The following is a 112151-nucleotide window of genomic DNA, read 5'->3' as shown; positions in this document are numbered from 1 at the left end:
TTAAAATATAAAACCCGAAAACGAAAAGTGTAACGTACTGATGATTATGATTGCTATTGGTTTCCACTGTAGCGGGGTGATGACATGTCATCATACCAAAAAGGACTAATATACCTATATTTTATATTCTTGGTTTAATACTAGCGTTGCTTAGGGCAGGCACAAAAAGCTTATTAGGCACAAAACACTTTTTTTTCTGCTACAGGTGGTAACTGTCCTAGGCAATATTCCCCTCTCTGCTTTTCGTCCCGCAGCATTCTAATATTCTTTTCGTCGCCTCGACAGCCTTGAAGTTAACTTCCTCTGTGCTACCCTTAAAGAGATTCTGGAAGTCCAATATTTCCCTCATGTATACCCTTACATTCTAACACTATGTGCCGCATAGTTTCTGTTTCTTTTCCGCAGACCACGCGTATCCCATCATTTTGTGAATACTTCACCACAAAGCTCTTAGTTCGCAAGCAACCTGCTCTAGCCTCAAAAAGCAAAGCACTGCCCTAGGAATTATCGTAGAAATTTTCCTTTCTGATGTTCAATTTCTCAGCCCTGTACATCTCTAACGACGTTTTAGCTTCCATTTTTTCTTTCCATTTATTCGTTTCAATCTGCCTTGCCTCTTTTTTGGTTACCTTGGCTGTTTTGGATTCTCCACTGTTCTTTCCGTACTTCATCGTTAGCCAGCTAGTCTTCCTTAAACACTGCGTGTCCACGCTTTTCAAGTATATGTACCTAAAAACCTTAGCTGACCACCATTGTTGATTCACGGCTCTCCACCTCATCTGAAAACTTATTTTACTCTGTGCTTCTCGAACTTCAAACGACGCCCAGCCCATATCTCCCTGTACTGCTTCGTTAGATGTTTTTCCATGCGCGCCTAAGGCCAAACGGCCTACCGTTCCCTGGTTCACTTCAAGGCCTGATAGAACGTCTGATTTTAAGCAGAGTACAGCATTCTCAAATGTGAGACCCGGAACCATTATTCCTTTCCGCATTACTCTCAGTACTTCATATTTGTTACGCCCCCACAGAGCTGTATGCTTCATTATAGCTGCGTTTCGCTTTCCCTTACCCTTAAGTTGTTCCTCGTGAGTTCTTAAGTAGTTATCCCCTTTGCTTATCCCCACTCGCAAGCAGTTATAGTCCTTCACTCTGGGTAATTCGCCTTGTTGGATAGACACTAGATAGGTAGATAGCGTCATCGAAAACCATTATTACCGATTTTCCTGCGCTAAAATTTAACCCGAGGTCGGTGGCTTCCTGGCCGCTAATATTTATTAGCCGTTGCATATCGGTCTGGTCCGTTGCATATCGGTCCGTTGCATATCAAACAATGTCGTATGCGTGTAACATTCCCGGAATACGCTGTTGTACCACTTCGCCTGGCAGCATGTGGGTTAGGCTGAATTCTGCTTGACTTTCTTCGAGTTTCTTTTCTAACCCTGCCATGTAAAGCATAAACAGTATTGGACTCAAAGGGCATCCCTGTTTCAGTCCCCGAAGGGTATTGACCTGCTGGGCGCATTTCTGTACTTGCCATGTAAGGTGCACTCTGTTGTCTTTATAGCTTGCTATAAGGAACTGCATTAACTCGTAATCTCTTACTCCTTAGTACTCTTTAGTACTAAAGGTTGCTTCCCCGCAAGAAGATCCTGTGTGCAGGGGTGCACCCTTTACAGGCCGCTTGTTTCGTTGTACTGGCGTCACTTTCGTGACGGATATGATGTCAGCGAAATCTTCGTGCATCCGAGATTAAAACACTTTCGTGTTAATAAACTAGACCAAGTATTCTCTCTCCAGCTCTCGAAGTGGCTTGAACTACGCATATGCAATCAACGGCCCGTCGGCGCGCTCTTTCTTCCTTTTGTTTTTATTTTTCTTTTGAACTTGCCGTTGCACTCGCCGCGCAGGTGTTACAGGAACGCGAGGGCCATGGAGGAAGAAAAAGTTAGGAGGCGGCATGACGTCACGCAGCTAGCCTTCGCAAGCCCAGCTCCGTTGAAGCCGCTCCCTCCGCCGTTTCTCTTTCTCAAGCCGCCGAAGTCGGCCCAGCACGTGACCTCCATGGTCGGGTGGGCCGGCGGCGGCGGCGGTCTCCGACTCCGGCGCATCTCTCGTGTTTGGTTGGCGATACCTTTTCCCCGTCCTTCCTGCATTTGTTTGCTCGGTGATCTAATGCCCGCCAGCGGGCAGGAGTGCCGCGTATGTGCTAAAGACAAAAGCCGTGGGAAAAAACCAACATATACCAGGTTTCGCGACTACGGGCAGCAGAGTAGTTTGGAGCAGACGAAATTGAAGAGCTCGCGGCGGCAGCGCGGTGGGGTCACGTGGTGCAGTGACGCCTGGGCCGACTTAGATTTTACTTTTTATGCACGTTTCTCCGGTGGCGCCGTCTCCTAACTTTTTCTTCCTCCATGGCAAGGGCTAATCGAGGCGGGAACCAATGGTCGCGAAGTTCGTTTATTCTAGGAGAGAGTTTCTAATGTGCCGTTCATTTGCAAGTGAGAAAGCCAAAAGTTAGTTCTTATGTGACCAAGTGCACGAGACTTTTTGGTCTGCGTAGCTCCGGTTATGGGACCCATAAATTTATTAGTGCCAGCAACTTGTGGCGCGCAGCTATAAATTGCCACTGATAGCATAGTAAAAATTAGCTAGCTTCCCTTATGCTCATCAAATACTTTTCAACCAATAGCTAAATCTCCAAGGAACTGGCCCAGAATGAAAAAAAAGCTTCACGTCACAATGCTAACTTGCATGGCATGCTTGTTTGCCATCTTGCGCAGTCGGACATTGCACGCTGGACATTGGACATCCCAATAGCTTTTTGTAGACATACACCACAATATTTAGCTCAGATCTCTAGCACGCCTCGATCCATTTTTCGTGGGGGGGGGGGGGGGGGGGGGGGGGGGGGGTTTGCTTGTTTTCGTCAGCGGGTAAACCTTTCAGTTTCTAGATTAATTGTCGCTTGACAAACGTACAGTTCAGCTGTACAGGACAGCCCAAATTACCCGATACGGAGTGCTGCAACAATAAATGAGTGTCCTGAAACAATCTTGATTTAGAAACCATTGAATCCTACGTAGCCGTGAAATTTTACTCAATGCTAACAATTTATGGCCCATTTTCAGTAAGAATGACACATCCGGCAGCTGCGCTCTGGTTTTATTTTCAGTTTTTGCATATGGGAGAAGAGCTAGGCGGAATATTTTTTTTTTTTTTTTTGCTATGCAAGGAAAGGACCCCTCTAAAAGTTTTAAACTGTGCTAGACGAAAACAGGTGTTTTTAACAGCTAAAAATTTATGGCAACACGGTTGCTCGAAAACAGACCACCAAATGCGAACTAAGCACGAACTTCGACCGTAAACAGGGGAGATGTTTTTTAACAAATAACTTTTTTCGTTGTTGTTGTTTGCAGAAGCTCATTTATTGTTGCAACGCTTTGCAAATCGCAGGACTCTGCACTTCACACAGAATTCCTGTAGGCGAGGTTTTTTGGGTGGGTTGGTCTTCGTGGAGAAAACAAGCGCAGGAGGGACCAGTCAAGACACCATTCTGGAATAAAGAAATGCTTTCCCCTTTTGCTTGGTGTGCCCTCGTTCCTTCTGCACTTATCTCCGCGAATGGTTTTTGCAATAAGAAAAAAAAAAAGCAGTGCCGAAACCCGGGATCGAACCAGGGACCTTTAGATCTTCAGTCTAACGCTCTCCCAACTGAGCTATTTCGGCAGGTGCTACTGCACGGTTTATCGAATCACGCAGTTCGCAAGCTTTACATTTCCACTATTTATGGTTTTGCTGAATTTTCTTCTGTTCGGGCAATGGTGTCCTCTAAACTTTGTCTCACTTTGTGCTTTGCCACCACAAGAAGAAATTGGCGGTGTAAGCTGGTCGCATCAAACAATCTCACGAGAAGGTAGGCCAGTTAGATCATCGAGCGAACATCGTTATTCTTTTAAGCGCCCCAACGGCAATTGGCTTCATGCGAAAGGTATGAATTTTTAACAGAAATATAGTCGTATAACCATAATAGTCGGCATAAATAAGTGCCTTGAATACTTCCGAGCCACTGTTGCAATCCAGCCGAATCCAACTCAATCCAAAATAGCTTCAATTTGCTCAAGTTGGAAGTGTTGTGTTTCTTTCCTGTGCTGAAGCGAAATAGTAGCGCTTACAATTACTGCATGCCAGCGTACTGTTCAGCGTTCGGGTGCAACAGCTCCGGCGGCCGCGACAATGTTATATTTCACCACTTCCCGCGGCAGAAAAGGCTGGCAGCTCAATGGACCGCCGCCGTGAGACGAAAACATTTCCGACCCTCGAAATCAGCCGTGCTTTGCTCTAACCATTTCCGAGATAGCGACTACTATCAGAACATATCCGTAATGCGTAGACTGGGGCTGTCTATCAAATTCGTGCGGCTGAAGCCCGGCGCAGTCCCTTCCATCTTCGCCCACAACAGAAAGCGTTCACCGTCGCCAGCCGAAAAACAGAAAAGTGAGGTAAGTGCTTTGCGACGCCGCCAACAGATGGCGCGCGAAATTGGCGCCCCACAATGGGATTTCTGTATTTCCCACCGACCTCTATTGTCATTCGATGCGTTGTTGCTGTTGCTGAGCGAATACAGTTTTAGCAGTCCGTCTGTTCCGTCGTGTACGTAGTTACCGTGATTACGGGGACCCGACTGCGCATGCGCGCGCGTAAGGGCGAGGAGGCGCACCTCACCGTGGCGAATGCACGGGCATGGCGAGGGCCGTCCCGCGGAACTAATCCCCCTGCCGCGACGAATGCACAAGTGCCCAGATGAGTCCCGGCCAACACAGTAACTACATACACGAAGGAACATACGGACTGCTAAAACTCTCTAATGACTCTGTTGCAAGGATGAGTAATGGGGAAGTGTTTTGTGCCGTTTTGCAACAGTGGGTACAAGTTGTGCCACCAGAAGTACTCGCTTTTCACTTCACCGCCCGACGAAACGAGGCTCGAAGAATGGAGGCGAGCCTTACCACATGCAGACCACGTGCTTCAACGTACAGATTGTGTGTGTGTGAAAGGCACTTTCTGCCGTACTGCATTTTAAAGACGTGGTCTGCGGAAATAGACGGCCATGTCCTTATGTCCGGCAAAAAAAGAACCGGACTCGCGAAGGACACTGTGCCTTCGATCTTTGGGGGCCACTGACCGACCCACTCTTTGCATAAGGTCAAAAGACAACGCGATCAGGTGAGGTGGCGGGATTCCTGCCTAGCCTCGTCGGGTAGCTCTTCAAATCTGTGAACTTACTTATTACATCCTTGTGTTCACTTTCGCACTTTTTCTTGGTGAGGACTGCTCACAACCAGTTATTGCGTTTAACGAAGCAATGCAAGCGATGTTGCTCTTTTCAACGTCTGCTTCAGTGCATTGTATGCTTAAAGCAAGCTGGGATCATTGACAGCGTGGTTTGTGACAGAACTTCTACCCACTGAACCAAGCGGAAGGACCCTAGGATCAGTTGTGGTCAGGGCATGTCGGGAAAAGATTTGAGTACTCTATAGACACCATGAGTTAAAGGTTGAGCCATCGGTCACCCCACACCTTCACAAATTCGTTCACAATTGCCTTTATGACAAATCTTATGCCTTTATGGCCGTGGTCTTCTCACGGAAGCTGTAATCATCATTGGCCAATCCTCCACAGTGGGCATGTTGCAATTGTGGGTGGCTGTCGTCACTGGCCAATCCACCTGACTGGGTGTGTTGTTAGGCCTAACTTTAGGTTAGCTTAACGTTTAGTCGGACAACATGCCAAACAACTGAAAACTCTTGCTTCAAGCCGCGGGTACCGGTTTTTTAGACGTTAAACCTACCGTAAACTGCCGATCAAGCGCCCCGCAGCATTTTCCAAGAATTTCGCATTTCTGTACATACACGACTGACTCGGCAAGCGCCCCTTCCCACTTTCAACCAATCCAAAACCGTTTTTTTTTTTCCTGGCTTTTGGATGCCATAGTGTTGAAAGCCAATGTGAATGTCAGAATGTATGTTTTGCGCATTGACTAGATGAAGTGTCGTAAATAAACATCTTCAGTAATGCAGGCTACAGTGCTTTTGTCACGGCCGCCGTCATTTTTTGACGCCATCTTCAATTTGGGGCCCAATCCTAATAACGGCCCCCTCCCTATCTCTAGGCCAACTATCTACAAGTTTTGGGGGGCGCTTGCTCGGTATTTTACGGTAATTCTCTTACACTGTGGTCTCGTGCACTGTGGTTTTGTACACCATGCCTCTCTACAATAGGAATCACAAACGTCCTTTTTTTTTTTTTTTTTTTTTTTTCAGATCCTTACAGAATTGCTGGGTTATGAAGTGACAGCGAAAGCACCCAAGTCAACCCCAAAGACCAAATCCGATGTGCCCGCCGGTACCAGCCTCCTCAAGCACCCAAGCATGGCGTCGGTACCTCCCGGTACCAGCCTTCTTCGAAGTTCATACGAACGCAAGGCTTCGCTCCCTGTCGCGTGCACCGACAGCCCCATTCCGTCAACACCTGCAGTTGGTTGCCCTGGAAACATCGCCGACCTAGCACAAAGAGCACCTGCAGTTGGTTGCCATGGCAACATCACTGACCCGTCACAAAGAGACAAAGTGCCTGAAACTGAGAACGCGTGTCCCGTTTCTGCGAGCAAGTTTGTGCAAGTGCTGGTGCGAATACGTACGCGCCGTGTGGGGCTACAGGCCAATGTTAGAAGAAAGAAGAAGTCACACTCAACGCAAACATAGGGCCGTTTCTGTTTGCACAGCCACAATCAAAAGTTTACGGACCAGGAAAATGTCAATTTTAGGCCATTTCCAGGGGTGAGACAGCTGCGCATATTGCACAGTTTTGATACAAATTTGTTTTCCTGCGCCAGACTGCTCCCAAAGCTTGAAATTTGTGAAAATTGCACCAAACTGCTCCGAAACAGTCTGAGAGCGAAGGATTTTAGTGCTCCTGTCGCACTCGCACCGTAAATGGTGCGAGTAGCCTGAGTGGCACTCGCGAGTGGTGAGCAGGGCTCACTGCGCGTGGGGCTCGCTCTAACTCGCGCTCACACTCACCAGTCCAAAACGATGGCGAGTCTCACTCACCACTCACTAATGAGTTTTGAGTGGGGGTGTGTGTGAGTGCACTCATGAGTGAGCCTGTCGACCTATGGTTAAAAATAGTAGGAAGGCAGCTTTCTTCTATTTCTAGACTACAGCATTCAATTAGTTCACTTGATGTGAAACACTGTGCCAATTTCATGCCCTGAAGCTGAAAGGGATGCTAATACCTAAGATCAAGGTAGTCTGTATGGCTACCGTATTTTCCGGTATATAAGTCGCACTTTTGTATAAGTCGCACCCGCCTCAAAACGGCAGTTTTTCTGAAGAAAAAAAAAACGCATATAAGTCGCACCGATGTTTAAGTGTGTACAAAACGCACTTGTTAATCAGGTAAACCTGTAGAGGATCAGTTCGTTAGAAAGTTCAGCGGAAGTACATGGTTGCCGCAGCCGCCGCCTCTGAACGCATCCCCCGGTAAGGAGTGCTAGACGTGTGCATATACCGTCGAAAGGATAGGCAGAACAAACTTCTCAAAAATGTTTATTGATACACACAGATTTAATGTACTTACAGACAGCGTTTAGGCAAAACCATCGAAGCCTTCTTCCTCCGACTTGCTAACAGATAATTCCTTCCTTTAGACTGTAAAACTGTGTCTCTTAACGTGCGCTGACATCACGCAGAGCACAGGCACCTTTTCGATGGCGGACCACGTGCAGCCGCCTTGTACCGAATTAATTCCATCCATAAGTCGCACTGGTATATAAGACGCACCAACGAAAGTTTCAGAAAAAAACTGCGACTTATACACCGGAAAATACGGTAATTCACCTTGTTCAGCTTAGAGGTATGCTATGTTCCATTGGACAGGTGTTTGTTTACTAATAAGTTAAGCGCACAAAGCTAGTATTGTGTTGTTCGAAGGTGTTCTGCAGACCGATCTGTCCTGGTATCTACATCAAATTCCCTGGTGACTATAAATGGTCGTGTTTGTTCCTGCCACATGTGTGTGGCTTGTAGGAGTCTGTCCCAAACGACGCGGGTTCGATTCCCGGCCGCAGTGGCCACTTCTCTAATTGAGGCGAAAAGCGAAAACGCCCGCGTGAACGAGATTTTGTGCCTGTTAAAGATCCCCAGGTGGTCAAAATTAATCTGGAACCCTACACTACAGCGCGCCTCATCACCTGTGCAGCGTTGAAGTGTTAAAACCTCACTATCAATGCAAGATTCTGTCAGTTTCATTTTGCACACTTTTATGTGAAAGTCACCTAACATGTATTTTGAATTTGTGGTGTTTTTATTCTTTCATTCCTGTTTTCAAGTACACAGTGTCATTTCAGTCTGTTACTACAGGTGGCAGCCATGTACTGTATCAGCAAAACATGAAAAACGAGTGTGAAAAGATAATGCGAATCGTGAAAAAATTAAGATTTTTAGTGTTTTTGTGTGTAATAATGCCAAATGGGCTATACAGTCGGACACGGATATATCGAACACGGATATATCAAATTATTGTCTATATTGAACTGTCTGAACATCCCCTTGGAAATCCTTTGCAAATGTATAGCGCTGTTGTACGCGTATATTGAACTGTCGATCACGGGCACATTCGATATATCGAACGCTGCGCCCCAATTGCCCCTGCAAGTGCGCTTCTCCTGATGCGGTGGATGTGATGATGACGGCGACTTCTCCGGCCGCATTCGGTTCCTGGCATGTTTTCTGCATGCTCGAGCGGTTTTCAGTGGTTGATCGCGCAGGGGGACCCATGTGGCATGTTACGTGTTTTTTGTCCACGGCCCACGTTTCGGAGCCATGGTCACGGAAAAGTGGAAGACTGGATTTGTGAACTTATGACGCAGAAAAAGAATCAAGCGAAGCTTACAGATTTTGTTTTTTGTGTTAAATTGTCGTTATCGTAGCGGTGTGGCTTTGAATTTACCGGGCTGTGAGGAACAAATCCGTAAGGTACCGCTTGAGGGGACTTTGAAAAGCTCCGAGTGATGTGCGAAGTTTTCAGATACGCTTCAGATAGTCATATTTCGAATTATCGATATATCGAACTATTTTATGATCCCCTTGGAGTTCGATATATCCGTGTTCGACTGTATACGCTTATCTAGTGTAATAACCATCTGTTCGAACTTGTAAGTGGGTCACGAAATAATTTCGTCTTCAACAAACAGTAATGCCGGATTTTGTTCTACGGCTTCACATTAATTGTGTTTCGCATTGTGTTCCACATTAATTGAGTTTCAACTTTCCTTTGCAGCAAATAAGTGTAAGTTTTATGCGTTGCATTCGGAAGTGTTGAAGCATCACCAATGACATAAAATTCTGTTGTTGCTGTCGTTTCTAAATTGTTGTGTATTTGAGTAATTTTGAAAACATGCTCGGCTCGTAGTTTTGGCTGAATAGAAAGTCTTTACTACTACTACTGTTTGGAAACTTTAGAAAACTCCAAATGTTTAACCAATGGTCAGTGCTCTGTGAGCTCTGAGCCGTTAACCACAGTTTGAGAGACCACAAGCACTTCTTTTCGTTGCCTTTCAACACCACCATACATCTGCATCATTTAATGGGATGTTGTAGAGAGCTACAAACCTTGTCTGCTTACTTTGTCAAGTTGAAGTCAAGAATGTGTAGTTTCTGTCGAGACTTATTTCAGCCACTTCAAACCCATGCTTTTTGTGCAGAAAGTGCTTTCCAAAGCACCATCTCTCCTATGCCAACTTTGTCATCCACTTGGCAACATCAGCTGTGATGACGCACCCACAATAATAGATCGCAAGCATTACCTTGACTGTGCCTCAACAGTGTTCATTTGAATAGTAAGATTACTTCAGATGAAAATTTTGGACGCTTTGAGAGCAGGGAACTCTCAGAGACTAGCTTGACTGACGTTACTGGAGTATTTTGTGACATAGCCATAAAGGGCGTCTCATGTTTTTTCCATCTTTGGAGCTTCGCAAATAGATTACCGATTTAGACTTCCACTAGGTGGAGTTGCACTACACAAAGCGGTCAGAAATAGAGTCTGAATTGCGACAAATTTTCCTCAATGCCCCTTCAAATTACAAACCAAGATACAAGACAGGCTGCTAGGCAAAAAGCGAAAACACCCGTGTAGATATTTTGGCGCACGTTCAAGATCCCCAGGAGGTCGGGATTATTCCGGAGGAGTCCTCCACTATGGCACACCTCATAGCCCAAGTGTAGCTTCGGAGCATTAAAGGAGCCTTGAAGACAAAACACAAGTTGGGTTTATTAGAAAGACTGCTTAGTCCCGATAACAATGATACCATTGTCATCGCAATCTTCGAACAAATAACGGAGAGATTAAAGAAAACGTGTGAAGCAGTCGCGACCCCCTAGCCAATTTCCCGCAACTTTTCTATGACGTCACGGAAACTTGTTTGTGCGATTGCCGGCCGCCTAACTGACCAGTCGCGAAGACACATGACTGGACCACTGTAATGGGGCATCTAGTTCCATTTCACCGCATCACTTGACTGCTAACGTGCTGTTAACGCACTGAAAATTATGTTTTTAGTGCTGACCCATACGACGTCACTCTTCTCCATAAGACGTCACTGTGGCGCGAAATTTGAAAGTTTTTAAATACTTCTTGCGTTTTTTTTTTTTTTTTCGTTAAAAAAACATCTTTTGTAGCTGTAATGGAGCTGAGTGAGATACTGAATCCTAGTTCTTGCAAATCACACGAAGTTGTATTTTCTCTTCATGGCTCCTTTAAACCAAAATGAATAAAAAAGGTTCCTCTCTACTACGTCTCAGGAGTGCACATCTAGGGGGGGGAGGGAGCAACAAAGGGTTGCTGTTGATAAGTTGCCTTCCCGTAGACGTTCGGCTGCAAGCTCGCGCCACAATAACTGCAGTGGGTTATGCTTCAAGCCCCCACAAGCATTTCATTATATAGGCCCACTGTCTAGCGGACGATTCAGTGCCAGATTCCGTCATGGGGAGAGCAAATGACACTTGAGGTCACGACAATGCCTGCACCCCCTGTGGGTTGGGAAAATATGCCCGCGTGGCATTCTTCCTTATCCGTGTTTAGACCACTGCATCAGGGAGAGGAAATAAACTTATTGCGAGGGTTGGGACAGTGTTTTACCCCGCCATTGGTTTATCCCAATCAGCGGTATTAGGCTGCAGTTATTCCAACCAATCAGCGAGCCTCTGTGCAATGCAGGTGCAACATTGTAATCTAGAGCACAACTGTGTAGAGGTTGATCACTAGACAGCAATGTTCTGTCGCCGACTTTGTTAATAACCCTTTGTACATCATTGCAAGTACAGTTTTTGCCATCTTATCCCGCCACCATTGCCTACTGGTCTCCTGCTCCATCGCCATCACTTCAGAGTACAAAAAACATAAGGTTCCTTCACCAAGAAACAAACCTCAAACCATCAACTAGGTGTTGCTCCTTTTCTGGAGATAAATCAATGAAGTTTTTGCTTTTCCGAGACTCCGTGTCATTCCTGGAAAGAAGAATGGCCCATCACTAGGATCTCACAACTGCAAGGTAAATGCACGACAAACTCGAGTCACCTCCCAATTTATCCAGTCTTTTCTGCCCGCACTGTAAACTTTGCTTTCTTTATAGTGTGTGCTGGAACATGCTGGAAGGCTGCCATCAAAACATGCAGTTTCAGCAATACTTCAGTCAGAGGTTTCATGGCAAAATATGTGATAGAATAACACTGGGCTGTCTTGGTATCAACTCACGTGCGTTTCTACACACCTCCAAGACCTAAACCTGTGAGCCGCCAAAACTTTAAAACTGGCAACTACAACTCAACAGGTGCTTCATTCGAAGTAGCAAGTCTGCTTTGCACATAGCCTTTCATGACACCACTTTGAATAGACACAAGGCACCTCTTGTATATGCATATGTGCTCAATGACTGCGTGCAAGTGTGTCACAGTTAAACCACAAGGTTCTACTAAAAGTAACCGTAGTCGGCACTGCGCTATACATTTTGTCCTGAAGTCTTGTTTTAAGTCACGCCCCAGTGAACTGTGAACTTCAGCCAAACTACACCTTAGTATGAATTTGTATTTTGATAGCTCTGCCTTTTGCTGCCAACACTGAGTGCCTAACTATAGGCTGCACGTACTCTACAGAAGGTGAATTGTGATAATTTTATTTGCGGGGCAGTGCGATATTTAAAATATTACCAGCGCTGCATCAACTCCCACACATAGGACACATACCGTATTTGCACGATTCTAGCGCGCCCTCAATTGTAACCCGCGGGTGGGTTAACGTAGGAAAATTTGAAAAAAATTACTTCACGCTGATTCTACCGCACACATTTCCAATTGGATTTTGGGAGGAGTTCGTGTTCATGTCAATGCTGCTGGCCTCTTTGAATCCGATTTTGTCTTCGAGCCAGATTCTAACGCGCGCACAAATATGACGGCTCATTTTGGCAAAAAAGGGTGTGTGTTATAATCGTGCAATTACGGTAGTGGGCAATAAATTCCAACCAACAACACTTTTGTATAAAAAAATTTATTTGGGATGCAAAAAAAAGGGAAGGCCTTGCATCCCTTCTGGAAATGCCTCCAAAAAAAAATAAAGAAGGGCCGAGTCTCATGCTCGCAGTGCAAACTAAGTGCTCACAAGTACAAAGGGCAAAAAAAAAAGAAGTAAGAAACGGGACTCGTAAAACAGACTCTCTACTACGGTGAGGGTGCCAGAGGCTCCGCACGATAGATGAACATCGACGGTGGAAAAAATGAACAACATTGGGGGGAAAGAAATAAATTAATGTACAACAATGTTCCGCGAATGCGGCAGAGTCTTGCTTTCCCTCCGCAGAGGAGGTACTTAGGAACACCACACATCGAACGCCGACTTTGGTACAAGGTAGAACGGCATGAATGGGGCTGTGACTTCTTCGGCACGGGAATATATAAAATTGGAGGAGAAAAGCGCGTTGGTACCTCGACGGCCTTCCGGCCAACAACATGTGACACTCGCCATTGTGGCTCACAACACGACGAGAAAAGAGAGAGAGCGAAAACGAGGCTCTCCGGAACAACCTGAAAACGACAACGAACAAAGAAGTTTCTGGCCGACGCCAACGCACCCTGGTGGCAAAGTCCGCTTGCCAAAACGTCGACGTCGACCCAACAATGTTTTTGAGTAATTAACACCACTGGCAACGCTCGACCAGCTTTAACAGTCATCGAAAAAAAAAAGTCTGCTAGAAAGACGTGCTCGCTTGAGCAAGGTGACCGCCGGCCGCGCGGTCAGAGTCCTCCGGGTCTTCCGCGCGGCGCCGCCGCGCCGACTCGCGTCGTCAGATGCGCGGCTGGTATGTCAGGGTCACGTGGAACGTGCGGACGTCCAGTTCGGTGCAGTCCTGCTCCGAGACGACTGCCGCGGGGTGGTGGTGTGGCGGCGGACCGTTCTCCTTGTCGCCAAGGAACCACTCCGAGCGCGTCCGCAGCCTCTGCGCTTGCTGGCGCTCTAGCGGGCAGGCCGCCGCGGAGCTGTCGCCGTCGTCGTCGGCGCGAAGCTCCGCCAGCGCCGGCGCTGACTGGTGGAGTCCCCAGCGCTGGGCTTCAGCTTGGAGCCACGAGCGCTCCGCCTCGAGCGACGTCTTTCGCGGGACGAGCGAGTCCGGTGGATAGCGAAAGGCGAAGATCCAGTCCTCCTCAACCCGGAGCACGCGCCCCGTGAGGCGCGCGTAGTACTCGTAGTTGTGCCTTCCGAACAGGTTGCTCACGCCGAAGTTGTCGATGAGGAAGCGGGTGGCGCGGCTGGCGGCGCGGAAGCGCGCCACGTCCTCCATGCGCGCGACCTTGCCCGTGCACGAGCGGAAGAAGGACGGCGCCACACTGACGCCGAGCGCCTCGGCCGTCATGCCCGTGCGGCCAAGGTCCGAAGCGACGAGGCGGAACGTGCCAAAGAGCAGTACAAGCAGCCGCTGCGCGGCCAGCGGAAGCCGCTCCAGGAGCTGCTGGACCCGCTCGCGCCGCTCTTCCAGGCCACCCGGCTGGTCCAGGACTGTGAGGAGCTCGCCTTCCAGCTCCGGGCCAAACACTCCGCCTGCGCGCAACCACCAAATCCACGGTTTTTTTTTTGCTCTGAGAGCATGTGTAGTGTAGTGAACTGGAGCCCGTTGGGGTGTACCGTATTTGCACGATTCTAACGTGCACCTTATTTTGCTAAATGTGGGTCTAAAATTTGTGTGCGCGTTACAATTGGACTCAAAAGCAAAGTCGGCCTCACAGTGAAATCCAACTCAATCCAATCCAGAACAATCCGCCAACATCAGATGAGTAAATCTTGGTGTAACTAAAATGTCTTCGAAAATAAGAAGTCATCTACGAGGTACAGGGGCCGTCAAAAGTAACTGGAACACGTTCTCGTAAATTTACAGGAATTTCTTCTACCAGAAACTGCCTGGCTGCGTTGGTGGGCATTTAAAGAAGCCCTCCCTAATAGAAAAAGGTTCCTGTAAACCAGCAATGGCTGTCATAAATCTAGTAAGACAAATATTCGGTGATACTATTCAGAAAACCTTGTTCCATTTACTTTAGACGGCACCTGTAAGTGGCTTAACGTAGTGTCATGTTTTTACGCATCTTCCGGGTAAAATCGGGGGCAAATTATATTTTTGATTTAACCTGCGCTACAATGGTGGGCGTGTTAGAATCGTGCAAATACGGTATTTGCCAATGACGTGCCAGGTGACTGGGCTTAACACGCGCAGTTTTTCGTCCATCACTTTATACACATTCAACCTCGGCATGTCATCGGAAAATTCACACATAGTTTGGAAACATCCATATATTATGGTGACGTTAAACCTTAAAGGGGAACGAAGGACTCGCACGCCAGAGAAGACAGAGGTAGAGGTGAACATTTTCTCGAAAGTATTCACTTTTTTTGTGAATCCAATCCAGAACAATCCGCCAACATCAGATGAGTAAATTTTGGTGTAACTAAAATGTCTTCGAAAATAAGATGTCATCTACCAGGTAAAGGGCCGTCAAAAGTAACTGGAACACGTTCTCGTAAATTTACAGGAATTTCTTCTACCAGAAACTGCCTGGCTGCATTGGTGAGCATTTAAAGAAGCCCTCCCTAATAGAAAAAGGTTACTGTAAACCAGCAATGGCTGTCATAAATCTAGTAAGACAAATATTCGGTGATACTATTCAGAAAACCTTGTTCCATTTACTTTAGACGGCACCTGTAAGTGGCTTAACGTAGTGTCATGTTTTTACGCATCTTCCGGGTAAAATCGGGGGCAAATTATATTTTTGAATTTCTGCAACTAAATTAACCTGCGCTACAATGGTGGGCGTGTTAGAATCGTGCAAATACGGTATTTGCCAATGACGTGCCAAGTGACTGGGCTTAACACGCGCAGTTTTTCGTCCATCACTTTATACACATTCAACCTCGGCATGTCATCGGCAAATTCACACATAGTTTGGAAACATCCATATATTATGGTGACGTTAAACCTTAAAGGGGAACGAAGGACTCGCACGCCAGAGAAGACGTAGAGGTGAACATTTTCTCGAAAATATTCACTTTTTTGTTTTCAGTTGAACTATTCTTTGGACATCCAGTTTTTCAGTCAAAAAACTCGAGTGAAAATTGTAACCAGATGCCACCTAAAAATGCATCGAACTTACTCGCGGCAACGTAAGAAAATCACAAAAATCCGCAGAAGGCAGTGTCATTTTAATTTGTGTATTCCAAGCCAGCAGCACTGTCCGTCGTCTGCAGTAACTCCTCAAATGGGTAGGTTTGGCCATGCCCTCTTACATGCACACTACAACAGGCTTGCTCGCCAAAGAAAAATACACAAAAGCATGCTTATGGGCCCCTACATACTGTCTGAATCGTGTGCCATCACAGAATGCTGTAATGTGTGCACCATTGCCTAATGCAGAGCCTGTTTGTTGCTTTTGTGTCGTGCTGCATTGCAAACCGAATTTCTCCATTGTTTCTTGGATTACCTGCACAATGAATCCTGCTGGAGAGCACGTCGACAAGATGTGAAAGTACCCAACCATATGCGAGTTTAATCGAAAGGAACGTAAAGTGTGTCAAAAGACGGCAGCAATGAAAAGCAACCAGACGGCCACTACGCCTAACCACATCACTAATGCGGTTACAACCATGACGTTGGTAGTGAGATCATTGATTATGAGGTTTAATGCGCTGATGCGACACTGGCGATGAGGCGCACCGTAGTGGAGGGCTCCGGATTAATTCTGACCACCTGGGGATCTTTAACGTGCGCCGAAATCGCAAACACATGGGCATTTTCGCTTTTCCCCTCCATCAGAAAAGTGGCCGCAGTGGCCAGGAATCAAACCCCCGTCCTTGGGTTCAGCAGCATAACGCCTTAGCCACTGAGCCACCGCAGTGGGTTAATGGGTTCGTGTTGAGATCAACTCTGCTGCAAATTTTATCAGCACTTCTCAGATAAAGGATAACGTTGCCCAAAAACAACAAAGCGCAGGTCAAGGGTTGTTATTCTTGTATAGCGCTGGGCAACACTGACCCGTTCATAGTACTTCTCGACGATGCAAGCAGCAAACAAATTATCAGTGTTCAGGAGCTAGCTGAAAGCCGCAAGGGAATGTCATAGACCTCTGTCCAGCCTGAAGGGGTTGGAAAGCAATAAAGAGCTGCTTGGACATATATCGGTTCTGATTCTTGCTATACTAAAAACCACCACATTTTGCGCCACAGTGACGTGTTATGAGCAAGGATGACGTCATACGGGCCAACAATAAAACATAATTTTCAGTGCATTAACTGCACGTTAGCATTCAAGTGATGCGGTCAAATGGAACTAGAGGCCCCATTACAGACGTCCAGTCATGTGTCGTCGCGACAGGTCAGTTAGGCGGTCGCCAATCGCACAAACAATGTTCCGTGACATCATAAAAAAGTTGCTGGAATTTGGCTAGGGAGTCGCGACAGTCGCTTCACACGTTTTCTTCAATATCTCCGTTATTGTTTCGAAGATTGCGATGATATTGGTATCACTGTTATCAGGACTAAGCAGTCTTTCTAATAAACCCAACTTGTATTTTGTCTTCATGGCTCCTTTAAAGAGCATTCCAAAAATACTGTATAGAAGCCTTCGCATTTTGAATACTTATCGAAAAGCTCTGAGCACTGAATCTCGCAAATAAGCTAGAAAGGATGAGTTACACGCAATTATCTGACCGATGCCCTGAGGGAAGTTGGTCTCTCTCTCCTCGTGTGTTGCAAACTTGTGGGGGATACAGCTTGAAATTATTCAGAGTGTCAGAGGCAGGCAAAATACCTGAATTACTGCAAATACTGAATTACTGAATTACCGCTGCTGCACTGCAGCAGCGAATTCTAGCACAGGCACTGCTGCCCCTCACAGTCGGACGACAGCGGCGCGAGTGCAGCAGACGTCAACGGCTCGAGTCCCTAAGCTGATGTCAGAGCCAGGGGGCGCCACTCAAACATCTCACCGCCAATAGCTTTACAACGGTAGCAAGCACATCCACGTAACCGGCAGCATTAACGCAGAGCCCGGCGAAAAAGTGTGCCAGCATGCCGTCACCCTCATTGCGGACAACGGATAACACCACCGCCGGAGAAATTAACTCTTTCGGGACCGCCGGAAAAAGTGATGAAAAAGGGAGGTCTCGGTACAAATTTTTTATTACATAAAGCAAAGGCACCATCCTGCCTCTGCATATACCAAAATGCAGCTAATTATATGTTCTTTCACATACAATACCAAGTTTTACTTCAACACTGACGATAGAACCATGAAAAAATCTTAAAGTAAGAACTTCGTAAAAAAACTACAGAAAAAGATAGAAAAAAGCGTAAATATAAAAATATTAAAAAAGAATAAAATTATTTCAGGATATACAAAATCTAACACAATGCTTTGTTTCTTCATCGCGAAAGTTTGATGCGGCTAGCTGTAACTGGTTTTTTGATTTGTGTGTTATCTCTTTGGCACTAGGGCCATGGCTACGTCGTTGCCCAGGTACACGCCGGGCTCTCGTCTCGGCGAAAACTTGATCCGTTTCTGCGCTGGTGGCAGGAGATCACCACCATAGGTAGTTAACACCCTAGCGAACAAATATAAACCAGCCAGAACATATTTCGAGTGCACATACCTACTCCAGAGCCAATTGAAACTGAAACCAACACCCACCTTTGAGCGCGATTTGATGTTCCAGGCTGATCGACACCCGAATCCTCACTCGAGCTGAAATCCGATCTCTAAAGCCGCATTCCGACTCTTCACTGCCACTCTCATCGTTAAAATCCACAGTAGAAGGCGAAGATATGCCAGACGAGACGAGGCGGATTTCTTATCGCGCTCGCGCGAGTATGACGCCATGTTTGTTTACATTCGAAACCACTGCCCGTCAGAATAAAATATCTGATGCGTTGCCGCCTGGTGATAAAAAAAGAAACTTCACAAAAGAGAAAACTCCAGTTTTCAAACTATCTTTTAGATGTCGCTAGGTGTTCCATCGAGCGAAAATTTGTATTCTGCAGGCTCGCGAAACCATCGATCATATGTGATCGATGGCCTATGGAGCGGTCCCGAAAGAGTTAAGGGGATTCTGATGATGTCAGACCGCTGACTGTGCTTTTCCCATTTCGCTACAGATGCCACGTCACCGCCACAACACACCACCTCCGTCCGCACTTTGTAAACGAAACACTTCACTCCTTTCAGAAAGGTAGCAATTTCCAAGTCGCTGTGGTGCGCGGCGAGGGCGACGAGGTCTGCATGGCGTTCCACTTCCTGCTTCACCTTGTACACTTACATCTCTGAACAAACTGCACAGTATGAAGCGTAAAAGGTCGACGAATAAGAAGCTGTACGCCCAAATATATATGATGAGTGTGCTGGTGTCTAAAATACCTCGCGCACCCAGTACATATCTACCCTGCGGCGGTAGTCGATGTCCGTCCGTCTATGCATCGCGTTGACATGAAAAAATTTTCATCTCCATCTTCTCTGTAGCTCACAATCTAATGCAGATATAAAAATCGCACGGAAATTGGCCGCTAAGACGACTCTAACAGTATGGCGAGTTTAATGTACATGTAGTTCACAACAAAATTATTATTGTGGAATTCCTGTCTGCTGTCAATACATAAGAGCGAATCCAACAGCCCCACATTTGTTTCCCAGAGTAAAACCTCCCAAGTTTTATACTGCTACTGAAGTAGGACGTATGCTCAACCGCAAATACCAAACGTTGTGTTTCGTGCATAGATGCGTCAACTGAAGTAAAACACACCACAGCTTCACTGCTCATTCTTCTTCACAGAGTGGAAGCGCTGATAAATTTGTTTTTCCTCCTTTGGTTTCGTTTACATGGTGCGTTCCCAGAGAAAATAAAATCAGTTACAGGTCAACACTTTGTTCGCCCTTTTATCTCTCGCCCCTGTCTTGATTGCTTGCGCTGTGCCTGACGACACCCAGACGCCAGGTAAGTTAAACTAACCCATCGCGGCGGCTCAGTGGCTAAGGTGTTGTGCTGCTGAGGTGTTGATCCCAAGGACGTGGGTTCAATCCCGGCTGTGGTAGCCACTTGTCAGATGAAGACGGAAAGTGGACACACCCATGTATTGAGATTTCGGGTCCCAGGTGGTTGAATTTAATCCAAAGTAGCCTCCACTATGGCACGCCCCATATCACAGGTGTAGCTGAACCTATTTAACTCTTTCCTTACGGTGCCATAGGGCATCGGACACAGAAATCCGATGATGGCAAACATCCTGCGAAAGCTAAAAACGGCACCTTGCGGACAAACTAACACCGTCTGGCGTATTTATTGCCAACTCTTTTTCCGATTTTATTATGTTTTGTTGACATTTCATCTGCAGAGAAAGCGCCGAGAATGAAATTTGAACCTGCAAGCAGCGAGTTCTGTGAAAATGGCGTCCGCTTCATGGCGCGCTTTGCAAAGGCGGACGGCTGTGGCAGGGAGGACTTCGGCAGCTGCTGCTGCTGATTTTTGTTACCCCAGCAGCAGTGATGACTCCACCAACAATGTGGATTCATTAGATTTTAGTTCTGATGAAGACACTCCCATTCAATGGCCTCAGATTTCAACATGTGCTGCCGGGTAGGCTTGCTTTTGACTTCGTGCTGTATTTATAAACAAAACCTGCCGCCTGTCTGACGACTGCGGTTTTACTTTGATGTGCATGGTCAGGACAGCATACGGCGGGGATATTTTGCCAAGTGCACCAGGCCATATCACGTTATCATCTTCAAAATAGCCTGGCGCTCGTGCCAGATTAGCGCTTTGGAGCGATGCACGATGCTTTTCAAGAGCGCTGTTTTTTTTTTCTTGTTTTGTACCACTGAACTGATAAGGATTTTGTGTGAGAACACAGAAAAGCATGCTTGGAGGCATATTTTAGAGAGACGAACTTAGCCTCAAGAGGCTTTGCAGAGTGGAACAGCCATCAATTCCACGAGGTTGACGGGCTCACAAAGATCCGAAATTTGGTCCACAGCATTGATTTACATATTGAATCATAGCCAAGGAACGTAGGAAAAATTTGTATATCTTAGTATTCCTGAAATAATTTTTAGGGTCCATACACACCTATATACGTTGTGTGTATACTTTATTTGTGCATTTTTTTTTTTCTGATTTTCTGGCCAATAAACTGCAAATAATTGTACATTTCACAAAACTGCTGTAATGTGTTTGGAAGAGCAATCTATAGAGAGAGAGAAGAGACTTTATTTACAGATCCTGCGTGGGGTTGCCAACCGGCCGCGCAGGGCTCGGGGCTTCCCTTCTAATGCCCTAGTCTATTAAAAGTCCTAGGGCACTGGGCCTAGATCTCGGGGTGTGCTCCTGGCAGGGCGTCCGGTACTGGGGTCCCACAGCACCCGGTAACCGGGTCCTTGGTCCCCTTTCTCTTCTGCCTAGCCAGGGCCTCCTCGAGCCGCTGGATCGCCCATCTCTGTGATGATGAGTCTATGGAGCGCAACCAGCGTTCCACTTGCTCGGGGTACGTGGCATCCAGGGACTGCCCGTCCCCATCGCGCACTTCACCGCCGCACTTCATGATGTGGCCGAGTGTCGCTAGTTCCCTTTCACAGACGCTACACACTGGGTCTGCGAACACCTCGGGGCAGATGTGGCGCGCCAACGCCGGGGTTAGCACGCATTCCACTTGCATCTGACGAAGCATCACCGACTCCGCACGGGATAGTTCGTGGTGCGGGGCCGGGTATTCCCTCCTCTCGCCCCTGAATCGCTTCAGGATCTCTCCGTAGTCCGTCAGGGGCTCGAGGTCTTCCTCGGCGTTGGTTTCGCCTGCATCCGCGGAGAGGCTGGTGCTGGCGTCCCGGCATCTGACGAGTTCACGGGCCGCCGCGTCCGCCTCCTCGTTGTGGTTGTCGACGCTCGGCAGCTCCCCCATGTGTGCGGGGAACCACTTGATAACGGTAGTCGGGCTAGCGGGGGTGCTCCCTGCAGCCCGCGAGGCCCTGGAGAGCCCCACAAGCCGCTCGGCATCCCGCCAGACCGTGCTCCTGGCGAAATTCTTTACCGCCGTCTGTGAGTCACTTAGCACCGTGCGGGTGCCCGGTACCCCCATCGCCAGGCCTATCGCCGCCTCCTCTGTTTGGCCGGGCGTACTGGCCCGCACGGTGCCTGCGTTGAGTAGATCCCCCGTAGATGCATGCCTGGACGACTGCGACCGCGTAGGCGTCTCTCCTTCCAGGGTACTTGGCTACGTCCACGTACGCAGCGCCCCCGTCGTGTTGGTATTGCCTGGCCAGAGCTGCCGCCCTCGCCCTGCGTCGGTCCAGGTCCCTCTCCGGGTCCATGTTCTTGGGCAGCGGGAACACAATGATGCCCCTCGCCGCCTCGTCGCTCAGGGGGACTTGCTCTTCTAGCACCCCGTCGCTGCTTGCTCGATCTCCCGGTGGCTTGAGCCCCGCGCGGTCGAGGACTCTCCTGCCCGTTGTCGTGCCGTTCAGCCGGGTCAGCTGCGATATTCGTTGGGCCTCGCTGATCTCCGAGAGCGTGTTATGTACTCCCAGAGACAGCAAGGCCGACGTTCTCGTACTGGGTAGTAGGCCCAGGGCACTCTTGTAGGCCTTTCTGATGGCGGCGTCGATCTTGCCTTCTTCCGCCTTGGTCCAGCGGTGGAAGGCTCCCGCGTATGTTGCTTGGCTAACGACGAAGGCCTGCAGCAAACGCAGGAGCCCCCTCTCGTTCATGCCTCGGTGTCTTGTCGACACCCGCTTCACGAGGCGGGTGGCGATCCCGATCTTTGTCACGATGTTCTTCAGAGCCGTGGTGTTCGTCTGGACCCCGTCCACGAACATCCCCAGGATCCTCAGCCCGGGCACGTGCGGGATCGGTGCACCGTCGCTCGTCCGCACCACGATGCTCCTTGCGGCCTCCTGGCTTGCCGCCTTCCGGTGCCTCCCCGGGGGCGGCAGGATGAGAAGCTGCGATTTTTGCGGCGAGCACCGCAGGCCCGTGCTCGAGAGCGCGGACTCCACGGCGTCCACCGCGGCTTGGAGATTCGACTCGATCTCCCCGTTGCTGCCGCCCGTGACCCAGATGGTGACGTCGTCGGCGTATAGGCAGTGTCGGACCCCCGGGTTCAGCGTCTCCAGGCGCCTCGCCACCTCGATCATGACGATGTTGAAGAGAAGTGGCGAGATGACCGAACCCTGCGGGGTCCCGACACTGCCCAGCTTCCGCTCCTCCAGCTTCTTGCCTCCCACTTCCAGCCGGGCCGTGCGGTCCGACAGGAAGGCTCGAACGTAGTTGTAGGACCTCGCCCCCAGGCCCAGGCGGGAGACCTGCTCCAGGATCGCCGAGTGCCTCACGTTGTCGAAGGCGCCCTGCAGGTCCAAGCCCAGGATTGCCCGGTTGTCCTTCCCGGGCAGCCCGCCCGGAGGGTCGAGGATCTCCCTCTGGATCAGCAACATGGCGTCCTGGGTCGCCAGGCGTGCCCGGAACCCGAGCATGGAGTCCGGGTAGATGCCGTGTCGCTCCAGGTAGTCGTTCCACCGGGTGTTGAGTACGTGCTCCAGCACCTTGCCCACACAGGACGTGAGCGAGATGGGGCGCAGGCCCTCTATTCCCGGTGGCTTGTTAGGTTTGGGTAGCAGGATCGTCTTCGACGTTCTCCACGCTTTCGGTAGAGTGCCGCTCCTCCAGCACTCGTTGTAGTACTTTGTTAGCGCCGCAATCGCCGAGTCGTTCAGGTTGCGGAGCGTCTTGTTGGAGATCTTGTCCGGCCCTGCGGCCGAACGGCAGTTGAGGTTCTGCGTTGCGAGCCTCACCTCCCACTCTTCGATATCTCTGTCCAAGTGGGAGTTGGGCCGCCCCTCGTAGTCTCGGTGGTCTTCCCTGCTGGTCTCTGGTAGGTAACGGTCGTTGAGACGTTTGTGCATCTCTTCTTCCCCCATCTGGCGCGCCGTGGTGTGGAGGATTTGCGCCATTCGGGTGTGTTGGAACTCGTGGCTCTTGGTTTCGTCCATCAGTTGTCTGAGGATCTTCCAGGGGCCGCTGCGGTGTAGTTGTCCGTCGACCTGGTTACATAGGGCGAACCACTGTTGGGCGCAGAGTTGCTTGCTGTACCGCTCGATCTCGCGGCCCAGCTCGGCTATCTTCTTACGAAGCTTTCTGTTGTGTCGTTGTCTTCGCCATCGCCGCTGAAGCGATCGTCTGGCGTCGAGGAGGTGTGCGAGCCTCGAGTCCATCGTTGCGATGTCTCCGGTAGCTTCCACCTCTTTCGTGGCTTTGTTCGTGGCTTCTTTTAACCTCGCGGACCATTCGTCTATGTCGGCTATTTCGCCCAGCTCGGACTTTCTGAACTCATCCCAGTTTACGAGTCTGTGCCTCTTTAAATTGTCCCTGCTCTGGTCCCCGTTCGTGTGGGCCAGCGGGATCTCTATTTCGATTATAAAGTGATCGCTGCCCAGGTTGATCCCGGTGTTTCTCCACCTCGCGGTACCACCGCTGGGTAGCAACGCGAAGGCAAGATCCGGGTTCGTATCCCGGGCAGTGGACGTCCCTATTCTTGATGGCTGTGCTGGGTTCGTTAGTAGCGTGAAACCCGCTTCGGCGGCGTCTTCTAACAGGTCTTTCCCTTTTGCTGTGGTTACCGTGTATAGGCGACAATTTCGTGCATAGCAAGGCTAAATGTGTCCACTAGCTCAAGAGAGAAAAACGTGGTCCTCCGTAGAAGCGCGCCTCAGAAGAGGATTCAAGAGTAACAGATTTCGCTTTTGTGCAAGGACACAGAAGGTTGGCTAACACAAGTTTAGCAATTTTTTTATATGAAAAAAACTATAATGGCAAACTGTTCGCATGGCGACGCAGTGAAACATCCCCCTCGCGAGGGGCACGATCAAATGCAGAGCATTTCTGGGGGCGCACGACGTTAAGTAGTTTGCGTTACGTTAATGTTGTTGCACTTGTGGCAACTGCTGACGAGAGAGCGCTCGTCAGCAGTAATTTGAATGAGTCAAGGATATAAGGCGCGTTCGTAGCCTCCCATTCTGTGTCGGCTTTGTGGCGCAGTGGGTAGAGCACCATGTACATTGCGTTCCGCCCGCAGGGTCAAGGGATCGAAACCAGGCGCCGGATAGCATTTTTTTTATATAGTGTAGGGGGAGGGGTGCGGACTATGACTACGGACGTCAACGCGGGTGACATCGTGAGTTACTGAAATGCTCTGCATTTAAAAAATAGTTTTGTGGAAGCACTCAAAATCGGCCGTTTTCTGCAGCACCCCTAAAATTCGAGAATTTGAAAAACTGAACTCTTCAGCACAGATGCGAGACAGTGGACTGAGGGAAACCACAACGCACCGGGCAGCTTCCGGAGGAAGCGCTTGAGGACGGAGGCCATGGTGTGCACGGAGAAGTTGTCCAGGTTCACCAGCCTGCCCTGGTGCAGGAAGTGCGCCAGCTTGCGCGCATTCCCCTGGTGGCCCGGCGCCCGGAAAACGTCCTTCTTGCGGGGCGCCTCCTGAGCGGGGGCGACACCGGGGTAGGGCAAGGGCGACACCGGGGGAGAGTCAGTGTCGGCGTACGTATGATCCACGTTTCAAACGAGCAATACAGGGGTGCTTTCATGCGAAGGAAGCGTGCGTGCTGGCAAGACCAGAGCAGTGGTACCTTGTTGAGGCGCAGCATGAGCACGAGCAGGGGTGCGGGTAGGTCGCCACTGTCTTTGCAGAGCTGCTCCAGGGGCACCCCAAACTTGACCCGCTCCAGCCGGGAGGAGGGCCCCGCCTGGCCGCCCCCGCACGAGGACACCGCCTGACCAAGGCTTGTGGCCCCCCGGTGCACCCGGCGCGCCCACGTCGACATCCTGGTGGCTACCTAGCCTGCGCTCGTGGTCGGACACATTCTTTGTGGCATTTCAACAAGAAACCACTCCATGCGAGCAGAAACATTGCGTTTCATACTGATGTGTACCATGGGGAAATCTGACGCTAGTGCGTAAGCGAGCCGCGCCTCAGCGAGAATGCCATTAGTACTGTTCCACTTTCGTTGCAATGGATCTTAAAGGCCAACTGCACTCAAAATTTCGACCTCACAAAAACCCTATTATCGTACAGTCTGCGTAAAAAGAAAGCAACATGCAAAATACCACAGCTGAAATACGCACGTGGACGCGGCAAGCGGCCAGCAAAAGTCGGTGATTTTGAAACCGAAAGCGAGGAGAGCGCGGCCATTGTAGTGACGTTGCAGCCGTCCAGTGAGCGGCCGGACAATCACCAGCTCGGGAGAAAAGCCTGCACGCAAGCTCTACGCGCGCACGGGGCAGCAAACGCGTGAAGCGTGCGCGCAGAGCTCGACCGGTTCTCCAGCTGCATGGCTGGCGAGAGGAAGAAGCCCCCGTCAGCTGGAACATCACAGGTGCGTCATGGATGTTTGCGTAATCCGCCGGCAGGTGCAGTGTGGTCTGCGGTGGAGCTTTTTTAAACGCTTCTGACTGATTAACGAGGCGTTTCACGGGGCTACCACTTGTGTCCCAGCTGATTTGGGGGTAAAGTTACTTCGCATTAAAAATAAATTTGGTCGAGCTGAAATTTGAGTGCAGTTGGCCTTTAAAGCAGGCTGAAAAGTTGTCTGCGGCAGTAAAAAAGCACAATATTGTTGCAAAAGATTATTTAAAGCTGTTTTATCAATCAAAAGGTGAGCTCCTGAAGATTTACTTCTCGTGGATTTTTTTATAAATGCCACGCAAGACTAACAAGAAAGAAAGGTTACCCAGTTTTGCTGGTTTTTGGCTTCATGAGTGAGAAGAAGCCGTGTGACTAGCCAAGCCAAGTAAGAAAGGAATGTTGCAAGCTGCTATGACGGCACCCAGGACAGCACGCATTTGCAACGATACAGATTCCCCTCCATACTCGGGGACAACTCAACAATGATAACAGAAGGTGCCCCTTGGCTTCATCACTGTAGCAGGTTTGGTGTTCCTCCGAGCATCGTAAAGATAGCACTACTGTGGGTCTTTTGGACATGACACAAGTCGTTTCCATGATTTCTCACACATTATCTGCATGTAAACTACTCCAGCGACAACAAAAAACTAGGTGTGAAAATAAGACGATATCCTTCATTAGGCGCAATCTCATTTTAAAAGGGGCCACACAGACAAAACAAAAGTCTGGTTTATTCGAAAGATTGCCTCGTTAGAACCATACTGTCACCACTTTTTAACGCACACTTCGCTCAAATAAGCTATATAAGGCGGAAAACAGGGAATGGCCATGCGACCCACTAGCCCATTTCCCACAACAGAACCTATGATGCCATATGTGCCCTGCTGTGCGATTGGCTGAAGCCGGCAAAACCAAATGCAAAGTAGGCAGGGCTTATAAGCTTGCCGGAGGAGCTATTTGCGCTTAAATGTAATGCATATTCATTTTACAGCAGTAAGAATGGTGCGGTAAACAATGAAAGTTACGAAAATACACGTAAACATAGAAGTACCTATGCGCACTGCTGTTGGACTGGGCGCACTATGCTTGTTTTAGCTGCACAGCAGTCCACCGCTTTGGAGTTGTCTTACACGACACTGGCCGATTGGCGTAAGCGACGCTGTCTTACGTGACCCTGTTTGTCGAGGATACCCCATGTTTCACGACACGGTTACTTTCTACGGTAATAAAAACAAGCCAGATGCAAATATGGTCAAAAACAAAGCAACAGCAGAAAACAGTCCATGGATACGTATGGTAACGCTATCTGGGAGGTCTGATGGCAAGCAAGGTTGCAGAGCCGAATGACACACTGGAATTTTGTTTGAAAACTCGCACTTATGACTTCATTGCTGACGTCCCGAAAACACACGATTTGGCGGGAGAACCAGAATTCTAACCTAAATTGATTAATTTCTCTGTGAATACGGCATCATTTGCGGCCAGACAAACACTGGGGCAACTAAAAACACGAAATCTTGTGTAAACAAACTTGTATTTTGTCTGCATGGCCCCTTTAAAGTGCACGCGCATTGACATCCGGGTCTGTCACTTCGGTGGAGTGATACACTACATGAGCTATTGCCGTTGTTAACTTGTACCTAAGTATAGTATATATTAGTATGAACTGCATGAGCAGGAAGGAGTCATCAGCTATACTTCGATCACGCACATCATCATCAGCAGTGGACATTACAAAGCGTCAACTGGAAGAATGGGAATGACGCCTCATTAGAGCGAGAAAAGGTGACAACAAACAAAACTCTTGGGGCTAGAATGCCCAGGTGATTATATACACTCAGGAGTGTCCCCCTGTTACAAAGCAGCAGCAACCAGACCATCATCATCACCATCCTCATAAAGAGACGATGTGCCCAGTGACGAGCACTATCATCATTATGACACAGCACACTCATTATGTAGGCACGCACCACCACCACAGAAATCGTCGTGCAAACAGCGTCTCATTGCCTAATGCCCAACCTTCGCGTTAAAATGAAAACTTGCCCTCGCTGCCCTTCAGTACAAATGCCCTTTTTTGCCATTCTTATTCATAATCATCATCATCACCAGCCTGTCTACACCCACTGCAGGGCACAGGCCTCTCCCATAGATCGCCATTTACCGCAGTCCTGTGCTAACTGCGACCAATTTATCAACGCAAACTTCTTGACCTCATCTGCCCATTTAATCTTCTGCCACACCCTGCCACACTAGCCTTCTTGAGGGATCCACTCTGTTGCCCTTCATGGCCGACGGTTATCTTGCCTTCCACACCTATTTCTTCCTCTTAATTTTTACTAATACGTCCTCAACAAATGTTTGTTCCCTGACCCACTCCGCTCTCTTCTTGTCCCTTAATGTTACACCTATCATCTTCCGTTCCATTGCTCGCTGAGTCGTTCTCAATTAAAGTTGAACCTTCTAGTGAGCCTCCAAGGTTCTGCCCCGTAGGTTGCAGCTGTCATACACTTTCTTCTTCAGGGACAATTCTTATTATAATGCATTATCAAGTGTCCCGCATATGTTTGCACGAAGCTGAAAAATCAAGCAATGATTTGATTACCCTTGCACACTATTTAGATGTTATGCTGCCTCATTTGCACTGAAGCTTTTCTGGCTGCTTTTGTAGGAAGTCAAGAAGTGGGCAGCATTGTGTGTTTGCTCAACGAAAATTTAACTGCTATTCAATTCTCGCTCACGTGTGGAGACGTAGCCCCGTTGCAGGACTTGCATGTATTGTCAAAGCAAAACCAAAAAAAGCATGCTTTTCCCGAGACACACTTTGCACACATTCACATTGTTGACTTTCGGGCAAAGTAAACACAACAGGTAGTTTTGCTTATGTTAAGTACAGACTGCACCCATTGAATAAACTATTTTTTTTCCAGCCTAGTCAGTACCTTAAGTGGCAGGGTTATGTTTTCGAGTACTCTAAGTGACTTAACATAAGCCATTACCTCATCTCCGGTAAGTTCCGGGAATTCAAGACTGGCCAACATTATCGGTTCAACAGCAAACATTCTGGAGCACTCTTTTATGCCAATATCAATGCAAATTAGTGCAAGCAACCTTCCACAGCTCTGCAAGTTAGGCATTTGTCTAACCACACTGTTGAAGGACTACACGTAAGAATGAACACCTGCTGAAAAATGTTGATTCTAAACAAGCAAGATGTTTTCAAAAGAGTAGCAGCTTTGCATACCACGTTCTGAAAGTTCTATATATGGTTTGCTTCGAACTTCACAGTTTCAAGCATTAATGCTAGATACCATCTTTTTATTTCAATTGTCTGTAGTTTTCCCATCCACATCGAAAGGTTACTCGGTGTTTAATTTTTAAATAAGACCAGAAAAATCTTCATCAACAAAAAAAGAGGGCGACATGATGAGTGCTCTTTCTCTTAATCACTGTTTTTTCTTTTTCCACCCTTAATTTTTTTAAATGCAATGTTCCAACTTGCCAAACAATGTGTTTTACTGAAGTTCTTCATATTATACTTCAAGAATTCAGTAATAAAAAGAAATAAACTGCAGGCAAAAATATTTGGCAAAACAAAAACGTTTTGGCTCCCACACAGAACGTCTCCAATGCCAGAGCTTAGCCCTTTGCGACACGCATTAGGATATGCAGCCATAAGAAAAAGCTGTAACTGTCTGTGTATGCTTTTGATAACCAAAATTTCACTCAAAAACCATGAACAACTCGATCTCATAAGCAGTCAATAAATTATGTCGTGTCCTAATCGTAAACACGCTATCGTAAACGTGACCACCGTTTCTTAACCAGTGATACAATAGAAAACATACACACATTATTGTGATCTGTAGCACTTTCAGTCTTGCTTTAAGAAACGTTTTAACTAGACAAAAAAAAGGTAACACCAAGAGCACCTACTCGACGCACCGAGAATTCAGCGTGTCAAGTAGGTCTTCTTGAACCCCACTCGAACCGCTCGGCCAGCATTTGTATTTCCCACCTTAAAGCGGGAAATGCGAATGCTGTCCGAGTGGTTCAAGTGGGGACGACGACAATTGTAACTCACAAAAATGCTCTCAAAAGTCACATGCACAATGGTACACACCATGTCGCAAAGGGTTAAACGTCTTCATTTCAGTAAAACATTTTAGTTAGTGCCTTTATTCCCTTCTTTTATGCTTCTAGTATGAGCCATCCTGACGAGACAGGCTTCCTTAAAACCACTGATTTCATTCAACAATTTAACAAAGTGCACAAAACAATATGGAACATGCAGACGTAAAAATAGGTCAACAGAGACAAGCGTTTCCAGGCTTTGTTCCCTAAACAAAAAATTCCGCGCACAAAAAATATTTCTGAACTTCAGCACTAGCTTAATACAGGAAATGCCAAGCTCACGAACAAAAAGGCTCGTTACAATTAATCAAAAGGTGCGTTTGAGTGGCAGCTTTTTACAATACAGTCGTTTTTTACTCATTTCTTCCCACACCTGCCTTTTTTTTCAAGGATGTGCCAATCTTTTGCAGCTGCAATGCGTACAACTAACATTCTTTGTTCCGCAAACAAATGATTGAGTGTTTGATCGGTTTAGATTGGGTTTGCGTCGCATACATTGTCTACCGCAGTACCAATTCAAACGCTTTGTCGCAAGGCGGCCTTCGGTAGCTAGCGCAACGCGCTACACAAAGCAATTGTCGGACCGAAATGGGTCAACGCAGTCAGAAGTGACACAAGGGGCGTTGGATCGCTTACACTGCTGTTAACTATTAGCTCCAGCCACCCCACAGTTCAAACCGATCGCTATGCTGGCGTGAGCTGCATTTCTGTACATCAGACAACCTCCGTAGTTGACACTTACTGGACCGTGACGAACGGCTGTCACGAACACCTAGCGTTGACAAGGGCTCCTTTAAAACGCCACACCGCCAGCCTCAACCACTATACAGATTAACAAATACCCCAGACAGGCAGAAACACAAATTAAATTCCAATTAAATCACTAAACGCGAACCGCACATACGTGAGGGCTCATCCCAAGCAGGTCAACACATCGGCGGAAGCATCCGCACATGGCTTGTGTTGTTCCCCCAACTTCAGCGCAGTCCGACCGATAGCGGTGCTCGCTGAAGTCGCCTTTGATATCGCATTTCAAAGCTATCTAACCCGGAAACGTACAGATACGAGGTGACTCTAAAACGCACCAAGCTTGCCAAACTGGAGTGACGGAAATAGGCCGACGCAGCTGTATCCGTACGCAAAAGACAGTGCGTCGAGTGTTTGTGGAACAATACGGGAGCCAGTGAAGTTGTTCCGTTCGTCTAATCATGAGCACCCCGAAGCAATGTTTATAAATTCAGCAGCGATTGTTGTGGGAGCACAAAGCTTGCATGCGTGGTTTTTTTAACGGCGAACTCACCTGCCTTCCTCAACCGGGTTGACAGTCCCTGTGCATTTTGGCTAATGCGCGCATCGGCGAATACAGTTTTGCGCTCATGCAGTCGTCGCGTGCTACAGCAGCCGTCCGGCCACCGCGCCGGACGTGAGAATTTCACAATGCGAAAACCGTTATCGCGACTTTGACGCTGACAACGATATGAAGCGAGCAAAGCGAGCAGCCATTGGCGTGTCACGTGACACTTTGTGTTGCCAGTTGATCCGCCCAGCGTGGAAGATGAGCAGAAGACGGGGGCGGGATTTTGCGGAACACTGCGGTTGAAAATTGATTGTACAGAAGGTAGTGAGTTTTGTTCTGGATCCATTCACTACGCTTGGGAAAAAAAATATCCAAAAGGAACTGTTTTCTGGCAGGCGTTGCCGAACTTGAGCCCACCCAAGGAAGCTTTTACCATCCTTCATGTTCCACCGGCTTTGCTCCCAATTTAATTAGGAGAAAGAGTTGCGTAACTGTGTGCATTTTTAAAGCTGTACCGGCAACAAAGATAGTACGTAAATTTGTGTATGCGTGTGTGCACAAACAAAATTTTATGGTTACTGGTTCTAGGGTTAGCGACTGGAGCGCCACATTATCGCCTGGCGGTTGCCGCGGTGTGCAAAGAAAACCCGCGTCGGGAAACCCGAGTTCGAGCCGTGACCGGCGCGTTTCCGCTGGAAATAGAACACCGTGCTAGCACCCGTCGTGCTGTGCTCCGATCGCCCTGATCAAGCACGTGATTTGCCCGACGCCGCTGCTCCACAAATGCCGTGAGAGGTGTTGACCGGATCTATAACCGCCATGGAAGCAGTTCCCGAAAGCGTGAGCCCCGAGCAACGAATGGTGTGCGCCGTCATCCCACCGCTCGACGGCAAGCACCACAAGGGTCAGTCCGGCCGCATCGGAATCCTGGGCGGTTCAGCCGACTTCACCGGTGCGCCCTTCTTCGCCGGCATGGCCGCTCTCCGCACGGGCGCCGACCTCGCCTACGTCCTGTGCCCGGCTTGCGCCGCACCCGCCATCAAGTCGTACAGCCCCGAGCTCATGGTGATGCCGTTCCCCGACACCGGTGGACCCGACGCCGCCGTGAAGCGCGTCTGCGAGCTGTTACCGCGACTACACGCGCTCGTCGTCGGTCCAGGACTGGGCCGCGCTGACAGCGCTCGCGCAGTCCTGGAGCCCGTGGTAGCTAAAGCACGGATGCTCTCGCTACCGCTAGTCTTCGACGCAGACGCTCTTTACTTCGTCGCTCAAAACCCGGAGTTGGTCCGGGGCTACACTAGGGCTCTTCTTACACCGAACGCTGCCGAGTTGCAGAGGCTGAGCGTCGCCGTGCTGGGCTCCAAGTGGACGTCGACGGACCGGGCTGATACGGTGGGTCAGCTGGCCCGCGCCCTCGGCAACGTCACTGTTCTGGCCAAGGGACCTGAAGACGTTATTTCTGACGGTAGCACGGTCCAGCTGTGTCGCGAGCAGGGTAGCCCGAGGAGATGCGGCGGACAGGGGGATGTACTGAGTGGCGCGGCGGCCACCTTGCTGCATTGGAGTTGCTCTGCCGACAGGCCTTCTGGAGACGTCGCCTCTCAGATCCCGCCGGTTCCCCTGGCCGCTCTGGGGGCCGCCATGTTGACGCGCCGTTGCAGCCGGCTGGCATTCCGGAAGATGGCCCGTGGCACGCTCACGACAGACTTGCTGGCGGAGGTGCGCACGGCATTCTCGTCGTTGTTCCCTGTCGACTGAGAGACTTGAGAAGTGGTCGTCTGGGGTTGTTGCTGGTGGGTGGGTCTTAAGGAAATTTTAAGGTCGTTTCAGAGTACAGTTTATTTCCAAATAAATATATATGTGCGACGAAACTGTCGGTTTGGTGGATGGTCTTGATTGTTCACGAGTACTATTGGGGGAATTGTATAAAACTTAGGTGCCAGTACTTCAGCACAACTTAAAGATCTCCACAAGGTATAATTCAAAGCCCTTAGCTAAATTCCAGGTGTATCTTCAGCACATAAAACCACCAAAATGATTGCACAACTCGTCCAAGTTGTTTATTTCTCATTGGCACTTTGGTTCCATGACACACAAGTGCTATTAAATCAAGGTGCAGGTGGTTTCTGGGTGGTTGTGTGTGAGGTAAGGGTAAGCCCGCCAATGCGGGAAATGTACTGGCATAGGCTCAAATGTTGATACGGATATAGGCACAGCTATTTTGCTCTTTTCGTTTACTCCTATTCATGCATTAGTGCAGCTGTTGTCTTGGTTTTCCCTACCTCAGCAATTGGAATGCGCTTTAATCCCATGAAGCACAAACACTATGAAATATTTTCTGACATATTGTTAAGTTTTGTTTTCTGGACGCAGGTCTTATAGGTGGTTGAAAGCCTCTAGTAGGCAAGACAGAGAAGGTTTCATGAATACTGAGCAGGTTATGTAGATACGTAGGCACCCGTTGCTCTTCTGCATGTGTAAGCAGGTTTATTTTGGTGTTCGGTCAACTACACTTAAAAGGTATAGGTGGTATACATTGAAAAGTTCAGCTGTCAATTTCTTTGCTTGGCAACATTGGAAACGGCCACGGACATGGCACTGCTAGGGCCACTGTGCCCGCACGCCGAAGCAAAAAAAAAAAAAAGTGCATCGTCTGCTCCGTTTCAACCCGATTCTCAATGGTGGTGTCAACAGAGATGTTATTAATCGCACTCGCATTGGACTCGAGGCATTACTTGCGTTCATTGGAGGAGAGTTTGGGACGCCCAACACAAATCGTGCTAAGCACGGACAAGTGCCGCCATCCCACAGAGCCTGACATAACCAGTGGTGGCGAACTCACATGGTTGCTTGCATGTGTGCCTCACCAGTGAATACAAGCTACAGAGGTACAGTGAGGGCACAGTACAATTCAGGTAGCGAAAAAGAAGATGCAAAATGCTCAAAAGTACAACACAAGCGCAATTCCTGCATTTGAATTGCCATGGTGTTCTGTGTGTCTTCTTTCAGATGCTGTATTTCATAACTTTAAAGCGCAGTTAGAGCAACATGCAATGCTCCCTTCTCTATCCTCACTTTCCTGATGTTCTGGGTGATCATGTCACGACACAACATACTAAGTGAGCAAGTGGCACTGAACGCTAAGTTCAGAGGAAGATTCAATAAAATCTTCGCTGTTAGAAAATAGAAGTGGGGAGGGCAGGGTAAAGAGGATTTAGGTTGTTTACACCAATTTGTTGCTACCAGATTTGCACCACTTGCTTGCTGGAATGGTCACCTATCAATTTTTCATAAAAGTTTCTTTGGGGCAAGTTTGTATTTTATTGTGGATATGTAAAGTGCAAAGTCAACTTTAGACGAAGGACCGCGACAGGGACAAGCACTTGTCCCAGTCGTCCTCCTTCGTTCTTGGTCTAATTTTTAGGGCTTTACACATGTAAGATGAATTTAAACACTTAAAAATTCATTTTTGCACTGTTTTTCTTGAACTAAGGTGCCCAATTCTTTGGTACTGCATATTTTAGTGCTTCCATTATTTTTTTATCTTGTTAATCTTGGGTGCTCCATTACGTGCAGTTTAATGCAACTATAGTAACCCAGGAGAGTTGGCATTACTAAATCTTTCCCAGAGTACATACGGTGACATTTGTGAAATTTATCTCGTTTTATGCTAACATTTGGTACTGTCCAGAATTAATCCGTTATTGCAATTTTTCATCCCCGACGAAGGATTAGATAACGTATCAACCCTCACTCTACGGATACTCGCACTCTTCACCTCACTGAGTTTCGTTTGACAAGCAGCCTAGCACAAGCAGTTTAGAGCGATAGGCTTGGTCCCGTCATCCCAATGCAATCCCCGTGTCATAATAATACTTTTATTCGTACTCCGGGCGGGTACAGCCAGGCATACATGGCCACGAAAGGCAGAGCTGCCCACGTCAAAGAGGCTTGTGTATCCAACCAGGGACCCATGCAATTACAACACAAGAGGAAGGAGAGTGGGGAGGGGGAAAGCGAGAGAAAAAAAAAGAATGGTGGTGGGAGTAGGAGGTGGAGAAGGACATGGCGGTGAACACGACAGAATGAAGGTCCGAGTAGGGGGTGTGACGGGGCGGGCCGAGTGACGGTGAAGTGGCTACCGCAGGCGCTGAGCACGGCCTTTGAGATTTCCCGATGACGTGATTTTCGGGGGAAGGGGGGGAATGTTCTGGTGAGGCCTGCTGGGTGGTCCGGCCACCAGATACTACTAGGTGCACCACACCTCAACCACCGTACCAAGCGCCTGCAGCCCTTTCTGACCCTAACGGAGAAACATATGGTTCCTGATGGCTTCCCCACGCTGTTGTGCTGTGGCGACGGCTTCTAGTAGACGTCACCAGGACATTCCCCCCAAAAAATCACGACATTGGGGAGGCTGGAAGGCTGCTCAGCGTCTGCGGTAGTCGCCTAGCCCTTACTTGCCCTCCCCCCCCATCTTCGTTCTGTCTTGTCCAGCACTATGTCGTTCTCCACCTCCTACTCCCTCCATTCCCCCTTTTTTCCCCAGCTTTCTCCCTGGGAGTGGGCATAAGTTGCAGCCTGATTACATGATATTAGGGGCGCTGCCAAGATGCAAATTGCGGCACAGTAGCTATCTTTGTATGTGTATATGAGACGAACCCTCTTTACTTCCCCTTACTCCATATCTTATCCTCAGTAAAGACAAGTTATATTCCACTCCCTCTCCCTTCTCTTTCTCTCCAGTCGGACGTTAGACTTTTGCCAGTACCAGGGGGGTAGACAAGAGAGTGTAGATGCTCCCAGTGCTGTTACCCTCCTTCCCCAACCCTTGTTTCAGTAGAAATAATAATAACAATAATTTCTCTGCGGTGCGGTGGAGTTGCGCTGCCAAACTGTGACCCTATTGTTTAACAGCGGTTCTGTTTAGCAAATCGTTTTTTCGTGTCCGCAGTCAAAAATACCCAGAAACTGCCGAGCGCGCTCACGTGAGTGCGCCGGCTTAGCGGCGACCGCCCGGCAGTTAAAAAGACCAAGAAAATGCCTAGCGCTCGTGTGTGCGTGACTCGCGGCGACCGCCCAGCGTCCCCGGCGCACATTTGTCAAGCCAGGCATACCCTCTTAGGAAGATAAAAAAAAATACCCAGCGTTCGCCGTAATCGCGCCAACACTTGCTTGGAACGAGAAAGACACGTCGTAGCGTATGTCCCTCCCGCGACCGGCTTAATTTAGCCCCTCCATGCGCTTATATGATTATCACATAGCTTCCTTCATTTTTTTGTTTGTTTGTTTTGTTTATCGCAAGTAATTACCGCGTGGTGTGCGCCTATGAACACAACCTATCGCTCACCCCAGTCCCAAACCATCCCCTGAGCAGTGGGAGGGCCTGCGCTGAGTCACCCGTACCAGGACGGGGCTGCAGCCAAGGCCCAAGGGTACCTGCGGACCCATCCCACCGAGTGACAGCTCAACGGCCACCGTTTGCTCGATGAAACGTCAATTATCTCTTTATCAGAAGTAATTAGCGTAGCATGTTGCTGCTCTCCGGAGTATGCAGCCATGCTCGTTCGGCAAATGCAATTTCCCCACAAAAAAACACCCAAGAAGAAAACAAAACCGAAACCGAAACTGGCTTGATCATCGAGCCAAAGTAAGCCCAGAAACAGGTGATGTCAAACGACAGCGTGATGAGCGTGATGGCAGAAGGCAGCAGCGCGGTTGTGCGAGATGGTTACGGAACAATTCAGTGCGCATGCCGTCGTCTGGCTTTTGCGGCCGGTGGTTGTCAGCGTTGTGTGCTCTGACTGCCTTTGATATGGATGCGTGTGGCGCTATCTAAAGCCATGGTGCTGAAAAGCCAAGCAAGGGGAAGCGTCCTGGGATACGCTTCCCGACAACAGTATGACACTAATCTGCGCCTCAGAGACAGCCTGATACGCGACCGATTCGCCGTCGCCACCAGTCTGTACAAAAAAGACCTGTTCGCACACTACGGGTGCGTCAATGCAATCGAATTTTCGGACGATGGTCACTGGCTTGTTTCGGGTGAGCGCCTTCGCCACTGCGTATTTCTTGCTCGTCTGCTGTTAACGCAGTTTTGTGCGCTGTGTCTCAGTTCACTATGTTGTCTATTCTGTCGCGCGCTTGAAGTGTGCGGATCTCAATCATATTCGTTACATCAGAACGAAACTGTAGTTGTGCACTACATCCGTACTGGAGATCGCATCGCAGTGGACGTTGATCGCAAAGTCCGTAGGTGCTTATATAAGGTCATAAACTATTGCTTTATTCCTTATTTCGCGCTTTTCGGTAATTTCATCGTTTTTTCCATACGCTGCGACAGTTGATTCGCACGTACCTTTAAGCAGCTATCAACCAGAACCTTAACTGTTGTGTTTTTAATTTCCTATTGCAACTTGAAGCTGCGTTAGACTGGGCATCCCCAAGTGCGATTTTCCCGCGCTGTTTTCTGCGGTTGTTCATTGCAGCCGAATTTTCTTCGTGTCGTCTGTGTTCAGTAGACGTGCGGCAAAGAGAGGTACAGCGCACGAAGTGAAAAACAAAAAAAAAAAAAGACCCCACAAGGCCGGACTCGAAATAAAAAATTCTACTACTGCGACTTTGTTTATAATACAGATCTATTGCCCTAATAAAAATAACGAATAACAAAATTTAAGTTTAGACTAATTGATTTTGCTGCGTTTTTCTCTCAATTTGAGCAGTGTGAAATAGAAAACGGCCTTTGCGGTTCTAGTGGCTCGTCACAAACTAGACGAACCGCCTTCGCTGTCCTGATTTGACGCGGGCAGTTAGCGACCAATGAGCTATCTACTCAAAGCACCAGGAGGCACAAGTAGTTATGTGCCCCGTTACATAGTTCTCAGCATAGCAGGCTACATTAAACACTCATCTACTCCTTGATTCATATTATGAACTAAAATATTTTTATCACTAACTGTCGACTGTGCGCATCGATCAGGTGAACTGCTTGTTGACCCCTTTTTTTGAATGAGAAAGCATTAAATGGCCCATTAAGTAAAAAAAGCCGTTGTTTTAAATCAACGTGACTGTGAAGCATTTTATAGTGCTTGCGTAGCATTAATAAAGCACAAGTAAAAGGCTGTGCTGCTAGGTAACACACAGAAATGCACAGAGTTATGTGGAATGCGAACGCAGCTTTGGCTTTGGCCGTGTAAGCAACACGTCATCAAGGACGTGTCGCACTGGCCTCACCCAGTGGTGCAACAGTCACCACTGAGCCGAGTCACTCTGTGCGGAGTAGAATTCTAAGCAACCACTCAAATGATTGCCGACTACAGCTAATATGCTAATTTATAAACTCTATAAAATAACTTGCACTAATTTATTCGCAAAACTCCAGAACATAGTCAGCAGCAAAACCTGCAAATGTTACCCGCAGCGCAAACTGAAGGAGCGCTCGGTGTTCAACCGGACATTAAGGGCCGTATTCTGAGTCCCTCCTCCACTCCATTTGCTTCCTCCACTCGGCTGAGGGGAGGATTCCGCAATGCTAATGCATGGGCAAATCGATTTCAAGGATCCCCTCCACTGGAGGGTCGGGTAAAGGAAGGACTCAGAATACCAGGGTAAGTCTTTCACATTCACAACTCATAAGAGATGCTTCGGTGTCTTTCATGTTCTGTCATGGTAATAACTTCTGCTGAATTGTGGCTTATACATGCCACCGTCACCCTTTCGACAATATCTATGTGCTGCAGGGGGCGACGACAAGCGGGTTCTCCTGTGGAACGTCCAGGAATCCATCTCGGGACCAGGGAGGCCGCACACCATGAAAGGGCGACACAACAGCAACATCTTCTGCCTTTGCTTCGACTCCTGCGGGAGGACAGTGTTTTCAGCCGGTGTGTCCTTTCACCATCCTTTCCATTAGCTTTAGCATGCTTGCAGCAAAACGGGAAGGTGTTTCGAAGCCAGGACAAGTGCGCTTAAAGGGCCCATGAAGACAAAATACAAGTTGGTTTTATTCGAAAGATTTTGTGTTCTATAGTGCCCCCAGCTTTATTCACTGCAAAATTAATCAAGTTAAGCTAAAATTTTTAATCTCGGGCCAAAACGTGTGTTTGAACGACGTTTGAAATGACATCATAAGGACAAGTCCTTCAGCCAAACTTGGTGTAAAGCGGAGACTTGCTTACTGTTAGTCAACCTAGATGGCGCCACCTTACCGCGGCAAGCCGTTTTCTGCCTTTGGTCTGTTTGTGGCCGTATTTAAACCTGGCTTGCTCTTGTTGATGGAGAAAATAATCATTTCTTGAAATATGGTGCTCGCTCGACAAATATGGTCACGTAAGACACCGTCGCTTGCGTCAATCAGCCAGTGTCATCTGAGACAATGCCAAGTCCCCGCAGTGCTGTGCATCTAAACGAAGCACAGTGCACGCAATACCAACAACAGTGTGCATCGGTACTTCTATGTTTACGTGGGCTTTTTTAACTCCTATTGTTTACCCCACCATTCTTAGGGCTTTAAAAAGAATGTGCCTTAAATTTAGGCGCAAATAGCTCGTTCGGTAAGCTGATAAGCTCTGTGCCTAATTTGCGTTTGCTTTTTCCGGCCTCCGCCAATCGCAGAGCTGTCTGGCATGACATCATAGGTTCTGTTGCGGGAAATGAGCTAGTGGGTCACATGGCCATTCCCTTTTTTCCTAATTATACAGCTTATTTAAGCGAAGTTCCGTTAAATGTGTTGTCAGCATGATTCTATCGAGGCAATCTTTGGAGTGTAGCAAACTTGCATTTTGTCTTCATGGCCCCTTTAAAGGAGCCATGAAGAGAAAATACAACTTTGTTTAATTTGAAAGAACTAGGATTCAGTATCTCACTCAGCCCCATTACAGCCCCAAAAGATGTTTTTTTAACAAAAAAAAGCAAGAAGAATTTAAAAACTTTCAAATTTTGCGCCACAGTGACGTGTTATGAGCAAGAATGACGTCATACGGGCCAACAATAAAACGTAATTTTCAGTACGTCAACTGCACGTTAGCATTCAACTGATGCGGTCAAATGGAACTAGAGGCCCCATTACAGACGTCCAGTCATGTGTCATCGCGACAGGTCAGTTAGGCGGCCGCCAATCGCACAAACAAGGTTCCGTGACGTCATAGAAAAGTTGCGGGAAATTGGCTAGGGGGTCGCGGCTGCTTCACACGTTTTCTTTGATATCTCCGTTATTTGTTCGAAGATTGCGATGATATTGGTATCATTGTTATCGGGACTAAGCAGTCTTTCTAATAGACCCAACTTGCATTTTGTCTTCATGGCTCCTTTAAGGCCTATTGAACCCAGTGTACCTAGCATGGTAGTGCAACCAGGTAGTCTTCAGAAGTTCTTAGACTCACATAATACAGTTTGAACTTGTTATAACGAACACTGATATAGCGAATTATCAGCTGGAGTGAACTAATTACAAACTTTGGTTGGTCACGCTTTATTTCAGTGGCACTTATTCGTTTACAACGAAAGTGAAACTGTGAGAGCCACATGCATTTTAGGATATAGCGAAAAAATATTTGACCAGGAGGCTGAGAAGCTACTTGGAAAAACTCCCACCAACTGAAACTGCAGAAGTAGAAAAGGCCCCTTTGTTCATCGACACTGTGGAAAACGTCATCCTGATCAGTGCTGCAAATAGCCACCAGGCAAAGGCCACATCCTTCCTCAAAAAAATATAAATGCAGGGCTGTTTTTTCAAATAAACTTTCTTCTGTTGTAATGTTCCGTTTCGTGTTGTGGTTCATTGAGCTTGAAACCCCACAAGGAGAAAGAATACGGTTACTTCTTTATAGTGGGTTCGAAGGTTAAAAGAATTCATTTTTGTGTCAAGAATTTTTTGCAGGAGCCAGATTAACGATTGGTTTGAACCGATTTTTAGCTCTACGGTTACAACGAATATCAGATATAACGAACTAAATCACTGTCCCGATACTACTTGGTCGTAGCGAGGTTTTACTGTATTCCTTACGTTTAAACCACCATTAGTGCCAACCAAAGGTTGGCAGTCCAAGCTATAATTCAGTGCGCCTAAATGCAGGCTGATTGGTTGTTTCCACTTCAGCCTGGTGCTTCGACTGGTGATATTTGTTACCTAAGAGAAGTGTCAGATTAGGTATTGTGTGTCGTTTCGTAGCGTAAGCTACACTGGCCCAGGTTGAGTGGTTTCGCGTGTGCCGTGAAGGGCCATTCTGCGCAAGCGCGAGAAGCAATAGATTGGTTTGGATCGGATTAATCTGGAATGGCTTGGATTGCATTTGATTTGGATTGGATTAAATTGGATTGTGTTGGATTGAAATCCAATCCCTTAGCTCATGCTACTTATATCCTGGCATAGCCGAGCTAAGCCACTGCTAATTTTTTAGTTCAATTTCTAGAAATTTGGGGTCGCAGTAACACTTGATGCATTTATTCATCTAAGCGGAGCCTCCTATGCCTCACTGGTGGTGTTCACTGTCACGCCAAAGTGCACTGCAGGAAAGCCAACTCTACACAGTGAGGTTTCACAAAATGATGATGATGCTAAGCGGAGGCACGCCGTGCGCCTCAACAGAAGAACTCTTCCCATGGTCGGAGTTGAATCTGGGTCCCTCGTGTTTTGAAGCCGACGTCTATACGATTGCGCCATTGCGACACAGTCGAAGCGGTTTGGAGTTTGGACTCTGACTCGGGTTGCATAGGAAAAAGCTTCGCGTTTTAACCATCTCTCTATTAAGAAAGGGGCTTTGATTTTTTTCTCTTCCAACCTCTGTATTAGTGGCACGAAACAGAGAAGCGTATTATATGTCTCCATAAAACAAACCTGACAGAACCCTCTTCAGTGCTTGACCTTCACGCTAAAATAACTGCTGTCTGGGGTTTGCTTCGTAAAGATCCACGTGAACTGCCAAATATTAAAAGCCAAAGTTGTTTTTTAATTTACCATGCAAAAGCCAGAATTTAGGCCGCACCTCCAAGGTCTTCGGATTTCGCGCACACACCCAAAAAAAAGTCTGTGGGAAGCGGTAATATTTGTGGCAGAACCAAATTCTCTGATTGTGCATGGTAAGCGTTCGAAAAGCACTGTTTATAGCAGTTCAGGTTTCATGTAGGCTTTCCTGCAAGCCTATAAAGAAATAACTATGCTATCCAGTGTCTGCCCTGTAAAATGTACGAGTGCCTTGCCTTGGGTGATGCATGCCTTTCTGGCGTGCTTCCAATCGCACAGTTTTTGCAATAAACATGCACCCAGGGGAAAAAGTTTCCAGGGTGTGTTTTGAATAATTATAGTTAATTTTGGGACAGAAACTTGGGGGCTCACTAAGAGGGTTCACCTTAAATTGAGGACACCTGAGCGAGCAAAGGAACGGAAGATGATAGGTGTAACATTAAGGGACAAGGAAAGAGCGGAGTGGGTCAGGGAACAAAAGCGTGTTAAGGGCATATTAGTAGAAATTAAGAAGAAGAAATGGACGTGGGCACGGCATGTAATGCGAAGGCAAGATAATCGGTGGTCATTAAAAGGGTAACAGAGTAGATCCCTAGAGAAGGCAAGCGTGGCAGGGGGCGGCAGAAGGTTAGATGTGCAGATGAGATCAAGAAGTTTGTGGGGATAAGTTGGCCGCAGTTAGCACAGGACCGGGATAATTGGGGAGGCCTGTGCCCTGCAGTGGGCGTAGATAGGCTGATGATGATGATGATGAGTTAATTCCTCTGTTGCCTGGTAGCTAAGGTCCTGCTACACGTATGGTGATGATGCACCGAAGCATCATGCTTTGCTTATGAATATGAAACAAGGGCGGAGTCACCAGACAGCAGAGAATTTAACAGTAAAGTCTAAATCGTGTCCTGAAAGCTTTTGTCTCCTAGTGTGCATTACATAGTCATGTGATCCTTGTGTAGCCCACAGATTGAGTCATCTGCTTAGCAAGGCCAATAAAGTTAGCAATGGTTTAATAGCACCTCTTTTTTCTCTCTTTTTTTCTTCTGTTTTTTTATTACACAGGCAACGACGAGCAAGTTGTAGTCCACGACGTCGAGACGTGAGTGAAATTTTTGCATGCATGTTCAGCTGTTCCACTGCCTTGGAATGTTCGGTACCCAGTAATGTTTTTTATACAAACCTGGCTTGCTGTCTCTGTGTTCAGAACACAGACACCTCCTTACCCAGCGTGTAAACACTATCGGAAAATAGGCTAAGAAGTAGAAAGGATAGAAACGCCGTTGCTGAGAACAAACGCCTTTGGGCTTGCTCTCTCGTTACAAGCAGTCATTGACTGAAGGAAACCTTTTGTGCCACCGCTTTTTAGACATTCAATACTTGTGACACATTTGCAACATCAAAGTATTCATGAAATTGGGAGACATCCTACATTTTGTAGTGCACATATTGGTAGAAGCTGTTTGAACAGTGATTTGTGTGATGCCAGACCACTAAGCATTGACGAATTGATCATTTTGTGAGCTTCTTTTCAAGTTTTCGACATACTTTTATCCTGTTTCCCCCCAATACTATAAGAGCCAATGAAAGAAGGCTGATTGGTGCAGCATTTGGGAATAGGAAGGCAGGAGTGTAATTGGGGTCAAGTTTAAATAAATGATGTACGTATCAAATTAAGAGAGTGGAGGAAAGGGAGTCGCTGTGTCGTATGTATAAGAGATGGCTTAGAAAAAACTCTTGTTCAGGGGTGTTCCGCAGGGATGCACTTTGTCCTCACTGCTGTTGAATACTGCCATGACAGGTCTCGTCAATGCAGTGCAAAAATATAGGACGTCTTTGCTGGTGACGTCGGCGTTTGGGCGTCAGGATACCAGATGAAATGTGTAGTGACCGTAATCAAAACCACACTGTGTTACAGTGGGCACCACCTGGCAGCCTTGACCGATGGACTTAATTTGTTTGTCTACACACTTTTCTTGGCCTCACTGTAGACTTTTGCCTTTTGTGAAAGTGCGCATCAAACTCCAAGCGAAACAATTTAAGGTGCCCAGCAGGCCCTGGGTTGTGCACAGTCAACGTGTGTCCATGCTTTGGCTGCACTCAGCTCTGGCTACTAGCAGACTATTGTAGCTGCTGTCAGGTGTCACCATGAAAAGCCCTGGACGAATCGTAGGCACTTCCAGTACGTATTCAAGCATGGTGCAGACTTCTTCATCAGCTTATATAAGCCCACTCACCCAATCCTTCATCATCTCTCTGTTATTGTTAATGATCGTGATTGCTACACTTGAATTTAATTCATCTCTATGATGGTGGGATGATGATGATGATGATGATGATGAGAGTGATACTGCCGGTATAGTCCCTAGAATTTTGGATCATCTGCCGTCTGGGCCACTTTTGCATTGCAAGGGTGTGTTGCCGCAGTGATGAAAGTTCGCGAAAAACAGCTCTCTGATCAACCACAGTGCCCCTTCAGCACACTCACCGCATTTGCCATTGAGGCATATTTAAGAATGAAATTGCTGTTCTAGTAACTTTTTACTATGAAGTTATTTACAGTAGCCAACCATCTTTTTTGGATTCCAAAAATTCGGACTTGCTGGATATTTTGGACTTTTCCGAGGAATCGCGAGTTGTCCCATAGGAGTAATAGTTCACGGATTTTTCCGACTGTTTTTTTATTCGGACTATTTTTTGTTCCCTTCCAGGACTAAAAATCGTTCGGCTAATGTATTCGCGTACTTTTTCCCGCCTGAATAATTTTTGGAGGGGAAATAAAGTGAAAAATTAGCATCGTCTGCTTGCACCCCGCTTTTAGCTGTGGTTGCCTGCACTCCGCAGTGAGCAGGCAATCAAGGCCGTGCACAGTACTGTTTGCAGTTCTAAACTTTCGAAATAAACTTATTCAGACAGAAAGAAGGATGCAAGAAAATTGTAATGTCAGGAAAACCTATCAAAACAATGCAGTTTTTATAAAGAGCAAATGCAACCACTAAGAATGCTGCAGTCGGCTGGTGTGCTGTCGCCCGAGGCTTTCATCACAAAAAAGACCCTGCTGAAGGCCCCGGACTGCCGACTAGCCATATTTTTAGAGACTGTACTGCCGGACCTTCGTTTCTCGCAGTGGGACCACCCGGGACGTGTTCATGCACCAGGAGGCCGTCTACGGCCTCTCGGTCGAACCGAACAACGGTCACGTCTTTGCCAGCGCCTGCGACGACGGCTGCATCCTGGTGTACGACGTGCGCGAGCCGCGCTCTACCGAGCCCCTGATCCTGGCCTCCTCGCAGTCGGCCTTCCACGCGGTCGCCTACAATCCGACCGAGGCCCGGCTCATCGCCTCCGCCAACTCGCGGCAGGGGGCCGCCCTGTGGGACGTCCGGCGGCCGAAGCGCTGCCTGCTGCGCTACGACGGCGGCTGGACGCAGAGTGCCATGAGCGTGCGCTTCAACGCCCGTGGCAGCCTGGTGCTTGTGCTGCGGCGCCGCCGGCCGCCGGCCATCTTCCGTCTGGGCGATGTCCGGCCGCTGCTCCACCTGGACCACCCGGGCTACCGCAACTCGTGCACCATGAAGAGCTGCTGCTTCGCGGGCGACCGCGACGACTATGTCATGTCGGGCTCGGATGACTTCCGGCTGTACGCATGGAGGTTGCCAGACCACTTGGAGGAGAGGCCGGATCCGGAGGACGGGGCGGCGTGCGGCTGGGTGAGGCAGGCCCACTTGGTGCTTGAGGGCCACCGGTCCATCGTCAACCAGGTGCGGTTCAACCGGTCGGCGGCAGTCGTCGCATCGTCGGGTGTCGAGAAGATGGTGAAGGTGAGGGGGTGCCTGTCTGGAAGTCTTTTGTTTTTTTTGCTGTGCTTTAATAAGAGACAGTTAAGTGTTGTAGGGGTGCAGATTTGGGTATTCTATTTTACTGCGTGTTTTTGGGTTGGCTTCATGTATTGGAGCTTCGAAGAACTGTTAAGTGCAGTGTTGTTGAAAAGATTGTATCATGCCTTGCAGGAATGAGCCACGCAAAGCGTTTACTTCTCGCAACTGGCTAACAAAGTTCTCCCAGCTGCAAAGATCCAGTTTGTGTCAAAACATTTTGCAGACACATCATTCAGAATTTCTATGGGTGTGACAAATGAGACAAGCTTATTCAGTTGATTCAAAACCACAAGGAATATGTGACTTTGTTTGCTAATTTAGGGGATGTCACCACTGTCTTTAAAGGTATACCTGCTATAAGAAGTTAAAGTTAAGTCATGCATAAAGCTTTTTAATGCTGGAAGCATTACTAAACTACTTAGAGAGATGTGCGTGTTGCACACCTTGTATCAGTGATAACACTCGTCATGTCGCTCTTCACGGTATTGAGTTATCCCACCCAGTCTTTTCCCTATCGTCATCTTAGTATAAAGTGTGATGAATCACCACCAGCCCTCACATGAAAGTAATTTAATTCCTCCCCTGTGGAATCATATTTTTCACAAGATTGCAAAATGTGCCAATTCTCTTTGTAGATCTCGTTTTTGCCTCGTCCCAGAGAAAGATAGCGACTATTATGCAAGCAAAGAAATAACTAGGTATTTACGAATCGAGTTGTTCTTCATTTGCTTCAGCCCTGAATTCGAGCATTCGGTGTTGTCGTATTGTTATGCATTTCTAAATAGTGCAGCATGGATTTCTGTGATGGCTTCCTGCTGGATGGAGCAAATTAGTCGACCAATTACATCGCCTATAACGATGTTGAAAGTATGGCATCAGTAGCATCAGGGAATGTAAGAAGTGGCAGTTCTAGCAAGCACTGGTGTTGGGCCCACACTTCGTGCCTTCGCAATGCCTATTTAACTGGATGCTGTATTTGAAAAGCATTGTGCCAAGAGCCGGACCTTGAGGAACACCATGTGGCTCGCTTTTCAGGCGGTTGCGTCATAAAAAAAAGTGTCTCACACTTCAAACATGTAATGGCTGTCATTTTCAAGATCCAATTAACACTCCAAACCCTGCACCCTTCGTTTGTTGTTTGACAAGGCAGCAGCACAGAGGACCTCAAGGGAGTACTGACACCCATTTTCGGCGTTAATATTATCGCACAGTTGGCTTCCTTTCCTCAACAGAATACCCTGGATGAAATATGAGTGGCCTGCGACGCGAAAAACATACTTAAATTGGATCTCATTTGTCGCGCCGACGGAACAGTACGCAGAGTGGCACTCAGCAAATGAACGTCAGCGTGACATCATCCCGTGGTAGCCAAAAGAAGTGACACGGACACGGCTCGTCAAAAACTCGTGACGTCACTTCACGCGCATGGCACATTTATTACAATAAAGGACACGTTTCACATTCTGCACTCAAGCCCTGTTTGCATACAGTGGTGAGCAATTGGAGCTAAGATTTGGTTAGTATTGTTATCTTCTAAATTCGACCTAAGTGAACTTGGTTTCATGACCTTTTTGACTTAGAAGCAATTTCGACACACACTTTTAGGTATCTTATTTGAACGAGTTTTTCTTACATAACGAATAGCAGTTACCATCAACTCGGGTTGAGTTTTACCCAGGCAATCAACTTCCGTTCATTCAACCATGATGCAGCTGGAATGCGATGAGCAATGCCACAAATGAAGACAGCTGCAGCATTCAATGCCAGCTTCCAACTGTATCGAATTTTGGTCGTGCAGTCAACTCCCCTTTCTGCAACTATGGAGTTTTATGCCAATACATATAGAGAGAAGTCTGGTGCGATTTCCTCCACGATCCACGCTTCAATGAGCGTCCCGTTGTGTACCGCGGAGAAGTGTTCTGTTGGTACTTGGCACGGCTCATGAACAGGCTCAAAAGTTGTCTTTGGCTGCAAAAAATCACAATGTTGCTGTTAAAAGTCTTTAGTTGTTTCATCAATACAGAGAAGTGGCTCCTGAAATACTTATTTGTCAGCGTTTTTATAAGAGCTTTATGCAAGACAAACAAGCAAAAAAAGAAAAGCCTGCCACGGTGGCTCAGTGGCTAAGGCGTTGTGCTGCTGAGCACAAGGACGCAGGTTCGATACCTGGCTGCCGCGGCCGCTTTTCTGATAGAGGCGAAAAGCAAAAACGCCTGTGTGTTCGAGATTTTGGCGCACGTTAAAAGATCCCCAGGTGGTCAAAATGAATCCGGTGCCCTCCACTATGGCGCGCCTCATCACCTGCGTTGCGTCGGCGCGTTGAACTCTACAGTTGATCAATCAAAGCACACACAAAAAAAAAACTGGCAAAAACCATGAGGAGCAAGAAAATGGTGAGCGCTGATGCACGCGTGCATCATCGCGACCGCCGAGTCCCCAGCTCGTGCAGTGGCTAAAGCAAAAAAAAAAAAATAAATAATAATAAAAAAGAACTACAGCACGGTTGTGAAGTGCTACCGCGCAAATAATGCTTGTCATGAGGAACATGATGATATCGATGCATATGACGATGACTACTACTAGCACAGTGCAAAGCAATGATGGAACGTGTAAATAAACAAGTTTCAAACTTGCACAAACGCTCGATGATGTGTCCGTCAGTGCTCACGTATAAAGAAGTCCTGCTGCTTCGCTATGGTTCAAGCCTTGCGTGACTTAGTGCAAGCTTTGCCGATTGAACTGGTGGAAGTCTACAATGCAGAGGATGACTTTGCATCCACAACTTGGTGCGAAGAAGACGGCGACCTCTTCGATGCATATGACGACGATTACTAGCACCGCAACCATGCAAATAAACAATGGTACCGGAACTTAACTATGTGTCTGGCTATGCTCACCTACAACAGCTTCACCGTTCAATTCTTGTGGCGTGTGAGTTCAAGCTTCCCTGAATTTTCGCAGTCCTTTGCAGTCTTCCTGAACCAAGGAGGACTGCAAAGCTTTGTAGTTGCGATGGGGAAGGAGAGGTAGCAGCATCTGACGGACGAAACGATACCACCCGCAATTCATTCCGTGGCTGCGCAGTGAAATGCTGATTGCGGAGGCCGCGCAGTTTCTTCACCTGCGGCAGATGCCGCTAGCCTAACCTATGACGAGTGCTTGTGACATTATCTGGCTGCGCTAGGAAGCCTCATTTCCCCTCCTGTCTCATTCTTGCTCTGTGGGTGAGGTGCACTTGAAAATTTTTCTTTAAATTTGTGAGATTCTGAGTGGCAGAAACTTGGAGGCTCACTAGGAGGGTTCAACTTAAATTGACGACGACTCAGCGAGCAAGTAACGGAAGTTGATAGGTGTAATATTAAGGGACAAGAAGAGAGCGGGGTGGGTCAGGGAACAAACGCGTGTTAAGGACATGTTAGTAGAATGTCAGAAGATGAAATGGGCGTGGGCAGGGCATGTAATACGAAGGCAAGATAACCGTTGGTTATTAAGGGTAACAGAGTGGATCACTAGAGAAGGCAAGCGTGGCAGGGGGCGGCAGAAAGTTCAATGGGCAGATGAGATCAAGAAGTTTGCGGGGATAAATTGGTCGCAGTTAGCCCAGGACCAGGAATAATTGGAGATTCATGGGGAGAGGCCTTTGCCCTGCTGTGGGCGTAGACAGGCTGGTGGCGATGATGATGATGAATTTATTTATCAGGGGCTGACTTTTGCCTCGCTGCTAGGATAAGCACTTTGCACCGTGGTGTCGTGCCTGGAGATGACCCGTCTGTCTGTTCTTGGGGGGCGATGCAGCTGTGGAGCAGCCTGCCCATGCAGGGTTCATCGGGCTCCCTCTCGTCGGCGGAGGGGGCGAGCGAGGGGGAGGTGCAGCGGCGGCGCTACACGTATCAGGAGTACGTGGACCTCGTGTTGGAGAGCGGGCAGCTCATGAGCCACGACTACAGCCACCAGTCGGTCAACGAGGACCCCCGCATGATGGCCTTCTTCGACTCCCTGGTGCGTGCGTACAAGCGCCGGCTGCTGCTTTCTTTTCAGCGCAGAGCACTTTAGGTGCTCGCCTTGTCGTCCTAGCTCACTCGCTGGAAACAAGTAGAGCCACACGGCGCTGCGTTGTAGCGGCTGTCGTCGCAGCGCAACCCAGAGGCTTCAAAAGCCAAGCGGTTTGTATAGTCACGAGCGTTCGAAACTCGTGAACCGCTGGCGCTTGGCATACATCTCCCCGTTGTTTAGCGCAAAGAAAACTGCAGGTAAATTTGAGGCAAAATATACGCAATTAACCGCCAGCACCTGCGTTCATTTAGTTAGAAATGCTCGTTGGGTTGGTTTCTACGCTAGTAAGTGAAAAGAAGTGGCAGTGCAACGCCGGCACGTGCGGGAGGAAAAACAAGCACAAAAAGAACAGAACTCCCGCTGGCGCAGTTTCAGGCAGGGGGCGCGCAAGCACTGTGGAGGCGGGAAATTTGAATTGCATTGGGTGGTAGCAGTGAGCGGATAGCGACGCTACAGCCCATTATGGCAAATCACTGCTCTGCCCTTCCGACAGCTTTCACATTGAGTGGAACAGCTTTAACTTTTTATGAAGGGGGCCACGAAGACGAAATAAACGTTTGGTTCGTTAGAAAGGCTGCTCTGTCCCGATAACAGTGATGGAAATTTCGTTAGAGTTCAAACAAATGATGGATGTGTATTAGGGAAAAGCAGTTGAGGCGATGACTTTAACGGTAATGCTTTAATATGAAAGCCTGAAAGGGATCATGAAGACGAAATACGAGTTTGGTTCATTGAGGGGGCACATCGGTCTTTGGGAGTGAAAAATTACCCAAAGAAGCATTTTTTTTTTTTAAGGTATCACTTTTCTCTCAATTTTCACAGTTTTTCCTCCGAAAATTCCATACGTGGAACAGTGCCAGGTACTTATCAAAGCCATAGAGGCCCAATTTCAACAAAGAAATTACAATTTTCCCGTAATTCCCCAATTTTTGGCCGCGAGTGGTATCGCAGTGATGCGAAATTCTCGAGAGGTACATCATCCCAGCATGTAGTGCGGCTAGGAAGATCATTTCTTTTGCACTGTGAAGCTGAATGTTTAAACCGTGCAATATGGGAAGCAGATTTTGCATTTTGTGTTTCAGTAGTTTGTTTAATTAGCATTATTTTTAATTGGCTAGCAGTAGTAGTTCAGACCTAGCAGTTAGAAGTGATGTCAAAGTATATGTGATGTGACTACGAAAAAAAAAAAAACTGCTCTCCACATTTCATTCTTCATAACTTCTAATATCTATTTATGCCTTGCTGGTAATCTTTCGTAGAATAGTTTTTTTTTCTCTATTGTTCTCAAGAACAATCAAGGAAAATTTTTGATTAACTCGGAAGCTAGTTACCTCACATCAAAACTACTCAGATATTTGAAATCAGCTAAAAAACTGAACAAGCCCATGAAGTTTTGTAAAAATTTGTTGGAAAGGGGACAAAAAAAAGTTTCTAAGACCAGTGTGTTCCCTTGAAAAGACTGCCTTTTCGCGATAACAGTGGTACCAGTTTCGTAGCAAAGTTCAACAAACAAATAGTAGAGGTATCATGGAAAACACGTGAAGCAGTTGCGACTAGTACGGCGATTTCGCCACGACGTCACAGAATCATGTTTGTGCGACTAAGGGCCGCCTACCTAATCCGTCGCCAAAAAATGTGACTGGGTAATTCTAGTGGGGCTTCTAGTACTGTTTGATTGTGCCACTTGAACACTAACGTGCTGTTGATGCACTACTAACTGTGCTGTAGGCTTTTACCCATATTTCATCATTCGTGTCCACCAGGTGTCACTGTAGCGTGGAAGTTGAAAGCGTTAAAGCGAAGCTTTGAGCCTCTAACTGTTGTCGTCTATAGTCCACGCAAAAGGCACTGCAGGAAAGCCAACTTTCTCGGACAATGACGACGATCGTGGGCGAAGTGAAGCGAAATTGAAATGCTTCCCGTGGTGGTTGGAATCGAACCCGGATCTTTCAAGTTATGAAGCTGACGCTTAACTCTTTCGTTACGGCGGAAAAAAACGGCCGATTTTGAGTGCTTCCACAAAACAATTTTTTTTTTTTCCGCTTGAGCTACTGGACACACTTAGCCTTGCTATGCATGAAATTGTAGCTCATAGATTGCTCTTTCAAACACAGAGCAGCAGTTTTGTTAAAGGTACAATTACTTACAGTTTATTCGTCAAGTAATCAGAAAAAAGCCCCCAAGAAAAGTATGCGAAAACACAAATCGGCAATTTTACCGAGACTAAAAATTATTTCAGGCATTTTAAGATGTACAACTTGTTCCTGCGTTCCGTGGCTATGATTAAATATATAAATCAACAGTGTAAACCAAGGTTTGGATTTTTGAGGGCCCGTCAACCTAGCGGAACTGACGGCTGTGCCACGCCGCGAAGGCACTGAAGGGTGAGTGAGTCTCTGTAAAATGTGCATCAAAGCATACTCTTTTGTGTTCTCGCACAAAATCCTTATCAGTTCGGTGGTAAAAAACAAGAAAAAAAAAATCCACCGCTCTTTAGAAGCATCGCGCATCGCCCTGCAGCGCTAATCTGACACGAGCACCAGGTTATCTTGAAGGTGATAGCGCGGTACAGCGCGGTGCATTTGGCAAAATATCCTGGCCGTACGTTGTTAAGACCCTAAACAAAAAAGTAAAACCGCAGTCGTCAGATAAGAAGCAAGTTTTGTTTATAAATACAACGCGGAGTCACAAAGAAATTGCCTGCCAGCGCTTGTTGAAGTGCGAGGCACCTGAACTGGAGCTTCGTCGTCCGAACTGAAATCTGAATATACAACACCGTTGCTTGACCCATCACTGCTACTGGAATCTGAAAAATCGACAGCAGGTGCCAAATGAGCTTCGGAAGGTGCTGTCCGGGTGGCCGATCTATTGTTGATGGGCGAGGGCACCAAGTTCACCAAAAAGTTCAACTGCAGATAAAAACATACCGGTGAACTGAGCTTTCAAAGCATCCCCCATAATTTTTTCTACAAAACAGGTCGCAAAATCTATTCTTAAATTCTGCATAAATTTGGAAGTGCAGTTTCATGTGAAAACAGAGTCCATATCTGAAAGTGGAGCGAGAATCTACATTTCTCCTCTCATGTTCAGCATCATTGTTTTTTATCCGTTTTTTTTTTTATCTCTCTTAAACTAGACTGAGTACTCGAAAAATTTCTTGTGGCCCAAGGATCCCCTCCTACCCTTCCTATGGTCAGCTTCCGACTCCTCCATTCGCAGGTGCAACGAGACGAAAATGGCTGGACTTCGTCGGACTCAAGCCAGGAAGGAGCGCCTCCCGCTCGACCCTCCTCGTCGGAGTCATCCAGCGATTCGGAGGAAGAGGAAGAGGAGGAGCGTGGGAGGCAGATCGCACAACTCTGTCGGCTGAGGCGCATTCCCGACTCGTCGGAGGACAGCGACGACCACTGGGTCACCTCCAGCCCGACCCTACCGTACGGATAATCAACTGGATTTCATGCGGGCAGTTGTGATTGATTGATTGATTCATTGATTGTAGCTTTAATGCGCCGAAGCTACCCCTGAACTATGAGGCGCGCCGTAGTGGAGGGCTCTGGATTCAAATCTCCGGACTCTCGATTCAAATCTGGGCACATGGGTGTTCTTTTGCTTTTCGCCACCTTTGGAAAAGAAGCCAGGATCGGACTCGCGTCCTTAGGCTCACCAAGACAGCACCGTAACTGCTGCGCCACTATGGCGGGTGCGGGCAGTTGCGCTTTGCGAGGGAAACTAGTTTGCTGGTTGCTATATGGCCCGATGTAATGTACAGAAATCCAGATCGGATTGGAGGGGACATCGAGACAAACTACAAACTTGTCCAGTTCAAAAGAACTAGTCTTTCATAACTCGCTCAGCTCTAGTATCCAGCAACGGAAGACATTTTTTGAACCAAGAAATGCAAAAAAAAGATTTATAACTTCCAATTTTGCGCTCAATTCAAACTGGGTGAACATGTAGATGTGGTTTCGCGACTTTTGTTGCAGTCGAGATTGAATGAAATGAAGTGCCGATAGTATTGGTTCCGCTAACCGGACACTAGTTTACAATTCCGCCCACAACGGCTGGATCCCCGGGTGGTCAAAATTAACCCGTAGCCCTTTGCTACAACATGCCTCATAGCTCGAGTGTGGCTACAGCGGGTAAAACCGCACAATCAGTCAACCGGCACTAGTTTACGCATGGCAAACTACACCACTGCATGAAAATTTTACAAGCAGTCTTTGATGTCTGAACTCTAATCGTGCTCAAACAACAGACAGAATTTGTCTCAGCATTCCAGCCTTGCCTAGCTTGGGTAACCTAAAACGGTAAAGGCTGATTTCTGCAAATACACCTAAGACATCAGCAAGGATTGGATTGACAGGGCTCAAGAGAAGCCTTCTGCACCGAACTTGCAGCTGCTAGACGGGACTGCAGTGATTAGCTGTCTTATCTGACTGCACCGAGTTATGCGAGTCACAGACAGCCTGAATTTCGCCTTAAAGCCAACTACACTCGCCCCGGTCAAATTTATTTTGAATGAACAGTACGTGTCATCAAACCAACTGAGCAATGGCTGGCAGCCCCATTAAATGCATTGTTAATAAGTTCGAAATGTTTAGAGGAGCCATGAAGACAAAATACAAGTTGGGTTTATTAGAAAGACTGCTTAGTCCCGATAACAATGATACCAATATCATCGCAATCTTCGAACAAATAACGGAGATATTGAAGAAAGTGTGTGAAGCAGTCGCGACCCCCGAGCCAATTTCCCGCAACTTTTCTATGATGTCACGGAACCTTGTTTGTGCAATTGGCGGCCGCCTAATTGACCTGTCGCGACCGCACATGACTGGACGCCTGTAATGGGGCCTCTAGTTCCATTTGACCGCATCACTTGAATGCTAACATGCAGTCAACGCACGGAAAATTATGTTTTATTGTTGGCCCATTGACGTCATTCTTGCTCATAACACGTCAGTGTGGCGCAAAATTTGAAAGTTTTTAAATATTTCTTGTTTTTTTTTTTTTTTCGCTAAAAAGAACATCTTTTGTGGCTCTAATGGAGCCGGGTGAGATACTGAATCCTAGTTCTTTCAAATTAAACGAAGTTGTATTTTCTCTTCATGGCTCCTTTAAAATAGCCCCATTGCAGACAACACCGCACCTGCCAGCAGATCGCGTAAACAGCCATGAAGTGGAAGTGATGTGCTGGCTAGCCAGGAGAGCGTTTGATCGCTGCTAAGCACGCTTCTACGAGGGCTGTTGTGTTGCGTACAGATTTGCTCCGGCCAGCCGGCTGCAACGTCACTTCAACCCGGCTGCACTCCTCTCGATTTCGGTTTCAAAATTGCCGAGTTTTGATGGTCACTTGCGCCGTGCACGCACGTCTTTTAGCTGTCATATTTTGTATCCGCAGCCTCTCTAGGTAGACTAGTATGCAGAAATGGGTTTTCAAGAGGTGAATATTTTCAGTACAGTTGGCCTTACGTTTCCTAATGTGTAAGGGACACAGGCATTTGCGTTACACGGATTGTGTGGGGCACCCGACGTCTGCTTGTGCACTTTACGGAAATTCTTCCGTTATCGCAGACCGCAAGCGGACGCGGACGGTGCAGAACCAGGGGCTAGTCAGCCCACGGCCAGCGACTCCAGCAGGTAAGCCAACAAATTTTCCACGAGAGTTGTAAACTTGTGCTACGATTAGAGGCAGTTTTGTTCAGCAGCTCAGTTTCAGTGTGTTTTGCGCGCGACGATGTTAGCGTGACATTTGCACCTCTCCTGGAATTCCTCGCAAGACTTTTTTCCCCCACCTTAGCACCAGACTGCTCTGCACTTCTTGTAGCTCGAAGTCCAGGCGGACTTGGCAAAGTTGTATACAGTAACACCTCATTACAAGAGACAATCAAGGGAACCAAAAAACGTGTCTGTTGTAACCAAGGTCTCTTGTATGCAATGTTGCGGACATAGGAAAGGCAACCAAACCGCTTTCACTCAAATGTCTCTTATAACCAAGTGTCTCTTGTAACAGTGTCTCTTGTAACGGGGTTTTACTGTAATTGCTAGAGGTTACGCGGACATCAGTGCACAAAAGGTGTTGCCTGTAGAAACGAATAAGGGAATGAACCTTTATTTCGGTACTCTGTGTACTGGTGGGGTGTCGAAAGGAGCTTTGAAGACGAAATGCAAGTTTGGTTGATTAGAAACACTGCTCTGTCCCAATCACAAACGATGCCAGGTGTATCGCAAACTTCAAACAAATAATGAAGATATTAAAAACGTGAAGCAGTGGCGACTCCCCGACCGCTTTCCGGAAACTTTTCTGTGACATCGCATAATCTTGTTTGTGGAGTCGGTAGCCGCTGAAATAATCGATAGTCAAGGCACATGACTTGCAGCTAACACACTAGAAATTATGTACTGGCCCATACAACATCCCTCCTGCCTGTAACATGTCGCCGTAGCCCAAAATTTGAAGGTTTTTCAATACTTCTTGTGTTTTTTCAGCTAAAAACATCTCTCGTGGCTGGAATGAAGTGGGGTGAGGTACTGAAGCGTAGTTATTTCAAATTAAACAAAGTTTTGTTTTGTCTTCAGTACCCCTTTTAAAACTGAATAGTTCAATTTGGAAGTTCTGAGAGGAAAACGTACCACATTTGCACGTAAATAACGCGAGGGGGGCACTTTTGTTCTTTACGAGAAAGAAAAAACATATGTTACGATTATAACGCGACGTAAATGTCACGGGGCACCCCGGCCTCGCATGCAAGTTCTCTGGCTTTGAGTTGCTCAAGCTCAGCGTTCACGTTCAAAAACTGGCCGCAGTGTTCACGGACGAATTCTGCCAGATCATTCTCGAGTTTAGGGTAGTGGCCATTCTTGGGTCCACGGAACGCTTTACGAGCCGGTGCTGCTTGAAAGATGTGATAACAGCACTTGCTCCAACCTCGAGTGGTCGACTCGCTTAGTCCGAGATGCCGTGCCGCACTTGAATTTCCCTGCCCTGAGGACAACAGGATCGCCCGTTTCTTAAATGCGGCGGTGTACTGATTTCGCCCGTTCATTGCAGCGGCTCAAAAGGCAGAAGCAAGTACGAACAAGACAAAGCACAATGAGCAGCCAACGCCACACCGCCGCGCGCACGTTAGCTCTCGCCTTCGGACCAGACCACCTGGTCATGTGACCACTACCAACGTAGCCAATGGCATTATCGGGAGAAGCCGGCTCCAAAATTGCCGCCGAGAGCAGCGAGGTTTCAGCGACCAAAATTCTAAAGGTAGGGCAGCGGGTTCATGGCTAAAGTTCCAGGCATAATAGTATGAGGAGCTAGTCAAAGAAGAAGGTATTTGAAGAAAGAAAGGTGAGAAAAAGAGCCCGCGCTGTGTTCAAGCCCGAATATAATGCGAGGGGCGTTTTGGAGGCACAATTCGTGGGGCGAAAATTCACGTTATATTCGTGCAAATACGGTACATTTCGTCCCGAAACATTCCTGGCATCGCTAGCTGGTCGCAACGTGTGCACTGCAGAACCGGTAGTATGTCGTGATGTGTTATAAGATAACACAGGCACTGTGATGTGGGTTTTTGGACTGTCTCGCGATTCTAGTGGTTGTGAAATCCAGTATGTGACGTTGCCACACTCAATGCGCAATGATGTACGATTTTCCCTAGGCTGAAAGCAGTCGAAATCGAGACACTTCATGCACGTCTTCACAGTGACGATTGTTGCTCGGTTGTGTACGAGAGGTGTGGCTAATAAATGGTTGATTCCTATTATGCTTTGTTCAAGAAATCGTGGCTACATTTTGAATGGGGCTAGGTGACGGCTTATCACATTTTTGGAAAATAAAGTTTTGCTGCGAGGAATGGGACCGTACAGTAGCATGTATGGCATGAAAGGTACAAGCAGTGCTGGCTGTCAAAAGTGATCTCATTACCAAGGTAAGATCTCATGCCCAAAACATCGTTGAACCATACACTTCACTGTGTACCTAAAGAACACAACTGTCGTGTACGGCCGCACCAAAATTATTGTAAATAAGGCCCCCACCCCCCAGCTCTAAAATGATCTCCATACCAGCGTACTGTCGTGGGCTTTATTTTGTAGCTTAAGTAACAGCTTGCAGGTTCACTCAATGACCATTGAACTACCACAAAGACAGGCATGCCTCAATTTTCGTTGGCAAAGGTGGTGCGAAAACAACACTGCTACCGTGACTGGTCTGTAGCTCTGCGCACAAGCAGTGGAAACGTTCATCAAAGCACCACCAACATTTTTCGACTTTCTCTTCGCAGCCCCCCCGGCGGCGGTCGCCGAGCAAGACCAAACTTCAAGAGGCCCCGTAACGGTTTCCGCGACCGTAGGTCATACAGGCGGCGTCGACGCAGTGGAAGCGCCGACACGCAGTGACGACATGCCGTGCCAAGAAGGGGGGGCAGTTCTTTGTTTTTTAATTCCCAATTAAAAGTCCAGGCGCACACGCAGTGACGACAAACATGGAGTCGACATGTCCCCTCAAGGAACAGTCTTGCTCCCCCCATTTTCTTTTCATTCTTCTAAAGGTCCGCGCGAACCTTGAAGCCTGGTCCTTTCGGCGGTTCAGTAAGCGAAGTCAGCCCGCCGGCCGGCTCGCAGGAGAAGCGACCGTTGCGAGGTCCCGGCTTGGGCCTCTCTCCCTTCCGGAAGGCGTCCAAGAGCTCCTCGACGTCCTTCTGCGACAGGTCTTCGTAGTAGTCGTCGTTCACCTGCAACATCGGCGCGTTGACGCATGCGCCGAGGCACTCGACCACGCTCAGGGTGAACATCCCATCAGGCGTCGTCTGACCCGGCCCAATTCCCAGCTTCTTTTCGACGCACGCCTGGATGTCTTCGGCTCCCCGCAGCATGCACGGAGTCGTGGTGCAGACCTGGACGTGGTAGCGACCCACTGGCTGCCGCATGAACATGGTGTAGAAGGTGGCGACTTCGTAAACGCGCATGCGCGGCATTTTGAGGTAGTCGGCGACGTAGTGCATAGCGGTGAGCGGCAGCCAGCCGTGCTGACGTTGGGCGAGGTCAAGGAGCGGGATGACGGCGGCGTTCTTGTGGCCCTCGGGGTAGATGCTGGTTATGGCTTCGGCCCGTTTGATGTTCTCGGGGGTGAACTCGAACTTGACCTTGGCGTTGTTGTGCTCGTCGTCGCGGTGGATGAAGAGCTGCTCGCTTCGGAGAGCGGCCGAGCTCGAGATGGAGCGGCGCCCGAGAGGAGTCTTCCAGAGCGCAGACTGGCGTACAGCCCACCTGCAAGCTTGCTGCATCTTGTCCGTTGGTGACTTTACGGTGCCCTCCGCGACCACGCTTCTGTTTTGGCTCGTCGGGTGTTATTTAGTGTCGCAGCGAGCTACGACGGTTTTAAGAGCTTACGGGAGCCACCCCCCTTGCGAGTGTGCAAAGGTTAAATAAAACTGCTTGATGAGAACAGTCTTGTGAACGCTTACTCGATCGACGTGCAGCTGGGAAGCAGAGATGGTGCCGACCGAGTAACGAAAACAGTAGTTATCGGTGATGGCGTCGGGTGGTTGGATGGAACGCCGCTCTGTTACTCCGTCAAGTGGCGCTGCAGTGGCATCATCTAAAACCGGAAATTCAACACAAAATCTAGTTTTATATTTTCTTCGTATTTTTTAAAAATAAAACTGCTTTTTCAAAGTGTTGATTGAGAGAATCAAGATATTGCTCGTGTATATTAACATGCAATTCTCAAATTCGTGTTTGCGTTGGCGCTGGCCTGCTTCACTCTCAAGCGCCGTCACTCCGTTTACCAAAGAAGTAAAACAAGAGGACGGGTATTACTTGTAACCTTGTTTCGGCTGTTTATTTTATCTAAATTTAATTATGCGCTCATTCTGGCCCTATCAAAACCCTGTTTCGTGTCTAAATCTTGCGCATGCAGAAATGAAACAGTGGGTCGACCCCAACGTTTAACGTTGGGTCGACCCGTCGACCCAGGGTCGATCCATGAAGTGAAGGCGCATTTTGAGAGTATTTTAACTTCCGCCGCCAGTATATACATTTTTTATTAAATCTTTGTTGTTGTTTGCCAAATTATTTTAGTGCGTTGACACCGCCGTTTGGTTATGCGCAGTAGCAGACGACACACTTCGAACGTTCCGCCTGCAGCGCCACACAACGGCTATCCTGGAGCTCGTAGGAACTCGCGCGGCATTCGAAAGCTGTCGAAAGCGTAGAGTTTCATGCATGGTCGACAGCATGGTCGACAATTTCATTTTTATGCATTGTTAGTTCACTCTGACCTGGTTACACGGCATTTGACACTGCAGGAGGTTCCGAGACTGAGCGGTCATAAAATTGTTCAGTCCTCAGACCAGTTGAAACTCGACTGGCAGGTACATAACTTTGAAGCTGAAGCAACACCGCATCAAATGGGACCACAGAATGACGGGGACAAGCACGTGCGCTGACCAGCAACCAAATGATTTATTGGTTCTGTGCGCCAGCTGTTTATAAGCGCGCGAGCGAACCCTACGCAGCAAGAATAAAAAATAAGAAAGGAAGCAGGCCTGCTGGAGATAAGACAGGAATCCAGGTCTAAAAGTATACAAAAGGGGTATAAATATACTCATGCGTCAATCATAAAGACACTATGTTTTTGGCATGAAGCGAAACACCAGGAACACAAACACAGTCATCGCCGAACGGTGCAATATCTCGGGTGCCCGTCGGTTTCGGCAGAGACCTAAGATGCGGCATTGCTCAAACAAAGGAGTGCAACCGCATTTGAGGTGCTGGCTGAAAATGAAATCGTGAAGGACAAACACAGCCTTCCGAGGCTTGATGCACGACAGTTGCGTCGAACTATAATTAACTCCTTTTTACGCCCAGTTAATTTCAGGAATGGTGGGTACCAGTGGCGTAAATCATGGGGGGGTCAGGGGGGTCCTGACCCCCCTTGTGTTCGGGCTGGGGGGGACACCCCTTGCTAGTGTCCCCCCCTTGAGATTCATCTTTCATTTACCTTTGAAAGCTAAAACAACTGTTGTTTTTGTCACTAATAAGTACTGCACGAGCTGAAATTGAAAAACTTCGTCAGTGCGTGCAAAAACCGCGCTCTCGTTTTTGGACCCTCTAGAAGTGTCGAAAGCTAGGAAACATGTCATAGGTGATCAGTACTCATATTGTACAGAGTATTTCTTATTGATCTTTTTTTAACGTCTGCAATAGCACAGTGCAATTACGTGAGGTATGAAAGCATGCTCGTTTTTCTTATTTTAATTCAAATCACGATAGTAATGTGTATATAAATGAAAATAAAGCACAAAAAAAAATGGCCGCCTTGGCAAGATGTGTGTCCCCCCTTGTGATTTTTCTGTATTTACGCCACTGGTGGGTACAAGTTCCTTCCGACTACAATACGGAGGCTTATGAGACAACAATTAGCCATAGAAAATTCCCCTGTGTTCGAGATTTCGGAGTACGTTAAAAATCCCCAGAGGGTCAAAATTAATCCGGAGCCCTCCACCAAAGCGCGCATCATCGCCTGTGTAGCGTCGGTGCGTTAAACCCCACGATCGATAAAACGATTAACTAGATGTCTTGACTTTTGAAGTCTTACGAAAATTTCGGAAAGAAACAACGCCCAACTTTTCTTCGTTACCAATTTGTTGAGCAACTGAGAGCCGCAGAAAAACCTGAGTCGGCATTCTTGACCGACGCTTTTTTACAACGCCCGCGCGAACTGATTAAACGCGCTATAATGCGCACTGCACTAGGGGGACAGATTACTGAGCTAGCCGTGAAGTAGACGGGCGACGGGAAGAAAACTTTCACTGGGAATAGCGCACTGCGCGCGTCTATTTACAGTGTATGGAAGTACATTGAAAAGCATCCGACCCTGGCGGGAAGGAATTGCCCTATAGGGATTGGTAGTATAGTATTCACTCTGGTGATTGCAACAGCGTAACTTACTTTCCCGTGCAAAAATCAAAGCTCCCTATGCAGCTTACCATCAAAAGAAATCACTACCTTAGTGCAAATTTAAAGCGCAACAAATTTGGACAAAAGACGAATGACACAAGGACAAGCGCTACATTTGTTGCGCTTTAAATTTGTACTATGGAGTACCAACTAGATCGAACCCTCACGTTGTAAAGCACTACCATTTCATCAAAGTTCTTTTTTTTTTTTACAGCGAAGATGTTAGTTAGCCTCTCATTGGTTGGAAAACTTCGTGTGGTGAACAAAAAAAAAACAAAAAAACAGGCAGGACACAGCAGTTCTCGCCCAAGACGCCGAGTGCTTGCGTCAGGCTAATCAGGCGTGCAGCATAAAGCTCAGCATTTTTGTAAAGAAAAAACTACAAAATAAGCATCGAAACTGTATGATAAATGATACGGCGCCGGTGAACAATAAGAACCCCCCCTTCCCACACACACACACACTCCATGTGTTCTGGTAAATATTAGGTTTGCAGCTGCTCTCGAAAGGGGAGGGGTGTTGACGTCATTCGAGGGCTAGCGCACGCGTCAGGCTAGGCAGAGCCCAGCAGGGCTCGCCCAAGACACCGAGCGCATGCATCAGAACGCAGCATTTGCCGTTAGATAATCCTAGTGCAAGCGACAAGTCCGCCGAGACAACGAGAAACATTTCATACCCTCCCCCATGGACGTGTGTAGTGGCTTACAACAGCTGCAGTGGACATCCACCGCCGCAGGGCGGGATGACGTCATTCTTTTTACGATTGCGTACTATATCCTGCGCTACCCGAATTCTCTTTTTGCGGCCAGTTTTCTTCATGTCATCCGCCCATCGAGTTATCGGTCCCCTTGTCTACTTCTATAGTTCAGTCTCTCGGTAGCCACTCGAGTACCCTGGGAGCTATACGCTCTGTGTGTTTTTCCGCAACGCATGTCCAGCCCAAATCCACTTCATTATTTTGCTTTTAGATAGGGTCTCTGGCATCCGAGTGTTCAGCTGTTAAACCCAAGGTGTTCTTTTCATGTCCCTAAATGTTGCTTCTCTTTTTCTTCTTTGCATGGATCGTTGGGCTGACTAAGTTTTCTTTCGGGGTGCTTAGTGAGTCCAAATAATTGCGTCACCCCCTCCCTATTAGCGTGAGAACCGCAACGGTTAGCCGAACATTAATCCGCCAATTACAGCAGATGGACACATTTTTAGGTGTCGCGACGCACACAGATACGAAATGGCCGACACAAATTAACGTACTGCGATCGACCCCATTACCACACAAAAGAAATGACATACACTTTTTGTAGATCTATATAGTTTTGCAGTGTATGGGCATAAGGGATTGTAATGGAGCTGTATTTGTTTGTAAATGCAGAAGCATATTCTGTTGACCGGCTGAAAACAATGGTTCGCTTGATGTTTTTATGCGCCCACGAGACGCGTGTGCACACTAAATAAACGATGCATTTCATTTTGACCTGTTGCGGCGTGCTGTCCGAGGCTGGCAATCGACGAGAGAAAAGCAGCCGGTAATGGGGATTCTAAAGTATCACCGCAAAGAAATCAACTTTTGGTGTACGTTTACAGTAGACACAAGATGTGCAGTGAACGCACGTGTCAACTGTCACATCGAAGGAGCCCTGTTGGCGCGAATTTGTGGGGCACCATTTACCCTATCTATAGCTTTCCAATTCCTGTTCTTGTTTTGGTGTGGTGGGAAAGCCGTATTCCAGCGTATTTCCTGAACATGCCCCAACAACGTCAGCAACGTTGAGTGAAAATGCAATTTAGTCATATATACAGTACAGGGACAATTGAGATAAGGTCTGCACAGCCACGGCTTTTATCCACCAGCCATTCTGCTGTTTGGACACACATAGTCCGTACCATAGCCCACATAGAATTTTTCCCGGACCATTCGAAATCTTCGCCTCTACAATAAGTGTAGTCCTCGAAATCCGAACCGTTTAATGGAAGCTCAAGTTTCAGCTGAAACAGACGGTCAAAAATTTTGCTGTCTACAAACAGGTGTCGCGTTCCGATATCCGGTTTGTGGCGGCGTCGAGACGGTGTATACCCACGTGCAAGATCGTCGCGCGGCTCAAACGAAGGCCTTCAATTCCCGCCTTTTTTTGTTCCCGCCATTTCCATTAACGCCCGTTCCGTGATCAGGCGTGATCATATAGCCTTGCACGCCTCCCGCCTCGTCTCCAATGCACGCGTCTCCCTTGCGGCAGAGTGGTCGAATCTGCCGGGTACACGGTCTACGTGTAGCCGTCGGCTCGTCGCGAGCTCCAGAGGGGGAGAGTCAATTGCACGCGCGATTAGCCGCAGTCACGACGCGACGTGGAGACGGCCGTACGCGTGCAGCCCGATAAGGCAAACCACCACCGGACGCACTCGCGGCTGGAAGTCCTCCACCATGCGGCGGCGAGTAGGCATCGTCGGCTTCGGCCAACTCGGCCAATTCCTCGCCGCCGAAGTTCAGAGACGTCCGGACACCCTGGAACTCGCCTTCGTCTGGAGCAGGGGACGCGTCTTGCACGGTCTACCGCCGCACCTCGTTCTCGACGACCTGTCGCAGGCGGCGTTGCGCCGGCCGGACCTGGTCGTCGAAGTCGCCCACCCGGCCCTGATACGGAGCCACGGAGAACTCCTGCTCCGACACGCCGACCTCCTGGTCGGCTCACCGACGGCTCTTGCAGAACCCGAGACCGAGGCCAGGCTCCGGGCGGCGGCGGTGCACCACGCCCTGTATGTCCCCTGTGGCGCGTTGTGGGGGCTGCATGACATCAGATCCCTGGCGGACCGCGGACAGCTGGCCGAGCTGACGGTCACCATGACGAAGCACCCGTCGGCGCTGAGGCTGGCCGACCCGGAGATGAAAGCGCGCTGCGACCAGGCCGCTGTTGGAGGTGGAGGGGGTCAGGCCGTGACTCTCTACGACGGTAGGCCGAAGCGTGATTGAAATGTTTTTTTTTGCCGTCAAGATAGGAGGGAGACGGGCGGCTTTATGGCGCGGGGTAGGATAAGAGAACGCTCCTTGGCAGGCAATGACGTGCTCAATTTTAGGGATTTTCTTTACTGTACAACTTCCAGCAAACGTGGGGGTAGGTGAACAATTTTGACGCAGTTGTTAGCACATTCGGCGGAATGATGACTTTCGCGTGTGTAGCACAACGAAGGAGCCCGAAAGTTACCAAAGTTTAAATAAAGCCAGTAATAATTAAATTAAGCGAGTAATTTAAGCCAAAGGAAGCCAGTGAATTGATTGCGGATTAAAGCAATACCTTTACACAGGACTGAAAGGCATTTTCTTTGGTCGATGCTCCGGGCTACGTCCATTAGAGCTCGGATATGTCATATCTTCATAGCGCTGGGGTTCCTCGATCCAAATTTTTATTGAACTATCTTTGGGAAAAACACCTGTGAATGCAATATCGTCGTTACTAGTATCGACACAATCTATAGTCGTATCAAAATATATCGATACTAAGAAAAGTATTCACAGCAGATTGCTGTAAAACTGTCGTTATAGTATGTAGTAGGGACGAAAAACGATCTATATCGATTCTATCGATACTCCACTCGCAATTTAACTACTGACAACTAAAAAGCTGTCAACAGTACTTTCGACAGCTGACTACCGACAGCACAACAGTAGAATACAATGTGTGTCTCGATATAATCACTGTCTATTATTCCAGGGCGGCTAAATAGTTATTCGTTGTAAAATATACCGATTAAATTACCGATAGCCGAATATCGTAAAACTAGCGACAGCGGTCCAACAATGAACCGTCGATGGTGTTTGTGCACATATCAATAGCTGAAAATTATTGATATTATTTATAGTTTATCGATAGTTTGCATCACTAATTTATTGTCGACTATGGCAACCCAATTGTCGACAGTCTTAAAACTGTTTATATACTGCGTTAATAATACGCTATGAGTTCTGTGAACAGTAACTTTGACAGGCTCCGAAGAACGCCACTAGCTCTCCAAGGAAGTTTTTAAAAACTCCGTAGCACACAATAAGCCTTGTGATCAAGGAAATGACTGAAAATTTTTCCTTGAAAAGGATAAATTTTAATATCCTTTTGAGAGAAAAAAGCTGCTACATATTACGAAAAATAATATCGTTCCGTAACCGCCAGAGGGTTTTCTGGTACTATGTGGATACCTCTTCGACTGCTTTTGGACAAAACTCCCAAGCTGCTAGTACTACAACTTCAATGGGCAGGGTCCGGTTTGGACAATGAAACGGCAGCACTGGTGAGTGCGGCACTGTGATCCGGTTGCAGCGAGCCGTGGGGACAATACTTCACCCCTGCTTCAATCGCCCAAAGAAACCTTCTCACGATAATTAATCTCACTTGTATACGTAAACACCACAGACAAAAATTCCTTGTTTGATTTTGACATGTTGATACATTTAGCATCGCGTCGCGAAAGCCTTTGCATTCTGGCTAATCTGGCATAAAAATTTAGACATAATTGTAATAGCTCCTTCACAAGGCTTGGGTTGGGTTTGGAGGGGGTCGTCGAACCGTGAGCACATCATACTGGCCGCAGAAAAACGAGCGCCAGTGAAGGCAACGACGACAGCGTGGGCTAAAGAAATGTAAAACGAAGTTTTTTACTGCTGGTAGTCGAACCACCCGTACTAACTCGGTATTACTGTAGTACCATTGGGATCCAACAACCAGTAGCCTTCCAACACTATTGTTAGTTTTACACCCAGTACCGAGGTACAATGAAGCCCACGAGGCGAAATGCCCGACGTTCGTCCCGCGTCCTAGTGCGATGGGGATGCTTAGTGCCGCGTCTTGATTCCTGACATCCGGCTTGTGGCGACCGTGTATATATGAGACGTTCGGTGTCGTTGGCGGGCCTGTGGGAAAACAATGCCTCATCAGAAAATTATTTACACATGGTTGCCCATGGCTGTTCTTCACGGATACTTCAGGGAGTTCTCTAGGTCAGGTTGAGCTTTCTTGCGCTGTGGTGTCCCAACACAGGGTAGAGGGAAGGGAGGGGACTTCCCTTTCACTTTGCAACTCAAGGAGGACACACTTAGCACCAAGTGTAGCTAGCGTACCCAGCAATTTCAAAATCGGGTGCTCTTTTGGAGGACATGACATTACCGATTTACAAGTACTGCATGTCGCAGCAAGCTATCCCCTTGAATACTACCTCAGCGAGACGACTCCGTCGCATGCTCGAAGACTTCTATGTGACCTGTCGTCAAAAGTTTGTGTCCACAGATCGCGCCCGATGGCTCTTCCATCCTTCTGGAACCTCGTGGAATTCCTCCATCACTCAAAGGGGCCATGACGACAAAATACAACTTTCTTTAATTTGACCGAACTACGCTTCAGTACCTCAATCACGCTCCATTTCAGCCCCGAAAGACGTTTTTCAACAAAAAAAAAAGAAAGAAAAGAAAAAAAATTATTGTAAAACTTTCGAATTTCGCGCCACAGTGACGTGTTATGGGCAGGAGTGACGTCAAATAGCCCAGCAATAAAAACAATTTTTCACGTGTTAACTAGCAGCACGTTGGCATCCAAGTGATGCTATCAAGCGGAATTAAATTCGTTACATTACAATCGTCCAGTCACGTGTCTTGCGCATAAGCTAGTTCGACGGCCCCCAGTTGCACAAACAAGGCTCTCTGACGTCATAGAGAAACCGCCGGAAAAGGGCCATGGGGCGTCGCCACTGGTTCAAGTTTTCTTTAATATCTCCATTATGTGTTCGAAGTGCGCGATAAAATTGGTATCATTGTTATCGTTACAAAGCAGTCTTTTTAATGAACCAAATTGCATTTTGTCTCCATGGCCCCTTTAAAAATAATGTTAAACATAAGGCTAGCTTTTTTTACGCCCAGTGTTAACTGCGCAAGAACAGAAGTAATTAGTCGAGGAAATAGTGCCACGAATGGAAATGCTGGGCATACGCTTAACGTGTACAGTCGGCGTCCTTTCATCTCCATAAACTTTGAACTCAATGCCCTGAAGAAGGACCATATTTAATTTTTTTTCTCTGCTACTACTCTCTTCTCCTTCACTACACCTACTACATTTTTCCCTCTCCTCCTTTTCCCGCAGAGTAGCATGCCGGCGAACTGATGTCGGCAAACCTCTTTGCACTTTCCTCTTTAATAAAGAGTTTCTCTTTCTCTCAAATCTTTTAACTAGCGTTCGGGAGCGACGACTTGTCATGCTTCAGCGGCGTATGACGGAAGCCAAGTTGCAATCAGGTCTGGTTCCAAACAGGTCGGAAGCCAAGTTGTAAACAGGCACATCGTCTGCTAGGCTGTTCCTTCCTAAGAGTGCCATAAGCCTGAAAAAAGCTGTGGTTGTTTCCTCGGTCATAGGAATAAGTAAAACACGAAAGTGAAATGTGCAGCGAAATCTGCAGCTGAGCATAATTCGCGGCTCGGCGGCTGTCTTGTGGGTGTGCTTGGCGAGCGACGTCCTGCTAGCGAATCGCTTCGGCAAAGTCATTCCCGTGACGAATATGACGTCAGTGAAATCTTGGTGTACCGCGGCATAAAACACTCTAATGTTAAAATATAAAACCTGAAAACGAACAACGCTAAGTATAACGTACTCTTTACTACTAAAGGTTGCTTCCCCACAAGAATACCCATGTGCAGGGGTGCACCCTTTACAGACCGCTTGCTTCGTTGTACTGGCGTCACTTCCCTGGCGGATATGACATCGGCGAAATCTTCGTGCATCCAGGAATAAAACACTTTCGTGTTAGAATTCGCAGCTTGCGCACGCTATAGTTACAGATTTTGCCGACTGTACGTCTTCTTCGTGCATCGACAGGTCCCGTGCGGGCGCTGTGCCCACTGGCGCCCAACAACGTGAACACCATGGCCGCCGCTGCTTTGGCGGCGCACACCCTGGGCTTCGACGGCGTCCGGGGCCGGCTGGTGGCCGACCCGGCGCTGGCCGACTACCACAGCCTCGAGCTGGACGTGGTGGGGCCCAGCGAGCCGGACGGACGCGCCTTCCGTGTCCGCACGCTGCGCATGAACCCGGCCGACCGCGGGGCTGTCACCGCCAGCGCCACCTACGGGGCCTTCCTGGGGAGCATGCTCGGTAAGGATGTTGGCGCGTCGGCGCGGCTGGCATGCCCTATGAAAAAATGTGTGCTGCAGGAAAGGCTTTTTCCTACGCAGCAAGCCATCGACATTCACATAGGCTGTCGGTGTACACGAGAGAGAGAGACAGACAGGGAGAGACAGGAATAGATAGAGACAGAGAGAGAAAAAAAGAGATAGATAGATAGATAGATAGATAGATAGATAGATAGATAGATAGATAGATAGAGAGAGAGAGAGAGAGAGAGAGAGAGAGAGAGAGAGAGAGAGAGAGAGAGAGAGAGAAGAGCCTGTATTGGCAAGGCTGGCTCTGGGCCTGTTGGGGGAAGCGGGTTAAGCGAAGGGGTGAGATGAAGAGGGTCTTGACCTTGTCGTGAGTCCTCTGGAAGGAGAAGGAGCTTTGTGGGTATCGCGACCGGAAGAGGGAAGCATACCCGTCATTTCTATACTGTGCTCCAGCAAGACCGCTTGAGAATACGCCGAGAGTGCGGTTAGACGAATAGTGGGCGTGGAACGGGGATTTATAAGTATCGTGGGATCGTTGGTCAGGAGAGAGAAATTTCGATAGCTAGTTTGTTTGGTATTCGCACATGGTTTCGTACTAACCAGACAACGCCCTATAAATTACATTTCAAAGCTTTCGAGCCTTGAAGCCCACATATCACTGATCAAAAGACATGAATCCAGATTCCCAAATTAGTTTGAACAGCTAGCGTTCTGTGTTTGCAGAACGCTTAGGATGAAAAGGGCCTTATGAATCCGGCTTACCGTAACATGAAGGTATGCCCCACAAAGTTTTCGGTGAATAACTTAGCACATACTCACATGACAAGAAGGGTGACCAGACGACGTCCCGTTTTGATTGATTGATTGATTGATTGATTGATTGATTGATTGATTGATTGATTGATTGATTGATTGATTGATTGATTGATTGATTGATTGATTGATTGATTGATTGATTGATTGATTGATTGATTGATTGCAGGTTTTAACGCGCCGACGCAACGCAGGCGATGAGGCGCGCCGTAGTGGAGGGCTCCGGATTAATTTTGACCACCTGTAGATCTTCGACGTGCGCCGAAATCTCGTACACGTGGGCGTTTTTGCTTTTCGCCCCCATCAGAAAAGCGACCGCCGCAGCCGAGAATCGAACCCGCGTCCTCGTGCTCAGCAGCACAACGCCTTAGCCACCGAGCCACCGCGGCAGGTTAGACGCCCCGTTTTCGCCGCTGCAATACCGTTCTTGAAATTCGCTCCTGGCGTCCCCGTCTTTTTGTCTCAATAAACAATATTGTCCCGTTTTCGCAGAATTGTATAGTTTCAAAACTGGCGCCAAGCAATTTGATCAAACTAAAAGTGTGCCGACCCGTTACAAGCATATTTTACAAGTATGACCTTGAGTACTTTATAATTTTTACCAAGAGTGTAAAATTTAAATCTATTCTCACCGAACAACTCTTTGAAGTTTTTTGCCGAAGGTGGTTTTGAAGAGGCATTGTTTCACCAGTGGACCATTGACAAGCAAAATGTTGAAAAGAAACTCGACGATTGAAACCCTTCAAGTATTTCGGTCTCTGAGAGATGGCTGCAAGTCTTTAAACAGATGACAACACGATGTACGCTGCGCTGAGATCTCGCACTTCGTGGAACTGGTACTGTGTTTTCCTGGAATTTTTCCATTGTGAACTCGGCGTGGACATCAACCTTCTGTCAACATTGCGTTGCGGCTGAGCTTTCCGTACGTGCAAAGAATTTTGCCACTGAGTGTAGCTGAATAAAGTCTCGCTTAAATTAAATCACCGGCAAAATACGCCAACAAAGAACCTGAAGCGGCACCTTCAAAAGTAAAGCACGTAACTGAACTGTGAGTGGGATTGTTCCCTCAGCCTGAAATGGGGCGTAGTGCAAAATGTACCGTTTTAAATAATCTCACACTTTTGTTTTTTGCACCCCCCCCCCCCCCCCTCCCATCGATTCCCCGATGGGGTGTCCCGTTTTCTGCCTTCAGGAATATGTTCACCCGAATGACACGGAATGGGCCGTAGCTGCAAATGTTATTCTCGGTACCCGCACCATATAGTGACGTATATAACATATGTGACGTATACTGACATATATATACACAAAAAGTAGGAGGTATATCACAATATCCACCGATGAACACTTATCACGTTTTTACACCCTACGCAATCTGTATGAGTGCCTGCGGCATTACGCGTAAATCTGTTGCAAATGCTAACAAAAATGGCAGAAATAACAAATAAATGCCCACCCGAGCCCACTTCAAATGTACTCATTAATCGTCAACAGCGATGAGATTGATTGATTGATTGATTGGATGATTGATTGATTGATTGATTGATTGATTGATTGATTGATTGATTGATTGATTGATTGATTGATTGATTGATTGATTGATTGATTGGCTTTAACAAGAAAAAGGCAAGACGCCCTGTTGCGGAAAAGAGGAAATAAAAAGAGGGTAAAAGAGCATACGAATAATTGAAGAGTCACATTCAGTTCTTGTATTCTGCACTTGAACGTATAAAAACAGACAGAAGAACCCTATAACTGCTGTGCCGTTTGTGCTCATTACCGTAATTAAAGTGCACTGAGGGGCACTATAACCGTCGTCCAGTTTGCGCACTTACACTTTGAATTCTTGGAGAGGAAAAACTGAAGAAGGGCTCACCGTTTACGTATCAAAGAACTTTAAAGAAACGATTATTTTCAAAAGAAAAGGGCACAACTCCTTGGAATAGCGATCAGTCACTGCGAACTTTTTGTAAGTGCCCTTGAACATTGTTTCGGATGGAGAAAGGCGTCGAAAATGTGCAATATTCGGAACAATGAATTGCACAAGAGTTCTTAACCGCATGGGAGGGCGATATATGGGAAACCGAAACTATGGAAATCGGGAATTGTTTCATTCCTACGCGCTGTACGGACTCACTCCTCTCTGTCCACAAATTTCCTAAGATCGCGTGCTGAAGACGGGCCATTTTATAACTTTCGGTTTGCAACGTGGGAGCTTATACAAATCCAGCTCTTTTACGCAACCTCCGGTTTCTTCACCGCGAGAGATTAAACAGCATCACCCCTCCCCACACCTTTAAGGATTTACCCCTCAGCCGATCGTAAGAAATATTTATCAACAAAGTACTTGCCAACACGGCCACTACACCTCATACAATCTATAAATGGCAGACACTGGCGGACCGGAACAAGGGCATTGACACCACTGCCCCCTGCACATGTACCTTTTGTCACGCTGTGTGTGAAGCAAACGTGGAACATATTGTTCTGCACTGCTCCGCTTTCGATCTTCGTAGACTGAACCATAGTGTTTTTCAAGATTCAGATATGGAAGCATTGCACAGGGACATCTGTGAACATCCTCAACACCTTGTGAACTTAGCCCAGTTCGGCGTTGGCAGCGGCCTGGCGAGCGTGATTTAGTGGGCGTCTACCTCCCTGCCTATTACCCCTATTCCCCCACCAGCGACGTTTGGTCCTCCCCTCCCTAGTAAAATAATTTACCATCATTTTTTTTCTTTTCATTTTTTGTCTTCGCAGAGGCCGCCAAGGGACGCGGACCAGGAGTCCACTTCTGCTGAAGAGCTAGATGCAGTCTGCGCAATAAAGAGATGCTTGACATTTTCTATAGTCACGTTGGAGCGATTGTGCGGGCGACAGCAGGAGGAGAGCATCTTCAGTTTACTTCACATTAGTTTGCCCAATTAAGAAGGTCAGCTGATAACTGGAAGAAGTCAGCTCCATGTAAGCCGCAGAGTGTACGCTTGTGGTGGATTTGTGGCATTGCCTACGGGAAGATGCCGTGTCACGCATACAAAGCACACTCTGTTGTCCGCCGCACAAGCTTCAATAAGCGGCTAACTGTCGCATACCTTTGTGTTTTAGAGAGCAGCTCTTAAAGGCCAACTGCAATCAAAATTTCGACCTCTTGAAAATCCTATTTTCGTATAGTCTGCATGAAAAGAAAGTAATACGCAAAATACAACAGCTGAAATACGCGCGCGGACGCCGCAAGCGGTCAGCGAAAATCGACGATTTTGAAACGGAAACCGAGGAGAGCGCGGCCATTGCAGTGACGTTGCAGCCGTCCAGTGAGCAGCCGGGCGGTCAGCCGCTCGGGAGAAAGTCTGCGCGCAAGCTCTACGCGCGCACGAGGCAGCACATGGGTGAAGCGTGCACAGCAGAGCTCGACCGGTTCTCCAGCTGCGTGGCTGGCCGGAGGAAGAAGCCCCCGTCGGCTGGAACGTCACAGGCGCTTCGAGGCTGTTTACGCGATCCGCCGGCAGGTGCAGCGTGGTCTGCTGCGGAGCTTTTTTAAACGCTCCTGACTGATTAACGAGGCGTTTCACGGGGCTACCACTCGTGTCCCAGCTGATTTGGGGGTACATACAACGCATTAAAAATAAATTTGGCCGGGTTGAATTTGACTGCAGTTGGCCTTTAAGCGCCCGCTCCTGTGGTTTCGCGTCGCCGTCATCCCTCGATGTAGCCGAGCGAACGATGGGGACGACGAAGATAGAGGAGACAGAGCGAGCAGGAAAGCGTAAGATGAAAGTACGCATGCGAAAGTGCGAGGGGGAGGGCGGTGTGCCGAGTCCGCGTGACACGTTGGGTCTATTCGTTTCACCTGCACCACGTGAACCAGTTCATGCGGTGCGGCACTTCACCGTTCGTTTCAGTGCATCTCGCGGCACCTGCAGGGATTTATGCAGAATTTCGATTTTGGGGGGTGTCGGTGGGATGTTTGGGGGGGTTGTATAAATCCCTAGGCAGGGTGGTTGTGGTTGTGGAATCTTTTTTGGGGGTGTCGAAGTCCCTCTGGGGGGGTGTCGGGGGGTGTTAGGGGTGTGTGTTTAAATCCCTGGGCACCTGAACCGCGCCGTTCGATTCACCGGCGGGGCCGACGGGTGCGGGATGAGTCCATGGCTTTTCCTGCACTCCCTTCCAAGGTGGTGTAGAAGCAGACGAAAAAAGTGCAGGTCTACACCGCAGGTCTACACCGCTTTACACCGCTGTGAACTGGTTCAAGAGGTGCAGGCTGAATCGAATAGGCCCGTTCTATGCAGCGGCGACACTTGCGAGATAACGGCAGAGTGGCGTGAGCCGTCGTGCGTTCGCGGATGTCGCGATCACTTCCTGACACGCCGCAGCTATGCGGCGTCACCGAGAAGACTGCAGCTCGCGCAACGCTCAATTTTGCATTTGGGAGTGTCGTAATCGTCAGCCATTTTCCCCAACGGCTTATCACAGCATTGTAAGGTTTTCATGACAAGAATCGTTGAGTAAAATAGACAGAGTAAACGTGTTTATTGCGAAAAGCAACGGGGAGGAGTCCTCGCGGAGTTTAAGACCCCCTGAGCTTTGGCAGCCTCAACAACCCTCAACACCAGCAAGGGCTCATCATTGAAGTCGGAGCTGGCCAGAGCTCTTTCCCAAAGATCGACTAATAGGTATACTGTGTTGCCTTTTGCATTATTACAGGTACGCCAATTTTGTAGTCACATAAGCGTTTTGGCTAGTGGTTTTTTTTTTTTTTTTTGGTTGCCAATGCCACCATTCGTTTTCTACGACGACATTTTCTAATGGGTACCCTTAATGAGCCCTGGACAATCTTTCCGATTTGATACGTGGTAAACAAGAAATTTGGCGATCATCATCATCGTGGCCGACAAATAAGGAGGCAGGGATGAAGCAGCGGGCATGCGGCTCGCATGGCTGCCAGCGGTCGCCGTGTGGGTCGCCGCGGCCTTGCCTGACGACGAAGACAGAGCGCTCCTCTCGGGCGTGCCCTGCGACGAGTGGGACGCTGTCAGCGGTACCTGCTTCTTCCGCCGTCAGGTGAGCCGCCTACAACCAAACTTTACAAGGTCGTAAAACTTTCAAGATACAAAACTAGGGCAGGCACCCGCCGTGTATCGACGTTAGATCGAGCCCTGGAAAGTCCCTCGCTGAAACGTTGTAGGGGCTCGGGCTGTCAGCGTCTCCTGTCGTCGTCAATGTCGTGACCTCATGTAGTCACGGTACTAAAACACCATGGACAATCGGCCTCCAACGCCTCGCGCTAGAACGTGTGATCTCCGTGGGCAAAAACGCGTACTAAAAAGACACACCGGGACATTCGTTTTCCAACGCCTCGCGCCAGAACGCTTCACGCTTCAAAGACACGGGGCATTAACAGCGAGACTGTATACCTCTACCCCCCAATGGTTTCATCTCCGTGGGCAAAAATGCCAAGGCGCCAAGAATACACTTTTTTTTAATTGCGATAGTATGCCCTTTGGCATAAGGTCCTACAGGTACAAGTTGGCACCCGTTTACCGGAGGAAGTCCAGAAGACAGCGGTGGTGGGGCCCCGACAGCCATCGCTGAAGATCGGGGGGTCTCCCAGGGTGCAGGCCTGTGCCGCGAAGATGTCGGGATCTCGCTGCACTCAGTGAAGGGCGCGTCCATAGCAGGTGGTTGGTGTCGGCGTCTTCGGCAGGAGCCGTACAGAAGGGGCAGTTGTTGCTAAACGGGGCATGGTATCGCGGTGCTCACGCGCGGGTTACCGCAGTAGAGAGGGCCACCCCAACTCGAAGTCTACGCAGCAGGACCTCCTCCCAGCGAGCGAGCCCACTGGGAAGAGAGAGAGAGTAAACTTTATTAAAGAAAAAGAGCCAAGTGGTTGGTTTCCTCAGTCCAGGACCCCGTTGGAGCGTCCAGCCGTCTCAGCCCGGTGAATCAGCCGAAGCTGTTCTTCGGCGCTCGAGCTGGCCAGTTCTCCTTCCCACTGCTCAACCGAGGGGTTAGAAATCGCGGAAACTGAGGGGTTGAGCTGGCACTCCCACACCATGTGGGAGCTTTGCAGAATTGACACTGCGGGTGGTATTGCGTAGGCCAGATAAAGTGCAGCTTGGTAGGATGGGGAAAGGTGTTTGTTTGCAGGAGACGCCAGTAGCGCTCCTCTTTCTTGCTGAGAGAGGGGTGTGCAGGGGGAAGCGTTAGCCGGGCTAGCCTGTAGTACTGCGTCACCTCCTGGAATGAAGTCAAGGGGATGGCCGTCTCTAGCCAACTCTCTCGCGGCGCTCGGCTGGTCAGACCTCGAGCAGTCTCGTGGGCAAAGACATTGCCACGGAGAGAAGTGTGAGCGGGTGTCCAGACAACCAATACCCTTTTCTTTGGAGGGTTCTGGCTTAAGATCTTCATTGCGGTGTGTGAGATGCGGCCTTGAAGGTAGCTCCTACACGCTGACTGAGAGTCCGTGATGACTACTTCCGCAGGTGTTTGCGTTATCGCCAGTGCTATAGCTACCTCTTCGGCCTGTAGCGTCGTTACTTTCGTGAGAGTGAGGCTCGTGACGTGGCTGTCTATCTTCGTTACGGTCGCCACCATGACTCCGCGTCTTGCATAATCTGCGGCGTCCGTGTAAAAAACATTTTCGTTGGAACCATATTTTTTCTCCAGGGCTCTAACTCGCGCCTCTCTCCGTCCCTCGTGGAACTGCGGGTGCATGTTTCTTGGCAAGGGGGCCACTGTGATGTTACGGCGTAGTTCACCAGGGATATTTTCCGTCGATTCTAGAGGGCGATCAGGGATGTTCATGCCCAGTCTCAGTAGAATGGCCCTGCCCGCATCCGTCCTTGATAGCCGGTAGCGCTGACTGAGCAGGTGGCCCTCAATCAGCTCGTCCACAGTGTTGTGAAGCCCAAGCTTGAGGAGACACTCGTTGGAGGTGTAGGATGGCAAACCCAGCGCTTGTTTGTACACCTTTCGCAAGAGCGTATCCAACTTGTTCTTCTCAGTCTTCGTTAGTAGAGCATAGGGCGTAACATAGGTGAACCTTGAGACGACAAATGCCTGGACAAGTCGAAGTGTGTCAGCCTCCTTCATGCCTCTTCCTTTGACCGTGATCCGACGAAGCATGTGAGCAATCTGTCTACTCGTGCTTTCCAAATTCCTTATCATCGTTGTGTTTGCGCAATCTGCTTGGAAAATCATGCCTAGAATTTTGATTTGCGGAGACGGGGTGACGGTGGCACCGTCCAGCATGATGTGCATTGAAGGTGCATCTGCTCGCCTACCGCCTTTACGGCGCATTAGGAGCAGTTCCGATTTTTCTGGGGCGCACGAGAGTCCACAATTCTTGGCATACTTGTTCACCGTATCAGCCGCCATTTGGATGCGGTCCTGCATCTCCCCGACCGAGCCTACACCGGTCCACACCGTGATATCGTCGGCGTAAAGACCATGGTGTAAGTCGGGGATTGACGCCAGTTTTGCAGGCAGGCCGATGAGGGCAATATTGAAAAGGAGGGGCGACAAGACCGCTCCTTGGGGCGTGCCGCGTCCGCCGGTGCGAATGGGTTTTGTTTGAAAGTCTCCAATCTTGAGGGTGGCTTGGCGTCCAGAGAGAAAGTCCCTGACGTAAGTGTACGTGCGGGTTCCACATCCGAGTTCATTGAGATTAGTCAGTATGGCTTCGTGAGTGACGTTGTCAAAGGCCCCTTTTAAATCAAGCGCTAGGATGGCTTTAGGTGTGTGTCTGTTGGCGCGATCTATAATGTCCTCCTTCAGTTGAAGCAATACATCTTGCGTCGATAGATGCTGTCGGAACCCGTACATGGTTGGTGGCAACTGCTTCGTGTCTTCGAGGAAGTTTTGCAACCGGTTGTGCACGACGTGTTCGAGCAGCTTCCCGATACACGACGTGAGCGATATCGGCCGTAGGTTTTCGATGCCGGGGTCCTTGTTTGGTTTAGGTATTAAGCGGACCTCGGCGGATTTCCATTCGACTGGTATAGTTCCGCGCTCCCAGCAGCCATTGTAGTAGCGCGTAAGGGATGCGATAGAGGCTTCATCGAGGTTGGCCAAAGCTTTGTTTGTGATTTGGTCCTGACCTGGCGCGGTATTTCGGCGGATTTTATGAAGCGCTGCTTTCACTTCAGACGTGGTAATGGGCGCATCCAGTTGCGGGTTTGGATGTCCCGTGTAATCAGGGGCCGCGTAAGGGGGGTGCGTGGGCAGGTATTTCTGCTGCAGTTTACCGAGCAGATCCTCTTGCGATCCCTTGAACTTGTGTATAATGGTCTGAATTATCTTGGAAGTCACGCTTTTGCCTTTCGCAGGATCAATGAGGTATCTCAGCAGTTTCCAGGTTTTGGATGCGCTGAGGGTCCCCCGCAGCCCGTCGCAGAGCTGGAGCCAGTTTTGATTGCAGAGCTCCGCTGCGTATTTTGAGGCCTGCTCAGAGAGTGCGGCTATTCTCTTTTTAAGTTTCTTGTTGTGGCGTTGCCGCTTCCACCTCTTGATGAGGCTCCGGCGGGCCTCCCACATGTGTAACAACTTGGGGTCAACACATGGAGTCTGAACCGTAGTCTTGATTTCTTGCGTTACCGATTTAATATCTTTTCGAATTGATGAAACCCAATCATTAATGTTCTCGATTTCTGAGGTAGACTGGATCGCCCGATGCTCCCGGAACTTCGTCCAGTCTACGATTCGGGCTACACCAGTATGTACTCGGTATTCCTCCCCTTCGACAGCGGTAACTATAACTGCGTGGTCACTACCTAGGTATTCCCCGGTGTTTTCCCACGTGGCTTGAGAGACGTTTCGCCCAAACGTGAGATCCGGGCACGTGTCTCTGGATACACTATTGCCCAGTCTGGTAGGTGCAGTCCAGTCGGTGAGGAGCGTGAGCTCGTGCTGTGGCGCGATAGAGATCTTCCATAAGTTGGAGAAATTGTTCATGTGGCTCAGTTGTCAGCAAGGGCAGGGGCCGTGGAACCGACGAAGGGTGACAGGCACTATCCTCCGCAATATGAGCGGTGATAGTATTACGCCGGATACACGACAGTCGGAGAGGGCAGGGGTACGTGTCCAGTAGGTTAGGAATGTCTCTTGAGAGAGACGAGTTGGAGGCTACACGTCGCAAATCCCGTATGGCCAAGAATACACTTGTGCACTGCATGCTTCGCCCCTCCCCGGATTTCACGTTAGTGGAGATGGCCCGGTTTTTTTCTCTATGCTTTGAAGGTGAAAGTGCGGGGACTATATTGTGACGGCTACCTTGTATGTACACGTCCACCCGTCGACACAGCAGCCACTCTATTTAGCCGTCCTTAATCCCTCTTAACATACCTTAATTCACCTTAGTATTCAATTACTGATCAATCATTTATTAACCTTCGTAATCACTATAATCACCTTTATTCACGACTGGCATGCTTTGGTTCGCTTCTGGCCTCCTTAGGGTTTTTGTGCCGTTCCTGTCGACGCCGGGGTCAGGGATTTAAACACCCCATAACACCTCCCAGGAGGACTTCCACACCCCTCCAAAAAGGATTCCACAACCACGACCACCCCACCCAGAGATTTATACAACCCCATCCCCCGAAACTCCCCACAGAAGGATTTCAACCCTCCCCCCCAATCAAAATTCCGGATGATCCCCCGGTCGGGGTCATTCAAGGTCAGCTTTCCAACCATAATGACGCCGGTGCTGCTGCAGGTTGGCGACACGCTGACCCTGTGGTTACGCAGCAGCGCCGGCAACGCGGGACGCGTCACCTGGCGTCGGCGGTACCGCGCCCTGGACCGGTCTCGAGGCGACGCCGTCGTCGAGCTGCGCGCAGACACGGCGCCGTGGAACGTGGCCCTGGGCGCCGGCGAGCTGCGCATCTCGCCCATCACCGACTCCGACCTGGAGCCGAACAGCTGGGACGCCAGCGTGGCCTCCCTGGGCAACATCAGCTTCCGGGTGGCCCTGCTGCCCGTCGACCTGGGGCCCGTGTTCCGCGGCGACCAGGTCACCATCAACCTCGAGCACTTCCTCACGCTGCCGCTCGAGTCGCTGCACTTCATCTGGGACTGGGACGACCAGCCGCTGGCCACCAACATGAGGGTGAGGCCGCCCAGCGCCATCTGTGCTTTCATTTCGAGAGATCGAGAGAGAGAGAGAGATTAGTAGATGTCTTGAATTGTACATCTCTAGCGCCGGTTTCTTTTCCTTTTCTTTTCTTTTTTGTAGTTGTTATTGTAGTTGTTGTTAGTGTTGTTGTTGTTGTTGTTGTTGTTGTTCTTGTTGTTCTTGTTCTTTGAGGTGGTCCCTCTTCTTTTCCTCTGTTCTTTTTCTTTTCTTTTTTTAATCGAGAAGGATTCTTTCTTTGTTTTTCTTTTCTTTCTCGTTCCACCCCTGCTGCTGCCTCTGTCAATGGATTTTAGGTCCTGTCAAGCTGTCTAGAGCGACTTTTTCCCGACAAATCCACCATAAAATTATGTACTTCTTATAGAAATAAAGCAATTCAATTCAATTCAACAGTTAGATGGAAGTTTGAGCCCAAAATGGTAGAAGGAGCGGAGAAAGACGGGAGGGAAGAGTTAAATTTCGCCTCTCCATCTTCTTGGCGAACTGATGGAGACGAAATAGGGATGTTCTTTTGATGCGCGAGCCGAGAGGACCATCTCGACTCGCTCCGATGACCGACGACCGATGCTTGGAGCGGGTGAGGGATGAGGACTGCCTTCCTTGCTGGATATTAGGTTTATTTACATTATTTACATGACTCCAAGTTTACATCACGTCAGAGTGACGGTTACATTGTCACTCTGACAGCAGCAGCCTGTTCGGCCGAGATCTATACTAAACTAGATCCCCTCTCGACCGACCCTCGACAAAACCAAACACTCCGGTTTTGATACGAAAAACCCCGCCTCCAAGAAGGGGGCGTACAAGAAAGAGAGAAAAACCTTTCAACACAATTATTACAAACCATTGATTGGCCACAGCAACCAGCCAATCACACACATGTCCCCACCTGCGGTCACGTGACCCAACCCTCTCTCTTATGCACTCGTAGTGCGTTTCCCACGCACGCTGTTGCACCCGACCAGCAAATACAGGACATCTGCGGCCTAAAGTCACCGACCGCGCGGAGTGGACGCACCATCCATTACGTTCAGCGAGCGGCATCTGCACAAACAACAGCCAAGCCGAGGGCCCGGAGCGGTCCTCGCACGGCTGACCTCCCTCCGCGCGACGCCTCCCACGACGTCGGGCGTCTGCGCTCGCGGCGTGACAATGAGGGTTGCTAATTCCCTCCCAGACTAAAGGGGCGCCGCCGGCCACCTGAACAGACCACGGGGAGAGACGCTGCCAGCCGAGGCGACCATCGTCGAGGCGAACGACCCGTCGACGAAGAGCGCCCGCCGCCGGAGTCGAAGATTTTTCAAACTTACACCGCGCGCGCTTTCAACACTAAGAGATACGATCATCTGGCCGCCCGTCAGCCTGTTATGCCGAATGACCCTGCCACCCTCGACGCGACAGAGGCACTCAGGCTAATCGCCCCCATCCTTTGACACACAAAAGGACGGGCACAACAGCTCTCCGCGGCTCCGAACTTGGCGTCCGCGCGGCTACATGAAAGGGACACGGGAAAGTAGCCACCAGCGGAGGCGACGCCAATACATGGGCCACCGGCGGCCTTCATTAATTACATGCGGAGCCCGAACTTAACACCTCCGCACTAAGAATGTTGTCCGTACACTAGCTGTACGTACAACATTAACTCTCACTGCACGTTATGTCTTACTGCAGAGCAAGAACTAAACGAAACGCGCTCAAGCCGTTACGCGGGTACACTACAAAATACAATGCAATACAACAATAAAAAAAATTAACCCGCTACACACCAACCCAACCAGCACAAAGCGCCGGCCAACTGCACTAAAAACGGATACAACACGGCATACTCAGTGCCTTGGCCTAGCCATGGCTTGCGCAACATCAAACAATAAACGAAAGCGCTCAGCTAAAAGGCCCGTTAGAACAAACTCGCGGCACCCTCTACCATTAAAGGCAACAAACCCCACGAAGTGTATACATATTCAAACTTGACAACTGAATGAATGACACCATCCATTCTTAGACGTTAAGCGCATGCAGGAACATTCTTTCAATCTAAGGAAAGAAAAAAAAAAACACCCGAACAAACCCAAACGTACCAAACGAGGCTACTCCTGTACCAATAACAAAACGTTAAAAGAAAGTTCTCTTCACGCACTCGCGGACGCCGGTTCTTTCGGGATGCGACACAGATTGTTCGTCCCTGTTGCGGTTCACCTGCTGTCCACATTCGATGTACTGAAAGTTCATTTTTCAGTACTTCAAACACTAGTTCGCACACAAGCGCCACAAGTGGGCCCTACTTGCACATTCCATGGCCCACCATGACCACATGCCAACAAGCGCAAATAAAGACAGGCACTCGCCATTGTACCCAGACGTAAACTCCCTACCGTGCTGTAACAGCGGCTATAGTCCTCAAGAAGACAGTTAAACCCGCCAAGCTGCGTTACTCGTAAATCACACGCCTTACGACAGCTGAACACAACCAACACATGCACAAAAAAAAAAAAACTAACAACAAGGGGGAGAACTACAGTACAGGGACAACTAAGAATAACGCTCGTCGGAGCGAACCCTACACAAAAAAAAACAGCAGAAAAAAAAACGCAAAACGCTAACCACTAAGTGTGCGGCAAACAACACTCAACCGTCCCTGTCTCGCACTGCACACTATTCAGCGCCAACGCCCCTTTCCGCGGCGGCACACACCGACCGTCGCACGGAAGCTGATTCCGTGTTGTGCGCCACCAGCTGATTCTACACGAACCCTGGTTTGGCTCGCGGTGTCCTCTGCTCCCAGGAGAAAAGGAACACCCTACCCGGCGGTAACGCGTACGACGATGTCGCACCTGCGCCGCCACACCTGCCCCCGCGTTCCGCGTTCTTGGGCCCGTCTGAATTGCCCTACGCGCAAGACGCCGCGGGCCGCCTGCACTTTCATGCTTTGCGCACGGAAGCTCAACAATTGGGCGCGCCGTTCCGCTGCCCTTGCATGCCCCTTGTGCTGCCTCGGCGACAGACGGCTGCTCATTGTCCGCCTCCACAGAAAGAAGTTCGGCAGCTAAGACATCTGCCGCGCGAGATTCCACGATCTCATCGGCAGCAGTGGGAATGCTACGGTGTCGCTCAACAACTGGGGTGGCTTCGGCCACCTCCACTACAATACCACTCTCCTTCTCCCGTGGCGCTCGAAGCGCCCACGAGGGAACGAACACTGTGAAGACATTGGTGTCCTCTTCGAGTTCACCAATCCTGCGGAGCTTGGCTTTTTCGTAAGCGATCTCCGCTCTCCCTTGGGCTAATTGAGCGCTAAGCTCCTCAGCCGTCCACACGGACGGGCTACCCGCGCCCCGGCTACCCGCTAGCCTTGCTTTTTCTAAAGCGTGCAGCGCATTCCTGAGAGCTAACTCCGCTCTCAACTCTTCAATCTCGAGCACAATGGCACTAACCTTACGGTCGGTGCCGCGACATCCCGTTAGCATAGTGGCCATGGTGAACCCGGAGAAAACAAATCAGGGCCCACCTGTGCTCGCTCCGGGTTCGGTCGGGTCGCAGTGTCGCTGATGCAGCAGCTAGTGGACCCGATGCGCCGCTCTCGCCGCTGGGATGGGGCCGTGCTCCTTGGGCCAGAGCCCGCTGAGGTGTCGCCCCGTTGAACCGCGGCTTACGCCGCCCTGGGCCGAAGCCCCCGAGGCCTCCCGCTGAGGTGTCGCCTCGTTGAACCGCGGCTTACGCCGCCCTGGGCCAGAGCCCACGAGGCCTCCCGCTGAGGTGTCGCCCCGTTGAACCACGGCTTACGCCGCCCTGGGCCGAAGCCCCCGAGGCCTCCCGCTGAGGTGTCGCCCCGTTGAACCGCGGCTTACGCCGCCCTGGGCCGAAGCCCCCGAGGCCTCCCGCTGAGGTGTCGCCCCGTTGAACCGCGGCTTACGCCGCCCTGGGCCAGAGCCCACGAGGCCTCCCGCTGAGGTGTCGCCCCGTTGAACCGCGGCCTACGCCGCCCTGGGCCGAAGCCCCCGAGGCCTCCCGCTGAGGTGTCGCCCCGTTGCCGTTGAATCGCGGCTGCTGCCGCACTGAGCCGGAACTCACGAGGCCTCCCGCTGAGGTGTCGCCCCGTCAATGCTTGGAGTCTGGCTCGTCGTTGGTCGGAGCCGAACCTTGCGTTGAAGGAGTCTCTCCGCAATGCCCCACCAGCTCCAGCCGATGGTCGTGGTCATCCTGTCGACTGCGCCAGTTAAATTTCGCCTCTCCATCTTCTTGGCGAACTGATGGAGACGAAATAGGGATGTTCTTTTGATGCGCGAGCCGAGAGGACCATCTCGACTCGCTCCGATGACCGACGACCGATGCTTGGAGCGGGTGAGGGATGAGGACTGCCTTCCTTGCTGGATATTAGGTTTATTTACATTATTTACATGACTCCAAGTTTACATCACGTCAGAGTGACGGTTACATTGTCACTCTGACAGCAGCAGCCTGTTCGGCCGAGATCTATACTAAACTAGATCCCCTCTCGACCGACCCTCGACAAAACCAAACACTCCGGTTTTGATACGAAAAACCCCGCCTCCAAGAAGGGGGCGTACAAGAAAGAGAGAAAAACCTTTCAACACAATTATTACAAACCATTGATTGGCCACAGCAACCAGCCAATCACACACATGTCCCCACCTGCGGTCACGTGACCCAACCCTCTCTCTTATGCACTCGTAGTGCGTTTCCCACGCACGCTGTTGCACCCGACCAGCAAATACAGGACATCTGCGGCCTAAAGTCACCGACCGCGCGGAGTGGACGCACCATCCATTACGTTCAGCGAGCGGCATCTGCACAAACAACAGCCAAGCCGAGGGCCCGGAGCGGTCCTCGCACGGCTGACCTCCCTCCGCGCGACGCCTCCCACGACGTCGGGCGTCTGCGCTCGCGGCGTGACAATGAGGGTTGCTAATTCCCTCCCAGACTAAAGGGGCGCCGCCGGCCACCTGAACAGACCACGGGGAGAGACGCTGCCAGCCGAGGCGACCATCGTCGAGGCGAACGACCCGTCGACGAAGAGCGCCCGCCGCCGGAGTCGAAGATTTTTCAAACTTACACCGCGCGCGCTTTCAACACTAAGAGATACGATCATCTGGCCGCCCGTCAGCCTGTTATGCCGAATGACCCTGCCACCCTCGACGCGACAGAGGCACTCAGGCTAATCGCCCCCATCCTTTGACACACAAAAGGACGGGCACAACAGCTCTCCGCGGCTCCGAACTTGGCGTCCGCGCGGCTACATGAAAGGGACACGGGAAAGTAGCCACCAGCGGAGGCGACGCCAATACATGGGCCACCGGCGGCCTTCATTAATTACATGCGGAGCCCGAACTTAACAGGAAGTCACCTGGCATTTCCCGTAGTCCGAAACTGCATTTCCTGCAGTTTCGGACTACGGGTGGGAGAAGGGGTTTCAAGTAGCTTCTCAGCCTCGTGGTCAAATATTTCTTCGTTATTTCCGATATAGCGGGCGGCTCTGACGGTTTTACTTTCGTTATAAAAGAATGTGTCATTGAAATAAGGCGTGACCAACCAAAGATTGTATTTAATTCGCTATAGCCGATAATTCGCCATATCAGTGTTTGTTATAACGAGGTTCAACTGTACCAATAAAATCTGCGGTGTCGCATTCGTCCGCTTCGGTGCAAATGTAGTAAGCTTCGATAATTTCTCTTTTGGGGCGTTCTTTATCTGAGCAAAAGAGGTTTGCGCTCGTCTTGGGCATCACCCTTGAGTTGTTCTTCGTCCTATCACCTTTTATGTAACCAATCAGCGCAGTCGAAATGAATAAGTACCAACTAGCCTCCACTTCTCCCCTTTAGCGTTGTTAATATCTGCTTCTCTGTCGCCCCTACTCTTCATACGTCATTTTTCTCTGCTCCAGGTCAGCCGATCTGGCCGGTCGCTGCGAATCACGGGACTGCGCCGAAGCCAGGGAGGGCTGCTGACCTGCTCCGTGTTTTCCTCGACCGGTCTTCTGGTCGCCCGGCGCCGGTTCAGGCTGCGCGAGCCGGTCGAGGAGCCGCTGCCCGAGTTGCAGGGCCCTTTCCAGATGGGAAGAGCCAAGCGCAGCGTCAAGCCCCCCGTGCAAGACCCGACGGACAGTCGCCTGTTGGCGCCCTGCACCCGCCACACGCAGTGCGGTCTGCACGCCACGTGCCACGCGGGCTTCTGCGTCTGCGGCACCGCTTACGTGGGCAACGGGCTGTTCTGCTGGGAGGCCAGCGCCAGCCAGTCGGAGGTCGGATAACGCGGCCTGGATAATTAAGGTGGCTGGAATGGGCCATCTTATCCTGCACGTCGACGTCATCGCGCTGCCGGGTGATCCGTTTGGTGCGTATAGCTTGTATTCACTAGCGCGGCACGCGTGCAGGCAACCATGTGAGTGCGCCGTCACTTGTTACGACGGGCTTCGCGGGATGGCGGTACTTGTCCGTGCTAAGCACATGATATGGGTTGGACGTTTCAAACTCTACCCCATCGAACGCGAAGTAATGCCTCGACTCCAATTTGAGTTCGATTACTGATTGTTGGGGTTTAACGCGCCGACCCAACGCAGGCGATGAGGCGCGCCGTAGTGGAGGGCTCCGGATTAATTTTGACCACCTGGGGATCTTTAACGTGCGCCGAAATCTCGCACACACGGGCATTTTTGCTTCTCGCCTCCATCAGAAAAGCGGCCGCCGCGGCCGGGAATCGAACCCGCGACCTCGTGCTCAGCAGCGCAACGCCTTAGCCACTGAGCCACCACGGCGGGTGTTGAGTTCGATTACTAACGTCCCTGTTGACACCACCGTTGAGAATGGGTGGGGTTGAAACGGGGCAGACGCACGCCGGTGTTTTTTTTTTCGGCGTGCGGGCGCAGTGGCACAAGCCGCGCCATGTCCGTGGCGCTTCGGTCATGTTCGTGGCCGTTTCCAGTGTTGCCAAGCGAATAAATTGACAGCTAAACTCTTCAATGAATACCGCCTACACAGACTCGCTGGCACCCAAGCAAGCCATGATGGACGAAAGGTGGCGAAAGCTCCGCTGCGTCTGCGACAGGACGGGAGGTTTCGCCGTTTGGTGACAAAGTGAGGTGAGAAGTTTTCTGCCTTCTAACCACATTTTTCTTTCTTTTGAGCAGCTTGGACAAGACATCTAACGTGCTTGACACGTTACACGTACAAATTCCGGCATAAGTAACTGGAACAACGATTTGTTAATATCACACAATATTTGTTTTACTGGCTTTATGACAGCCATTACCGGTTTACAGGAATCCTTTTATATCAGGGAGGACTCCTCTAAATTCCCACCAACGCAGCCAGGCAGTTTCTGGAAGAAGAAATTCTAGCAAATTTACGAGACCGTGTTCTAATTACTTTTGGCGGCTCCTGTACATAACGCGTAAACATTAATACGACCTCTTGAATTTAATTACCCCAGTCGCCGCACAGAAGCGCGTACCCTGGGACAAAATGTGGCACAGATGTGAGCTAGGAAAAGCGGTGTCAGATTATGTACTGTACAGCCCGAGGCGAGTCCGCGTGAAACAAGGCTCGGGTGGAAATTAAGGGGTGTGCAGGAAGATAGACAGATAACTAGGTAGATAAGGTTCCGCGTAGGTGAATAATCTCCTATGCAGAGGCAGGGGCTGTAAACGTCGGCTGTAAACGTCGGTGGTGATTACCTCAACAAGTTTTCACGGGTTGGCCTGATGTTCGTTGGACAAGAGTACTGACCGCATCCGTTGCTGTGCAAGTTTTCATCAACGCGTGGTTGGTTGCGTGGGTTCAAAATGCAGGTTCTGCTGATGACACTTCCGCGGAAGAAGCTGGGTTTTGATGTGCGACAGCAGCCTCAAGCGTCCGTTACGAAAGTGACAACGTGGTAAACGGCAACTTCATGGGCGCCCCGTTGGAAGAATAAGGCTGAGCGAGATAGTGCCCTTACCGCATTTTAGGTATAATTCGACGCGAAAAATAAAGAGATACGCAGCAAAATCTTGCACCATTCAGTGTCTGTGCCTGTGGAATTCACACTAGTGTTCCCTGACCTGTAGTCATCCGCTATCAGCAAACATGCCGCGCAAGGCACAAGCGCCGACTGCGGCGAGTCCGCTACGCACGGAGACATCACGGGCATTTTATTGCACGTACAATTAATCTTCTGCATAGAGATTATAGAGGCATTGCGGAATCAGGGTGTAGACGAGCATTACGTAAGAATACTAAGGGATATCTACAATGGGTCCACAGCTACCATCGTCCGCCTCCATAAGGAAAGCAGTAAAATACCTATAAGGAAGGGCGTCAGACAAGGGGACACCATCTCACCAATGTTACTCACAGCATGTTTACAAAAGGTATTCAGAACATTGGATTGGGGACGGGTGGGCATAAGGGTTAATGGAGGATACCTTAGTAACATCAGATTTGCTGATGGTGTTGCGTTGCTGAGTAACTCGGGGGACAAATTGCAAAACATGATTACCGCACTGGACAAACAGAGCAGAACCGTGGGCCTAAAATTTAAGATGCAGAAAACTAAAGTAATGCTTAATAACCTCGGGAGAGCACAGCGGATTGAGATAGGTGGCGAGGCAGTGGGAGTGGTAAGCGAATATATCTTAGGCCAAGTAGTGACCCCGGATTCCAACCATGAGGCAGAGATAATTAGGAGGATGAGAATGGAGCGGAATGAATTCGGCAGGCATTCTCAGATAATGAATGGCAGCCTACCATTGTCCCTGAAGAAGAAAGTGTATAACAGCTGCATCTTACCGGTAGTCACCTACGAGGGAAAAACTTGGAGGCTCACTAAAAAGGTTTAACTTAAATTGAGCACAACTCAGCGAGTAATGGAACGGAAGATGATAGGTGTAACGTTAAGGGACAAGAAGAGAGCGGAATTGATCAGGGAACAAACGCGTGTTAAGGACATATTAGTAGAATTTAAGAAGAAATGGGCGTGTGCAGTGCATGTAATGCGAAGGCAAGATAACCATGGGTCATTATTGGTAACAGAGTGGATCCCTAGAGAAGGCGAGCGTGGCGGGGGGCGGCAGAAAGTTTGATGGGAAGATGAGATCAAAAAGTTTGCGGGGATAAATTGGTCGAAGTTAGCACAGGAGCGGTATAATTGAAGATCCATGGGAGAGGCCTTTGCCCTGATGTGGGTGTAGATAGGCTGATGACGATGATGAGGATGATAATAATGATGATGATGATGAAGGAAAAGAATATTATTATTATTATTATTATTATTATTATTATTATTATTATTATTATTATTATTATTATTATTATGACATCGATTATTTGTAGGACAAGCAATAACATGGCAGCGAGACCTACGCCTCAGGGCAGAGGTCGAGACGGTTCAACTCGACAGTTAAAGGAACTCTGCAACACTTTCGATAAACGCTGCCACTCTTTCCTTCGCGTCTGGAAGCACTGCGAAAGCTATAGTTATCGCCAGCACGGAGCGGCACTGCGTGATTGGCTCGTCACCTTAGACACGCCTTTCGTTTCTGCTTTGTTTTCGTGAGTTTCTTTTTAAAGTGGCTGCCGAATGCGTTCATGGCTGTCACTGAAGGAAAGCCGTCCAATACCCACTACATCGCTGTAATGACCTAATCGGAGCGGTCGAAAAACGCTAAAATCGGGAAAGAGATAAACATTTTTGAGCAAGTTTGCAAGTTATCTGATTGGCGCAAAGCAGTCATTTCTGTCTGAGACACTTTAGGACCACCTAATCTAAGTTATGAATGTGTTGATTCAATACGTTCTGCAAGCGTTTAAGATTTTCAGAAAAAAAGTGGAAATACGTGTTGCAGGGTCCCTTGAATAGGGGAGAGGCGAGTTGTCGCCACGTGCGGACGCGATTACGGTCCATGACGTGACTGCGGGACAGGGCCTCACAGGAAGTCCTCGCAGACCACGTCTCAAGGTCTAAAAAATTCCCCGCATTTCCCCGAGGGGAAGAATGTGAAAGTGCGAATGCACGAGTTGAATTTGCGCGGTTCGGTAATGTTCGCGAAAGAGAGATCACACACACACACACAACTACAAAGAAAGAAAGATGCATTTATTCACAGACACCTATTTGTGTTGTCGTTGTACTTGATTGCTAGAGCGGATCTCAGCTTTGAAATTTCGTGTCAGTACTCCTTTAAGCGGATGCATTAGCCCTTCTCACGCCTGATTCTTGGCCAATCCCCCACGTGGGTATGTGCCATGTCAGCGGCCAGGCAGCGCGCGCCCATCTCCCCCCGTTGCCAAGGAAGACGAGGAGATTCCTGGCCAATCCCCCACGTGGGTATGTGCCATGTCAGCGGCCAGGCACGAGCATTCGCACGAGCGCGGACATCGCCGGTGGACGCAGGTTCAGGGTCGCTTAAGAAGTGCATTCGCACTTAAAAGAAGCGCCCCTTGTTATTTCCTTCGACTTCCCGTGAAACACGCCCCTGGTGGCGCTCGTCGCAGCTCGGTAACTGGTTTGGGGGAGGGGCTTTTTCCTCGTCAGACTGAACAAGAATAAAACATGCTATAGGCGCCTAAAAGGGTAGGGGGACGAAAGTTATACTTAGGTTATGTCTGAAGCTAAAGCAATCTTATAGAGCACTCAGCGATATTTCAGTACAAGCTATGGTGAGCTGGGCAAACGCCGTCGAGATCCCAGTGCGGCACACAGGCACACAAACTACACTCCACAGCCGAAGAAAATAGCCGGCCAGATAGCCAAAATCAGAAAGATGCTACAAATTGTACTTGAAGATAACCGACAACCTAAAGAAGAAATTACAAACTGGAGGCAAAAGACTCGCAAGGGAACGAAGAAACGAATATGGATGTAACCCAAAATGACAAAGCAACAGCAGCCCCAAGTGGCACGGATAATAAATCTCCCCCAGCAAAGAGAACGGCCGTACCACACGAAGACGAGATGACAAACAGTCAGCCACAGTCACTGCACGACACCGAAGAATACTTGGCCGAGAAGTTCAAACAATGCAGCGAAGAACTAGATCAAAAAATTGAAGCGCAATGCGCAAAGCTCTACGATAGACTCGACGCGTCAATAGATAAACACGTTAGCAATCCCCACGTACGGCGAAGTGCACTAGAAAACGCTAGAACTCAAGAAGGTATAGGAGGTCTAATAGGCCCCCTAAAGACTAAGAAACCGTACGCTAGAGAGTCAATGATAGAATCGATGAGAAACCAGAAAGAGAATTAACGCCATGGCTGGTAAAAACAAGTACATCATCTGGCAATGGAACTGCAGGGGGTACAAAAGCAAGAGAGGCAACGTGGAACTCTTCCTAAACAACAAAGACGTGGAAAACAGACCATACATAATATGCCTACAGAAAACCGGAGGGATAGCGAAAATGACCTTTTACAAAACTTTCGGACCACTGAACGGGATCAAGAAGCACGGGAAGGAAACGGTCACGACGCTGGTTAGAATAAATATCTCAACCCTTCAACACGACACCGGAATAGAAACTATTGAACACGCGTTCATCGAAATTATACCTGGAAGAAAGGAAAAACACAGCAGCCTCTTCGTACTTAACCTCTACAGTAGCCCAAAAGAAAAGAATGGGTTCACTAACTTACTGAAGAGAGTCACGAAGATTTCAGACAAATATCCCTTGATCATAGTACGAGATTTCAATGCTCACCACGCGGAATGGGGATACGACCGAGGGACCAAAAGGGGCCGTACCTTATGGACGGACGCCCAAAACCACGGCCTCACTCTCCAAACTGACTCGAGTTTTCCGACAAAAACAGGCAACAGCGTGAGCAAAGATACGACACCCTACCTAACGTTCACCAAAAACTTGAGAGAGAAATTCGGCTGGACTAACCTACACGAAAATCTCGGAGGCGACCAGTACATTGTACAAATTACATTGGAAACAGGGCCTCCTCAAAAACGAAAAGACAAAGAAATCCGCATAACGGAATGGGATAAATTCGGAGAGGATAGATACGCAAGAAAAGAGGCAGAAGGAGAATACTGCGTTGAAATAAAGGATATCCATGAATGGATGAAACAACTACAAGAGGATGCTGGGACAGCCCCGAAAACAATACCACAAGAAGCTGACCTGCAGCAATCAGACTCTCGACTCATACACAACTGGGAGGCAAAGAACAGCCTACACAAAAGACTGGGCTCCCCAAAACACAACGGAACCCTCAGAAAGAAAATAGCAATGATAAACAAGTGAATAGAAGAACACGCAAACAAACTGTCGAGACAAAACTGGTACGACATGTGCAACACAATGGACTAGCAGATGAGCTTAGCAAAAACCTGCAACATCCTCAGGCACCTAATTAATCCATAAGGCAGCAAAACGGCCCAAGGAGAAAACCTAAAGAAGATTATTCACCGATACGAAGGCACAGAAGAGGACCTAATCAAAGACATCCGATAGAAATATTTTGGAGGAACGCATCAACTCAAAAGTCACGACGGAAAATACCAAGGCGCGTCGAACCACATGCTCGAGACAAATTTCGGAGAGCGAGGTCAGGGCGGCCATCCAGGAACTCAAGCCGAAATCGGGGCCGGGACCGGATGGCACCACGAATAAGATCATAAGAAATATGAACGACGCCTCCATAGAAGACTCACCAAATACTTCAATCAAGTTTGGAACGAGGGCCAACTCTCGGAAACATGAAAGACAGCCAACATGCTAATGATTCCCAAACCTGGAAAAAAGTTGCATATTAATATCCTTAGGCCAATCTCGCTCCCATCATGCCTCTGAAAGCTCCTCGAGCACATAATCCTTAGCAGACTGAACAAACACATGGAGTCAAATGACTTTTAAACTGACACGATGATTGGCTTTAGAGAAAACCTCTCCTACAACTAAAACAAGCAATCATAGATGGAGAAGGAACATATATCTTGGACACGAGAGCCCTTTTAGGACTCGGCATCACCAAAGTATTCGAGAGGGTCAGCAACGAGGCGATACTAAATTCCATCGATAAACTCGGACTCGGAGAAAAGGCCTTCAACAACGTCGCAAATTTTTGCAGGAACAATTATAAAGATTGAAGAAATCTAATCGAAGAAATTCGACATGATTAATAGAGGAACACCGCAAGGCTCGGTGTTGTCACCTTTTCTTTTCAACATGGCGGTGATAGGCCTTTCTCAGGAACTTAATAGAATTGAGAACCTCAACCACACCATATGTGCGAATGACCTCACATTATGGATGGCAGGAGGCAGCGATGGGAACATACATAACACATGACAAGAAGCCATAAACAAGGTTTGGAATGCTCCCCCGATAAATCAGAACTACTGGTTAAGAAGTACCGAAAATCTACCAAAGAAACGCCAAGGGAACATGAGATGATCACGCTCATCCTACAGAACAGACCCATTCCGAAGGTAAACGCTATAAAAATATTAGGCCTCAGAATACAAGAAAACGGTTAAAACACCAAAGCGGTCAACGCCCTGGAGAGAAACGTAAACCAGACCATCAGACTCATATCCAGGGTAACCAATGGACACCACGGCATCAAACAAGGCAATATAATAAGACTAATACAAGCATACATAACATCAAGAATTACATACACAAATTCCTCACACTGAAAACAGAAGAAAAGACCTAGGTAAACAACCTAATTAAAAGAGCGTACAAAAGGGCCATAGGAATACAGATCAGGTCCTCAAATGAGAAACTGGAGGCCCTTGGACTGCACAACACGCTGGATGAGATAATCGAAGCACAACAACTAGCACAGCACGAAAGACTCTCAAGGAGCAAAACAGGCAGAGACATCCTAGACAAACTAAAGATCAGAACAAGAGCACAGCAGGAGGGACCCAAACAAGAAATGGACACAAGAATCAGAGAAACGTTCATCATAGCCAGCATACCAAGGAGCATGCACCCAACTTACAACCAAGAAAGAAGACACGAGAGAGCGGAGGCTCTCCACAACAAATACGGTAAACTATACGGCACCCTCTACCCAGATACGGCCCTACAACAAGGACCTAAAAGAAAATCTATGATATGTGTAGTCGAGGACAATCCGGGATCTATTGTGACAGCTTGCTCGGTTAATTATGACCAAATACTCGCAGATCGGAGAGGAGGCGGCAATAGCCCTCACCATGGCGACTGGAGAGGCAAAGAGAATAATTAGCAACTCGAAAACACCAATCCTAAACTTCTCATGTGGCTACATTTGGACAACTGCATACAAACATATTAGAGACATAAAACGAGACCCCGCTTTTCTGATGGAGGCGAAAAGCAAAAACGCCCGTGTGTACGAGATTTCGGCGCACGTTAAAGATCCCCAGGTGGTCAAAATTAATCCGGAGCCCTCCACTACGGCGCGCCTCATCGCCTGCGTTGCGTCGGCGCGTTAAACCCCCCCAATCAATCAATCAATTAAAACGAGACCCCGAAGCCAAAATCGCGTTAATATAGACTGCAGCGCACTCCAGAATGCCTGGCAATCCAGTAGCAATGAGGCTGCTCGAGATCTAGTGTACCGGGCCCCCTAACCCCCTGCGGACGCATTGCCATATGAAAGAGCGGATGGCAGAGACCCACTCACAACGTATAGACTCTGGTCCCTTCCAGATCACCACCATGCCTTCCTACGCTACATAGACCCTGAGCTCAGGATGAGGCTGCCAGAGGTACTTCCGCGCCGATTAGAGACATTATATCACCGACTTCGTCTCAACGCAGCGCTTACGAAGGCATACCTTTTTCGACTTGGTGTCACCACAAACCCTTACTGCGACAACTGCGGGTCACCGGAAACCGTGAAGCATTTGCTGCTGGAATGCTCTGCATACATGCACGCAAGATGCAGTCTTGCGCAGAAACTAGAGCGCCTCAGCCCAGGACCAATGACCTTGAAAGTACTTCTTGGTCCATGGCCATCTCCACCAGCTCAACGCAAAGTACTGGAGGCGTTGTTCGACTATCTGGACGAGATTGGCGTCACTGCAGTGATTTAGAGTTTAGAAGACAGACTTTGTAATCTTACTACTCACAAACTGAGTGTCATTTTCTTGTTATTTTTCTGTCTTCTTTTATTTCTTCTCTTTCTTCCTCTTTCTTCTGCCCTGTAATCTATGGGGCCTTTTCTTTCCCCCTCCTCCTTCCCCCGCCGAGTAGCATGTCGGTGTCGCAATTCCGGCAAACATCTCGGCCTTCTTTTCTAATAAAGAGCCTTCTCTCTCTCTCTCTCTCTCTCTCTCTCTCTCTCTCTCTCTCTCTCTCTCTCTCTCTCTCTCTCTCTCTCTCTCTCTCTCTCTCTCTCTCAGAAATCTTGTACCACTATAGATGCAGCAGTAAAAAATATGCAGAGGCACACGACAATCTGAATAGATCCCAAGGCCTCCGCTTGGCGACAAATACAGACAGGAACTTTCGCCAACCCACTTCTGTATAGCTACTACTACCCCGGGACAGTCAGCGATCTTTGCAAAACATGCGCCCAAAGGGCAGACCTTAACCACATAATATGGGCATGCACAGAAAATCCAGAAGACACACAAAGAATAAACATCTTTAATTAGGAGCAACAGGAGACGGCGCTGCTCATCTCCGAAGAACTACTACAGCAACTACTGATCCAAGAAGCTGGAGAAGCCGCCAGGGGTCAAGAACTCCTACTCCTGGCGGACGACTGAAAAGAAGGCCAGGCTAATCTCACATTCCCCTTCTGGCTTTATGGGAAACATTATCTCTCTCTCTCTCTCTCTCTCTCTCTCTCTCTCTCTCTCTCTCTCTCTCTCTCTCTCTCTCTCTCTCTCTCTCTCTCTCTCTCGACGACCGGCTTTCACTGGAGCATGACAGCCTCTGGCCAATTGCACTAGTGGGTATGCACCAGGTTCACCCAAGGAATGGTAATCATCATCATCGCCATTATCATCAAAACAGAAAGCTCAAAATTCTGACAGAAGATCAACAGAAATTATTACCTCATAAAAACGATAAGCTACAGAAATAATCATCATAGTGCGCGAGTAAGTGCCAGAATGGCACAAACCTGCTCCGAATAATTCATCTGGGCGTTTCCTACCTGTGCTGGCCCGTGGCCCTCGCGAGCCCAAGACGACGAATAGGCACGCGCCACGCTCAGTGTTCGAGTGTTCCTCGTTGCCGACGCATCCCCGAAGCGCTCCTCGATCGTCAAGACCGTAAAGGTCTACCTGGGGTCCAAGAGGAAGAGACGCCGAACTCCAGTAAGCGCTTCCTTGGCTTTCGAGGTTAGCCAATGATCCTCCGCGTTGCTGAGTCATCATAGACCGCGAAAACCGTCGTAGCAAGATATGACACGCGTAGTTCTCGTATATTGCCAAGGAATGGCTGACGCGACAGGAGGCATCTCGCTAAAGCCTCTCACGAGGAGCTGTACTCCATGCGCTCCCGTAAAGCGAGATGAGTGCATTTATTCTTACCTTGACGAGATGTGGGTCGGACGGGAATCGAAGTTTCGCGCCTAACGGGGGTTATAACTTTGCGTCTCCTCGATTTACCAGTCCTGTATGGTCCGCGGGGAGTCCGAAGCCTGCATTCGCACCGGAGGTCCCATACGAATACATGGGAAGATCGAGCACCGTAACACGTCTCGGGCAGTCCGCGGACGCTCCCGGACTGACAATCGAGGAAGCCCATTTTTGACATCGCAAGTTAATCGTCTTGGTTCACTTGTATTCTGATCGTAATTTTAAAACAACACCCGTATACTGTTCGAACTGTGAGCGATGTTACTGATTTCCTTAAGTGGCTGGGCGCCACTATTCCCGTAGAATATGGCTGACAGTTCTGGCTCATTTGATGCTCAACCAGCGTGGTTCAGCGTTGCACTGGACGTGTGCGAGTGCAGGTCCTGACGGCACCAGGGCCAGGCCAGAAGAAATGGGGTTCTGTTCATCGCCTCCTGGCCTCCCGCGGCTACGCCAACCGCATGGCGTGCCTCACCGACAGCGGCCACCCCGCTGCCCACCCCAGATCGGCGCCCTCTGGTGTGCCACCATCAAAGCAGGCCACATCCATCGTCGATGTGCGCGCCAACCACGCACGGGAGGGAGGGTGGCCTGTGGTGAAGAAGATATGAGCACGCGGCGCGCATGGCTGCCTGCAGCAAACGTGCTCTTCACCGTCGCCCTCCCTGAACTGGATCGCACGGCGCACCTGCGTTCCCTACGGCGCTTTCAGCCACCTCTTCAGGGGCAAAGTAAGCTAATAGCGATATTTTAGAACGACAGCTTTACTACGCTACATCTTTCATATTCATCGTGTCGCAATGACCTTCAGCCGCCGGCGCCACGCCTTTTTCTCTTACCGCTTGCTTGGAGCCTCGCCACTACCGTACCACGTGACTAGGCGAGGGTGAAACGGCCGCGTCGTCTCCGCCTTATCAACGGCGGTTGGGTTGTCTGTGCGCATGCGCTTGAGCGCCAGCGAAGCGCGTGTCGGCAAGGCTATAGCCTGAGCCCCATACCATATAGCAAGCTAGTGTGCAATTATACGAACGAGGGCTTCGCGATAAATCTGCCGTAAGCCCTCGTTTCAGGGAACTCGTTTTATTCGAACTCCCATTAATTCCAAGATTACTGTGTGTATATTATGTCTGGCCGAGAAAGACGCAAAATATTAGTGCAAACACAACTATTCGATAAGAACCCGGCCCAGTGGCTAAGGAGTTGTGCTGCTGAGCTTGAGGACGTGGGTTCGATCCCGGCCGCAGCGGCCGCTTTCCTAACGGCGGCGAAAAGCGATAACGTCCGTGTGTCGAGATTTCGGTGCCCGTTATTTTGACCCGGACTCCTTTACTACGGCGAACCTCACAGGCCACGTGAAAGTCATCAACATCATCAACTACTGGACAAGATGCTCACGAGGGCCTTCTCTGAAGCGTTGACACTGGAACGAGCCGTAAATTATCCTAAAAGTTTCATATATTTTCCTGGCATATAGTGGACACTTTTTTGTCTGAACTGGAGCAGATGGGTACGTGAGTAGTGTCGTGAGGAACAGTGCTGAGTGCTATTGGAGCTACATTCTGTCTCCCGCAGGCTCGCGACGCCCTGAAGATGTCGGCGTGCAGCCGTGGCTGCGCCTGACGACGCACATCGCGGCGGTGCCCCAGCGGAGACGCTGTCGTCGACCTGCGGACGGACACGTCACCATCGGACGTCGCCACGATGGTCGACCGGAGGTCCAGGAGCTCGGAAAGCGGCTTGAGCTCGCCGCTGAATATCAACTTCAGCGCGGCTCTGCTGCCCGTCGACGGGGCCCCAGTTTATTGTGGCGACCGGCGCGGTGCCTTCCTCGCGCTGCCACACGGGCCCCCACACGTCCTCTGGAACGGGAGGACCAGGCACTGGCCGCCAGCGTGAGGGTGAGGTAAACCTCCCTTAACCGCAGCAGACGAAGGATGTGGCGAGATTAGGGCAGGCGCTTTCTTTAGCGATTATTTATCACCAGATAGCTCATACCATATGGTACCATATGTTAAGTACCATACCATACCATAGATGGTAGCATGGTAGCGCTCTATGGTAGCGCCATATAGCGCTCTATATTGCGCTATACCTTATCGCCTATAGAGCGCTATACCATATGATGGTAGTGCTCTATGGTATGGTACCATACTAAAGAGCGCCCATAGGTTGGTGCTTATGGTATGAGCGCCAACCTAGTTCGTGCTCGTACCACAGAACACCAACTTTAGCTCATACCCCTTAGTTAGGTCACATTCGTAGCTCGACGATTCCTGTAAAAGCGCCTGTCCTAGTCTCCCACGTCGTTCTGATTTTTTTGCTGCGCGTAACTGTGGTCTATCAAGCATACGAACTAGCTCGTACCCATGCGTTATCAAGATGAGGCATCGTTTGTTCCTCGCCCAATCAGCTACCATGCTTTTACACGTTTCTTTCTTGGTTCCAGGTCACCCGACCTGGCAAGTCGCTACGAATCGCTGGTTTGCTGCGAAGCCAGGGATGCCTGATACCGGGCTCCGAACCGACGCAGCACCAGCTCGGCCGACGCGTCACAGTTGGGGCACTAGTGCCCGAAGTGCAGGGTCCGTTTCAGATGGGCTGGTCCAAGCGCTGTGTAGCCTCGGCACAAAATCCCGTGGTGCTGCGCTGGCAGCTCGCACGCGCCATACGCCTTTGAGTTTCGCCGAATGGTTCCAGCAGGCCTTCGTGTCTGCGGTGCCGAGTACTTGGACAACGCCGTCTTTTTCTGAAAGGCCAACGTCGTTTGTGGACGTGTCGATGTCGATATTTATGCTTGATATGAGTTTTGTAAATACATGTTGATGACGGAAATTGGTGGTGGTTTCTCCTAGGTCCGACACCATTTCCAAAATGCGTTGACCATTCAGAGCGCCACACTGTATGCATCATGTTCTTGAGACCAGTGACTCCGACAAGGCTAAGCCTTTGCTATGGCCAAAAAGAGGCACTGCAACTTGGTCACTTTGTGCAAGCTAAAAAACCTAGAATTGCAGGTGCCTTACCACAAGCCTGCTCGTGGTGTAGGGCTTGCTCCGTGGTGTAGGGCGTGCACGCCATGTGGCTGATAAGGCTGGTATGCTGGGTTAAAATCATAGGCTGAAGTTTTTTAAAGCAAAGCTTTCTACCTGCCCCAGCCAACGGTTTCGTGGTGGCGTGCGCCACAAGAAACCACAGAACACGCAAAGAACTCCCAACGCGGCTGAAGAGGGGGAGGGCGTTTTTCACTCACAGAGCACAGGATAGATGGTACGGCGAATGGGCGCTATTACCCAGCGTTCCCGGCGCGCCGGAGCAGCTGATCAGCACGGCGGGGGCGTCGGTGGGACCCATTTGGTCTGCTTTGTCATCTGCTTTAGCAACGGTTGTTTTGGGCCTGTTTTGGCGCAGATTCGCGTCCATTGCGCGCTTCCTTCGCAAGGTTTGTTTTTAAGTGCGAATGCACTTCTTAAGCGACCCTGAATCACGCGTCCACCGCCGTCCGTCCGTCCGCACCACATACCCACTTAGGGCGATTGGCCAAGAAGAGTTCCTAATTTCTTTAGCACATACCCACTTAGGGCGATTGGCCAAGTAATCTGAATCACGCGTCCACCGCCGTCCGTCCGTCCGCACCACATACCCACTTAGGGCGATTGGCCAAGAAGAGTTCCTAATTTCTTTAGCACATACCCACTTAGGGCGATTGGCCAAGTAATCTGAATCACGCGTCCACCGCCGTCCGTCCGTCCGCACCACATACCCACTTAGGGCGATTGGCCAAGAAGAGTTCCTAATTTCTTTAGCACATACCCACTTAGGGCGATTGGCCAAGAATCGGGCGTGAGAAGGGCTAATGCACCCGCTTAAAGGAGTACTGACACGAAATTTCAAAGCTGAGATCCGCTCTAGCAATCAAGTACAACGACAACACAAATAGGTGTCTGTGCATGGCACATACCCACGTGGGGGATTGGCCAGGAATCGGGAGTGAGAAGGGCTAATGCACCCGCTTAAAGGAGTACTCAGGGGCGGATCCAGGATTTTTCTGAGGAGGGGGTCAGCTCCTATCAGTGATGATGATGATGAGGAGAACGAGGATAGTAACCTTTTCTATTCACCGCAATTTCGCAATTTCATTAAAAAATGAAAAAAAAAACCATAGACGTTTCCTAGACATCTTCTAGACAACTTCATAACTAAACATCATCTTGGGAGTAAAAATTCAAATATTAAGGGGGGGGGGGGGGTCAGGACACCCGGACCCCCCCTCTGGATCCGCCAATGGGAGTACTGACACGAAATTTCAAAGCTGAGATCCGCTCTAGCAATCAAGTACAACGACAACACAAATAGGTGTCTGTGAATAAATGCATCTTTCTTTCTTTGTAGTTGTGTGTGTGTGTGTGTGTGTGATCTCTCTTTCGCGAACATTACCGAACCGCGCAAATTGCGGGGAAATTTTTTTACTTGTTCGACAGCACCTCCTTGGTAACGGAATTAAGTAGTCGTACGGCAAAGATAACATTAAGGATTGGTTTGCAGGGCGCGAAAACAAAATGTAAGACCGTATACAGGCATCTGGCCGCTAGAGAAATGGTACATTTTGCGCACTGCTTGCCACGAATGGGAATCCCGTTTTCTAAATTGCATATCAATTCGCTTGTGTTTTAACAGGTATTACAAAAGGCGAAAGGAGCAACTGGTTCTGATAAAAAGCGATCATAAAGTTCCCTCAGCTTTTTCAGAATTCTCAAACTTACTAACTAGTTTAAACCGTAAAATGGAAATCCCTAAGATCACATGCCGAATTGTTTCGGTGTCCACGCTCGTCTCGCGCGGTGGTGTAGCCCTGAGCTAGCACATCAGAATGGCTACGTTCCGTTGTCTCACTCTTCGGAAGACGCTCCTTTCCGTTTTCTTTCTGCCGACGCACGGCCGGGATACAGCGGCGGCGTCCGCCGCTCTAGCCCGGCCGTGGCCGATGCTGCCGGATTGGGGCGACGTCCCCACTATTTCCAGGTAACGGCTGGCAGAATATCCAGTTTTACTCTTTGCACAGCCACGTTTGTGAATTTAAGTGACGTCGCATGGGCAATTGTTGCAGGTGTCGTTTACAGCTTTCTTTCCAACCACCTTCACAGCGTAAATTGGAGCCAATTTTGTTCTTTAAAAGCTTCGGCTCCTCAAGTGTATATTGCCAATATCGATCGGTACAAGGCCGCCTAAGCTGCGCCGACTACATCGCAATGAGGACTCGTACGTGTGAAGCCACGGATGGAAAGAGTACCAACGGAAAAGCGCCCGGTCAGCAAAAGCTCGTTTCTATTGCTAGGGGAGGCGGAGGATATGGAGGAAAAACTTTATTGTGAGCCTGGTGACGTGGAAGTGGTTCCTCAGTACAGGAGACCATGGGACGACCTTGCTGTCTCAGCCCTGGACACCAGGAGTTGCTGTGCATCCAAGCCGGCGCTGGTCGTCAGGTTCTCCCACAGCTCAGGGAGGGGAAGGGAAGTGGGTAAATGGGGGAGGGCTGGGTTGTGTGCGCACCCCAACATCGTGTGTATGAGGGTACAGGGGTTAGTGCAGAATTTACATGTGGCAGGGTATTGGGTGGGGTACATCCGATGTAGTCAAATTCGGTGAGGAAAGGTGTTTGAAGCCTCCGGAGTGTTACTTCTTCTGTTTTAGTAAGCTGCGGGAGAGGAGGGGGAAAATTTTGTCTTGATGTGCGGTAATGTTTGGAGATGTCTTGAAATGTGAGCAGGGGAACGAGACTTGACGTTCCCTCAGAGGCCTGGGAGGAGAGGTCGCAGGCTTGTCTATAGGCAAAATTATTGCAAACTGAGCGAATAAACAACGCCGCCTTAGCAAGAGAGATTACAATGCCTATGTTGCTAGGCAACACCCTGAACAGTGAAGCACAGTACAATATGTTTATCTATACACGTGCGATAGTGATCAGCGATTCCACGCACGACGACTTACCCTACTGACAGGTTCGGATGAACACGTACGCTCCTAACAGTACGCCTCACCCCAGAGCTCCCGACTAGGGTATCCTTGGCGATCCTCGTGGAAATGGAGTTACTTTCTTCATTAAACAACGGGCCTCTTTGTTTAAGAATAGCTTTGCACGAACAATATAATGTTGTCACGGGACAGGACAATCCCCTTGCCGCCATGGTCCACCAACAAAATACGACAAGGTAGAAGCTCGGTGCGGGGCGCAGCCAGCCCTGGCTCAGTTATGGCTGCATGTACATGGTGTAAATAGATCGCTCCTCATCTACCATGGTTCGTCTCATCTCTCTCCTGCCGCCACGTCATAGGCGGAGAGTTTTCATTTTCCCCGGGGTGGGGCCCTCGGGGGCCCTCGGCCCCCGGACTAGCAGCCCATAATGATGATGATGAAATGTACCCATAATTATCATATACACGCATACACGCATACGTACATACATACATACACACAGACATACATACATTCATACATACATACTTTTAGTGCGCTTCTAGTGCGCTGCGCTTGTCCTTCGAAGGAAGAAACGTGAAGTATGAAAGTAAGCCGTCCAATTCAATGGTGCAGTAAGCCTTTAGCCCCAATAAAATGTTAAGTGAAAACGTAGAGGCAACTCTAAAGAAATGTTAACTGGTATTATGGCCCTCGTAATGGCACTTGGGGGAGAAGGCGTGGGGGTATCAGCACCGCCAGGGCTGAGGCAGAGCCCCCCCCCCCCCCCATAGAAACACTGGAGAAGGCTCGGGCCCCCTCCCCCCCTCCCCCCCTCGTAGGCTCCGCCTATGCGCCACGTAACTATATAATCGACATAATGAGCTCGTATCTCATGACCGGGCGCAGAAACAGCTCTCCTCCTCCTCCCCCACCTTAAATCCTCTCGGTCCCAGGCCTTCTTCGGTAAAGGCGTTACATCACCACGCAAAACGTCTTGACCTGCTGCACCTGCCGACACGATCATCCTGTGCTGGGTGTGCCAAGTGTGATAGGCACGCGCCTGTCTGCTTGAGGTGTTTGCGAATCAGAGGTCGAGGCCAAACTGTCTGTTGGAATCTCAAGGGGAGAGGGAAAGAGGAACATAGCAGCGCGCAAAGATCGCTGCATTTGTAGCCATCGAGTCATGGACGAAACGAACGCGATATAGACTATCCCCCACTCTCCTACCGCTCTTCTCTTACCGCTCTTCAGTGGCAACGCCTTAGCCACTGAGCCACCGCGGCGGGTCAGCCTGTCTTAGCCCTAGATGCTCAATGGCACTAGTGGGTATACGCACCAGGTTCATCCAAGGAATGGTAATCATCATCATGGCCATTATCATAAAAACAGAAAGCCCAAAATTGTGACAGAAGGTCAACGGAAATTATTACTTACCTCATAAAAATGATAAGCTACAGAAATAATCGTCATAGTGCGCGAGTAAGTGCCGGAATGGCACAAACCTGCTCCGAGTAATTCGTCTGGGCGTTTCCTACCTGTGCTGGCCCGTGGCCCTCGCGAGCCGAAGACGACGAATAGGCACGCCCCACGCTCAGTACTCTTTCTTGAAAGCAATAAGATTTTAAGCCCCACTCAAATTGGCTTCAGACCCGGGAATTCCATTTGGAAGGCTCATATTGACATTGAGAGCCGCGTTAAACTAGCCCGTAGCCTAAAACACGTGAGCGCACTTGTTACTCTTGATATAACAAAGGCCTATGACAGCGTAGAGTATACTACCTTAATGTCACATCTTGAGAGCAGCGAAATCCCTCTATACATCCAATCGTGGATTGGTCAGTTTTTAACTGGAAGGACATTCTTCTGTTCGAAAGGTGGCATATCATCTTCGCACTATCAGCAGTTTCGAGGGGTTCCTCAGGGGTCAGTCCTTTCTCCGGTTCTTTTTAATATTCTTCTCAGATCAGTTCCCATAATGGATGGCATATCAACTTACGTTTATGCCGATGATATTGCTTTTTACTCATCGGGCAGAGATATTCATGACTTGTGCCAAAGACTTCAAAACTATCTGGCCACCCTAGATAATTGGCTTAACAGGCTACATTTGTCACGTAATGTGGGAAAATGTGCGGTCTTAGTATTTCCGGTTACCATCCCCATTTCTTTATGCCTATTGTACCGACAGCAATCCATCCGTCAAGTTACAGAATTAAAATATCTCGGTATAATCTATGATGACAAGCTTACATGGCGTCCTCATATTAAACATATTGCTACTAAAGGAGAAAGAGCTGCAGGCGTGCTCCGCAGGCTATGTAGCCACAAATTCGGGTTGCGTAGAGATACACTGTTAATGATATATCGCAGTTATGTCCGCCCGGTATTAGAGTTTGGCTGCGTCCTATTTTCTGGTTGTGCGGCGTATAAATTAAATCCCCTATTTATCGTCGAGAGAAGGGCTTTGCGACTATGCTTGGGACTGCCAAAATATGTCGCTAACCCTATTTTACACCTTGAGGCACGGTTTCCTCCACTGAAGTTTAGATTCCAATTATTGACCGTACTAACCTTTGTCAAATTGTTTGAACCCCCACTGCATGACGCCCAGTTCATTTTCCGTCTGAGGCCTGATCTTTTTCAAGGCATTCAGTGGACGCGGTTCCAGAGACCCCAGATGGATCTAGTACAGTCATGGCTCCAGCCACTTCACGCAGACCTTTTCCGGCTCCCCTCTACTTGTATTAGTGTGTCCTCTGTTGAAATAATCTTTGATAATATCTTCCCCCCGAATGCCAAGATGTTGCCAGCCCGAATTCTAAATGGATTGCTGGAGGATCATTTGTCAACACTTCATTCCCATATTGTCATTACTACCGATGCCTCACAAGTTGATGAAAAAGCTGGAGTCGGGATATTCTCCCAGTACCTCGATTGGTCCTTTTCGATCAGGTTACCTGATTTCACACCTATTTTCCAGGCGGAATTATTGGCAATAATTTTGGCTCTTCAAAAACTTCAGCATAGATTTTCCCATGTAGTTATACTTTCTGACTCCCTCTCTGTGTGTTCCGCATTAACATCCGAAAAAGATTCTCCAATTATCCGCACATTTCGATCATTTGTTCCGCATCAGCTTTGTGAGGTTCGGCTAGTGTGGGTTCCAGGACATGCAGGAATCTCATACAATGAAGTGGCTGATCAATTAGCCAGCATGTCTCTTGGTGGCCCTGTGGTCGTGCAATGTCCAAATGACAGTTTCCTATTGGGGGCGAGATTTAAACGTCTACAGCTACTCCAGGCTTATAAGCAAGACGCCCTTCTATCTTCTAGAGATTATAGCCACCTTCGTCATGCATGGAAGCCAATGTTTTGTGAAACAAGGATATGCGAGGTAGCAATCACTAAACTTCGGTGCAAAATTCCCCCACTAAATTTTTATCTTTATAAATCTCGTCTGGCTCCATCTCCGCAATGTCCTTTCTGCGACGAACTGGAAAATTTAGAACATTTCCTATTTAATTGCCGCAGCTTCTCCCCAATGCGACGCATGCATCTGGAGTCAACCTTTAGACGCCTTAACCTTCCGCTATCTAGTTACGAGGTCCTGTCACTAGGCGCTTCCGCCCTAGGAGTCTGCCACAGGGATGTTGTGTCTGCCCTCCATTCTTATGTTGTGGCGACAGGCAGGTTTTCCTGCTAGCCAGTTAAACATTCACACATACCTCATTTTTCTTCCTGAATCTACTTTCATATTATACATATTTAAAAAATTCTGTTGGGTATTTTATTTTCTAAATTTTGGGATCTAAAATAATATAGGTCACATCCTCATTAGGCACAAAACTTCTTGGCCAATCCCCCGCGTGGGTATGTGCCATGGTGGGAGGCAACCAACCAACCAACCGACTGTTCTTCGTTGCTGACGCATCGCCGAAGGGCTCCTCGATCGTCAAGACAGTCCAGGTCTACCTGGTGTCCAAGAGGAAGAAACGCCGGACTCCAGTAAGCGCTTCCTGTGCTTTCGAGGTTAGCCAATGATCCTCCCCGTTGCTTAGTTGTAATGGATATAGACCGCGAAAACCGTTGTAGGAAGACATGCCACGCGTAGTTCTCGTATGTTGCCAATGGATGGCTGACATGACTGGAGGCATCTCGAAAACGCAACCCATGAGGAGCTGTACTCCATGAGTTCCCCGTGAAGCGAGATGGCTGCATTTATTCTTACCTCGACGAGATATGGGTCGGACGGGAATCGAAATTTCGCGCCTAAAGGGGTGCCACTGACCTAACTTTGCGTCTCCTCGATTTACCAGTCCAGGACAGTCCGCTGGCAGTCCGAGGAGTGCGTTCGCACCGGAGGTCCCACAGGAATATATGGAAAGATCGAGCACCGGATCGCAGTCCGCGGACGATCGCAGTCCGCGGATCGCAGTCCCGGTTCGTCCGCAGTCCGCGGACGAACCGGGACTGATACTCGAGGAGGACCATTTTTGACATCGCAAGTTAATCGTCTTGGATCACTTGTTTTCTGATCGTAATTTCAAAACAACACCCGTAGACTGCGATGAGGACCATTTTTGACATCGCAAGTTAATCGTCTTGGTACACTTGTATTCTTATCGAAATTTTAAAGCAACCCGTTGACTGTTCGAACCATGAGCGAGGTTACTGGGTCCTTAAGTGGCTGGGCGCCTCTATTCCTGTAGGATGGCTGACAGTTCTGGCGCATTCGATGCCAAGCCAGTGTGGTTCACCGCCAGTGTTGCACTGGACGTGTGCGAGTGCAGGTCCTGACGGCACCAGTGCCAAGCCAGAAGAAATGGGGCTCTGTTCATCGCCTGCTTGCCTCCCGCGGCTACGCCAACCGCACAGCATCCCCCAACGACAGCGGCAACCCCGCGTCCCACCCCCGGTCAGCGCCTTCTCGTGTGCCGCCATCAAAGCAGCCCACGTCCACCGCCTGTGTGCGTGCCAACCGCGCACGGTAGGAAGGGTGGGCGGCGGTGAAGAAGATGTGGGCATGCGGGGCACATGGCTGCCTGGAGCAAACGTGCTCTTCACCGTCGCCCTCCCTGAACTGGACCGCACTGCGCACCTGCGTCCCCTACGGCGCTTTCAACCACCTCTTCAAGAACAAAGTAAGCTACTAGCGCTATTTTAAAGCGACAGTTCCACTACGCTACATCTTTCATAATCATTCATGGCGTCGCAATGGTTCAGCCGCCGGCGCGCATTTCTAAACCAAAGCTTTCTACCTTTACAAGCCAATGGTCTCGTCGTGGCTTCCGTGACAATAAACTCCCATCCCAATGCCGCTGGGGACGGCGGGGGGGGGGGGGGGGGGGGGGGGAGGGGGGGCTTTTCTTTCACGGAGAACAGTTTAGATGGCGCGGCGAATGGGCGCTATTACCCAGCGTTCCCCGTGCTCGCCCTCGCGGGCGCGTCGGCGGAACCCTTCTGTCACTTTGTCGTCTGCTTTAGCGACGGTTGTTTTGGGCCTGTTTTGGCGCAGCTTCGTGCTCATTGCTCGCTTCCTTCTCACATCTTAACTTTTTCGACAGCCCCTCCTGGGTAACCCGAACCTGACGCAATTAAGTGGTTGTACGGCAAAGATATATGTTAAGGGTTGGTTTGAGGGTGGGAAAACAAAATGTAGAGACCATAAACCATGGGCGTCGGCATGATTTTGTTTGGAGGGGGGGGCAAACCCATTTTATTGACATGAAAGAGGGAGATGGCCAGAGGGCGGGGCAATGCGTTCCTGTGTGGTTTGGGGGGTGGGGAGGCAAGCGCCCCTTGTCCAGTCCCCTGCCGACGCGCATGCCACATAGACATCTGGCCGTTAATGAAGCGCTACCTTTTGCGCACTGCTTGCAACGAATGGGACTCCCGTTTTCTAAATCTGTGAATACCATTTCGGTAGTGATTAAAGAGGTATTACAAAATGAAAGGAACAACTGGTTCTGATTAATAGCGATTATGAAAGTTCCCTCAGTTTTCTCGCAATTATCAAACTTACTAAACTAACTAGTTTAAATAGGTGTACATGGGAAACACTAAGCTCACATGCCGAATTGTTTCGGTGTTTGCGCTTGTGTCACGCGGTGGTGTAGCCCTGAGCTAGCAGATCAGGATGGCGAGGTTCCGCTGTCTCACCCTTCGAAAGACGCTCCTCTCGCTCCTCTCCGTCTCCTTTCTGCCGACGCACGGCCGGGCTAGACCGGTGGCGGGGCCGCTCTAGCCCGGCCGTGGCCGACGCTGTTGGGTTGGGGCCGCTTCGCCTGCGCCTTATAACTCAGGGGCAGCTGGTTTGTCGGTGCATGCGGTTGAGCGCCAGCGAAACACGTGATTATATAGGTGAGCGTTCAACGCCTGATATATGGAAACACTGCGCTGAGTGAGTTTCCAAGAACGAAGACTACAGAAACACACAATAAACGCACACAAAAGCGCTGTTTTGCCGGCACTTGATTCCGTAGTCTCGCCATCGGCGTCCTTTTCGGGTACTTCAGCGCAAGCGAAAGGATGAACCCAATCATCCAGTATATGCGGCATACTGCGAAATCTCAAGCAAAGGCAAACTTTTCCGAAACAGTGTGTGCATATTCCGTTCGCACGTAATAACTACAGGTTGAGAAGAGCTATACGTCATTTTCTTTTGCTTGAACTGGGTGCACTGAGTGCCAGCCGTGCAGCATGTATGTTCATTTTTTATAGACTATGGTGTTTCATGGGCTACTAAAACGCAGAAATGTTGGCCTGTCTGTCTGTGACTCGATTCAGCCACCCGGGTAAAGTGTAACAGAATCTGCTCAAAAGTCTTATACGCTTACTGCCTAATATTAACGTCTAAGTCATGTGTTAATGTTCATACTTGCCAACATTGTTGAATAAGAACAAGACATCGTACGCATATAAGGCAGAAAATCAATACGTAACTGATATCTACAGTGTTCCTTTATAAAAAAATTAATGGATGCTTGATTTTTGCGAAATGAAATACTACATTCACTGCAGAAAAAAATTCACTCCTTCGACTGCTGTCACCCGCACCTGAATAGTTTCTTGCGCCATTTTTACTAGAATATAGCTCCAATAGCAGTCTGCACTGGTCCGCGCGACACTGTTCATCTACCCTTCTCCTCCAGTTCAGGCAAAAAAAAAAGTGTCTCCAGTATACGCCAGAAAAACAAATTAAACTTTTAAGATGATTCACGGCTCATCCCAGTGTCAACGCTTCAGGCAAGGCCCTCCTAAGCCTCCTGTCGAACAGTTTATTGTGTTCATGACTTTCACGTGGGCTGTGGGGCGCGCCGTAGTAAAGGACTCCGGATCAATGCAACCGGCACCTAAATCTCGACACACGGACGTTATCGCTTTTCGCGGCCAATAGAAAACCCACGTCCTTGGGTTCAGCAGCACAACTCCTTAGCCACTGGGCCGGATTTTTATCGAATAGTTGTATGTTTGCACTAATATTTCGTGGCTTTCTCGGTCACATGTAATATACACACAGTAAACTTCGAATTCATGGGAGTTCGAAGAGAGAGGGTCCGTTGCAACGAGGGTTAACTGCAGATTTATCTCCAAGCCCACGTTTGTATAATTGACACAATCGCGACTAGCTCGCTATATGGTATGGTGCTCAGGCTAGCCTTGCGGACACTATTGCCGCTGTCTGCTGCAGGTTCGCGACGCCCTGAAGATGTGGGCGTGCAGCTGTGGCGGCCCTTGAGGACGCACATCGCGGCGGTGTCCCAGCGGAGACGCCGTCGCCGACCTGAGGACGGGCGCGGCGCCATCGGACGTCGCCCCAATGGCCGACTTGGGGACCAGGAGCTCGGAAAGCGGCTTGAGCTCACCGCTGAATATAAACTTCAGCGCGGCTCCGCTGCCCGTCGATGTGGCCCCAGTTTATTCGGGCGACCAGCGCGGTGCCTTCCTCGCGCTGCCACATGGGCCCCCACACGTCGTCTGGAACGGGAGGACCAGGCACTGGCCGCCAGCGTGAGGGTAAGGTAAACCTCCCTTAACCGCAGCAGATAACAGACGAAGGATGTGGCAGATTAGGACAGGCGCTTTCTTTAGCGATTGTTTCAGCTCATGATATGGTATATAGTACCATAACATAACATAGATGGTACCATGGTTGCGCTCTATGGTAGCGCCGTAGTGCTCTATAGGGCGCTACCTTATCGCCTATAGAGCGCTACCATATGATGGTAGCGCTCTATGGTATTGTGCCATGCCATTGTGCGCTCATAAGTTGGTGCTCTATGGTATGAGCGCCACCCTAGTTGGTACTCATACCATAGAGCACCAACTAGCTCATACCCGTAAGTTAAATCACATTCCTAGCTCGACGATCGGTGTAAAAGTGCCTGACCTACTCTACCACGTCTTCTGGTTTCTTGCTGCGCTTAACTGTGGTCTATCTCGAGCGTACCAACTAGCTCGTACCCATACGTTGTTATCGAGGGAAGGCATCGTGCGTTCCTCGCCCATCCGGTGACCCTGCTCTTACACGTCTCCTTCTTGGTTCCAGGTCAGCCGACCTGGCAAGTCGCGGCGAATCGCGGGTCTGCGCCGAAGCCAGGGATGCCTGCTACCGGGCTCCCGACCGGCGCAGTACCAGCTCGGGCAACGCGCAACGGTTGAGGAACTGGTGCCCGGGGTGTAGGGCCCGTTCCAGATGGGCTGATCCAAGTGCTGTGGACCTTCACGGGCACACATCAATCGGTGGTTCGCTGGCGCCATGCACGCGCCATACGCATTTGAGTTAGGGCGCACGGTTCCAACAGGCTTTCCTGTCTGCGGTACCGAGAACCTGGACAACGCTGTGTTTTTCTGAAACGCCAACATCGTTCGTCAATGAATGGATGTTGATATTTCTGCTTGATATGAGTTGTGCAAATACATGTTAATGACGGAAATTGTTGGTGGTTGCTTTTATAGGTGCGACACAATTTCAAAAATGCGTTTACCATTCAGAGCGCCACACTGTATGCATCATGTTCTTGAGAGAGAGAGAGAGGAAAACTTTATTGAGCAGTTATATGTGTGGGGATGGCTACTTAGTCCAGAAGTCCAAGCGTTGTCTTTGCACGTTCCGCCCTCTCCGTCAGCATGACCTGGTCGGCGAGGTGTGCGCTGGACAGCGCTGTCTCCCACTGCTCGAGGTTGGGGTTGGGGAAAGGGGGTGGCAAGTCCGGGTTTTGGCTACATTCCCAGACTACGTGATATAGGGAGCCTGATTTTCCACAGAACTTGCATTGAGGTGGATGCTGATTGGGGAATTGCATAT

The 112151-nt window shown here is 49.0% G+C and overlaps 6 protein-coding genes and 1 non-coding gene across 7 annotated transcripts; 4 read left to right on the top strand and 3 right to left on the bottom strand.

Annotated features, from left to right (window-relative positions):
- Window positions 1-3653: 3653 nt before the first annotated feature.
- Window positions 3654-3726, bottom strand: Trnaf-gaa (transfer RNA phenylalanine (anticodon GAA)). The gene has a single exon. It is a non-coding gene; the product is annotated as a tRNA-Phe (tRNA).
- An 8842-nt stretch (window positions 3727-12568) lies between these two features.
- On the bottom strand, window positions 12569-31793 carry LOC144144262 (rho GTPase-activating protein 20-like). Its single transcript, XM_077675630.1, has 4 exons — window positions 31472-31793; window positions 25262-25473; window positions 24953-25112; window positions 12569-14148 (listed from the first exon to the last, which is right to left on the bottom strand). Exons 2-4 carry the CDS (start codon window positions 25454-25456, stop codon window positions 13397-13399), a joined length of 1107 nt encoding a protein of 368 aa, XP_077531756.1. The 5' UTR covers window positions 25457-25473; window positions 31472-31793; the 3' UTR covers window positions 12569-13396.
- A 297-nt stretch (window positions 31794-32090) lies between these two features.
- Window positions 32091-33342, top strand: LOC144144263 (ATP-dependent (S)-NAD(P)H-hydrate dehydratase-like). The gene has a single exon (XM_077675631.1). The coding sequence runs from the start codon at window positions 32288-32290 to the stop codon at window positions 33224-33226; it is 939 nt and encodes a 312-aa protein (XP_077531757.1). The 5' UTR covers window positions 32091-32287; the 3' UTR covers window positions 33227-33342.
- A 3798-nt stretch (window positions 33343-37140) lies between these two features.
- Window positions 37141-58823, top strand: LOC144144258 (DDB1- and CUL4-associated factor 5-like). The gene is made up of 8 exons (XM_077675627.1): window positions 37141-37513; window positions 39208-39351; window positions 43485-43521; window positions 45547-46240; window positions 50093-50296; window positions 53570-53784; window positions 55922-55987; window positions 58624-58823. The coding sequence occupies exons 1-8, from the start codon at window positions 37288-37290 to the stop codon at window positions 58736-58738; spliced, it is 1701 nt and encodes a 566-aa protein (XP_077531753.1). The 5' UTR covers window positions 37141-37287; the 3' UTR covers window positions 58739-58823.
- On the bottom strand, window positions 58411-59898 carry LOC144144260 (NADH dehydrogenase [ubiquinone] flavoprotein 2, mitochondrial-like). The gene has a single exon (XM_077675629.1). The coding sequence runs from the start codon at window positions 59623-59625 to the stop codon at window positions 58885-58887; it is 741 nt and encodes a 246-aa protein (XP_077531755.1). The 5' UTR covers window positions 59626-59898; the 3' UTR covers window positions 58411-58884.
- Window positions 59899-64598: 4700 nt separating this feature from the next.
- LOC144144259 (aspartate dehydrogenase domain-containing protein-like) lies at window positions 64599-73105 on the top strand. Its single transcript, XM_077675628.1, has 3 exons — window positions 64599-65241; window positions 69139-69414; window positions 72996-73105. The coding sequence occupies exons 1-3, from the start codon at window positions 64716-64718 to the stop codon at window positions 73034-73036; spliced, it is 843 nt and encodes a 280-aa protein (XP_077531754.1). The 5' UTR covers window positions 64599-64715; the 3' UTR covers window positions 73037-73105.
- Window positions 73106-75155: 2050 nt separating this feature from the next.
- On the top strand, window positions 75156-98511 carry LOC144144219 (uncharacterized). Its single transcript, XM_077675589.1, has 5 exons — window positions 75156-75293; window positions 79945-80337; window positions 86261-86617; window positions 97272-97448; window positions 98464-98511. Exons 1-5 carry the CDS (start codon window positions 75156-75158, stop codon window positions 98509-98511), a joined length of 1113 nt encoding a protein of 370 aa, XP_077531715.1.
- Window positions 98512-112151: the final 13640 nt, after the last annotated feature.

Source organism: Haemaphysalis longicornis, unplaced genomic scaffold (genome assembly GCF_048455015.1).
Source record: "Haemaphysalis longicornis isolate Haplotype H1 unplaced genomic scaffold, Haemaphysalis longicornis Haplotype H1 scaffold_67, whole genome shotgun sequence".
NCBI classification, from domain to species: domain Eukaryota; kingdom Metazoa; phylum Arthropoda; class Arachnida; order Ixodida; family Ixodidae; genus Haemaphysalis; species Haemaphysalis longicornis.
Note: the sequence above shows the minus strand (reverse complement) of the source record. Positions and strands in the feature narration are given on the sequence as shown.

Coding starts and splice junctions, on each gene's coding strand:
- LOC144144262 (XM_077675630.1), bottom strand. CDS start 25,456: ATGTCGACGTGGGCGCGCCGGGTGCACCGGGGGGCCACAAGCCTTGGT. Junction 25,113..25,261: donor TCATGCTGCGCCTCAACAAG/GTACCACTGCTC, acceptor GCCCCCGCTCAG/GAGGCGCCCCGCAAGAAGGA. Junction 14,149..24,952: donor CTTCCTCCGGAAGCTGCCCG/GTGCGTTGTGGT, acceptor GGTTGCGCGCAG/GCGGAGTGTTTGGCCCGGAG.
- LOC144144263 (XM_077675631.1), top strand. CDS start 32,288: ATGGAAGCAGTTCCCGAAAGCGTGAGCCCCGAGCAACGAATGGTGTGC.
- LOC144144258 (XM_077675627.1), top strand. CDS start 37,288: ATGCGTGTGGCGCTATCTAAAGCCATGGTGCTGAAAAGCCAAGCAAGG. Junction 43,522..45,546: donor GTAGTCCACGACGTCGAGAC/GTGAGTGAAATT, acceptor CGTTTCTCGCAG/TGGGACCACCCGGGACGTGT. Junction 50,297..53,569: donor TGGCCTTCTTCGACTCCCTG/GTGCGTGCGTAC, acceptor CTCCATTCGCAG/GTGCAACGAGACGAAAATGG.
- LOC144144260 (XM_077675629.1), bottom strand. CDS start 59,625: ATGCAGCAAGCTTGCAGGTGGGCTGTACGCCAGTCTGCGCTCTGGAAG.
- LOC144144259 (XM_077675628.1), top strand. CDS start 64,716: ATGCGGCGGCGAGTAGGCATCGTCGGCTTCGGCCAACTCGGCCAATTC. Junction 65,242..69,138: donor GGCCGTGACTCTCTACGACG/GTAGGCCGAAGC, acceptor GTGCATCGACAG/GTCCCGTGCGGGCGCTGTGC. Junction 69,415..72,995: donor CTTCCTGGGGAGCATGCTCG/GTAAGGATGTTG, acceptor TTGTCTTCGCAG/AGGCCGCCAAGGGACGCGGA.
- LOC144144219 (XM_077675589.1), top strand. CDS start 75,156: ATGCGGCTCGCATGGCTGCCAGCGGTCGCCGTGTGGGTCGCCGCGGCC. Junction 80,338..86,260: donor CGCTGGCCACCAACATGAGG/GTGAGGCCGCCC, acceptor TCTCTGCTCCAG/GTCAGCCGATCTGGCCGGTC. Junction 97,449..98,463: donor AGGCCACATCCATCGTCGAT/GTGCGCGCCAAC, acceptor TGTCTCCCGCAG/GCTCGCGACGCCCTGAAGAT.